The sequence below is a fragment of the Meles meles genome, chromosome 18 (genome assembly GCF_922984935.1).
Source record: "Meles meles chromosome 18, mMelMel3.1 paternal haplotype, whole genome shotgun sequence".
Lineage (NCBI taxonomy): Eukaryota > Metazoa > Chordata > Mammalia > Carnivora > Mustelidae > Meles > Meles meles.
Window position 1 is genome coordinate 40,996,294 of NC_060083.1, and position 127,984 is coordinate 41,124,277.

At 40.1% G+C, this 127,984-nt stretch overlaps 1 protein-coding gene across 1 annotated transcript; it reads right to left on the reverse strand.

The window, feature by feature from the left end:
• Positions 1-16,566: 16,566 nt before the first annotated feature.
• On the reverse strand, positions 16,567-100,786 carry NPEPPS (aminopeptidase puromycin sensitive). Its single transcript, XM_045984803.1, has 23 exons — positions 100,426-100,786; positions 90,714-90,798; positions 59,346-59,423; positions 50,869-50,990; positions 45,873-45,980; positions 44,473-44,673; positions 43,928-44,024; positions 43,783-43,816; positions 42,823-42,937; positions 40,330-40,494; positions 39,354-39,458; positions 38,859-38,919; positions 36,362-36,471; positions 35,406-35,469; positions 33,524-33,663; positions 31,857-31,991; positions 30,249-30,468; positions 25,817-25,959; positions 25,312-25,368; positions 21,508-21,615; positions 20,901-21,056; positions 20,543-20,590; positions 16,567-18,214 (listed from the first exon to the last, which is right to left on the reverse strand). Exons 1-23 carry the CDS (start codon positions 100,684-100,686, stop codon positions 18,062-18,064), a joined length of 2,766 nt encoding a protein of 921 aa, XP_045840759.1. The 5' UTR covers positions 100,687-100,786; the 3' UTR covers positions 16,567-18,061.
• Between the last annotated feature and the right edge of the window lie 27,198 nt (positions 100,787-127,984).

Sequence of the window (127,984 nt, forward strand, 5' to 3'; positions counted from 1 at the left end):
AAGGCAGATGCCCAACCGACTGAGCCACCCAGGTGTCCAAAATACAGAACATTTTCATCATCTTTGTTCCTTACTGTATGGTGTGTCAAAGCTGGCTAATACCTGAGTATCTGCTCGGGAGAGCCAAATTATGTACATCTCTTCTCAAAACCACGGGTTTAGTGACATCACATAAGTAGCTCAAAATTGGCAATGGTGGAAGTGTTTCCACTGAAGAAACCAGTAAAGTGCCATGAATCAGGGTTTGCTTTTTTCCTTTTTGAGAACCAGTTTGCCAGCGCCACTCCTTCTGCCCTTGGCAGTCAACCTTTCGTCCTGCAACCACAGTCTTTCTGACATTTTATTTTGTAGTGTTTTGTTTTATTTTGTTTCGTTTTTAGAACTCTATATAAACACAATGCAGCCCGGACTCTCCTGTGGCTAGTTTCATCAGTGCTGCTGTGTGTTATCAATAGCTCGTTCCTTTCCATTGTATTCTGTTGTACCGACACTCATCTCAGCCAGAGCCTGTATTGTGGTTAACACAGGAACCGGTGAGGTGGGGTAAACGGGTTTAGGGTTGGCTAGTTTAAACAATTTCAGTGGACCCTGGGGCGTAGGGACTGTCTCTGATTGTCTGCTACCTGGCCTTGGAGTGATGAGGGCAGAGGAACAGTGACCGTTGTGGAAAGTAGTGAAGTAGGTAGTCAACAGAAGGGCTTTGGATTGGTGGGTCTGTGGATAAAAGGGGGCACTGAAGGGAGAAAAGGGTACAATATCTAAGAATTGGCTAGCCTGGGAGGGGCAGTCTTTCCAGAATCAGCAAGGTCCCAAGATGTCAAAGCAAAAGGAAATACATAAAGTAAAAAAAATATAATAATAATAAAAAGATTAATACACCTTCTTGAAAGGTTAATCTAGAAAAACTCTGAACTCTGCATGACAAAGCATTGTATCGTACTGAAAAGTAAGGAATTAGGTAAAGATAACATAATATCAAACTGTGAGACCTCCTGGCCCCCTCGTCCCCGTGGCCCTAAGATTCTCCCAACCGAGCTGATACCCCACAACAAGTAGATTGGAGGATTTTTGTTTGGGAAAACTGACAAGCCCGGGAGAAAACACCCACGGATACTGTATTTGTTTCCTAGGGCTTCTGTAGAAAATTACCAAGAACTTGGTGGCTTAAAACGAAAGAAACTTATCCTTTCCCAGTTCTGGAGGCCAGAAGTTTGAAAGCAAGGTAGCAAGCAGAACCGTGTTCCCTCCGGAGGCTTGAGGGCCTGTTCCTATCCTTGTCTCTTCCAGCCCAGAGCTGGCTCCAGATGTTCCTTAGCGTGTAAATGCATCCATCATCACGTGCCTTTCTCCTCTCGGGGTTTCTCATAGATATTTCTTATGGGACTTAGGGCCCACCCTGATAATCCAGGATGGTCTTATCTCAAAATCCTTAACTTACATTTGAAAAATTGTTTTTTCAAACAAGGTCATATTCTCAGGTTGTAGGGATTAGGATGTAGATGTGTCTTTTGGGGGCCACCATTCAACCCGATACAGATGCTAGGAGCTTAGAGTCCCCTGTGAAAATCAGCTCACTATGGGAATGCTCACCAACCGAGAAGCCCTGTTTCATGAACACCAAACTTTCAATTTTATTTTTATTTTTTTTTAAAGATTTTATTTATTTATTTGACAGACAAAGATCACAAGTAGGCAGAGAGGCAGGCAGAGAGAGAGGAGGAAGCAGGCTCCCCACTGAGCAGAGAGCCCGATGCGGGACTCGATCCCAGGACCCTGAGATCATGACCTGAGCCGAAGGCAGAGGCCCAAACCACTGAGCCACCCAGGCACCCTTCAGACAATTTTAGTACCTCAGTCTCAATCATGAATGGACTGGCGAGGACCATTAGGTAATTGTAGAAACTCTCTGACATGAAAGACAAAAACCAAACAAAGAAATAAGATAAGGGGAAATTGGAGAATACAGTAATGGCACAAGAGAACAGAACAAAACAAAATCTAAACTTTAAAAAAAAAGGGCACCTGGGTGTCTCAGTAGGTTAAGTGTCTGCCTTCGGCTCAGGTCATCATCTCTGGGTCCTGGGATCAAGTCTCAGCAGGGAGTCTTCTCCTTCATCCCTCCCGATGCAGGGCTCGATCCCAGGACCCTGAGATCATAACCTGAGCTGAAGGCAGAGGCTCAACCCACTGAGCTACCCAAGCGCCCCAAATAAATAAAATCTTAAAAAAAAGAAAAGATAAATATTCTCAGATAAGGAGATGTTGCATCCATGAAACAAGAACAGAAGGTTATTTAAAAAGAACATAAGGGAATAAAACAGATCTAAAAATAAGAAAACCAGTAACTTCAATCAAAATGTTGGAAGATAAAATTTAGGAAATAACCTAAAAAAAAAAAATAAGAAAATAGGCATGAGCAGTGCCTGGGTGGCTCAGTCGGTTAAGCATCCCACTCTTGATCTCAGCTCAGGTCTTGATCTCAGGGTCATGAGTTCAAGCCACATGTTGGGCTCCACGCTGGGCACATAGCTTACTTAAAAGAAAGAGAGTAAAAAGAAAATGGGCATGAAAGAATTTTTTAAAAGCTAGAGGTAGCCCAGGAGGACTGATACGCAACTTATAAGAGTTACAGAGAACAATGGAGGGAAAGCATGGAAGGAATAATTCAAGAAATGATTGCAGAACTGAATGACCTAGATCTCCAGAATGAGAGGCCCACTGAGTGCCCAATATAATGGAGGAAAAGAAATCATGACAATTCAGATCAGTGAGTAAACAGAGGAAGGTTATCCAAACCTCCCAGAGATAAAAACCACGTCATGTTTGAATAACAGCGATCAGAATGGCACCATGCTTCTCCTCAGCCATGCTGGAAGCCAGTGGAGGAAAACTTGCATATTATTTGCGACCTGTAGTTTTACAAATCAGTCACATTCTGAATTCAGGAAAGTAAGCACACGTCAGACATGTGAAATCTTAAAAACTTTACTTCCTACCCATGGACGCTTTCTCAGGAAACCTCTTGGAGGATGTGGTACACCAAAATGAGAGAGAAAAAAAAAAACCCAAGAAACAGGAAGACATTTGATCCTGGAAACAGACAATTCAACAGAGGTGAGACATGAAGAGAATCCCCAAGCTGATGATGGAGGGACATCCCAGGGTGACAGATGGATTGGCAGCAGGCCTAGCGAGTAATCAGTTAAGACTGGGACAGGAAGACAGAAGGGCCGGGAAAGGATGTCTCCAAGAAATAAGATGAAACGAATAGAAGAAAAATTTATACCTTTAGTGACGGTGGAGGATGAATTCATTACAAGGACATGGAACACTGAGCAAATAAAAATGAATTTGTTTTTATTAATAATTAACTCCCGGGGCGCCTGGGTGGCTCAGTGGGTTAAGCCTCTGCCTTCGGCTCAGGTCAGGATGTCAGGGTCCTGGGATCAAGCCCTGCATCGGGCTCTCTGCTCAGCGGGGAGCCTGCTTCCCTCTCTCCCTGTCTGCCTCTCTGCCTGCTTGTGATCTCTGTCAAATAATAAATAAATAAATAAATAAATAAATAAATAAATAAATAAATAAAATCTTAAAAAAAATTAACTCCAAGGAAGTTTAAAAAAAAAAAGGTAGGGGGGGGCCTGAAAAAGAAACAAAGCTTAATCATAGTAGACTGGAGAGCTTGGCTGTGAATAGTATTTGTGGCGGCATAATTATGTAAATAGAGTATATTGATCTCCACCAACCCCAGCCCGTGCTGGGGACTGCCTACCCGCCAGCAGGAACTCTCTTTGTCCCAGGTAATTAGCAAATGAATAATTCACAAATTAAATTGTTGAATCAAAATGGCTATCAGAAAACTGGGTCTAAGGAAAAGGCTGTGGACAAAAGTATACACACACTTTTTTTTTCTTTTTTAAAATTAAACACTTGGAAAAGGTCGTCTGAAGCTTTAAATGTACATGCTGCTAACCCATTTAAGAACTGTTTTTTGTTTCGTTTTGTTTTTGAGTAAGCTCTATGCCCAGCATGAGGCTTGACCTCACACTCCAGAAAGTCGAGTATCTCTAGCTCTACCCAATGAGCCAGCCAGTGAGCCAGCCAGACACGCCTAATGTAAGACCTTTTGATTTATCCAAACAACACAACCCTGTTTATACCCAACGTTCATCCCATTATAGGGAAGGTAAATCATATATAATCTGCCTTCAGCGTATGTTAGACTGACCCTTAACACATTATATTGCAAATGTTTTTCTAGTTTTGTTTTGTTTTTAAAGATTTTATTCATTTATTTGACAGACAGAGATCACAAGTAGGCAGAGAAACAGGCAGAGAGAGGAGGAAGCAGGCTCCCCGCTGAGCGGAGAGCCGGATGCGGGGCTCGATTCCAGGACCCTGAGATCATGACCTGAGCTGAAGGCAGAGGCTTTAACCCACTGAGCCACCCAGGTGCCCCGCTTTATTTCTTTTAAAAAAAAATCTAAGATTTATTGAGTTCCTACAGAGAACAGTTTGAGATGGTGACCATTTATACCCAGAACGATCGATTACTCACACGGTGCTGTCCGCTGTCCACATCAGCCTTCCCCGCACAGGCTGGTGTTTTTATTACCATCTCTTCTACCCTCCCGGTTTGCAAAAAAGGGTCTGAGTTCCAGAGAGTGACTTTTGCTTGAGGTCATATAGAAGTCACTGTTGAAGCCTCTAGTGGAACCTATGTCTCCTGACACCCAGTGATGCACTTTAAGTATTAATTAATTAATTAATTTTAATAGATTGATCTTTATTTTTTATCGTCGTATGTAATTTTTTTTAAAAAAATTGCAACTGACACACAATGTTGCAGTAGTTTCCGGTGCAGTGTACTTCTGGTAACAAGTATAGTGATTCCACAAGTCTGTACTTTAGGGACTGTGCCGATCACGAATGCCACCATCATCTGTCCCCAACACCACGCTATTACTATACCACTGACTGTGTTCCCTGTGCTGTACTTTTCAGTCCCGGCGGTGACTTATTCTATAACAGGAAGCCTGTTTCTCTCACTCCCCTTCACCCACTTGGCCCATCCCCCCAGTGATGCATTTTTCACCCCAGATTTTATTTATTTGCAGGGGGAGGGGCCGAGGGAAAAGGAGAGAGAGAATCCCAAGCAGGCTCCATCCCCAGCACAGGGCCCCATGTGGGACTCGAGCTCACCACCCTGAGATCATGACCTGAGCTGAAATCGAGAGTCAGAAGCTTATCCCACTGAGCCTCCCAGACGCCCCTTCCAGGGATGCATTTTTTTAAGTTTAATCGTGGTTAAAAAAAATTATCTTACCCATTTTCAAGAATGTAGCTCAGTAGTGTTAAAAAATATTCACGTTGTCGTGCAACAGCTCTTCAGAACTTTTTAATCTTGCAAAACTGAAATTCTGTATCTGCTGAACAACCACTCCCCATTTTCCCCCCGCCCCAGCCCCTGGCAAGCACCGGCCGCTTTCTGTCGCTAGATTCCTGATGTGAATGGAATTATACAGTATATGTTTCTTTTGTGTGATTGGCCGGTTTCACTTAGCATAATGTCCTCCAGTTCGTGTATGCTGTTGCCTGTGTCAGAATTTCCTTCATTTTTTAAAAAAGGTTTTATTTATTTATTTGACAGACAGAGATCACAAGTAGGCAGAGAGGCAGGCAGAGAGAGAGGGAAGCAGGCGTCCCGCTGAGCAGAGAGTCCAATGCAGGGCTTGATCCCAGAACCCTGAGATCATAACCTGAGCTGAAGGCAGAGGCTTTAACCCACTGAACCACCCAGGCGCCCCAGAATTTCCTTCATTTTAAAAGCTGAATAATATTCCGTTGTTACATATATACCGCATTTTATGTTGTTTTTTTAAAGATTTTATTTATTTGACAGAGAGATCACAAGCAGGCAGAGAGGCAGGCAGAGAGAGAAGGGAGAAGCAGTCTTCCTTGCCGAGGAGGGAGCCCAATGTGGGGCTTAATCCCAGGACCCTGAGATCATGACCTGAGCTGAAGGCAGAGGCTCAACCCACTGAGCCACCCAGGCGCCCCCGCATTTTATGTTTACCCGTCTATCCTCAGTAGACACTGGGCTATTGGGAATAACGCTGCCAGGAATGACCGTGGGTGTGCAGTATCTCATTCTTTTGGGTATGTACCCCAAAGTGCAATTCCAGTCATGCATAATTAATTAATTAGCTAATTAATCAATCTATCCCATGCCAAGTTATTTTTATTAAAGCAAGTGTGTATATGTTGTGGAACTTATTTCCCTTGCCAGCGTGTCTGACGGGTGAGGTGTCTTCCTCTCTGTGGACATAGGCTGCCCCTGGGGCCTAGTCACCATGTGCCACCACAAGTGGGATGAATCCCCTTCCTTCCAGGCAGGGGCAGGAGATGGGGACACAGCCGCAGGGTTGGGACCACCAGGCGGCCTCTTAACCTCCCGCTGCTAGCTCTCCCTCTGCAGCTTCTTCCACTGCTCGCCCCGGGCAAAGTAGTCAGGATACCTCGCCTTCTCGGAGGGCTACCAGTCCCCTAAGCATGAGGCACCTGTCTCCTCCAGCAGCCATGGGGACTCCCAGTAATGCATTAAAAAAAAAAAATTCTCCATCTAAAAATGATTTGAGAACACTACCTTACCACCTTTGTTAGTATTACAAAAAAAAAAAAAAAAAAGTTCTGAGTCTTAAATGAAGGAATGAATGAATGAATGAATGAATAAATGAACAGAGGGACAGATGAGCCAGAATGGAAAAGGGGAGCCAAGAGAGTGATCTAACCTAAGTCTTTGATGGAAGGAAGCTTTTCATCCTTACCCTCCAGAAGCAGCTGCAAATAATCACCTAAGAGCCATCAGAGATGGCCTGGAGGGACCAAAGCTTGTTTTGTCACCTTCACATTCCTTAAGTTATATTCAGAGTAGGCTCTTTACATATGAAAGGATCACAAAGGAGGGATAATGAAGCTCATAATACTTGGTCCAAATGGGAGTGGGTGCACAAGCTCAGAATTTCTGCGCCCTTCCCTCCACCTTCCTGAGGCGTGGAGGCCGACTGGAGACTGTGGTCTAACAGGCTGGTCATAACTCAGTAGTCAGGCCCCGACAATTTGCCAAATCTTCTTCTTTTTTTTAATTTATTTGACAGACCAGAGATCACAGTAGACAGAGAGGCAGGCAGAGAGAGAGAGAGGGAAGCAGGCTCCCCGCTGAGCAGAGAACCTGATGTGGGACTCAATCCCAGGACCCTGGGATCACGACCTGAGCCGAAGGCAGAGGCTTTAACCCACTGAGCCACCCAGGTGCCCCCAAATCTTCTGATTATTCAAGATAAGATGGAAAGCTGGATTTTTATGTAAAATGTTGTGATATTTATGTATTTATTTATTTATTTATAAAGATTTTACTTATTTGAGAGAGAGAGAGAGAGAGCTGGGGCCGGGGGAGAGCAAAGGGAGAAGGAGAAGCAGACTCCCCGCTAGGCAGGGAGCCTCACGTAGGGCTCATCCCAGAACCCCAAGATCGTGACCTGACTTGAAGGCAGACACCCAATCAACTGAGCCACCCTGGCGCCCCAAATATTGTGATTTTTTAAAACCGGCATTTACATTTTTAAAAAGATTTAAAGGGCATTATATCGGTCAAGAGAAAATACAAGTTTGCAACCTCTGGTGTGTAGGACTGTAGAGCATTTATGGTCGTCAGTTACTCTGGGGAAGAGTTCAACCAGAGCTAGGGAAGAGGGTTGTGGTAATGGGTCCTCAATCACCTGCCGAAACTCTGTCCTTCCGCACTGGGGTCGTTAAGACGTTGCCCTTCCGTACCTGCATAATAGCTGATCACTTTAAGGCAGAGAGGAAATGGCACCACAGGAACCAGTAAGTCCTCCATGGTGGTCTGTCAGTGCTGGTCAAGCTGGAAAGGCGAACCCCAGGTTTTGCATCTGTCCTGAGGTTCTGTTGTACCTAGTTCACAGAAGCATGGTAGGAATAAAACGTCCCAGATTTGGAAAGGTGTTGAAATTTTCCTAAAATGTTATCTGTGTGCTTAGTGGGATCACTATTTTGCCATGAACAGCTCAGAGGAGTGTAATGTTTTTGAACGAGGGCAGTTTCTACAAAAGCTGACCTAAGCAGATGCTGGGCCCAAGTCCTGACGGGAAGAAATCAAGACGAAAGGGTGCCCGAGTGGTTCTCCTCTGGTGGGCATGAGGAAGTGGCACGCCAATCCTTTCTGGGAGTGGTGCTGGGGAGTTGGCATGGAGTTGGGGAATACACATGGCCATAAATGGTGTGATCCTGCTCCAAACAACTGAGCTCATCCCTGGGCTTCTGGAACCTCATGCTGGAAATTTCAACCAAAATAAACTTCTGACCTTTCCATCAGTTCCCTTTTTAATTTTTTAAAAAGATTTTTATTTATTTATTTGACAGAGAGAGAGAAAGCACAAGCATGGGGAAGAGCAGGCAGAGGGAGAGGGAGAAGCAGGCTCCCGGCTGAGCAGGGAGCCCGATGCAGGGTTCGATCCCAGGACTCCAGGATCATGACCTGAGCTGAAGGGAGACGCTTAACCTACTGAGCCACCCAGGCGCCCCTCCATCAGTTCCCTTGAGTAAGTCAGGGTTTTTTGGACTATTTCCCATTCCCACTTAGAAGGGGACTTGAACTATTACTTCTATTACTCAAGAAGGTGGCACAGCACGTTATTACCACTAACGGTATCATATCAGTTTTCCTACAGCACTAAAGACCTTTCACTTGTATTCTCATTTTGTTCCCTGGTGACTCTAGGAGTGTTATCATTCTCATTGCACAGATGCAGAAACTCATGGTTTCCCATTAACCTTTACCTAAAGTATAGAATCTTCCTCCTCCTCCTCCTTTTTTTTAAAGTCATCTGTGTGCCCAATGTGGGGCTGGAACTCATGACTCTGAGATCAAGAGCCACGCCTTCTAATGACGGAGCAGGCCAGGCGCCCTGGAGTGGGATCTTTAATGTGGCCTGAGTCCCTCTCTAGTCTGGCCCTGGCCTGCCTCTCCCGGCTTCTCTTCCACCACTTTTCCAAGAGTTCACTTTGTTCCAGCTATTCTCGATTTCCTTTGGTTCCTTAAATAGGTCAGGTTCTTTTTTTTTTTTCTTCCTTTTTAAAAAAGATTTTATTTATTTATTTGACAGAGAGAGAGATCACAAGTAGGCAGAGAGGCAGGCAGAGAGAGGGGGAAGCAGGCTCCCTGCTGAGCAGAGAGCCGGATGCGGGGCTCGATCCCAGGACCCTGAGATCATGACCCTAGCCTAAGGCAGAGGCTTAACCCACTGAGCCACCCAGGCGCCCCAAGTAGGTCAGGTTCTTTTCATGCTCATCGCACATGCTATTTCTTCTGCCTAGAATATTTTTCTCTCTTCTCTTTGCCTGGCCAGCAACTACTCATCTTCCAGGCCTCCGTTTAACCTCATTTCTTCATGGGAGTCTTTCTTGGACATCCAAGTGACGTGGGATTCCCTAGTAATGGCCTCTTACACCACCTTGCCCTTCCTGTTCCAAGGACTCATCACCCTTAGGAGCACGCACGCACGATTTCTTTTTCTTTTGTTTTCTTCTTTTAAGATTTTATTTTATTTGGCCGAGCGAGAGAACACAAGCAGGGGAAGCACCAGAGGCAGAGGGAGAAGCAGGTCCCCACTGAGCAGGTGGGACTCCATCCCACGACCCTGGACTCATGACCTGAGCTAAAGGCAGACGCTTAACTGACTGAGCCACCCAGGCGCCCCTCATTCACTGTTTCTTGTTCTTGCTAGACTGTAAGCTCTATGAGGCATAGACCAAATCTGCCTTATTAGATTCTGTAGCCTCAGTGCCTAGTTATCACATCCTTTTATACCCGAAAGCTTTTGTAACCGCTGCCTGATGTCTGGGTTCCACAGCCATGGAAAGAATGCATCAGAATCTTGCCTTGATTACCGCCCTTCAGCCCAGTCCTCTTGGACTTCTCTGACAGGCTTCTTCTGATATTTCCGTAACCAATTTCACTAATATTTCAGGGGGATTTCATTGATCCTTTGATTAGTGATCAAAATGCACACCTCCCTTGGGATGCCTGAGTGGTTCAGTGAGTTGAGCGTCTGACTCTTGATCTCAGCGCTGTGGGTTTAAGCCCCACGCTGGGCTCTGTGCTGGGTGTGGAGCCTACTTAAAAAAAAAAAAAAAGCACACCTCCCACATCACATAGCAGGTTGTGAAGTTAGAACACAGTGTCACTGTATTATTTGATAATTACTAGAAAAGGCTGGTGCTGGGTGCCTGGGAGGCTCAGTCTGTTGGGCATCTGCCTTCTGCTCAGGTCGTGATCCCAGGGTCTTCGGATGGAGTCCCATGTCAGGCTCCTTGCTCAGCAGGGAGCTTGCTTCTCCCTCTGCCTGCCGCTCCCCCTGCTTGTGCACTCTCTCTCTCTGACAAATACAATCAAAGGAAGAAAGGAAGGAAGGAAGGGGAAGAAAGGAAGAAACAGAGAGAGAAAGGAGGAAAGGGTAGGAGGGAAAGTAGGAAAGGGAGGGAGGGAGGAAGGAAGGAAAGGAAGAAGGAAGGGCGTGCAGGCTGGTGCTGTTCTCACCTTGTGTGTTCTTTCCCTGACGCTCACATACCGAAGAGAACCTCTGCCCACCATCGTATTCGGGGTGGTCAAGTGTTGATCACAAATAGTAGGGGCATTTGAAGGTGCCCAAACTAGTCCCCTCTGAGAGCTCACCTTGGCGTAGTGGGTTGTTTCCAGATGGATGGCACATGTATTTGCTGGAAGCAGGACCGTATAGCCTGCGGGTTGCACACTGTGAGAAAGGGCACTTTTTTCTTCTCTTCCTCCCCCACCCCCCTTACCTCCCCGAGCCAGCACCATCTCCCCTCATCCAAGTCCTTGTGACATCCATCACCGCAGAACTTCCAAAATCCAGTTCATGGTGATCCCCACCGCAATTTGGAACCAAACACGCGGGGTGCAAATGTTACTCCCCAGTACAGTGCCGTTCTCATCTCCGGTGAGGAAGGAACACTGAGTGAATTTATTATTAAACTAACTGAGTAAGGAGCTCAAAGCCACATTCCTTGAATGTGTATGCTCCACCAAATGGGCATTTCCCACCAGGCAGGGGGGCTGGAAAACATGCATGAATCAGTGAATGTAACAAAGAAGAAATGCTTCTCAAGCTACGCGTTTCCCAACTGTTTATTTGTTCTCAAGTCATCTCCTCAGGACTGAGAGCATGACATCAGGGGTCACAGGCCAGAGACTGGCACACTTAGCTTCCTAAGGCAAAGACTGAAAATTCATGGCCTCTGTTACAAAGGGGAACAAGCAAAAGGGGCACGACCCATCTTCATTACTAAAAACAATTAAGTGCAAAAAGTAGAGTGTAAAAATATAACTGGAAGAATACTTCCCAAACTCATCTGTAATCAGGATTGTCTTCGGGAGGCAGGTTTATAAGAAGAGATAGTCACTTTCTTTTCCCCTTCAAAATTTAAAAAATGATTATGCAATACATTTGTATTCTTTTAATTTTTAAATTTTTTTCTAAAGATTTATTTATTTGATGGAGAGAGAGAGAGAGAGATCACAAGTAGGCAGAGAGGCAGGCAGAGAGAGAGAGAGAGAGAGAGAGAGAGAGGGAAAGCAGGCTCCCCGCTGAGCAGAGATCCTGATGCAGGGCTCGATCCCAGGACCCTGAGACCATGACCTGAGCCGAAGGCAGAGGCTTAACCCACTGAGCCACCCAGGTGTCCCTAATTTTTAAATTTTTAAAAAGACTTTTACTCATTCATTTGAGAGAGGGAAAACATGAGTGGGGAGGGCAAGGGGCAGAGGGAGAGGGAGTCTGCAGGGAGGCCCAACACGGAGCTCAATCCCAGGACCCTGGGATCACAACCTGAGCCAAAGGCAGACTCTTGACCTACTGAGCCATCCAAGCGTCCCCAAGTGGACAGGGGTTACTGATACAATGTTCCTAGACGAAGAGCAATGTTACAATGAGGCTGGTAAAGAAGAACATAATATATCATGTAACTATTTTCTACCATAAACAAAAAATACTTGCACACCCTTGGTATTGAACAGAGTGGTCCAACAGAACTTTCTTCAATGATGGACTAGGATGTGTACCTGGTATTGCCCAGTATAGTGGCCACTAGCCATATGTGGCTAATGAGCACTTGAAATGCAGAATTTAATTTTTAATATATTTGAATTTAAACTTAAATAGCTACATATGGTTAGAGGCTACTGTACTTGGACACACAGCTCTAGAAGCTTCCATTTCCTGAGAAGAAGAGTGTCAGCAGGGGCAGGGAGAGCAGACCAGATTTGGCAGCTGTGTTGTCTTAGGTAAGTCATGTGCTGTTCGGTTGGCTACACAGAAATCACCTGTATATTCTATTACTGTTTGGGGAATGAAGTGAGAAAGCCTGAATGGCCAAAGCCATCTTGGGAAAGAACAACAAAGCTGGAGGCATCATACTCCCTGATTTCAAACTATAATACAAAGCTCTGATAATTAAAACAACATGGTATTGGCATAAAAACAGACACATAGCTCAATGAAACAGAATAGAGAGCCCAGAAATAAACCCATTTATACATGGTCAATTAATTTATGACAAAGGAGTTAAGAATATACAACAGGGAATAAACCGTGTTGGGAAAATGGTAAGCCACATACAAAAGAATGAAATGTGACCACTATCTTTCACCATAAAAGTAGATTAAGACTTGAATATAACCATAAAACTCCTAGAAGAAAACGGTTTGGCATAGGTCCTGGCAATGTTTTTTTTTACCCTAATACCAAAAGTAAAAGCAACAAACGCAAAAATAAATAAGACTACATCATATTAAAAAGCTTCTGGGGGCACCTGGGTGGCTCAGTCGCTAAACGGCTGCCTTCAGCTCACCTCGTGATCCCAGGGCATTCAATCTAGCCCCGGGTCAGGCTCCCTGCTCTTCGGGAAGCCTGCTTCTCCCTCTCCTTCTGCCTGCTGCTCCCCCTGCTTGTGTTCCCTTTCTTGCTGTCTCTCAGTTAAATAAATAAATAAAATCTTAAAAAAAAAAAAAGCTTCTGTAGAGCAAAGGAAACCAACAAAACAAAAAGGCAAACTTTACTGAATGGAAGAAAATATCTGCAAATCATGTATTTATAAGGGGCTAATATCCAAAATACATAAAGAACTCAACTCAATAACAAAAACACCCCACAAATAATCAAATTAAAAATGGACATAAGATCTGAGTAGACATTTTTTTCAAAGATATGCAGGGGCACCTGGGTGGCTCAGTGGGTTAAAGCCTCTGCCTTTGGCTTAGGTCATGATCTCAGGGTCCTGGGATGGAGCCCTGCATCATGCTCTCTGCTCAGCGGGGAGCCTGCTTCCCTTCCTCTCTCTCTGCTTGTGATCTCTGTCAAATAAATAAATAAAATCTTTTTAAAAAAAAGTCTTAAAAAAAGATATGCAGATGACCAACAGGCACATGAAATGATGTTCAACATCATCAATCATCAATGAAATACCTATCAAAACCACAATTAGCTTTCATTTTACACCTGTCAGGATGGCTAGTATCAAAAGACAAGAAATAACAAGTGTTAGGGAGGATTTGGGGAAAATTGAACCCTTGTGTACTATTGGTGGGAATGCAGGTTCACCAAAAAATTAGAAATAAAACTACCATATGATCTAACAATTCTTCTTTTTGGTATTTATCTGAAGAAAATGAAAACACTAACTCAAAAAGATATATGTACCCCCTTGTTCATTGCAGCATTATTTACAATAACCAAGACATGAAAACAACCTGCGTCCATTGATGGATGGATGAATAAAGAAACTATAGCATGGGGTGCCTGCTTCCCCCTCTCTCTCTGCTCTGCCTCTCTGCCTACTTGTGATCTCTCTCTCTGTCAAATAAATAAATAAAATCTTAAAAAAAAAAAAAACTATAGCATGTAGAGACAGACACACACACACGAATATGACTCAACTATAAAAAAGGATGAAATCTTGCCATTTGCAACAACATGGATGGACCTCAAGAGCATTATGCTAAGTGAAACAAACCAGATTGAAAAAGACAAACTGATTTCTCTTAAATGTGAAATCTTAAAAAAAAAAAAAAAAGCAACAAGCAACAAAAAAACAAAAAAACAAGCTCATTGAAACAGAACAGATTGGTGGTTGCCAGAAGCCCGGAAGAGTAGTGGTGAAGGGGGTAGAAAACAAGAAAAAAAGAACGAAGTGAGAGAAGGTACTTCTTTATACTCTTAAAAGCCACGGTATTTTTTTTTAATATTTTATTTATTTATTTGACAGAGATCACAAGTAGGCAGAGAGGCAGGCATAGAGAGGTTAGGGGAGAGCTTGGCCTCATGTGTTAGTAACACTGGGGTCTCCTATCGTTATGCTTGTGTTTGAAAACAAACACCTGATCAGTCTGTGTCAACCGGCAGTGGTACAAGAAGGCACAGTCCATCTTGGGTTGAGTTTTTGTACCATCACAAGAGAAGACAGTGTTATAAAAAATTAACAACAACAACACTGAGAGCCTAAAACCAGTACATAGCAAGAGGAGATTCATTTCTCCCCAAGTAATCTATTATTCGGTCAGAAACAAGGTTGTCTGTAAGTACAGATGCAGTGCTATAAATAGATGATCAGAAGCTTGCTTTTATTTTCTGCCCTAAGAAAAATAATCACTCACCCTACAGAGGTGGCTCCTCTGTAGGGTGATAACATTCTAGGACCTGTTTGGCTACTAGAACTGAAAGAACTCTTTTAAGCTACAGAACTCCTCTCAATACCCTCTAAATTGCACACTACAGAGATACATTCTTTACAAATAATTTCAAAGGGTTCCTTGCATCTTAAAACCCATCCTGGAAACTGGAAATTTAAGAATTCATCCACCATCATGTAGTATTCCAAAAAGCTTTACTGCTTCCCATTAAGAAAAAATAACATAAAATTCTCTATAGGGAATATCAACTCATTCATGCGCCCCCTTTTTCGAAAATACATTTTTTTTTTTTTAAAGCAAGCTCTATAAGGAGCTTGAACTCACGACCCTGAGATCAAGAGCTGGATGCTCGACTGAACCAGCCAGGTGCCCCACATTTTTCTTCTTTTCCAACTTTCTGATTTCTACTAAATCTTTAACCAAGAAGTCTTAGGGTTAAAGAAAATTCATTCAATATATTTAAAACTGTTGCCTGGACCCAGTCTGACTGCATGATCTTCTCACTGTGGAGACATGACAATTAGCAAGAACAACACAGGTTTTTAGAGACCAGTGAGCTTGGGCTGACCACTTATTCAAAGCTATTTGTTGTATAACTACTTTACCTAATTTTTTTGAGCCTCCTTTCTCACCTGTAAAATGAGTTTATTACCTTATAAGGAGCTACTTGGAAGACAAACAATAAAGTAAGACATCTGACACCAAAAAGGCTGAATTAAGGCCTTTAGAGACCCAAATCATCAGGACTCCAATGCCAGACTCATTAAGATATTAGTGGAAAATAGAGAACACACTTGAACTGGGTAACTTGACTATTTACAAAGACATGGCAAAGTTCAGGGGAACCAACAAGAAATAATGGAGTAATCTAGAGCTAGTGAGGGACTAGGTCTTTCTATCCCTAGATCTGAAGGGGTAAAGTGAAGGAGCTAGAAGCTCAAGAGGGCTACCTAATTGGCGTCATGGTCTTTGGTAGAGTGAGGGACAACTTCTGAGACCTGGGGAATAAATACCCTGACCATCCTTGATCTTGAAGGTATTACAAATTGGATCAATACAACCCAAAGTCAGAGGGCAGGGGAGCCTGTGAATGCAGTCCGTACAGGCCAGGTCCTCCTGGGGCACAGACAGAACAGGATGGAGAGCAGCTCTGAAGGGGACATGGAAGAGCTCCCGCACCACTTCTGCCCCAGCAAAATTCCAACTACTAAACTACTGAACACAAAACTTGCATGTATGCTGAAACTGAAATACCTTCTTTCTAGAACTTTCAGTTACAAACTTTTGAATTTTTTGTTTTTGTTTTAAGTAGGCTCCAAACCCAACATGGGGCTTGAACTCACAACCTAGAGATCAAGAGCCACACGATCTACTGACTGAGCCAGCCAGGTGCCCCTTGAGTTACTATTAAAAGCAGATTTCTTTTCTCAGACTTTCTGGTGTCCCTGCTCTGCTGGTGCCTTAAGCACATGCCTAGATGGCCTCCAGCGCAGCTATGAGTGTGGCCCCTAGACAGGAAAGCCTCGATAAACTGGAACTGGTAAGTCTCCAGTTAACTCCTGAATGCTAACTCTAAAGATCTCCACAAGATTTCTGAGCACCAGAACGAATTTAGAAGGAATCTTAGGATTTTTCTCTTTAGTAAAGTATCACTCATTAAGCAATTCAGAAATTGGATTTTCTTAGGCTCAGAAAATCCTCTGGTTGTAAAACTTCTTATAATCCTAGTGAATGACAGGAAAGTTTATTGTTTCTTATGAAAGAAAATAAAAGAAATCAGGACATCAATTTCACATTGACATTTTTATTAACGCCAACTGTTTTTTAATTATTATTTTTTTAAAACAATAGCACAAAAATGTTTCAAGGAAGCAGTCTCACAATCTGATGACCTTCTGAAATACAGTCAAGCCACACCAAATATGAAATTCCTGTTAATAACACAAAACAAGTATTTTTAAAAAGGAAAAATAGAAAGAGGAAAAAGAAAAGGAAAAAGGTAAGGGCAGAGGAAAGCAATGAGATGTAGTTAAAACTCACTGGGTCAGGCAGGTGAGGCTTATTAGTAGAATACACTGTTAAAGCAAAGAGTGGCACACACAGGCTTACGGTCTTTGCTGTTCTACCCAGTCACCACTAATACACGGCCCCCGGCAGCGGCGGCCACTGACTTCTTCCACGAACACGGTGAACCGGGAGAAGCCAGTGTTGATACTGTCATGAAGAGGTTTAACCGTTGGCCTGTCGGACAACTACGACCATTTTGTTTGTTTTTTTAGCAGAATAACTCCTTCAGGACGGTCTGGCTGAAAACCCTTTCTTTTCTATGTGTCACCTATATGCATCTCAGGGCTCTTAAAAGTTGTCTTTAAAAAGAAAGAAAAAAAATCATGTATATCAGTTTCTCTTATTTAATGTGGCTATAAAAGATGTTTCCTTATTATTTCTTTATCTCTAAGAAGGACACCGGGGATGGAGGTTGGGGGTGGAACTAAGAGGAAGAAAAAACCCAGACCAGGTTAGTTTTTGTTTTTTTTTTTTTACTTTTTTTTTTTTTCCTTTTGGCCAGGGGTGGGGTCACACAGAAGGGAAGGCATGGAGGAAAATTATGATCCTTGGTTTAGATTGAGTTATGCAGGGAAATATATCTTCCCGATCAGTCCCCATGCCAAAAAAAAACCCCAAAAAACAAAAACAAAAAAACCCCAAAACAAACCAAACAAAAAGCCTAACAAACCCCAAAAACCAAAAAAAAAACCCACTTGGAATTATGCACAGATTCTATGTTATACCAGCTATCAGCCTTTCACGTTTAACCATTCCCAGCAATGGACACTACCCTCGGCTTGTAGGCTGCTTGCAGAACCCACTTCACAAAAAATCTTCTTCACCCAGAAGCCTCTCGTTTCCTTTTGGTAGGTTATAAAAACAGAACATCTGTCATTAAGAGGAGAGTGTTAAATACTTTTAACCACTGACAAGGCTTCAGGAAGTTTCACAGTTTCGTTATGCTCTATTTTATTACTATCATATTTACATTTTTATTTTTTATTTTTATTTTTTTATTTTTTTGCTGAATTGCTGATTTTCCTTTTTCAATAGAATTTAATTCTGGAGTGTGAGCAGGAACCAGTTAACTACATTCATTGTCCAACCCCCACTGGTTTGAAAGAAGACTCCAAATTCTCTGCAAGTGAATCAGCTGTTCAGTAGCCCCCCTCTCCCCCACCCCCCAACAGCCAAGCAGCAGGACCACAGCAGCGGTGGCGCGCGCAGGGCTCACGCTGTAGGGGGCGAGGACTTTCGCTGAAGGAGGTACTGGTGAATGCTCTCAGCATCTCGCTTTAGCCAAGCAGCATTCAGCAGGATATTCTCACAACACTGCTGGATGGTACGCTCAGCTGACGGAGCTGGGTGACTCTCGAAGAAAGCCTGGCGTAAAACAACCCAGAGTGTAGGATCAGTACCAGCAATAGTAAGAAGGTAACAGTATCACAGCTCAGGAAAAAATACCACTCCTCTGTAAAGGATTCAAAAGCTATCATGAAAATTTACCACTGCCACTCCCAGGCTAAAAGAAAACAAGCAGCTACTTAGACTGCACACAGGAATTCTTCTCCAAATACACACTTAAAATTGAATCGAAAATGAAGAGATGGAACCTATGGCCTTTCTTTTAGTGTAGGTGCTAGAATTAGGCTTGGGACTCAAATCTAGGCTGGATCATGTATTAACCTATGAACTTTTCGTTAAATTAACTCTTCTGTTTTCTCATTTATGAGAAACTATTTACTCCAGAAGATTCAAGAAAACCCCATATAAACTGTTAACATAATAGTTGGCAGGCAGAGTCTTTAAGGACTCAAAACACATTCCGGCTGCTTCTAACAGAGAATAAACTGCGAAGGATGATAAAACCATGAAGCTTTGATAGACTCACATTTTTCATACAAGACTATTTCTGAGTTTGTTGTAATTTATTACAAAGCTTATTGATTAAAGATGCAATAAACTATTTTCTAATGAAGTATGCCAAGATTCACAGAAAACAAAGCAACACTTGGGGCGCCTAGGTGGCTCAGTTGGTTAAGTGTCTGACTCTTGATTTCAGCTCAGGCCATCATGATCTCAGGGTCCTGGGTTCACGTCCCGTGTCAGGCTCCACGCTCAGTGGGGCGTCTGCTTGGGATTCTCTCTCTCCCTCTGCCCTCTCTCTCACTCTCACTCACTCTATCTCTCTCTCTGAAATAAATAAAAACTTTAAAAAATGAAAACAAAGCACCTCTTAAATACCAACCAGCGAAAGGATGGGGGTCTTTACTTTGAACTCATCATCACAGGTGTATAAGGGAGAATGACTAATTCATCAGATTAAGTCTAGAACTTTTAGAAATCAATAACCTTATTTTATTTACATACATGACAATGGCTCCTGCTCCAAGGCTCTTTAGGGCCTGAGTAAGATACAACACTTCCCCTCAGTCCATCTCCACAAACAGCACTACCATTTACGTATTAGAAACCTGGGAATTATCCTCAACTCTTCCTTCTTCCTCTGCCAGGTATGTCCACAACACAGAGAAGCCACTGAGTAAATAGTTGTTGAACCAAAGATTAACAAAAGCAAGCCCCCTGAATTTCATTACTCCATCTCCCCCAAGCTACTTTATCATTCTTGCTTGGACAGTTAGCATCCTGACATCCTCTCTTCCCCAACCCACACTTTCTCCGCACAGCAGTCAGGCTGAAATTTTTATCACACAAATCACATCAACTCACTCTGTTTATAAGCAATTCAAGGGCTTCCCGCTTTTAGGAAAATTTTCATACAGCCTATAGGGCCCTCCACGGTCTGGCCTCTACCTATCTTACCAGCTTCAGCGCAGCCACTCACTGCCCTTCCCCTCCAAACCCAGTGTATGTACCTTTCCATCAGAGTACTTATATCCTTTACAATAAGGGAACTGTTTGCACAATATACAATGTAAACTAAATGAAGGCAGAGATCAAGTATCTTACTGTTTTCTCAAGCTCTGAACTCTTAAAATCTTATTCCTAAAATGGTTCGCAGAATGAATGAAACAACACTACAGCTCTTAGAACTTCTAAATTTACATCTTATAATCCCACTGCCTTCAACAAGAGGAAGGTGAAAATGACATTTCAAAAGTACTTCACAATTAAAGGCAATGGAAGGCTTAAAGATTTTTCTCATCAGTGTAGATTTGTTCCCTAAATGCTGAACTTTACCACTTAACTGATTATTATCCTTCGTAAAGGCTAAGAGGAGAGTCCCTACATAGCCATCTTCTCTCCCTGTGCATATGACAGATTACAAAGTTTATTAGAAAGGAAAAAATAATCAAGGACCTACTACTCCATTCCAGTTGTTACTGGTGATGTTAGTTACTCTAAATAACAATCTTATTATCACCCCATTTTATGGATGAGGAAACACAGGGAAGATCATGGGGTTAAAAACATGCTTGAAATCACATAGCTAAACAGGGCAAGGGATGGTTTTCTACTTAGACTGACTGATTCCAAGGTCCATGTTTATTCAACCATATTTCAATGCCCTCAACGATGATTCCAACCCCAAATTCTTCAAGCATTAAAGACACAACCCAAGTGGTCTTTTTCCAAGCACAAACAAGGATAAATACAGCATTACCCCATTACCTGCACTGTATGATTACAATGTGGCTTATTAGTTTTTTACTTACTACCTTGAAAAGTAAAAAACAGCACTTTGCTTACCTTAACCTCTCCAGCCATTTTGTCAACTGCAAATCCCTCAACTGACAGCTGAAAAAACAACAGGTTAAACAGTAAATGCAACTAAAAGAGGTTAGGAACAAAATTCCATTTATCCTAAAAATGAGTCATTCTATTCTCTCCCAACTTTGGAATATTCTAGAGGATGCACGATGGGTTAAGGACAAGCCCTTTAATAAAGCTAATAACTATTTAAAGAAACTCTTTTTCTTTTCTTTTTTTTTTTTTTTAAGAAACTCTCAAAGAGCGAAAAGACCATCATCTACAGGCCTAGTGAATCATGGATGTCCTTAAATAACATCTATGATGAACAAGTTACTCCAAATAAATCTTCACATACCTTTATTAGTCTGGATATTAAGAATCCTCCCTGGTATCGATTATAAAGTTCTTCCCAGTTGTCTTTTATAAACTTCCAAGCAGCCTTCCTTCCATGCTTGCTGCCTCCAGCCACTCCACCAATTACTGATACAGTGTCCTGTGGACGTACCTCTTCCTAAAAATAGAAAGGGAACTAAAAATCTACTGTATTCAAAACATCTTCTGGTGCTAGAAAGGGCAGATACTTTTGAGGTACCCAAGCAATCACACTGAAGACCCTCATTCCTTGTTTTAGGAATAACTGGCACCAGAAGCTTCTAGCAAAGAGAAGAATGTTTAACCTAAAGATAAGCCAAATTGAGAATGAGGCATTGAGACAGGTACAGATAGAAGGTCGGTACTGGGATAATTATGCTTTCCAGTTTATTTCTGCCTCCAACTATTCTGATTCTCACCGTTATGGGGTGATATACAGGTCAGTAGCAAAAGCCCATTCCATTTTCCCCAGACTAAGAGGAAGCCTCAGTTTAGGGTTAAAGCAGATCAAGAGGATACTGAATCAAAGACACTTGCCACAGATCAGTGGGTTACAATTCCCTCTGTAGGCAGTTTTTGTTGTAACTTACAGAAAGTGCAAACGTGAGGACTTTTTGAATCAATTCAGGTGAAAGAGTAGCCCCAAGGACCCTTTCAATTCGGTTTTTCTCTTCCTGCATATCTGCTTGTTTGTGAAGCTACAATGAAAAAATAAAGATATAGTTAACTCTCCCCTAGAAGTTATGCATATGCTTGTGTGAGCTTCTCCCCCAAACTTTTGCTCTATATCTCGCTGGCTGAGATTGCACAGTATTAAATTAACAAAAGGAAATACTTTAAGATGTTCAGGCACTACATTTTTTTTTTTAAGATTTTATTTATTTATTTGACAGAGAGAGATCACAGGTAGATAGAGAGGCAGGCAGAGAGAGAGAGAGGGAAGCAGGCTCCCTGCTGAGCAGAGAGCCCGATGCGGGACTCGATCCCAGGACCTGAGATCATGACCTGAGCTGAAGGCAGCGGCTTAACCCACTGAGCCACCCAGGCGCCCCAGGCACTACATTTTTCATACGCCAATACAGTAAGTCACTATGTAAGTCTGTACTATGTGAATGGCTTGTCATCAGTTCTGAGCAGTTTAACATCAAGGTCTGAGGGATATATGTCTGACTAATGTTCTATGTTAGATGTATAAACTAATCATCACTAATACCACTGAAGGTCATCAATTTAATCTCTAATAGGAAAAAGTAAATGTTAATTTAAAAAAAGATTTTATTTACTTATTTATTTGAGAGAGAGAGAATGAGAGAGAGCATGAGAGGGGGAAGGTCAGAGGGAGAAGCAGACTCCCCGCTGATCAGGGAGCCCGATTCGGGACTCGATTCTGGGACTCCAGGATCATGACCCGAGCCGAAGGCAGTCACTTCATCAACTGAGCCACCCAGGCGTGCCAATAAATGTTAATATTAATTCATGAGTCTCTGATCAGTGGGATTCTGTATCATCACATTTTTTAACTGCAAAATCAGCACATGCCAAACACAGAAAATTGGGAAAACAGAGAGGCATAAAGAACAAATTAAATTATCGGGGCACCTGGATGGCTCAGTCGGTTGAACGCCTGCCTTCAGCTCAGGTCATAATCTCAGGGTCCTGAGATCGAGCCCCACATCAGGCTCCCTGCTCAGCGGGAAGTCTGCTTCTCTCTCTCCTTCTGCCCCTCACCCTCACTCACATTCTCTCTTTCTCTCTCAAATAAGTGAATAAAATCTTTAGAAAAAAAAAAAAAAAAGAAGGGGTGCCTGGATGACTCAGTGGGTTAAAGCCTCTGCCTTCGGCTCAGGTCATGGTCCTGGGGTCCTGGCATCAAGCCCCGCATAGGGCTCTCTGCTCGGAGGGGAGCCTGCTTCCTCCCCTCTCTCTCTGCCTACTTGTGATCTCTGTCAAGTAAATAAATAAAATCTTAAAAAAAAAAAGACAAAAAATTAAAGTATTGATATGTACATTACCAATCAGAAATAAGACCCCCTTACAGCTGCTATTTTGTGACCTTTAAAAAATATTTAAATTACAGGTAATTTTATTTTCTTTATACTTTTATAGCCTCTAAATTTTCCACAGTGAATATACCAAGTCTTTTTTTAATCATTAGAAGCAAAACATTATACATGTAAATAATTAGAATTACAAAGGTATATGAGGTACCTCTCCAAGACAACTTAATTTATAGATTCTGCTGATCATCTCTCCCACTGAAGATTCTATACTGACCAGTGTCTGCAGACCCCATCACAGGTCCCAGTATCCCCTTCCTTTCCTTTGGACTCTTGAGCAGCAGTGTGGTAAAATAGGAAGTCAGGAGATCTGGGTTCTAGTCTTGTTTTGCCTCTAACTAGCTGTGTGATCTTAACTAAGTCCTTAACCCTTCTGGATCTCAGTTTCCCCAGCTGTAAAATGAGTGGGATGGACAGATAATTTCTAAAGGTCCTTTTCCGCTCCAATACTCAAAGTCTGAACACTGGCTTTCAGGAAGCATTGTTTTCCCCAAGGAGAACTTGTTACACTTGACCACTAGATGGCACCATAACACCACATTCCAAACACACTTTGAAATAAAAGTTTGGTTTTGTTTTTTTTTTAATCCTGCCTCATTATTCCTAAATTACCAACAGAAAACAATCCTCCTCATCTTCCATCAACCGGTTCCTTGAAGAAACTTAATTTGGTCTTCATTAGAGTTCTTCTTACAGTAAAGCAGAACTACAGTCAGCTCCCTTGTATTAACAGATGCAAACATTTACTAAAATATACATAGTAGTGTATAAGTTCTTTAAAGTATGCCAGGACATGAAAACGCCCAGGTTATTTGTCACAGGAATTCCAGAACCCCTATTTTTGTTCCATACTTTTATGGAAAAGACAAAACCCACAAATATCTAATTTCATCTACAAAGAAATACATGATTTATAGTGCACAGGTTCACAGAATATTGAGAATGAGAAACGACCAACCCAAAGTATACTTTTCCTATTATTAGAAAGGAAACTCTTGCACAAGATCAGTAAAGTGGCACATTTTGAGTTTCTTAAAGTTTCTATTTTTCAAAATACTTTAGTCATTTAAATAGGATTTGTTTAAAACTAAATACTAGAAATTAGATTTGAAATTCTGATCCACTTGAGATCAGAAATGTCCTTAATCCATTAAGGATGGAAGTAATAAAGCACATTTCATTCCTGTTCTGGTTATTTCCCTCCTTAAGTGCAGGTCTTTAAATGAATGGGCTTTATAGGTCTGACAGGTAATTTGGGTATTTACACACACTTTGCCCATTTTATCTGATGGTAATAGATTCAGCTCCTTCCACCACTGATGCAATCAGAATAGTTCAGTTATTTCTTAGATTGATAACTACATGGACAGGGGCTTAAGCAGCATTTGTTCCACAGTATTAGTATTTGAGTTTAATTATAGGCCAGCCACCCTGGGAAAACTAGAGAGGCAATGCAGGCAGGTCAGTTAATTTCCTGTCCATTCATAAATGGAGCACTGGTATAGCTCCATTTATGGAGTATAGATCAAGTATAGATCACTTGAGATAGGTGATCATCTATCCGCCTTCTTTCTTTAAAGGATTTTATTATTTACTTTTTATTTACTTGACAGGAGAGAGAGAGAGCACAAGCAGGGGGAGCAGCAGGGAGAAGGAGAAGCAGACTCCCCGCTGAGCAGGGAGCTTGATGCAGCGCTTGATCTCAGGACCCTGGGATTATGACCTGAGCCGAAGGCAGACACTTAGCTGACTGAGCCACTCAGGTGCCCCCATCTATCCCCTTTCCAAGCACAGACACAAACCTTGGGTAGTACCCTAGAAACTTTACACTGAAGGGAAAATTTTTAAGAACCTGACATGTTAATCAAAATGAACATTTCAATTTTTACATTTAAGGTGCATAAACTTATGAATAAAAAAAGAGAGGCGAAATTAGATGACTTTTGGCATTGTATTGGTAGTATACATGAACAGACATTACGTATTTCTCCCAAGGTTTCTTTTCTTTTTGAGAGAGAGAAAGAGAGCGTATGTGCACATGCATGTGGGGGGGTGGCGCTGAAGGAGAGAGAGAATCCTAAGCAGACTGCCTGCCAAGTGCACAGCCCGACACGGAGCTCCATCTAATGACCCTGAGATCATGACCTGAGTTGAAATCAAGAGTTGACTAAGCCACCCAGGTGCTCCTTCCGCAGTTTCTTAGTATCTGCCCGTCCGCAATACGCATATCTGCACGTATGTCTTTTGCCCAGACTTTTAGCCACCTAAAAACGCGCACGGTCTCTGTCAATCCATGTTCAAGGGCAGAAAATGGGAGCCCTTCCCAAATTTACTCACCTTTAGCATAATGTCTAAGGTAGTGCCATCACCATGCTTCAGAACAGTCAGATAGACCTACAGAGAACACAGGAACAAAAAAGAAGGCATCTGATTAAATGTATCTTCTTCCAAATAGTCCAATGTTAAGAAAAGACATAAGGCAAATCAAACAATTTATAAATAGCTGTGTGTGGATGTTACATACAAATTGTGGCAAAGAGCTTAGAGCCCACACTGAAAAGCAGCAAGGCAGACAGCGCGTGGTGAATAACAGCAGCACACACCCGTTCTCTTGGGGGAATGTGCGCTGATCATCACCTTTCAGCACCAGAGTCTGGCCTAAGAAACGTTAGACAAAGGGCACGCTGGCTACAGAACACTGAATGCACCTATTAAATCAGAATCAGACATGATTTGTGGGTCAGTACTTAGGTCATTTTTGGTTCCCACTAAACACATTCCACAGTATACACAGAATGATGCAGTCACTTAGAGATCAAGGTTATTCATCATGAAAACGTACAGGACTCCTCAGATCAGCGGAGAGAATCTGTTTCCCTTCTACGTGGTCTTTAAACCGACGACGGGCTTCTTCTAACGTTGCCTTATGTCCTGCTTTTCCTAGTTTGCCCAGAACCAAGCCCCTCAGGAGTGCATCTAGATGACCTGATTAAGAAGTAAAAGAGATACGAAACTGTTTAAAAATCCTGTTTTCACAAATATGCTACCTGGCTATCCTGTAATTGTGTTATACTACGTCTACCATCTTGAACAAACACAATCAATTACCTTAGTACTTGAGAGAACACCTGATTTACATTATTCAAATCATAAGAGTGAAATGAAGTGCTAAACAGATTAGCTAAACAAATAAATTTGCTGACTTTGTCTACAAATGTCAACGATCTGAATTTATTAAATGTTTACTCCATCTAGGAAAGTACACTGCTAAGGACTGTATGAAAGGAAGAGGCGGAACAGGCTTAGATCATGCGGTTTTGACCCAAGATTCAGAGAAAGGTCACATACGGAACTAGTATGCTGTGTATAATAAACTGAAATCTTAGATTTAAAAATCAACTTCTGACGGATCTATTGACTCCAAAGATGTGTAAATGCTCAATAAGCACATAAGGAGAGGCTCCACATTGGTGATTAGGGAAACACAAATCGAAACCACAGTGAGATGCCACTTTACACCCACTAGGATGACTGAAGACAGACAGACAATAACAAGCACTGTTAAGGACACGGAGAAATTAGAACCCTCATACATTGCTGGTGGGGTGTAAAATGTGTGGCCACTTTAAAAAACAAGCTGGCAATTCCTAAAGAGGTTAAACAGAGAGTTACCATACAATCCAGCCATTCCACTTTTAGGCATATACCCAAGAGAAATGGAAGCATTACGTCCACACAAAAGCTTGTATACACACATGTTCACAGCAGTATTCACAGCTGTCAAGTAGGAACCATCCAAACAGCCATCAAGTGATGAATATACAGAATGTGGTACGCCCATACAATAGCATATTACTCAGTTGTAAAAGGAATGCAGTACTGATAGACAATGCAAAATGGACGTACCTTTGAAACATTCTGCTAAGTGAAAAACGCGAGACACAGAAGGCTACGTAGGGTAGGAGTCCACACATATGAAATGCCCAGAGCAGGCAAATCCATAGAGACAGAAAGCAGATTACTGGTTGCCAGGGATGGAGGTTGCCAGGGAATGGGAAGTGACTGCCAATGGGTAGGGAGTTTCTTCTAAGGCTAAAGAAATTGTTCTGGAATTAGATATGGGGATAGTTGTGTAATCTTGTGAACAAACTAAAAAAGACTAAGTTGTATACTTTTAAAAGGTCCATTTTATGATATATTGATTATATCTCAAAAAAAGAAAGTTAACACCAGCAATGACGGATTGCAATACCAAAATGGACAGGTAAGTCGTGGCATATTCACACAGTGAATACCACTAAGCAATAAAAAGGAATGAACACACTGGATGTATCTTAAGTATGATACTGAGCAAGAGAAGCCAGATAGAAGAACAGAATATATATTAGCATTCCATTTATATAAAGTTCTAGAAGAGGTAATATTAACCTAGGATGAAAGAAGGCAGAACAGTGTTTGCCTGCAGGGGACAGGCAGGGGACACCTGAGTGGCAGGGACTGACTGGGAAGAGGTCCCGAGGCAACCTCCTTTGGTGTATGCATTTGTCAAAAGTCACGGAACTGTAACATTTACACTGTGCGCCTTGCTATACCTAAATCGTACCTCAGTAAAAAGTAAGTTTAAGAAAACCACAGGAGATCAATAGATAACACAAGAGGACATCAGTGAAGAACCAATTTGTAATTCTGGCTCCGGTACTGACTTGCAAGGCAATGTTTTGTTATTTTGCTGTTTGGCCCTTCCATCTATAAACCTAGAAATTTAAAGACATTCTCCTTATTTCATAAAGCTCTGTTTGAGCCCCCAAAGTTTTACACATTATCACCATGACAAAGAAAGACAACATCTGCTAATTTGCCTGTAACTGTCTCCACATACCCTCTCCTGTCTTGTTTCTGGGATCTCTGTTCCTGCCTAAAGCCAGTCCTCCACTGGATCTGACCTCTCTCCAACACTTGGCCATCGCTCCGGCAATTACTCCCCTCTCTTCACACCACGAATTTTTTGTTACTATTCCATCACTGTCATCAGCACAAAAACATGTTATAAAATCTCCCGCTTTGTTAAAAAAAAAAGTATCTCCACTCACCTAGCTCTCTCCAGACTACCCCCTTTCAGCAAAAACTCCTTTAAAAAGCTGTCTAAGTGTGTTGTCTCCTCTCCCCCTACTCCCAGTCTGGAGAATCCAAAACTGGTCACCACCACTCCACAAAATTTGCCAAGGCAATCACCAATTCTTTACCTTGCCTGACTCAGAGCAGCATTTGTCAAGGTGGGTAACTCTCCAACTGTACTGCCTTTTTTTTTTTTTTTTTAAGATTTTATTTATTTGAGAGAGAGACAGAGAGAGTACGCACAAGACAGGATAAGGTCAGAGGGAAGCAGATTCCCCACTGAGCAAGGGAGCCTGATGTGGGACTCAATCCTGGGATCCAGGATCATGACCTGAGCTGAAGGCAGTCACGTAACCAACTGAGCCACCCAGGCGCCCCTCCATCTGCACTGCTTCTTAAGCTGTCTGGGACATCTCCTTGCTCCTGACTCTCTCACCTCACTGGTCAGTGAGTCTCCCCAGCTGATGCCTCCTCTTCCACCCAATCTCCAAATCCCAGCCTAGCCTAAGACCTAGTCCTCAGACTACTCTCTCCACCTACATTCAGGCCCTGCATGATCTCTAGTTTCGTGGCTATATATACCATCTACGAACTAAGTGGATTTATCTGGCCTAGACCACTAGGTATGATACTCTCTAGGATGTTTAAAAGGACCTCACATTTCTCATATCTAAAACCCAACTCCTGAGAGCCCCCGCCCCCAGCCTGCTGCTGCAGCAGTCTTCCCCATTCCTGCAGATGGCAACTTCGCTCCTTCAGTCTTGAGGCCAGAATGTGGGGGCTCCTCTCACTGCACCGCAGCCAGTCCACCACCAAACAGATTCAGTTCTGCCTTCAGAACCACCACAGAATTTACCACCTACAAGTGCAAGCTGCAACCAGTGCCTCAACTGCACTTTGTAACCTATCTCCCCGCTCCTTTCTCTGGGCTCCCAACTCCAGTCTGATTTCCACAAAGCAGAGTATATCCAGTCATGTTCTGCTTCAGCTCTCAAGTTCGCTTCTCATACCACTAACTGTGAAAATCCAAAATACTGTACGAGCTCCCACAGGTCCTACAGGAGCTGAACCGCTTCCACTCCCTGTCTCCCTCACTACTCTGTCCTGACTGATATCACAACGACCCCAGCATGCTTCTGCTGCAGGCCTTCTGCACTGGCTGTTCCTGCTGGACCCTTTCCCTCTGAATGGCCTCCCAGCTCTCTCTCAGAGGTCTCTGCTTATGCACACACATCACCTCATCACGAGGGATGGCTGCTCTGACCACTCTATGAGCTACTGGCCTCTTCCTCTTTGTCTACCTCACCTATCGGTATTTTTCTTCATGATGCCGCTACCACCTAAAATATCATGTATTTAATGATCTGCTGTGCCTCCCACTAGAAGTAAGCCACAGGGCAATGCTTTCTTCACTGCTGTACCACCAGCTCCCAGAATAGAACCTGGTTATTTACTAGGTGCATAAATATTTGCTGAATCAATGAAGGGAAAACACAGAGCTCTAGGTAATTGTTACTGTTGCTCTTACTGCAAAAGACCCCCTCCGGGACAAGACTGCTTGGGAGGGAAATACCATCTTTCGTTATTTGCAGATGGTATATGTGCTGCCGAAGCGAGCACCGTTATTTGCAGATGGTAGAAAATAATTATATATAAAGCCTTCAGGTCACCCACCATTCCCAACATGTACAGGACAGCAAAAGAGTAAATATATGATTACAGAAATAATCAGAGGAGAGAACACATGGAGAAAGTAAATAACTTCCTTAGTTCAGGTACTGTCTCTCAGTGTCTTTACAAGTTGTACATATAAGGTGCCTGGAATTTAGGGTAATAATAAATAAAATAATCCAAAATTCCCTTTAGCTTTCCTTGATTATAGATCAGCCTTTGGAATGCTGTAAAAGATTTCTATGTCCACTATTTGTTTTCTTTACAAATCATATTTAACCGTGAATACACACAACCACCACTGTTTTTACCTTGCGACCCATGTAATTTCACCAATAAACTTAAAAGACCTAAGAGTTAATTTATGGTGAGCTGAATACATAGTAACATCCAACAGATACAAAAACATTACTGATACTGTTAACAACGGCTGAGTAAAAAAGGATCTATTTCTCCTCCATTACGTCCCCATTCAGCATACCCATTACCTTCGCCAGGTTTGGGGTCCCAGCCCAGTCTCTCCCCTATAGGTGAAAAGACATCTTTCACAAACTCCTGGATTTCCTCATAGAAGTCTGTGTGGGACAAGAGAGTTGAGAGAATCCCCAGGTTACAGCTCAGGTCGCTCCACACAGTATAATTGGGCTCATTCACAAAAGCCTCCATGACTTTTAGAACCTCTACAGTGCTAATGATTCCAGCTCGAGCCTGGGATAGGAAAAAACATAAATTAATCTAGTCTTCAAACAAAAACTAAAACAAAAAAACACAAGCATGCATTTTCAGCGTTATCTACTGCTAGTCAGTCATGTCTCTGGTTTAAAGGAAATGAGGCTATATAAATTCAGGGGATTATTTAAATAAAAATGCTATCATGACAACATTCCTTATTTACTTTTTTTTTGCTATTTATAAAAGAGCCAAGTAAGGAAGCACACTTGGTCTGGTGACAGATGGTGGCTATGCGCGCAGTGAGCGCAGCACGAGGCACAGACTTGTGGAATCAGTACTCTGCGCACCTGAAACTCATGTAACATTGTGTATCAACTACACTTCGAAGCGAAAGAAAGCAAGAAAGAAAAAAAAAGAAAGCAAGAAAGAAAACAATTAACTTCTATTTCTATCCAGTGTCTGGGCCTTGGTTTTCTTTTTATTTTAAAAATTCTCAGACTTTCAGAAAAGATGCAAAAATAGTCAGGGCTTTGGCTTTTGACAGAGGCTCTTTCAAAACTGGACCTGCACACTGTGTCAACGTCAGCCTGTCCTTCACTCATTTCTAAAAAGGCAAACTGGAAGGCGCTACAAATTCAGAGTCCTTTCAGAATTAACTAACAGAGCTAGGAAAAAGAACTTCTGTTACAGCAGCCAACTGCACAAACACACCACTCTCCTGGGACAGGTCTCTCTCAGCAATGAGATCAGCAGATGTGAGGTTTTGTGCATCAATGCTAATCTGTGTTTATACAAAGGAGGAATCCAAAACCAGTTACTGCAGAGCGGAGGGAAAATTTCAAGTCCAATTTAAAGGAACACTAGGAGGAATCTCACAATTTTATCACAGACATCTGGCAATTTTCTAACCTATGTTGGAGTCATAAAGATAATGCTACTAATTGCTGATTTAAATCCTTTCTGGAACAAAGCCAAATATAACATAATTCTAAAGCTAATGGGTTATTATTATATTTGAGTAGCAATGGAATGTTAAAAAATACTAGATGTTTCCAGCGAAGTACATCACCATTTTAGAACGCATAAATCACTCTGAATTAATTATTTAAAAAAAACCAACACATCAGTAGGGAAATTTCTTCAAGGCTCATACCTATTTCTACCAAAAAGAATTTCTGCTTTACAAAGGATAGTTTTAGTTGCAAAACCTGCCTTAGGAGTAGTGAGATGGGATTTGTTTCTGGTAAATTAGATGTGTTTAATCTTGTCTTGTTAATTAATAATTAGTCATTGGTTCTAGTCCCAAAAGGTGTTCAACCTTCAGGAAGAACCATATTCTTCTAATTATGTTTCAGTCAGACACTCCAGGAAAAACAAAATCCTTTAATCAACAAAATCCATCATACTACTTGAGGGAGGCTCACCAAGGAGAAGAGGTCATTCTGTAATCCAAGTCGATCCACAGGGGGCAGAGAAAGGTCACGAATGCCTGGTAATAAACTTTCCAGCATGGCTGAGCTATACTGGGTCCGATAAAATCCAACTGTTCCCAGGTTTAACTGAAAAGACATCCAATGGGCATTATTAATTAAACAGTTGCTTTTTTTTTTTTAAAGCAATCTTTAGCAGGTGTGAAAAGTGTTCTGGTTTTCGTTTATCTGAGCAAAAACAACAAAGCTCACATATGCAGGCAGGGATGAACATGAAACAACACGTAAAGATAGAAATTGGTTGAGCCTGGGTGGCTCAGTTGGTTAAGCTGTCTGACTCTTGATCTCAGCTCAGGTCATGATCTCAGGGTCAGGAGACTGAGCCCCATGTCAGGCTCCAAACTGAGCTGGATGGTAGTGAGGGTGGGAGTCACATGGACCAGTTTCTATCCACTAACAGTGGACAGTTTTAAGTTTACAGAAAATATTTACTATATTTAAGAGTGCATGGACTGTGGAATATCTGAGGAAGACTAAGCCTTTACACTCATCTACTCAGCCAGACTCTCAACAGAATAACAATGCTCAGGTACTAGATTTTAAGGAATTAAGGAGACTTAAAAGGTAATTTCACATGATTTGTGGAGTGAGGTAATCACGGACTGTCATTATTCTCTATAAGCTATTTACCAACAGGCAAAAATATTTCTTTTTTTAAAAGATTTTTTATTAACATATAATGTATTAGTAGCCCTAAGGAAAAATATTTCTGATAATACTTATATACAAAACGCTCTGAAGGTAAAATAATAGCATAAGATATAAATAGTTTTCTATTTATATGTAAGTATTTTTTTAAAATTCATCTCACAATACTACAACTGCTGTTTTATTGATTCCCTTTACCTTTCATTACAGGAGTAATACCTTTATTTACTCAATTACAATCACTGAGTACATATGTTTTTCTCATTTGTAAGAAAAATTTCATACAGCTACATCATCTTCCAGATATAATTTCAAATGGTGGTAATACACTATTCCAGTAAGTAAAATATGTATTAGAACAAGGGGAAAAATGGTCCTTTTCAGAAAAGCAAAGAAGTCTGAGACAACATATAATTCCTATTAGGAACCTATAACTGGGTGAAAAGTCTAGTAAATACTTTCATTATGAATGGTACAGGGTACAGGATAATGAAAAATCATCTTTACCAACTGTTATTTTTTGTGAAATGGTTTCCCAACCTCAGTTACAGGATTTCACATTTCAGTGACACAATCTTATTATTATATGTCTGAGCTCACTTGATTATAGCTGTACATTTCCAATGACAACACATCATCAAAGTTAACATCTCATCGCAATGACAGCGCAGTTTGAAGTTGCAAGACTACAAATCTTTTGGTTAATGTGACTTTACACATAATCTACTATTTTCCCCCCCTTGATCCCATCTTTTAATATCTGCTTATCTATCACTTCCTTAACTGAAGATATCTAGACTATATTATTTGAAAATTGGCCCTAAATTTCTGTCTTTGCAAGTCCTAGTCTAAACTAATGCAGAATTTAGAGCCAGCCTAAAATGCATAAGGGGAGTGAGAGAAATCAATCAATTTAGGTCAGATAAAAACAGGCAGGCCATTTCTAGACTCACCTTTACCCACTGGTCTGGTTTGACATTTTTCAAAACCACGTTCATCTCTGGCTTGTCCATCAGAATTTTCAGTTTGGCATGGTTGGGATCTTCACTAGTAGAGATTGTGATAGGAACCATCCACTGGGGACAGTCTTCTCCTTAAGCAAGAGAAGAACGAATAGGAAACTTGAGAAATAGTTTGTCACTGGAAGAAAAAGAGGGTAAGGTGGAGAGAGAGGACAGGTGTCCTACACATGAACTTGAGTCTAACTGTTAAGCCAACAGCTCATGTTCAATGGTACATAAACTCTTCCACAACCTGAATAATACTAGTATAAAGGAAGAGAGGATTTATTAACAAAATCACAATAGTCTAAAAAATAGAGAACAGTTTATTCAGTTGTAGAATCACAAATATAGTGATTTTGTCACTTTCCCTTTACAGAGCAATAGAGACAGTAATGATTCTACTGTTAAGAGAAAGTTCGAGTAGGTACAAGCTCTCACATAGCATTTAAAAACATTCTAAGGTGCAGGTATATGTACTGCTGAAACACTGAAGGGTTGATTTTATTTCTGTGATAGACACGACAATCCCTGGAGCTGATGGAGTCCACCACTAAAAAGTGATAGCTGAAAGTCAAAAAAATTTTAAGGCAGATAACATACTGCCTTTTAGGTATCAGATAGCAAAACAGACTCTGAATTAAGATACTGAATAGAATAGAGTCACTGCCCAGTGCATTAATGTAAACTATTAATAAGTTATATACTTTATGCTACTAGGCTAAACGACCAATCAGAATTTTCTTCTAATGTTGGGATAGTTCAGGTTTTATTACTACCTATACTGGTCACAGAGTATTTGAAAAAACTGCAAATCCTGTCAGTCCTACCATGCAGACTGTTATGAGGCAGCAAACAGAAAATGTAACACTTCAGGATTTATTTTGGATAATAAACCTGTCATCTGACTTGTCAGACATAGTTATTTAAAGAGTAATTCTAAATGCTAAGCAAGGTAAGGATGGAAGGCTGTACTTCTTGACCCTAGTAGAGTCACCATATTTTGGAGGGTGGAGCATAAAAACGTATTGGTGATTCTGATATTAAGATTTGTTATTTTAATTTTAATTGTTATTTGTTATTTTAAAGGAGGTGAGAAGGGTGCAGAGAAACACTTCTAATTTTCTGAGCAAAAGAATCAATGAAAATTGATCAACGAAAAGAAATATTTGAAAAACCAGAGTCGAGTGGTGGTTAAAGCTATAAACTCATGTAATCCAACTATTTTGTTTGAATTCTTACTCTTTAACTAATTAGATAGGGACCTTGGGCCACTTAACTAACCCAGCTTTGCCTCAGCTCCCTCATTATAAAAAGGAAATAATACTATCTACCTAATGAGGTTGCTGAGACTATAAAAGAAGGATCAGTACTTCCAAGTACTACTAAGCTATACCGCTTAGCACGGTAACGGGTACATAATAATGCTAAATAACGACTGGGCTTTATTTATTTACTTGTTCATTTACTTAGTATGCCCAAGAATTAAGAAAAAAAAAAATTAACTACCCACACAAGTGTGCACCAAGGCTTCTTTTAGGAATGAAGGCTAAAGACATTACTTCTTGGGTATTCCTAATTTATTCCTTATAGCTTCCAATAATACACAGAGAGAATTTCAAAAATCAAAGAATATCAAAACACTACAAATAGCTCATGAATCTTTTTTGATTTCCTAGATTTCATTTGTATTTTATTACCATTTCCTTATTTTTTTTCTTATTTTTAATTCTATTAAAAATATTGAAAAATGGATTATTTCCTATTAATTGGAACACTACTCATATGGTATTCAAATTCATTTATCAGCTCCCACTTATAGCCACTTGCTTACCAACATAAGGTCCACTGGCACAGAACTTCCTTTGGGACAACCTCAATAATCTGTCATCGTCTACCTAAAGAAGGAAAACAAAAGCTAAAATAGTAGTATTGACTTTTTTTTTTTTTTTTTGGTGGAGGCAACACTTCTGTGACAAAACAGAAGGTGAAACCAGGACAGACAAGTGTCCCAAACCGCGACAGTGATGAAGATGATGACACCACATAATGGGAGAAGACACCACTTCTCATTTAGGCCTCAAAATAACAGTACTTTAAATAAAAGGCCATGTTTTACATAATGAAGGGATTTATACGCACACAAGAACTTAAAACTATTACCACTTCCACAAGGATACATAATAAATAACAGTACAGCAAGCTGTTTTAATCTTTATAGAGGGAGGTTATGTCATCAGACTCTTCTACTTCTAAGAAGTGGCAACCTTAGATTAGCATGTCAGGAATTCAAATTTTCAGAGTGACCAATAAACATGAAAGAGGCACACAGCTTGGTTCAAAGGCTGTGCTTAAACCAACTCTGCAGTCCTGGAATAAACCCCACTTGTTCATTTTAGATTTATACCAAGGGGTGCCTGGCTGGCTCAGTCAGAAGAGCAAGCAACTCTTGATCTCAAGGTCATGAGTTCAAGCCCCACATGGGGAATAGAGATTAAATAAATAAATAAATAAACTTAAAAAAAAAAAAAAGAACCCATCAACAAGTTTACAGAGTTTTCCTTGGGGACAGTGAAAGTAGACAACAGTTTGTTTTCTCCTGTAAGTATGTATGATTTTAATGATGTGGGGGACAAACAGTCAGAGATAATATATCGCCAAGGAAACAATGCAAGGGCTGGGTTCAATGTTACCTAGAATACTAACGTACAGAAAAGCAAACCTAATGACACTGACTGAATTTCATTCCATGCAGCGGCAGGGAAACTGGAGGGCCTGTTGTAAGGTTACCTGTTCTGCTTCCACATAAATGAGGGGGAATCCCATCTGTTTGGTCCAGGTGTTCATCACCGCTGCTATAGGTTTACCACTGGCATTCTCTAAACTTTCCCAGAGATCCTCTAAAAAATAAACACAAACAATGAAAATCTAAAATGTTTACGTTTTTGTTTTCCTAAACAAACCAAAAATTTTTGTAACTCCTGACATCACATTGGTAACCAATTCTTTTTTTTTTTTTAAGATTTTATTTATTTATTTGACAGACAGAGATTACAAGTAGACAGAGAGGCAGGCAGAGAGAGAGGAAGGGAAGCAGGCTCCCTGCTGAGCAGAGAGCCCGATGCAGGGCTCAATCCCAGGACCCTGAGATCATGACCCGAGCCAAAGGCAGAGGCTTTAACCCACTGAGCCACCCAGGCGCCCCTTTGCTAACCAATTCTTTGGTTCTTTCAGGTTCAGGAGACAAACACGAGGTCAAATTAATGTCCCTTCACCTCCACATTAAATAAACTCTATTACAAAAACTGGTCTTAAAGTCTAAGATGTCCTTAATTATCCCAATGTACTAAAAAAAAAATCACAAATTATAGGGGTGCCTGGCTGGCTCAGTCTGTGGGGCATGCAATTCTTGATCTCAGGGTCATGAGTTAGAACCCCATGTTGGGCCTAGAATTTACTTTAAAAAGAAATCACAAATTATAATAAAAGATAAACAGGTGAGTTCAAACAAGAAGAAATGGAACATATTCAAGATCACCCCTAAACAATCCATATAAAACCATCATACCCATTCAATTAACAGAGGTTAAAAAATACTCAGTGCTCTGAGGCTGCAGTAAAACTCACATAGTCAAACAGCACTGGTGGTCAAGTAAACAAAAAAGCAATACACTGTAATACACACTAGAAGGAGGACATGAACAGAGGAAAAGCCCTTCAAGAAAAATCCAAAAAAAAATAAAGGCTTCATGAGAGTTGGGCTTTTGGTCTGCATTTTGAAGAGGAGTTGTCCATTAGACTGACAAAGGGAAAAGGGCAATGCAGGTAGACAGAATAAATGGTCTATGTACAAAGAAGAAAAGTATTAAGAAAAGACAGAAAATATCAGTAACGCAAACGTTCAGTAAGCGGAAGACAGAGGCCCAGGTGGCAGTGAGGCTGAGACAGCAGGCGGGGCTGGCGGCCAGGACCCCATGGGGCTCTACTGTGCAGGGGAGTGAAGGATCGCAAGTGTTTTTAATCAGCAGGTGAGGTAGTCAGAGACTTGCTTTAGAAAGATGACCCTGGGCAGCCTCAGAGTGAGAGAGAAAACTGAAGAGAGTGGGGCAGGCAAGAAGTACTAAGCTGGTAGGCAACTATGGAGTTCAAGAGAGATCGTGAAGGCCTGGATTAAGGAAAGGGGAGTGAGGAGAGACAATCAAAACCACGGATGGGGGTTGCACTGTGTCTGAACTACCAACTGTCCTTCATAACATCAGCAAACCAAGAAACGGTACAAGGTAGGCCTCTCTGTGCAAAGGGTGGCATCTAAACCAGGGGCACTGGCTTTGCCCAGAAGCTTGTTAGGCAGATCCTCCAGTCTCTCCCCAGACCAACTGAACTACAAACACTTCCGCAGACCCCGGGTCATGGTGTGTACGTTACAGCTTACGCACTATAAGGTTCTGTCCTCAGGTATTACATGTATGCATGCTAAAGACTCAGAAAACTTATAGGAGCACATTTCCCTGTAGCTCAGCTTTAAGGAATGGAATGCCTTCTCTTTTATAAACTGAGATGGAAATTTACGGTGGGAGGTCGGGGAGGTGGGAGGAGAGAGTGTCAGGTCTACATCATGTCCTGAACAGAGAGGCAGATACACTATTTTTTAATTCATGGGTCACAAACCTCAGAAACAGCCCATGGCCAGTCCTCTCTGAACTTGTCATTCTATTAGGTATTAGTGACATTACACAAATCTTGCTTTTAAACTATTTTTGTTCACTGAAGAACTCAAAACTCCAACTCTGGCTCTTTTTTATCTTCAATCAACTCATACCTTTGTTCTTTGTTTTGGCTCCAATACACAGTAAATCACAGACCACTATACACTCTTAAACTACTTAAAAATCTTAAACCTTCACTCAAACTCACTGAACTAATTTCGTAAGTCCACTAAAAAATGGTTAATTTGCAGCAATTTTAATGGCCAATGGTCAATTTAGGCCCCCCCCCCCCCCCCCCAAAAAAAAAGCCCCTATGAGCCACCAAAAAGAACAAGTTCTGGTAAGGTAAACCGAACTCTTCAGACTCTCTAAGGTATCAGGACGTTGAGCTATGGAGAGCAGAGTCCTGGAGGGGGACCGATTCATGCTGATCCATCACTTAACACATGGCACCAAACAGGTCAACTTTGTTTCTATCTATCACATGGAAGCTTAAGCATCTGGAAAAAAAGTAAATGTCCCACTCTTGCTAGAGGGCCAACACCTCCTCTTCACTGCTATCGCAAGCTCTTAAAGATTACCTGTGGCAGCATTCTTTTGTTGGAACTTGGTTAAATACATGTTCATTCCTTTCTTAAAGTCCTGAGAAAACACAATTTTTAAAATCCAGGAGATTAAGACCTTGGAATTTATAGTGTATTTGCATATTAGTACTCAAAAGCTAATTTACTCAAATTAGCTGAGTGTCAGACTTACTGAAAAACAACTATCCGTCATAATGTCTACTGTCATTTTACTTAAGAATGCATCCTCTTTGCCTTGTATGTCTGTTTTTAAGTTTTATACCAGCCTCCCACACATCCCCCAAACACATTTATACATCATTCATCTAAGAGACCGTAAGAGTCAATATTAAAAAGAAAGGAACATAAGCCAGATCAGGGTAATATCCTTCCAGAGTCTAGAAAAAATATTTAGGAACTTAATCTAAATAAATGTAGACACTTTTTTTCCCATGCAAAACACTGTGATTTCACCATAAAAGGATGGAAGACTTTTTTAAATGGCTTTTTTACCTTATCCCCAATGTAGTCATGGAGCATTCGGATGACAGATGCACCTTTGCTATATGATATAGCGTCAAATATCTCATCAACTTCAGCAGGATGGCCCACACTGACCTGGCAGACAGTGTGATTCAGGGTTATGACAGGAAATGAACAGCCTCTAATACTGAATGACATAAAAAGCTTTCTATGAAAACCCTCCTAACTCATAAGACACTCTTCTGTCTTTAGCTCACTCATGAATACATAATGATGACCCTTAAAAAGAGTGTAGTAAATAAAATGGGGAAAAAAAAAAAAGAGTGTAGTAACTAACAGTAATAAAGTGGAGCATAGAACATGATCCCCATCATCTCTGCAGGTCTTGGCTCGGCTTTGCCAGGAGGCAAATCACCAGGGATCATTTTATTGGGGAACTGGGAGAGGGAGGAAGGGACAGATGATAAACATTTGATTTCTTGCTACTGTAATGGCTTACAATTACATAGGAGCCTGGTTAAATATGCCGAAGTAGACTATAAGTCTAGTTCTTTGGAGGCAAAATTTGTCCATCTAAACTAGCCAAAACAAGGACAGGCTAAGTCAAAAGAAATAAAATATATATAAAAACAGACAATGACAACAATAAAAGAATATGTTCAGAGCTTTCTTTGAAGCAAACAACAGAATCATAATGTTCTCTTGCGCATACTGCCCAACAGGCATGGTTTTCCCATACTAGTCGATAAAAATGTATTTAATGAATGCTTATGGGTATATAGCACTTGCCTCCACAAAGATAAAATTCTTAAGCTGCCTACCTTAAAAAGAAACATAATTATTAAGTCTTGTGAGATTTCAAGACTGAAAACATGAACTAAAAAAAAAACAAGTGAATTGCCCATGCAATTTTCTTTTCTTTTCAGGCTCCTAAGTATCTCTATAAAAAATTACTTATTTCTTCAGAAATGAGAGCAAAGGACAATGGTTGAAAAGTGTGGCTCACTTCAATAGGATGGCTGTTATCTAAAGCATCAAGTTCCTGGGCACGGGTGTAATCGGCAGATACAAACTGAGTCCAGATATCATACTCTGGGAAGCAGTGGTCTACACACAAATATTCAATCCATGATGCAAAGCCTTCATTTAACCAAAGATGAGTCCACCATTCCTAAAAATAAAAGAAATAAATGTGTAAAGAAAACAAAATTTTCATCATTCCACTTATATAAAAAACTCACATGTCCCTCCCACTATACTCTACAACTTTTATTAAGCCAAAATTCAGGGGAAAACATTCAGTAAATAACTCACATCTCTAAACAGAAAAGATGCTTAAAAGAGATGCTACGGAAGGCCAACTGGTGATTCTGGCATTAGGCCTAAGGGACATTTCAAAACATAGCTAAGTAACTATTACCAAAGCTAGGAAAAAAATGGAAGGAAAAGGGAGGGAGTGAGGGGAGAAAGCCCTTAAATGGAAAAGAGGAAGAGAACAGATAAATGTAGGCAAGAGACTATATATATGGTCAGGTAACATTTAGTTGAATAAACCAGAAAGCTACCAGAACCAAACAAGGAAAACTGGAAAAGATTTCCATAATGACTGACTGACAAGTTAAAACTTTCTAGATAAATAGAAAAGCAGTACTGCTTATACAAAGATTAGGTAAAATTAACATAAGTTTCATGGCAGTAAGTAGTTTAGTAATGAACGGTGTTTAAGTACTTATGGATTATAAAATTCTCACCTGCTAATAAAATTTAACAGTAAAATAGACAAAGAATATAAATGAGTCCAAGATAAAATCAACTTTAAAAAAAATCAACTTTTTAGAAAGATTTTATTCTAAGTTTCATTAAAGTTGATTAAATCTCTTACAAAAAGAAAGCAATGTAAGAATCCAAGATATATGCTTAAGGACTAATGTAATGGTGAAAAGAAAAAAGGCATTTAAAATTCTGAAAAGATCAAATATTTACAATATTAAGTGATGAAAGCCTATCTGTCTAAGTGGTTTGTATACTTACTTCACTAGTAGCCTCCAAGAAGATAAGCTGGTACAGAGCTAGTTATTCACCAACTTATCATGAGCCCTTAAATTTCAGTTAAAGAAACAACTGACATCAAATAACTATAAGGTCACTCAAATTCAGTAAAAAGTTGTTCAAAGGCTATATGAGAATGTGCACATTTTCCCTACTAAAATTTATTGCTGGTAGTTTAAAAATAAAATCGTAAAAAAATAAAGACTGCTCAAAGCTAACAAAAAATTGGTAGCAAAGAACTTGCTACATTTGGAGAAGAGAATATTTCTGTACATGTTGGAATACACGTATCAGCATACTTAATTCCACATGAAATTATATTTCAAAACTATTTTTCACCCCTAAGTAAAAATTTAAACATCTAAAGCAAAAGGAACTGGTTTAATTTCAAGGGCTGGCGTTCTTTAAAAACTGTCTCAGACAGGGGCGCCTGGGTGGCTCAGTGGGTTAAAGCCTCTGCCTTCGGCTCAGGTCATGATCCCAGAGTCCTGGGATCGAGCCCCACGTCCGGCTCTCTGCTCCGCAGGGAGCCTGCCTCCTCCTCTCTCTCTGCCTGCCTCTCTGCCTAGTTGTGATTTCTCTCTGTCAAATAAATAAAATATTAAAAAAAAAAAAAAACTGTCTCAGACATGTAATGGTTGCTAAATGTCTTACTGTCTTGCTTATTCCTGTGACATATGGACTCAACTAACATCCAAGTCAGGTTCTGCTCTTTGGCAGCCTAAAATGCTATCAGGGAATCTGGCTGGCTCCAGAACCTCCAGTTCTTTCCTTGCAGAGGTACTTCTAGTTCACTCATTAAGCTCTGCTCCCAAGTTCTAACACAACTAGCCAACATAGAGAGTACTTATTTGGAATGAGAGGGAAAGATCAAGACTTGAGAACAGAGATCATTCACTGCAAACACTGTAAAATTCACTGCAAACATAATAAACAATAATTCAATGGGACAGCTGGAAATTTTATTATACTTAACAGTTATTCCCTAGTTTCATTTCTATCAAATTTCAACTTAACATTTTAGGCAATGATAAAACTGACTCCTAAAAACATTGCAACCTAATGGATTATGTTCAGGTTACTTTTCAGCTACTTAACTACATAATAAATACGCTCAAGAAACTACAGTTAGCCTGGAATCTCTGAATCTAAGAGGAGTCTCTTTCTCTCACCATAGTATTATGACTTTACCATTTGCAGGCAAATTCTACAACAGTTTAGGAAATATTTTATGTTGAATAAAGACCGTCCACATTCTTTTTTTTTTCCACATTCTTTTGATTGACAAAGATACTCTGATAAACACTGCTGAGCAGACCTTCTAAAATAAAGATTTTCTCTCATTCATTTTTAGTACTATGTTCCAGCCAAACCTGAAATACTATGTAGCCAAAATAATGTTCAGCAGGATGAAGATAAATATATTTGAGCACTTAAAAATATTAAATACCATAGTAACAAGATTTCCAAACCATTGATGGGCGAGTTCATGTCCCACAACCAGAGCAACCCACTGGCGTGATGAGGAACAGGAGTTTTTTGGATCAATAAGCAATGCAGTCTCCCTGTGTTTAAAAAAAACCTTTTTTTAAACAATGTTAAGTATTGCAATAAAAGGAGGCATACACAAATGGGGGAGGGAGAGTCAAACAGTAAATAAGATGGTCAAGTTAGGCTTTAGAGATATCAAAAAAACATTTCCTCAGAGTGCACAGAATAGAAAAAGTTCTGGGAAGATTAAGGACTATTCCAACAGAATTCATACAACAGAATATCAAAGATGAGACACAAGTTTAATCATCAGTTTGTAAATAGGACAGCTGTCTGAAAGTTTTAAAAAACCTTGTCTAAAGGATTAGGGATTATTGTGCTAGAGGGAGGAGACAGTCCTCCCATTAAAAGAAGGGGAGTGGCAAATAGGGGGAAGATGCATTCCACAGTCCCAACAAGAACACTGAGCAGGCTGTCCAAAACTTAACTCATCAAAGAAGGCGGGGCAAAAACTTGTTTACAGATCCTGCTTTAAAAATTATACAACCTACATGTTTGTATTGTGGTGACAGATAAGTAAAAACTTGGCTAGAAAACATTAAAGCAGAGATGGTTCTTCAAGCTGGAAAAATAACTATAAAACTCCTGGGAGGAAGAGGAGGCACCAAAATGAGAAACTCAGCCAAAAATAGATCTAAAAATGTTACTAATGCCAGATGCTCACTTTAAAATCTTACAATCTCAGATAGTAGCACCAGAGGGTGTTCATCTGCGTTCCTGAAATGTGTGCAGAAGTGGGGGAGGTAGGAAAATTTACAGCAGATCATAAAGCAGAAGCTACTCAACTGTGATTAGAAGTGAAGCTCTTATGAAATCAGTGACTGAGAAGATAAGGCAGGGTAATGAATCATTAACATACCTATAAGTAACAAGGCCCCAGTTCTCCATGGCACCTTCATAAAATAAATATAAACATTTATTGATATACGTACATACTTCTTCTTCAAAATCACAAAATTCAAAAAAGTTATTACAATTCAGCAATAAAATGAAATTTACTTTACCAGCTGCAAAGTCTGCAATAGCAATGAGATCAATTTTAGGTAGAGGATAAGGAACATTGAAGTAGTCCTTATAAAAAGGCAGGGTTTTAGCAGCAACCTACAAAAGTATAAACAAAAGAACCATCTGATAAATATTTTATTGTAATTCATATGGAAATCCACAAAGGAGTCCTGTTGCAAGCCAGAGCATCTCAAGTTACTAGAAACCAACCCTGGGGAACCCTATCTCCAAGTCTTTGGCTTTTGTTATGTTGGCCAAACTTTAATCCATTTATAATATATTGGTATGAAAAATACATGACATCTTTTCCCACCCGCTCTGTGGATAAATACATTCCACTCTAATATTCTCTTTATCATTATCCTGTAAAATGCTAATATGACACCAAGGTGGGTAGCTTCAAAATTCTATTAAAAATAAAACCAAAGTACACAACAAATTTCAGACTAAATTATAAATAATTGTACTAATAATTGATCAGAAATGTAGATTCCCCAACCTGGAGTTATGGACTGTTGGAACAATCCTCTTCAAGTACATTTACCTCTAACGCAAATTTTCCTTGCTCTGCTTTGCCAACAGGGGTGTAAACACGGACACACACACCGTCTTTTGACCTTGTTTCTACAAAGTCATATTCACCCACAACAAATGCCACCAAATATGTAGACATGACAGGTGTGCGGGCAAACTTCACTTCCACTACATTTTCATCATCAGGGTATGGTTTCCGATCAATTACATTCTTTAAAAAAGAAAAGAAAAGAAAATTTAAACAGATTTACATTAAATATCTTAAAGTAAATACTAGCCAAAAATATGTGTGGCTTCTCCCTCCCCCTTTCCAGCACTGCTTACTTATCTATCCCAATTCATCCACTGCTTTTATGCTGTCAAAATCTCTCCTATTAAGAAGGAAACACTAAGAAGTTGGGGGCTGAAGTGTTAAAACTACCAGGGTCTATGAGAGAAAAGAAGCAACTTTTTTTGAATACCTACTATATGCCAGGCATTGGGATGTTTTAAGTAAGACCTCAATACTTTCTAAGTGAAATAAGGATAAAAGGCAATAATTATTAATAAACGGTAATTGTGAAATCTACATTTCAAAGGGTACAGATATCTAAATTTAGAACATTCTCTATACCAAGGCTGGCTCTAAGCAAATTTGTGGAGGAATCTCCACTTTATCAACAGAGTTCCTAATTTCTCTTTGTTGTTACCAACCTCCACCCCCCTCTTTTTTTTTTTTTTTCCTATTCAGGCTCTCCACTTTCTCAAGACTACTCTATTCTTTCTTCCAAGGAAGTCTTATTCAAGAACAGATGTGATAAATTCATTCATAATAAACTGTAAAATAATATTTCAGTTTAATATATTAGCCTCCTTTTTAGAAATATTTGAGAAGAGAACAGCACTCTCTGTGGAATTCTCTCCACCATAAAGGAGGCAGAAACCAGTTATTTTCAGGTAAAGTAGGCTTTTCCAAGTTCCCAGAGTCTTATGACTGGCTGTTGGGTACTCTCTGTGTTAAACAATACATTTCAAGAGGTAAATGCTTACTCTGTTTATGAAAGAGATAATGGCATCAGTGAAGAGAGCATATTCTAAGAATACAATCAACCAGAAACCTAAACACATTTCACATATGGCTGTATCTTTTGGCATTTAATAAGAAAGTCAGATTTTTTTCCAGGCAATATTTATTATACGCATCATGTTTTTAGTTTTCCAAATTGTAAGAAATTTCCTCCATGAGGAAGGAAACTCCAAATAAGGGAATTTAAAAAAAGAGGGCTTACTGGACATAAAGACGACGAACATCTGTGCTCCTGTTATGTATCAAGCACTGTGCTAGGTGGTTTCATGCTATTACATCTAACCAGCAAACTAAATATTCTAAATACTTGTTCAAATTTTCAATATACTTACATACATACATACCATGTTTGATAAAGCTACTCTGTCTTTAGGAACAACCAATGAGATATCAAAAGTTGCTTTGATGGCAGGCTCATCCCAGCAAGGAAAAGCCCTCCGGGCATCAGTAGCCTTAAAAAAGGAAAACGAAATATGAGTATTACTGAATTAACCTAACCGACTGTTTTATGAAGTAACTGTCATCATCTTCTATCATCCATTCCTTCACTTGTTTAAATATTTACTTTTTACTCCATGCCAGCAACACACCAGGCAGTGATTACAGAGAAAACATGGGGCGTATTATCCCTGCCACATCAACAATGCAAAAACAAAAACAAGCAATAACCCAGGAATTAGGTCTGCTACAGATCTTAATAATCTATGATATTAGAATAATTTAGAATAGCATATATATTTTTAAAGATTTTTTATTTATTAGATAGAGTGCGAGAGAGAGAGCACGAGCAGGAGGAGGAGGAGAGGGAGATGTGGGGCTTGATCCCAGGACCCTGGAATCATGACCTGCGCCAAAGGCAGATGCTTAACTAACTGAGCCACCCAGAGGCCCCTATATTTTTATTTATTTATTTATTTATTTATTTATTTATTTTAAATAAATAAATTTTTTGACAGAGAGAGATCACAAGTAGACAGAGAGGCAGGCAGAGAGAGAGAGGGAAGCAGGCTCCCTGCTGAGCAGAGAGCCCGATGCGGGGCTCGATCCCAGGACCCTGAGATCATGACCTGAGCCGAAGGCAGCAGCTTAACCCACTGAGCCACCCAGGTGCCCCTATATTTTTATTTTTAACAGAACATTCCAACATTTCAAAAATCAAATGTTAATGGTTTCAGCAGTAATGTTCAAAATACAGAGCATAGGAAGGTCAACACGTATACTGTAAGAATTTAGAGCTGGGAAAATAGAATAGATTGCCTCTCTGGCTTTTATTTCAAAAACAAAAATATTTCCAGAATCTCTAATGTGCTTTATTCTTCATCTGAAATGATAACAACAGGAATAAAGACAGATGCTCTTACCAATTCTAAACAGGTCATTCTTTGTCTTTGTTTTTTGTTTTTTAAGGGGAGAAGGGGCAGAGGGAGAGGGAGAGAATCTTTTCTTTTTTAAAGTTTTTATTTATTTATTTAAGAGAGAACACAAAGGGAGAGTGTGAGAGAGAAGCAGACTTCCCACTGAGCAGAGAGCCTGACGTGGGACTCGATCCCAGGACCCTGAGATCATGACCTGAGCTGAAGACAGACACTTTAACTGACTGAGCCACCCAGGGGCTCAAGACAGATAATCTTAAGCAGGCTCCCCGCCCAGCACAGAGCCCAACTTGGGGCTCAATCTCATGAACCTGAGATCATGACTTGAGCTAAAATTAGGAGCTGGACACTTAACCAATTGAGCCACAGAGGCGCCCCATCATTTTTCTTTTTATTATTTATTTATTTTTAAAGATTTTATTTGTCAGAGAGCGAGCGTGAGTGCACACAAGCCTAAGCAGGGAGAATGGCAGGCAGAGGGAGAAGCAGGCTCCCTGCTGAACAAGAAGCCTGATGTGGGACTTGATCCCAGGATTCTGGGATTATGACCTGAGCTGAAGGCAGATGCTTAACTGACTGAGCCACTCACGTGTCCCAGGGTATCCATTTAATGGCATTTCCATATAGAACACATAAAACTGTCACCACTTGACCTACTTAAGGAGAACTCATTTTTTTCTTGAAAAATAAAGAGGAAACTTGTTTTTTAAGAAAGAGCAACCTTGTTAAAGCAAAATAAAGTTTAGTCTTTGTAGAATACTAGTTATAAGAGAAAGAAACTTTAATAAAACAGAATAAAATTAAAAAAAAAGAACCAATTACAAGATTCTGTAGCATGAAAAGAAGGAATAAATTATACAGAGGTACAGGAAGCACATACTTCTGGAAAAAAGTTTCTCGGGGGCGCCTGGGTGGCTCAGTGGGTTAAGCCGCTGCCTTCGGCTCAGGTCATGATCTCAGGGTCCTGGGATTGAGTCCCGCATCGGGCTCTCTGCTCAGCAGAGAGCCTGCTTCCCTCTCTCTCTCTCTGCCTGCCTCTTTATCTACTTGTGATCTCTCTCTGTCAAATAAATAAAATCTTTAAAAAAAAAAAAAAAGTTTCTCTAAGGAAAATGCTAGATGGCTAACTGCACTCTCAAAGAAGCTAAGTAAATGATGAGTTCATTCAAAGAATAAATAAGACATCTGAAAAGTAAGTAGAGTGTAAGGAAAGAAAAGACAGCGCAGAAAAACTGAACTTAAGAGCAGCAGCAATAGAGAAATGAATTTATACTAGAGGAAATTAAATGAGTAACACAGATAACAAGATCTAAAAGTTTCTAAAAACAAGTTTCTAATACAGAAAGGACAGTGACGAAAGCCATCAAAACTTAATCTGAGGGACAGACATCAGATATAAACCTATTATGAAAGAGCACACACCACACTGAATGTAATAACATAAGAGGAGAAAACTCGGCTACACTGAAGATCTAAACCTGAACATCAATAGGATTCACCAATTACTATGTAAAAGTTCAAGAAAACTTTTTTTTAACACCTGGTAAAAAAATTTTTAATTTTTAAGTACAAGGAAATAATTTAACAAGCAATCAGGAAGAAAGCAAAGCAAAGCAAAACAATGTTATTCTACAAAGGAAAAAAAGATATTCCAGTCTGATTCTTCCCCTTGACAAGATGAGATATGAAAGACTGTGGAACAACGTTTATATACCTTTGAAAGAAAAACTATAACCCAATTGTATATACTGCTCTTACAGTTGAGAAGTTGGGTTCGTTACTCATTGTAGCAAGGGAAAACTCACAGTAAGGGGAACCCTGGGGGGTGTGAGAAACAAGCTATCGTATGTGTATTCCGGATTTGGCCCGGTGAACTGGAGGAGGATTTAGATTCACTGTAAACTGGGTGCTGTCAGAAAGTGGAGGAATTCTTGGGTGGGTGTATCAACAGATCTCACCTACAGAGAGGGCAGACTAGAGCAAGACTAAAACTGATACTGAGAAAGAAGTAGTAGTCGCTCATTTTAACTAAGAGAGGGAGCTGGTTGCTATTTCAGGGGTAGCAGTGGCCCTGCTTTTGTCTGTCCTTAGATGAAATTATGAAGCACCTTTGTTTTGTTTCCCTTTATCATAGTCTCAGAGTAACCTTGCCCGAGGGTGCTGCTCTATGATGCTGTTATGTCGAAAAGGAGACCAACATGGACTAGCTGGGAGTGCTGGCACAACTTTTTGAATGTCAGGGGCTGCTGCTCCTTCTCTGCCCCCCCAACAAATCTACTATACACCCATTAAAACTGGTCATGTATTAAGCAAATGAAAGATTTTCAGTTATGCAGAGACTCTGGAAGTATACTATCCACATACCCTCCCTTAAAAATATTTTATTGGAGAAATACTCCAGGCATCCATTCCAGGATGCAGAAGTGCTTAAAGGGCTAAAGATAAGCATTGAAATAACTGAAACACAGAATTAAGCCTAAATAGTTATGGCAATTTTTAAAAAAATATTTTATTTATGGGGGAGGGTGGGGAGGAGCAGAAGGAGAGGAACAAGTAGACTCCACGCTTAGCACAGAGGCTGACTTGGCTCAATCCCACAACCCTGAGATTATGACCTGAGCTGAGTCGGTTCACCCAAGCGCCACTGCAAATGTCATTTTATTTTATTTTTTTTAAGATTTTATTTATTTATTTGACAGACAGAGATCACAAGTAGGCAGAGAGGCAGGCAGAGAGAGAGAGGCAGGCAGAGAGAGAGAGGAGGAAGCAGGCTCCCCACAGAGCAGAGAGCCCGATGCGGGGCTCGATCCCAGGACCCTGGGATCATGACCTGAGCCGAAGGCAGAGGCTTTAACCCACTGAGCCACCCAGGCGCCCCTGCAAATGTCATTTTAAAACAGAAGGCAAAATAAAATTCTTGAAAGAGAAGATATACCAGGCTAGACAAATTAGTAGTAAACTAGATCTGAAACTTTATTTTTAAAAAAGGACTGTATTTATTTATTTGAGAGAGAGAGAGAGCTAGAAATAGAGAGAGAGCACAAGCAGGGGGAGCTGCTGGCAGAGGGAGAAGTGGGCTCCCTGACCCCAGGATCATGATCCAAGTCAAAGGCAGACGCTTAACCAACTGAGCCAACCAGGCACCCCAATCCAAAACTTTAGGTGTGCAAAACAAACAACATAGACATGTAGGCAGAAACATAAAAACAGATATGATCAGCTATTTCATCGTCCATATTGAAATGTACAGGACTAAAATTAATTAGATTTACTACTTAAAAGTACCACTAGCAAGTTCAAAACAAGTTATGTAATTTTAATATACATGATAAACAAAAATCAAAGAAAGTGCAGATAATATAGTAAGATAAACAAATAGCAGGACATTTCAAAGAAGCAAAGGAATGCTATACAACACTGCCATTAATTTGGTAGGATAAGCCACAGGTGTCAAATACTAAGAGCATAATTTTAATTAAGAAAGGTACACAGTATAAAAGCAATTCAGGCACTGAAATTCTGCTACATATATGCATGTATGCAGAAGTACACATACATGTATATACACATACATGCATATATAATTTTGTCACATACATATTTTGTTACATATATACATACACATTTATACAAACACATGTAACAGAATTTCAATACCAGAATTGCTTTTATACGATGTACCTTTTTTAATTAAAATTATCTTCTTCATATTTGATTCCTGTGGCTTCTCCTATGAAACAGTAATGCCGTTGTGTGTGTGTGTGCATGTCCATTCTCCATCCTACATCTCTAATTCTGTCCCTCTATAATGGAGATAACTGGATGAGTATAAAATAAAAATTCCAAAATCATGAATATAATCATGGTCAAAGGCACTTAACCCTGAAATAGTCACGCAAATAATGGAACAGAATTTTGTCAGAATATCTACTTTAAGATCACAGCATTTTAGAGAAGAATACCATACCTCAAACTGTGTGACAGCAGCATAGCGCACCTCTCCAGAAGGGGTAGTATATTTACTTCTATAAAAACCTTTCATTTTGTCATTCAGCTCTCCAACAAAATCTATCTTTAAGGTTCCTGTACCTGTGATTGAAGATGAATGAAACCACTTAAATACAGATATTAAGTACAAGTTATCAAAAATATGTCCTTAAGGCACTAACTTATGTTCAAATCATTTTTTTTCCTTTCTCAAACACTTCTGGCAATGGACAGAATCTAGTATATACTAAAAAATGGTAAACTAATCCTAAAGTGAACCTTAATATCATGTTTAGGGTGACTGTTTAGAAAGTTCTTTAACTTTATTAACTTAATCTCTAATCACCAATCCATAAAGATAAAAACAGGAAAGGAAATGAACATTTATTATTAAATTTATGACATGCTACTGTGCATGGAGCCTTAAAAATATTTAGAAACTTGGAAGTAGTATAGTCTCCATTTTTTCAGATGAGGAAACTGAGGCTGAAAATTAAGTAACTTGCTTGATGTCACATGATTATTAAGTAGCAAGAATGAGATAAAAAAATTAGGCCTGTTTAATCCAAAATTCATGTTCTCTGTCAATGATGCCATATAAATTAGTCCATTTAGAGGACTTCATGCCAATTTAAGACAAAAACCTTATCTGTTCAATCCAAATAGAACACTGATTCCCTATTTTTGAAAGGAACTATAAAGGGAAGATCAAGGATTTGTCTGGCAAAAAGGCATTAAAAACTCTTACAGTCACCTCAATCATTTGAAATGATAATATTAAAGAAATACATTTATTCAATAATTACTAAATGCAAATAAAATGCAACATGAATGTATATTCTATTACTGTATAAGGGCAAAACCAAATTAGACAAAATGGGAGTTTTGTGAGTATATATACTTTCTTTCATAACAGGAAAGAGATGATAATTAATATCAGTCATCTACTAAATTCAGAAGCATGACAAAACAATAATCCCCTGCTATATTTTACAAATTAAATCTCCCCAAAAAGCCAACCAGAAAAATGTTGACTTTTAATTGATTCTTTTAAAAGTGCCTATTTATAACAGGCTCTACAGCATGGGAATCTAACAAATCAAAGACACAGTATGACTATAAAGTAATTAGGCAATCATTCCAAAACTTTTATATCCTAATGTTTCAAACTGTCATTTTGGAATGCCATAGAGCAATGACACTGACATTGTTCAAAATGTTCTTAAGTCCCTCTCTTTCTGACATATCCTTTTGGATGTTCTCAGTCAGATCGCCACCTTCCAAAACCGAACTGACTTTTTTGAAAAGGTCCAAAAGTCATGAAGAGTCCAAGTCTACAGAAAAAGTGAACGACAAACTGCAAACTGTTTCTAGACAAAATGCTGTTGTTTATTATGTCAATTAAGTAATTAAAACGATTTTCACATGTGCTTCAAACTCGTTCTGAAAGTAACTTCAAGAGAAAATTTCAGGCCTCTGCTGTGAAGTCATCATCACTAAACAAAGCGCCGTATTCTTTTTTTTTATTGTGCTCAACCTACGGCCTGAACTCACAACCCCAAGACCGAGAGTTGCATGCTTGCTGACTGAGCCAGTCAGACACCCCAAAGTGCCATATTCTTAATGTAATCATGCTGGGGGAAAAAAATTGAAGCTCATTTGAATAAATTTGTGTGAATCTTATTTTTTAAAAATCAGACCTTCTGTCTAGAGGGGACAATGAATACTCTCTTAAAGAGAATGACAGATTACTGGAACAGTAAGTAAGAATACAGTAAAAGAATGTGAAAGAATTCTAAATGATTGACACTAAAGAATTTAACTATAATATAAAATTTCTCCCTATTTCTTTAGGAATTCAGTAATCTTTAGGAAAGCAGGTATATATACGTTAATAAAGTTTACAAGGAATATCTAGTACATTGTAAAATCCCACTGCATTTAAAGAGAAGTATCTGTTGGAATTTTATGTTGCAATTCCATAAATGGAACTGGCCAGTCTGTTTTCACTAGTCAACTAACATGTTAAGATTTCTTTTCTATAACTCATATTCCACGGGAAATCTACTTTTGCCTCTTCCTACTTGGAATAATACGATTTAAAACTCATAACTAAATAAGAAAGGCTGCTTACACTTTTACTTGGTTTTAAATCTCCAAGGCCATCAAACCATAACAAGATACTGATAGTGGCCACTTCCAAAAAAGTGGCATACTAAACAAAATACAAAGTATTGGAAAAGGTTATTACCTGAAATTCAAACAAAACACAAGTTAAAGTTTTAAAAAATCATAATAAATGTTACTAATTACAAAATATTTACTATTAATATAGTAGAATTATAGGGCAAAAACAGGAGAAAAAAGGCTAAATAAATGTCAACTTATCAAATTTACATCATACTGAAGAACTGACTGCCAGACTGTCCAATCTTATACCTGTTTGCCCACATAATTTACATTGCTTCCTCATATTAGACACCTTATTTCAATATCCATTATATATAATATTTATCTGCTTGGGATGATAAACCTTTTAAAACATACAATAAGCTCATTTATAAATTAAACAACTGGAAAATTGCAACTTCTACCAAAAGCTTTATTTCTTTAAGCTTAGGAGAGTATAATTGTTGAAAAACCTGAAGGAGATCTTGAAAAACTTCAATAAAAATTTAATGAGCTTACTAAATACCAAAAAAATTAAAGACAGATTAATTTGTATAGAAAGAGAGTAAATAAAGGTCTCTGCCTTTGTGTCACTGTTTGCTGTGATCCTGTTTTTCACTCTTAGAAATGTCAGTATCACCTATGTTTCTCAAATAAACACCACTCTGTAGGATCCTTAACAGAAGATTATGAAGTTGTTGTCAGCTTACAATGATCATGGTAATTTAACCACTATTCTAGAACATGCCAGTTCAGAAAAGAAAATGTTTTGCCTAGCTATGAAATAGCTGGCATGACTGTTAAGTCTGGTGAGGCTGAACACAAAGGTTACTAAGGTCCTTTCAATACATGTTCCATATTTATTCCCTTACCAGAAGACAGAATGCTTGTACAGCTTACCAAAACTTGAAAAAACATGGGTAACTGTGCTCCAGAGAATAGTGGGAAAATGTGAAAGCTGAAGATTTTCAAACAGATATTTACAGATGTTCAATAATCGGTACTAGTCTCAATCTCAAACAGGATAATTTCTTTTTTTTAAATTAAAGATTTTATTTATTTCTTTGACAGAGAGAGTCAGTGAGAGAAGGAACACAAGCAGAGGGAGTGGGAGAGGGAGAAGTAGGCTTCCCGCTGAGCAGGGAGCCCAATGCACGGCTCAATCCCAGGACTCTGGGATCATGACCTGAGCTGAAGGCAGACACTTAACAACTGAGCCACAGGCACCTCAGATAATTTCATTTTAAAAAAAAAGATTCTATTTATTTATTTATTTATTTGAGAGAGCAAATGAATGAGCGAGCATGAGAAAGGGGAGGAGCAGAGAGACAGGGACAAGCAGACTCCATGCTCAGCATGAAGCCCAACTCAGGGCTCCATTTCACAACCCCAATATCATGATCTGAGCAGAAATCAAGAGCCCAACCAACTGAGCCACCCAGGTGCCCCTCAAATAAGATAATTTCTAATTCTAATACTTACATCAGTTACTTTTTCATACTGTTAACTAAAAATCTCCCAAACTCTGTCAAATTCCAGTATATAAAAGGTCATAACCTTCTCTGACCTTAGAAATGACTTCACGATTTACCATGTCTGTTATAAATAGTCCTCATCAAGAATGACAAAGCTCTTATATACTGATAGCTGACCCTTTTTAAAAAAAGACTGATTTATTTATTATTTTAGAAAGATTGAGAGAGAGTTGGGGGAGGGATACAGGGAGAGAATCCCAAGCACAGCCCCCCACTGAGCATGGAGCCCAAGGTGGGGGTCGATTCCATAACCCTGAGATCACAATGTAAACTGAAACCAAGAGTCAGATGCTCAACCAACTGTGCCACTCAGGTGCCCCCAACCTCTTTTATTTACACACACACACACACACACACACACACACACACACACACACACGTGTAAGGGGAAAAGAAGGGTGCAGAATATGATACATGGCATGCTAGTTTCTGTGCTCTTAAACAGTATATGCAGAAATGCTTACAAAACCATCGAATAGTTTTAAAAAGATACATATGAAAATGGTTGCTTCTGAGAAGAGCTGAGAGGAAGAAAGGGCTAGGATGGCAAACACATTTCCACTGTATATCATTTGATTTTTAAAACCATGTATTGTATTTTTATAATATTTAATTAAAAAATAAAAAGCATAATATGATGGTCTGAAGTACAGACTTTGGGATTAAACTGCTTTGGTTTGAATCCAGACTCTGGCACCTAATACCTACTGACCTTGGGCAAGTTATTTAATTAAACCATCTTTGTACCTTGGTTTATCTATAAAATGCAGGTAACAGAAACTATCTCAAAAAGGATGAATAAATTAGTAATTATGATACACATAAAACAGTACAGATTAATCTGGCACAGATTAAACATTCATAGAAACAAGCATGTATTATACCTGCAATATTTATACATATGCATATACAGAAACATGTATACATATATCACACAAGCACCTTCTAGGAGTTTCTGTCTGTTCTTACCTGCTCAAGCATTCTAGCAAATACATTCCAGCTTCTTTTGATAAATCTAGTATCTTGAAATTTTGACTTAATAAATAATGTTGTCATATTTCCTAATGCTAAACAGCTGAATCTACACTGAGAACACACACACACACACACACACACGGTTTATGTATACTCTGGGATTTTAAAAACCTGCTTTAAAATTTTTTTGCTCCTAGGATGCCTGGGTGCCTCAGTCATTAAGCATCTGCCTTTGGCTCAGGTCATGATCCTAGGGTCCTGGGATTGAGCCCCCGCATCAGGCTCCCTGCACTCCTATTCTACCTCTTTGAATTCACAATTTGGCTAAAAGCATAGAATTAATTCAGGCTGAAAATCAGATACACAGAATTTTGAAGGAATGGTTTCATTAGAGTCTAGTTTCCATTGTTCCCTTTGGTTAATCTGCTATTCCTTTTTAAAAAAATCATTCAAATATCACCCCCCACCTCTCAGTCTACTACTACTGCCTTTCTGCTCCCTGAACTTTGAAGGTAATCTGCTAGCCTTCCCTCCTTCCTCCCAACCCCCTGCCCTTGGGAAGAAACACTTATTAGAGAGCCTCACTTTATTCATTCATTCAAAAGCAAGTATGAGCAGGGGTAGGGGTAGAGGGAGAAGAAGTGAGAGAATCCCAAGCAGACTCTGCACTGAATGTGGAGCCTGACTCCACCAGGCTCAATCCCCACCACCCTGAGATCATGACCTGAGATAAAATTAAGAGTCAGATGCTTAACTGACTGAGCCACCCAGGTGCCTTTCCAGAGCCTCACTTTTATCCCCGGAAGTTCTAAAATTTGTATGGGAGTTTTTACATTTATTGAGTTAGTCCTTCTCAGCGGTATACCTTTTCTCTTTTTCTTTCTTCCTCTTCTTTCTTTTTTTTTTTTTACTGGTGTACCTTTTCAAACTGAAGTTTCCAATCACCTCAGTTCAAGAAAATGTTCTTCTTTTGGATCTTTAATAACTTTCTCTTCTCATTTTCTCTGTCCTTTCTTTTACTAGATGGATGCTGGCTCTGCTAGACTGGTCCTCAAATTTTCCTACCATCTGTAAGATTCCTCTATTTCATCTTCAAAAACTCCTATCAGGTTTTTCATTACTGTTGTATTATAATTTCTGGAAGTTTTCTTGCTCTAATTCTTTCTGTTTGATAATGATCTGTCCTGTTCTTTTTGTTATTGTTTTTTTTTTTAAGAGAGAGAGAGTGCACAAATGGTAGGAGGAGCAGCAGAGGGCAAGGGAGACAATCTTAAGGATGGAGCCCATGCTCCCTCTCATGACCTTGTTATCATGACCTGAGCAGAAATCAAGAGTTGGACACTTAACCAACTGAGCCACCTAGGCTCCCCTGTCTTGTTATTGTTTCATGAATGTGATATTAAAAATATTTCTAAGGGTATTAATTTGTTTTGTGTGGGTTTTTTTTTTTGAGACTTTCTTTTCCTTTGTCTTTGCTTTTAACAAGTTCCTATATTTCTATTACTGTTAGGCTTTTTACTCTAGTTTTCATAGTAGAAGTTTAATCAAATCTCTGGTAATTGTTGCCACAGTGACTTTGGGTTTGCCATGCTATTTGCTTTGGCCAATGAAATGTGCATGAACATCAAGTATACCACCATCCATGCAGAAGCCTGAAATGTATCTGTGCAGTTTGTCTCTGTTCCCATCCCTGAGCTTCTGCCCTCTGCCATGGGAGAGAACAGCATGCTCCAGATAGTAGCTGCTCACTACCGGTCCTGGAATGAGAAGAGCTGTGAGCTGAGCAGAGCTCTTAAGCAAAGGTGGAGATAGGCTGCAGGAGTCCTCAGGGCCAGGTGTGAGCAGGAAATATTTGTTGTAAGCCACTGAGATTTGCGATCCCACTTGTGGATTAAAATTATGCATATACTTATATATACACACAAGATATTTCTGGAAATATTCACAAGACAATGAAAGTGGAAGGTGTCAAAAAAAAACCAGAAATCCTTAATTTTTATGTTATATTCTTTGGTATCTTTTAATACATGTTTATGGCAAAACATTTATTTTTATAATAATTTCATCCAAGAGGGTGCCTGGGTGGCTCAGTGGGTTAAGCTGCTGCCTTCAGCTCGGGTCATGATCTCAGGGTCCTGGGATCGAGTCCCACATCGGGCTCTCTGCTCAGCGGGGAGCCTGCTTCCCTCTCTTTCTCTCTGCCTGCCTCTCTGCCTACTTGTGATCTCTCTCTGTCAAATAAATAAATAATAAAGTCTTTAAAAAATAATAATAATTTCATCCAAGAAATCCTAGTTAGAAAAAGGCAAAATGAAAGAGCACTGAACCAAAAAATAAAACTCCAATTTAAAATTTTTCTAAAGATCCTATTAAGGCAATATATTATCAGTATAGAAATTATGGAAACCAAAAAAAGGTATAAATAAGAATAAAAACCATCAATTATGTCAAAAACCAGACATATCATTTTATTTGTATCATTTTAGAGATATGATTCATCACCCTGTATATGTAATTTTGTATTCTGTTTTTCAATTTTACATTATAATAAGCACTTCACAATGTTAAGAATTCATTAAGCTCACTTTTAGTTGCTATATATATGCCATCATACTGATGTCATAATTACTCCCTTAGGGTTGAACAAATACATTCATTCTAATTTTTTACTACCTTAAGTAATGTCTCAACAGACATTTCTAGGCATAAAGCATTTCTTGCATTTATGATTTTTCTTTAGGATATATTCCTATTATCAGAATTGCTGGGTCAAAACCATGAACGTGTTTAGGCTTTTGATACATACTGCCAGACTGCCTTCCAAGTACACTGCGTGGATTTACACTCCTACCAGTAATATCAAGGTAGTCACTGATATAAACAGGCAAGAACTGGTATATCAGTAACTGCTGTTTTCATATTTCTCATTACGAGAAAGCCAAATATCTTGTCACATGTTTTAGTCATTTGCATTTTTTTCATACAAATTCCCTCTTACTTTTTAACTTTTTATTTTAATTCCAATTAGTTAACACATGGTTTTGTATTAGTTTCTGGTGTACTATATAGTGATTCAACACTTTCGTACATCATCTGGTGCTCATCATGACAAATGCACTCCACTTGTTGCTTTTCAATTGGTCACTAATCAAAGTCTTAGTGCTTTACCAACTGATTTGTATATAATTTCTTATACTACATTAAGCTCAGAAAGTCTTCCTTTTTCCTTTGTGCTTTTATACCTAATGACAGAATCTAGATGATGATGATGATGATTTTTTAAGGAGGTGCCACACCCAGCGTGGAGCCCAGGGCCACGCTTAAAAACTCATGATCCTGAGACAAGACCTGAGCAGAGAAGAAGAGTGAACACAACCAAGTGAGCCAACCCAGGTACCCCTACCTAATAATAGTGTTTTATTAACAAATCTTTCCTTCCATGCCCTCACTATACTTTTCTACATCAAAATCAACTGTGGGACATTCATCTCAGAGATGTGGCCTCAATTACTGGAAGACAGAGCTGTGTAACTGTATTTTTAGAAAGGTGAGACCGAAAAGGTGAAAAACAATGCATTATATTCTAGGGTAGAATGATCATTAGTTTGGGTCTTTCTTCCTGGTGGCCCAAAAGCTGCAATGAACCTCTTTCAAAAGAGGCTCTGTCTTAATATTTAATTGGCTTAAAATGAGGAAAAAAAGGCATACAACAAATTTCTTTGGAAGAAATAAGTTGTCACTATTCATCATGGGATTTTACAAAAGCCACAACTCTTACCTGTTTGGAGAGTACTAGGAAAAGACAAGGTGACTTTTTCATCTTCATTCTGATAGTTAAATCCTGTAGCATGTATTTCTGGAATGGAAATTAAAAAAAAAACATTAGTTCAAAAATCTGACTGGACTAAAACAAAATCCAGACTGTAGCAACTAATATTTTTCAGGGCAAAATCTCTACTAAAACTAAATATTCTTTTTTTTCTTAAGATTGTATTTATTTATTTGACAAAGGGAGAGAGAGGGAGAGAGCACAAGCAGGGGGAATAGCAGAGGGACAGAGAGAAAGAAGAGGCTCTCCACTGAGCAGGGAGTCCAATGCAGGGCTCCATCCCAGACCCTGGGATCACGACCTGAGCCAAAGGCAGACACTTAACTGACTGAGACACCCAGGCATCCCCCACACTTTTTTCAAGTAAGCTCCAAGACCAACATGGGGCTTCAACTCAAGACCCTGAGATCAAGAGTCCCATGCTCTACCAACTAAGCTAGCCCCTAAAACTAAATATTCTTTTTTTTTTTTTAAAGATTTTATTTATTTATTTGGCAGACAGAGATCACAAGTAGGCAGAGAGGCAGGCAGAGAGAGAGGAAGGGAAGCAGGCTCCCTGCCGAGCAGAGAGCCTGATGCGGGGCTCAATCTCAGGACCCTGGAACCATGACCTGAGCCGAAGGCAGAGGCTTTAACCCACTGAGCCACCCAGGTGCCCCAAAACTAAATATTCTTAATGGAATAAATTAAGTTTCTATTAACAAAAGTGTCATTTCAAACTAACCTATTTCAATCCACATCCTAAATTAAATGTGCTCCTGAAGCACATTTATACATGCTGTATTAATTCACAAAACATTTTTTCCCCATAAAACTTCTATGATACAAGGGAAATAGGGCTACTATTAATTTTCTACCAGATTCCCAGACATGCTTCATTCCCATCTTTTTGCTTTATAAGTTGCAGTTTTACTCATGAACATTTGAAAGACTGAGCAAATTGCCGAGATTTCAGTGTTAAAGCTGTATCAATGAAAGTTCTGTCCCCCAACCAAAGACAGGTAACAATTCCAACTAAAATACAGGTCATCCTTATTTCCAATAAAATTCATTGTTACATTTCACAGAAATAAAGGTGAAAACAGATGTGTGGGTTAAATTAGGCTTTGATTTACTCTCGCAGGAGTGAGAGGACATTGCTTATTTGATACTTCAGAATGCTCCGGGTACACTTCAGGGAAAGAGCTAGCCTTAATACGCAAATGAATAGATGCTCGGCATCCTTAACCATCAGGGAAATGCAAATCAAACCATAAGGAGACACCACTTCACACCCACTTAGATGACTATAATCAAAAACACAGATAATGCTAAGTGTAAGGGAGGATGTAAAGACACTGGTAGGAATGTAGAGGCTGGTAGGAATGCTGAATGGTGCAGCCACTTAGGAAAACAGCCCAGGAAGTTCCTCAAATGATTATTAAATGGACTTATCAGAGGGCCCAGATATCCCACTCTTACTGGGGATATATAAATCCCAGAGAAATAAAAATGTATGTCAAAAACTTATACACAAATGTTCATAGGAGCATTATTCGTAATAGCCCAAAAGTGGAAACAACCCAAATGTCCATCAAACGATGAACAGATAAAATGTGATATACAATGGAATACTGCTTGACAAAGAAAAGGAATACCAAGTGTTGATATATACTACAATATGGATAAACCTTGAAAATATTATATTAAGTGCAAGAAACCAGACAAAAAAGGCCACATATTTATCAGAAATGTTCAGAATAGGCAAATCTATAGAAACAGAAAGTATATTAGTGGTTGCCTAGGGCTGGAAGTTTGAGGTGAAAGGTATTTTCTTTATGGGGTAATGAAAATGATAAAAACTGATCCTGGTGATGGCTACACAACTCTGTGAATATACTAGAAACCATTGAATTGTACACTTCATTTATTTTTTTTTAAGATTTCAGAGAGAGAGACAAATAGCGCATGAGTACATGCATGCATGCAGTGAGAGAGGGAGAGAATCTCAAGCAGACTCCAGGCTAAGCATAGAGCCCAACTTGGGGCTCTGTCTCACAACCCTGACATCATGACCTGAGCCAAAACCAAGAGTCAGACGCTAACCAAAACAGACATCCAGATGCCCTGATTTGTACACTTTTTTAAATAAGATTTTATTTATTTGAGAGAGAGTGCAAGCATGACTAGGGGGAGGGGCAGAGGGGAAGTAGACTCCCTGCTGAGTAGGGAACCCAACTGGAGGCTCAATCCCAGGACCCTGAGATCATGACCTGAGCCAAAGGCAGACATTTAACCAACTGAGCCACCCAGGTGACCCCTGAACTGTATATTTCAAATGAATGAATTTTATGGTATGTGAATTGTATCTCAATGAAACTGTTATTAAGAGAGAAAGGTAGCTTTATTAGTAATGGACTTAAATTTGATATGGGTAACAGTGATTCAGATTTAATAACATTCTATGAGCCAGGCAAGATGCCACAATTCATTTCTTTTTATGAATCACCCTAAGATTGAATTTTCAATGTTTCTAATACAATTATGGTTCAAACATCTTTATAAACCTAATCTTTACAAAACCAATAAGAAACTATAATTTCAGATTTTAAAAGAACTTTAATCAATTATTCCTCATTTTACAGATGAAGAAAATGAGATATCCAAAGTTAATGATTTTCCTAAATTCACACAGCTGGACTAGAATTCAGTTCCCTTCCTATTCCAAAATTCTTTCTACCATCATAAACTAGCTCCTATAAATTTGAAAAGAAACTCATAACTTGGCATATATACAACACTGATGAAATCACAACTGAAACAATGACTTTTACTGGCAAAAACTCACGATTTGCTTTAACTTGATTCTCACATATAGAATCATACTTAAGCCTATAGGGAAGCTAAGAATCACCTTAATGCTTAAGAATGTACTTTTCTGACAAAGATATAAAACAGCATTATGGTCTATGATCAAAGAACTATCTCCATAAAGGATTATTAAAACTAACTTGTTTTTATAAATGCACAAAAGTCCTCAAGTTGGTAATGAAGATAAAAAGCCAAAAGAATAGCAGTTTTTACTTTTTTATTTTTAGAAAAGATTTTATTTATTTGAAAGAGTGAGAGAGAGCACACAGAGGGAGAGTGAGAGAGAGAGAAGCAGACTCCCCACTGAGAGAAAGCCCAATGCAGAACTCAATCCCAGATCATGACCTGAGCAGAAGGCAGATGCTTAACCGACTGAGCCACCCAGAAGCCCCTATTTTTATGTTATTTTATTTATTTAAGTAGATTCCACACCCAATGTGGGGCTTGAACTCATGACCCTGAGATCAAGAGTCACATGTGGGGTGCCTGGGTGGCTCAGTCTGTTAAGTGCCTGACTCCTGATTTTGGCTCAGGTCATGAGATCGAGCCCTGGCCTCGAGCTTCATATTCAGCACAGACTACCCAGGATTCTCTCTCTGCCTCTCCTCCTACTCATGCCCACATGTGTGCTCTCTCTAAATAAATAAATAAATAAAATCTTTAAAACAATATACACCTCACATCCTCCACCAACTGAGTGAGCCAGGTGCCTCAAGAATAGCAGGGTTGTTTTTTTTTTAATATAATTTTTATTTTATTTTTTTTTATTTGAAAGAGACAGAGAGAATGAGAGAGAGGGAGAGAGAGAGAGCATGGGAGGGGAAAGGTCAGACTGAGAAGCAGACGCCCCCCCTGAGCAGGGAGCCTGATGCAGGACTCGATCCTGGGACTCCAGGATCAGGACCTGAGCTGAAGGCAGTCACGTAACCAACTGAGCCACCCAGGAGCCCCATGAGAACAGCAGTTTTTAAATTTAAACAATCAAGTATTGTTACTGCTAGATTCCATTCTAGCACATGATTCCAAATATGCACATCAACTCCATTACATGTATATAAAAAAAGAGTAAAATTTCCTCTAAAATTCTCTCTTAGAAAAGAGGGTAGTAATCATGTATTTCTTTTCTTTTTATTTGAGATAGAGAGACAGCATGTGTGCACACCTGAGCAGGGAGAGGGACAGAGGGGGAGAAAGAGGATCAAGCTGATTCTGGACTAAGCACAGAGACTGTCTTAGGGCTTGATCCCGTGACCAGGAGATCACGACCTGAGCCAAAACCAAGAGTCAGATACTTAATCACCTGAGCCACTCAGGTGCCCCATAATCATATATTTGAATTTCTTAAGTTTCTTGTATTATGGGACACTCTTCCAATTACTTTAAAAAAATTTTTTTTCCAATTTATGTTGAACAACATACTACTTGACAAACATACATTAGACTTTAAAATAACCTTGGTCAATTGTAGCTTGGATATTCTATAAACGGCACAAACCAGAAATACAGAATTTCTCAAACGAGAAATACAGAATCATCCTAACGTCTTCCCTCCATGACTGTCTCTCATTACACATTCCAAATCAGCAAATTCAGTAGCCTATATCTTTAATTCAGATTTTTCAATGCCCCCATCACTGCAGCCCCAGTCGAATGTACCACTATTTCTTTCTAGATCACTATAGTAGCCTCTTAACTAGTCTGTTTCTGTTCTTGCTGCTTTATAAGCTATTCTTCACACAGCAGCCAGGGTAATCTGTTAGATCAAAGACTTTAATGAAGTCCCAAAATATTCAGAATGAAAAGCCAGGTCTCCTTAAGGTTGGTAAATATTTTAGAGAGGACCAAAAGATTTCATTAATATTTACAACTTGTGATTAGGGGCACCTGGCTGACTCAGTTGTTAAGCAGCTGCCTTTGGCTCAAGTCATGATCCCGGGGTCCAGGGACTGAGCTCTGCACCGGGCTCCCTGCTCAGCGGTAAGACTGCTTCTCCCTCTCTCACTCCCCCTGCCTGCGTTCTGTCTTTTGCTGTGTCTCACTCTGTCAAAGAAATAAATAAAAAATCTCAAAAAATTAAAATAAAACTTGTGATTATCGAAAGACACTGTGAAGAAAATGAATTGGCAAATCAAAGATCAAGAGAAAATATTTTACAGAGAACACCTAAAAACTTCTAAAACTCTATGATGAAAGGACAATTTTATTAAAATATGGGCAGAATACTCAAACAATCTCACAAATGGCCTGCAGAGTTTGAGGAACAACAAAGATACTGGCAGCAAAATATGAGTTGTAGTTATTCTGTATCCTTGATAACATTTTTGTTTTTAATCCCTTTAGATTTATCCATTCATATTGGTATGAGGCAGTACATCATTGTGGTTATAATTTGCATTTCCCTGATGACAAACGATGTTGGGCATTTTTTGTTTGGTTTTTGGCCAAATGCAGGCATTCTCCAACTTCAGGGTTTCTACAGCTGCTAAGAACGTTCTTTCCTCAAATATCTACATATTTTATGTCAGTCACTTCTTCAGAGATCTGTTTCATCACCTTGAAGAACAATCCTCACTCCACATCCTCTTATTGTGGTTTTGAGCACTTATCACAACTTTACATATTTGTTACTGTCTGTCTTTCCAAATCAAATATATGTATCTGGAATGTTGATATTTGATTTTGTCCGCTACCTCCAATGCTAGAATGGTTTCTGACATATCAGGTTCAGTCAAATATTAGCAGAATGAATGAATCACTTCAAAAAGCACTACATTAAGTGACAGTGTCATGAAGATCATCAATACTGGCCATATTACATATACTAACGAAATACCACCTTTACTAATGTTATATAAATGGGGACTTATGGCTAGGGATAAAATTCCCAGCTACAACACAGTACACAGATTCAAAAAGGGATCTATCTCAAATACTTTAGAAAATACTGTTCGCTTGGAACTATTAGACTGTTCAAAGAGGAGCGCCTGGGTAGCTCAGTTGGTTAGGTGTCTGCCTTCAACTCAGGTCATGATCTCAGGGTTCTGGGATTGAGCCCTGCATCAGGCTCCCTGTTCAGCGGGAAGTCTGCTTCTCCCTCTGCCCTCAACCCTAACACATGGGCGAGCACATGCCCACTCTCTCTCTCTCAAATAAATAAATATAATCTTCAAAATATATGTATACATATATATATTTTAGGGAATCCCTGGGTAGCTCCATTGGTTAAGCATCTGCCTTGGGCTCCCAGGGTCCTAGGATCAAGTCTCACAACCCCCTTCTTGCTCAATGAGGAGCCTGCTTCTCCCTCTGACTCCCGCTCCCCCTGCTTGTGTGCTCCCTCCTTCACTCTCTGACAAGTAAATAAATATAATCTTTTAAAAAATATATTTTTTAAATGAGAAATATATGATTATTTTAGCAGTCTGAGTCTCTGTTTTCACAGCTATAAAATTAAAATCATTACCTACTTCTTAGTCATTTGAAGATTATACAACAATCTCATGGGGCGCCTGGGTGACTCGGTGGGTTAAGCATCTGCCTTTGGCTCAGGTCATGATCTCAGGGTCCTGAGATCAAGCCCCACATCAGGCTCTCTGCTCAGCGGAGAGCCTGCTTCCTTCTCTCTGCCTGCTTGTGATCTCTCTCTCTCTCTGTCAAATAAATAAATAAAATCGGGGCACCTGGGTGGCTCAGTGGGTTAAAGCCTCTGCCTTCGGCTCAGGTCATGGTCCCAGGGTCCTGGGATCGAGCCCCGCATTGGGCTCTCTGCTCCGCAGGGAGCCTACTTCCCTTCCTCTCTCTCTGCCTGCCTCTCTGCCTAGTTGTGTATTCTCTCTGTCAAATAAATAAAATATTTAAAATAAATAAATAAATAAAATCTTTAAAAAAGAAGATTATCCAACATTCTCTATGTAGAATGCTTAGCACAGTGACTGGTTATGATTATTATAATACTCTTTTCTAGATAATGTATCTAACACAATCCTTTATTAATTCAACGGCAACTAATTCATTATATATGCATCACAAGACTCTTGCTGAAATTACTTATGGATGCTACATTTCAGAAAAAAATATTCTTTTAGGGGTGCCTTGGTGGCTCAGTCAGTTAAGCGTCTGTCTTCAGCTTAGGTCATGATCCCAGCATCCTGGGATCCAGCCCCACATTGGGCTCCTGCTAGGCAGGAAGCCTGCTTCTCCCACTCCCACTCTCCGTGCTTGTGTTCCCTCTCTTACTCTCTCTCTCAAACAAATAAATAAATAAAATCTTTTAAAAAATTATTTTAAATATAATTGGCATTTTTAACTCTATGAATATAAATACATACATTTGGGTATATGCATGTGTGCATATGTTAGTAGTATATCCAACAAAAGCAAAATTTGAATATAACCAAAGTATGTATAAATTTGTGACAAGAAAAATCTTATACTCAAAACCACTGCAAACAGATAAACTTTGATAATAAAAGTTTAATCATGATAATACAGACCTACAAATTTCGTAACAAGATAGACCCATAAATTGAGTTTTAAATATCGTTTTTAGGGGCACCTGGGTGGCTCAGTGGGTTAAGTCGCTGCCTTCGGCTCAGGTCATGATCTCAGGGTCCTGGGATCGAGTCCCGCATCGGGCTCTCTACTCAGCAGGGAGCCTGCTTCCCTCTCTCTCTCTGCCTGCCTCTCTGCCTACTTGTGATCTGTGTCTGTCAAATAAATAAATAAAATCTTTAAAAAAAAAAAATATCGTTTTTAAAAATTAAGATATAATTTTGATTATAAGTAAAAAAAACTTTGTCCTATGTATACACTATGCTATCATTTGTAAGCACACACAAACACTATAGATATGTACATATATAAATATATACAAGTCTGTGAATGCATAGAACATTTGAGGAAGGATACATATGAAACTGGTAACTTTACCTCCTTTATTGAGGGAAGAAAGGAGCCTTAATGTCACTGATACCCTTTAAATTTTTTAAGAGTTTATGTGTTGATTTGACAGAGAGAGACACAGCATGAGAGGGAACACAAGCAGGGGGAGTCGAAGAGGGAGATGCGGGCCTCCCGCGGAGCAAGGAGCCTGATGTGGGGCTCGATCCCAGGACCCTAGTATCAGACCTGAGCTGAAGGCAGACGCTTAACAACTGAGCCACCCAGACGCCCCACCTTTTGAATTTGACATTATCTTTATATTAACTATGAAAACTTTTTAAATGTTAAAAAATCTTTTTTAAAGATACTTCTTTTGAGATCCTGGTCAAATTGTTATAGCAAGCCTATTTATCAAATAAATCAAATGAATATGTATTCCTGCTCTGGGTTTTCCAAGTGTGGTTTATTGGCAAGGTTTACTGACACTCTTGGTTAGGTTTCTACTGTGGAGCTCGATCCCAGGACCACAGGATCATGACCTTAGCTGAAGGCAGATGCTTAACCGAATGAGCCACCCAGGCGCTCCTGCTTTTTATGTCGTAAAAGACCTTTATCGGGGTGCCTGGGTGGCTCAATGGGTTAAAGCCTCTGCCTTCGGCTCAGATCATGATCCCAGGGTCCTGGGATCGAGCCCCACATCAGGCTCTCTGCCCGGCGGGGAGCCTGCTTCCTCCTCTTTCTCTGCCTGCCTCTCTGCCTACTTGTGATCTCTGTCAAATAAATAAATAAAATCTTAAAAAAAAAAAAAAAAAAGACCTTTATCCAGGGATGCCTGGGTGGCTCAGTTGGTTAAGTGTCTGCCTTCAGTTCAGTCATAATCTCAGGGTTCTGGTATTGAGTCCCGTATTGGGACTCAATTTATGAAACAAAAACAGAGACCTGCTGTCAAAAGATTCATACTTAACAGTACAAAATGTATTCTTCAAACATAAAAGAGAATGATTCCAGAAGGACTGCTGGAATGAAGAACAATAAAAATAGCAAATATTTGGTAAAGCTAAATAAACATTATACTATATAACACAATAGTAACATCTTGTGACTTAAAAAAAATAATAAAAATAGGGGCCCCTGGGTGGCTCAGTCAGTTAAGCAACTGCCTTCAGCTCAGATCATGATCCTGGGGTCCTGGGATCGAGACCCATGTTGGGCTCTTTGCTCAGGGGGAAGTCTACTTCTCCTTTTCCCTTTCCCTCTGCTCTTCACCCCATTCATGCCCCCCTCAAATAAATGAAATCTTGAAAAAATAAAAACAAATAAAATAAAATACAAAAATAATAAAATATATAGAAGAAAATTAAACTATCACACAATGACAGCATGTAAATCCGATGGAGATACATGGAGATTACATGCTCCTAAGATATCTGTAGTATCCAGGAGAGTTGTAAAATGATCAAGTGACACTGGATTTTCTGAAGTCAGAGATGGCTGTTGTAATTCTTAGGATACTGACATAAACCCAAAACAACAACAACAACAAAAAATAGCTTAAAGCACTTCTAATTAAGGGGCGCCTGGGTGGCTCAGTCAGATAAGGATCAGACTCATGATCTTAGGGTTGTGAGACTAAGCCCCACATTAAGCTCTGTGCTGGGTGTTGAGCCTGCTTAAGACTCTCTCTCTCTGGGCACCCGGGTGGCTCAGTGTGTTGGGCCTCTGCCTTTGGCTCAGGTCATGATCTCAGGTCCTGGGATGGAGGCCTGCATCGGGCTCTCTCCTCAGCGGGAAGCCTGCTTCCCCCTTTCTCTCTGCCTACCTCTCTGCCTACTTGTGATCTCTCTCTCTGTCAGGTGGACAAATAAAATCTTTAAGGAACAAAAAAAAAGATTCTCTCTCTCCCCCCCTCTGCCCCACCCTTCCTCTCCCTCTCTAAAAAAACAAAAACAAAAAAACAAAAAAAAAACCCATAAACATAAAACAAAAAACCTTTATAATTGAAAGACTGAGAAAGCATATAAAATATAGCAGATTTAAAGACAGGCAACAGCAATTATATTGTATGTAAATGGATCAGATGCTTTATTTAGAAGACAAAGATTTCCAGATTAGAACTAAAAGTAAAAAGAGTACAATGAGCTGTTTACATGAGCTATTCCTACAACATAATAATTCAGAGAGGTTAAAGGTAAAGAATTTGAAAAAATGTGACATGCAAACACTAACCAATAACTCATAAAACAAAAAGGAAAAAAATCAGTAAAAATAAAGATTTAAACAGAATTAACAAACTTGACTTAGTAAGGCGTATGTATTACATATGTAAACATTACATCCAACAATTATAAAATCACACTCTTTTCAAGCACACACAAGCATTTAAAAAATGACCATATCTTAGGCCATAAAGCAAAAGCAAGTCTTAAATCCCAAATGACTGAAATCATATACAGGTATATCTCATTTTATCGTGCTTCACAGATAATGTGTTTTCTTTACAAATTGAAGATTTGTGGCAACCCTGTGTCGAACAGGTCTACCGGTGCCACTTTCCCCAAAAGCATTTGCTCATTTCACATTTCTGTATCACATTTTGATAATTCCCAAAGTATTTCTGAACTTCTTCATTATCATTTTATTTGTTACAGTGATCTCTGACGTTACCATGGTAATTGTTTTGGGATACCATGAACTGTGCCCATATAAGACTACAAACTTTATAAATGTTGTATATGTTCTGAATGCAGATGTGATGTAAATAGCAAAAGAACTAGAAGAGGGTCCTGAAGATATGACTGAACTACTATAATCTCATGACTAAATGTGAACAGTTGAAGAGTTACTTTTTATGGGTAAGCAAAGAAAGTGGTTTCTTGAGATAGAATCTATTCCTGGTGAAGACACCTTGAAGACTGTTGAAATAACAATAAAGATTTAGAATATTACATAGACTTCACTGATAAAGCAACAACAGGATTTGTGAGGAATGACTCCAATTTTGAAAGAAGTTCTATTCTGGGTAAAATGCTATCAAACAGTATCACCAGCTACAAAGAAAGTATTCATAAAAGGAAGAGTCAACTGATGCAGCAAACTTAACTGTTCTCTTATTTTAAGATAATACAACAGCTAGGGTGCCTGGGTGGCTCAGTCTGGTTAAGGGTCCAACTCTTTATTTCAGCTCAGATCAGGATCTCAGGGTCATAAGATTAGGCCCCACATCAGACTTCATGCTCACTGTGGCCTCTGCTTGAGATTCTCTCTCCCTTTCTCCCTCTGCCCCTCCCACTGCTCACATTCTCTCTAAATAAAATCAGTAAAATCTTTAAACTAGAAAAGCTCCAGGTACATCTACTAAATAGTCCCTAGATCAGAAATCAGAAAATATTCTTAACTGAATGATAAAGATATTGTATGTCAAAAAATGTGGAAGCAGATCAGTAGTTGCCTGGAAATGGGGAAGAACAAGAAGAATGAATCCCAAAGGGGAATAAGGAAACATTGTGGGGGTGATGGATATGTTCATTACACTCATATACTGTGTATTTGTGCATAACCTTATGGAAACTTAACTATTTATCAGAATCTTTCATTATCATTCAAATCCAACTAAAGTGAAAGTGAAAGAATGCAAGTATGTACAATTACAAACCTCATGTTTTTTTTAATCTCTGACTGGTACTAGAAAGGAATAAAAGGGTTGACTAACAGTATCTTTTGTTCCTTCTAATGCAAGGATATATTCAATCTGATGTCAGTTTGAACTAACTGTATTTACAAATTAGTTATTTTAAAATGCATGCATTTTGCATAAAAAGCAGTTTCATAGATAAACTCAGAAATCCCAGTAAGATCAGGAATTAGAAATTTAAGATTTTAATCTTTAAAACTGCATCAAAAATAAGAGTACTGTTAAATTTTTAACACATCATATTATCTGTTATAGATATGGTTATCAAATATCCTTCCTAAAAATGTGCATCATTTTACATGTCCAAACAAGAATATCAGACTGTGTTCTGCTTTCCATGAACCTTTTATTAATAGGGTTGAATATCTTTTCATAAACTTATTGGCCTTTTGCTTTTTTTGTTAACAATTGTGTATTTGCAGTATTTTTGTCCACTTTTATGTTGCTTTGAACATACATTTTATATATTGTAGATATACAATAAAATGCTCAAATAAAACCAGTATTTTTCATTTCTTAGATTAGAATAGAAAGATTGATAATAATGTTCAGTGTAACGGTAGTATAGACTGATAAAAACACCCCTATAAATAGCAATATACAGATATAAATAGTCTCATACTTTCTTTTCTTTTTCTCCCCCCCCCCCCCGTCTTTTTTTTGAGAGGGAAAGAAAGCACGCAGCACTGTCGGGGAAGGGGCAGAAGGAGAGGGAGAGATTTTTTTTTTAAGATTTTATTAATTTATTTGATAAGACAGAGATCACAAGTAGGCAGAGAAGCAGGCAGAGAGAGAGGAGGAAGCAGGCTCCCTGCCAAGCAGAGAGCCCGATGCGGGGCTCAATCCCAGGACCCCGAGATCATGACCTGAGCCTAAGGCAGAGGCTTTAAGCCACTGAGCCACCCAGGCGCCCTGAGGGAGAGATTCTTAAGCAGGCTTCATGCCCAGGGCAGAGCCCAACACATGGTTCAATCTGGCGAACCTGATCAAGGCCTGACCCAAAAATCAAGGATTGAATGCTCAACAGACTGAACCACCCAGACATCCCATGAATAGTCTTGATGGGCATGTAAAATGATGCAACCTTTTAGGAAGGATATTTGATAATAGTATCTACAGCAAAAAATTTAATCTACGTTAAAAATTTAAAACAGTACTCACTTTTGACGCAATTTATAACTCTACTCTCACTGGTGCACAAAAGATGTCCTTTGCACTACTGTTCACAACAGTCAAATAAGAGGATGATGTGTGTTAAGAAATGGCTTTAGAAGGGGTGCCTGGATGGCTCAGTCGCTAAGTGTCTGCCTTCAGCTCAGATCACGATTTCAGGGTCCTGGGATGGAGCCCCGCATCAGGCTCCTTGCTTAGCAGAGAGCCTGCTTCTCCCTCTCCTTCTGCTGCTCCCCCTGCTTGTGCCTTCTCTGTGTTTGTCTCTCTCTCTCTCTCTCTCTCATATCAAATAAATAAATTAATTAATTAAATCTTTTTAAAAAATGGCTTTAGGGCAGTGCCTGGCTAACTCAATGGGAGAGTATGTAACCCTTTCCCACTCAGGGTCATGAGTTCAAGCCCCAGGTTTGGGTTAGAGATTACTAAAAAAATAAATAAACTTAAATGTCTGAAGGAAAGGAAGAAGGGAAGGAGGGAAGGCTTTAGGCATGCCTGGCTGGCCCAGTCAGGACAGCATGTGACTCCTGATCTTGAGGTCATGAGTTCAAGACCAACCCTGACCACAGAGCCTACAAGAAAGAAAGAAAGAGAGGGAGGGAGGGAGGGAAAGAGGGGAAAAAATAAAGAAAGAGAAAAAAGAAAGGGAAAGGAAATAAAAGGAAAGGAAAGAAAGAAATGGCTTTGTAAAATGACAGTCTTTATGAGAAAGTTCGGAGTATACGGTCTAAAAAAGTGAATACCACATTAGGTTAAAGGAGCAAGTTGCAAAATATTGTATATCACAATCTCACTTCTGCAATTAAAGGGAAAAATTTGCATGTATGAAAGAATTCATATCAGATTATTAACAGTGGCTACTTCTGGGACTGGAGGGGTAGGTGGTACAATGAAGGCAGGGGAAAAAAGGACTTTTTTTTTTAAGATTTTTATTTATTTATTTGACATACAGAAATCACAAGTAGGCAGAGAGGCAGGCAGAGAGAGAGGAAGGGAAGCAGGCTCCCTGCTGAGCAGAGAGCCCGACTCGGGGCTCGATCCCAGGACCCGGGGACCATGACCTGAGCCGAAGGCAGAAGCTTTAACCCACTGAGCCACCCAGGTGCCCCGAAAAAGGGACTTTTTTTTTTTTTTAAAGATTTTATTTATTTATTTGACAGAGAGATCACAAGTAGACAGAGAGGCAGGCAGAGAGAGAGAGAGAGAGAGGGAAGCAGGCTCCCTGCTGAGCAGAGAGCCCGATGTGGGACTCGATCCCAGGACCCTGAGATCATGACCTGAGCCGGAGGCAGCGGCTTAACCCACTGAGCCACCCAGGTGCCCCGAAAAAAGGACTTCTTAGCTTATATTCTATACTGTTTGATTTTATGACAACAAACATATATTTCTTTTGTACTTAAAAAAAAATAAGCAAAACAATATATTAAATACCATGCAATGAAGATAACCTGTAACTGTTTTATAATTCCTCACATTTTAAAAAGAATTCCTATAAAATGTTTACAGAAGTATTTTAAGCTTTAGTAACAATCTTCAGATCATTAAACCATCATTTAATACCTGCTAATGATAATGTGTGCCCCATATGTTTCACATTTTTAAATCATGCAACTAGACTTCTGCTTCTGGCTATGACAGCTTAGGTAGTATCAAAACAATTATAAAAACCAGATAAAAAAAATTTTAAGTGTGGGGGGTGGGAGGTTGGGGGAGCCAGGTGGTGGGTATTATGGAGGGCACGTACTGCATGGAGCACTGGGTGTGGTGAATAAACAATGAATTCTGTTGCGCTGAAAAGAAATTTAAAAAAAAAAAAACCTCCATACTCTGACAATATGAAGGGATAACATATATGTAACCATGTGCCTTAAAAGTTATTACAGAGAGTTTAAAAATATTTTTTTAGGGGCACCTGGGTGGCTCAGTGGGTTAAGCCGCTGCCTTCAGCTCAGGTCATGATCTCAGGGTCCTGGGATCGAGCCCCGCATCAGGCTCTCTGCTTGGCAGGGAGCCTGCTTCCCCACTTCTCTCTGCCTGCCTCTCTGCCTCCTTGTGACCTCTCTCTCTAAAAAAAAAAAAAAAATTTAAGTGTTTGAATGGGAATCACAAAAAGATCAACTCTATGTTCATGGGTTCCTTATTCCCTTGCTGCGTTTTCTGACTTCAAAGCAGAACACAGAGGCCAATGAAGAAAGAAGAATCATAAATCTTGCAGTCAGCTTGCGGGACTGATGACACGAAAATTGGAATTCAGGCGACCAAAGCTGCCAGGATTCAAATGGCCAACATCCCAGAGAAATGGAATGACAGATAAAGTCTAACATTCTTCATTCAAGACATTTTCTGACTTTTCCTTCAAGACATTTTCCTTCAAGATATTTGCTGACTCCTAGATTTCAGCAGTTTTATGATGGGAGGGAACTAAATACTGGATTTCAGGGCCCAGAAGGGAAGGGAAAACCTTAGTAAACACCCTTGACCAAACTACAAACCAGGAATAAGAACAGCATGGAAAAAACAGATTCAACTGGATCAAGACGATCTCACTTAATGAAAGAATGAAAGCTTTCTCTTTCAGATCAGAAATAAAACAGGATGCCTGCTTTTGCAACTTCTAATCACATAATACTAGAGGTTTTAGTCAGAGTAATTAGGCAAGAAAGAGAAATAAAAAGCATTCAAACTGCAAAGGAAAAGTAAGTTATCTCTGTTCACAGACAAAATACAAAAATCTTGTATGTAGGAAAATCTCAAGGTTCCCCCCACCAAATTGTTAGAATAAATGAATTCAGCAAAGTTGTAGGATACAAAATCAACGTACAGAAATCAGTTGTGTTTCTATACACTAACAACGAACAACTTCAAAAGGAAATTAAGAAAACCATTCCATTTGCAATAATATCAAAAATAATGTAACATACTCAGGGACAAATTTAACCACGGAAGTGAAAAACTTGTACACTGAAAACTAAAAAATGTTGCTGAAAGAAGTTAAAGAAGATAGAAACAAACAACAAATAGAAAGACATCCTTTGGAGCGCCTGGGTGGCTCAGTGGGTTAAGCCTCTGCCTTTGGCTCAGGTCATGATCTCAGGGTCCTGGGATCGAGCCCTGCTCCGGGCTCTCTGCTCAGCAGGAAGCCTGCTTTCCCCTCTCTCTCTGCCTGCCTCTGCCTACTTGTGATCTCTCATTCTCTGTCAAATAAATAAACAAAATCTTTTTAAAAAATTAAAAAAAAAAAAAAGAAAGAAAGACATCCTTTGTTTATGGATTAGAAGTCAGTATTAAGAGGTTCATAATATCCATGGGCAGCCCAGCTGGCTCATTCAATAGAACATGCAACTCTTGATCTCATAGTTCTGGGTTTGAGCCCCATGTTGGGTGCAGAGATTACTTTAAAAATGTTTTAAAACTTAGGGCTCCTGGGTGGATCCATCAGTCTGCATCCAAATCTTGGTTTCAGGTCAGGTCATGATCTCATGGGTTATGAGACTGAGCTCTGAGTCAGGTTCCATGCCCTGCAAGGAGTCTGCTTGACAGTCTCTCCCTCTGCCCCTCACCCTACTCATGCTCGCTTCTCGCTCTCTCTCTCAAATAAATAAATAAAATCTTTTTAAAAAAAAAAGATTTTATTTATTTATTTGACGGAGAGAGATCACAAGTAGGCAGAGAGGCAGGCAGAGGGAGAGAGGGAAGCAGGCTCCCTGCGGAGCAGAGAGCCCAATGCGGGGCTTGATCCCAGGACCCTGAGATCATGACCTGAGCCGAAGGCAGCGGCTTAATCCACTGAGCCACCCAGGTGCCCCAAAAAATAAAATCTTTAAAAATTTTTAAAAACTTAAAAAAAAGTTCATAATCTCCAAAGTAATCTACAGATTCGGTACAATCCCACTCAAAAGCCCAACAATGTTTTTTGCAGAAATTTAGAAGTCCACCAAAAGTTCATATAGAATCTCAGAAGTCCCTTTAGAGCCAAAATAATTTTTTTTAAAGATTGTTTTCATTTATTTGACAGAGAGAGAGCACAAGTAGGGGGAGCAGCAGCAGCAGGAAGACCCCACCAAGCAGGGACCCGAAGAGGAGCTCGATCCCAGGTCCCCAGCATTACGACCTGAGCCAAAGTAGACACTTATCAACTGAGCCACCCAGGTGCCCCCAGAGCCAAAATAATCTTGAGAAAAGAACAAAGCTTCACATTTCCTGATAATCAAAAAAAGTGTGGTACTAGTAATATATCCAGAATATATTAAGAACTCCTATACTCAACAATAAAAAAGCAAAACACGCAATTAAAATATGGGTAATGGGGTGTCTGGGTAGCTCAGTCAGTTAAGCATCTGACTTTTGATTTCACCCAGGTCATGATTTCAGGGTCCTGGAATCAAGCCCCCTATTGAGCTCCATGCTCAGCAGGAAGTCTGTTTCTCTCCCCCTCTCTCTCTTCCTCCTTCCCACTGCATACATGCACACACTTCCTCTCTCTAAAGTAAATACATAAATAAAATCTTTTTTTTAAGATTTTATTTATTTATTTGACAGATAGAGATCATAAGTAGGCAGAGAGGCAGGCAGAGAGAGCAGGCTCCCTGCTGAGCAAAGAGCCCAACGTGGGGCTTGATCCCAGGACCCCAGAATCATGACCTGAGCCGAAGGCAGAAGCTTTAACCCACTGAGCCACCCAGGCACCCCAATAAATAAATCTTTTTAAAAAATGGACAAAGGACTTAGACATTTCTCCTAAATATATAAATGGCCAATAAGCTCATGGAAAAATCACTAATCATTAGGGAAATACAAATCCAAGTCACAATTAGATACCACTTCATCCCTATTAGGATGGCTACTAACAATAAAAGAAAATAACAAGATATAGCAGATGTGGAGAAACTGGTACCCTTCTGTACAACTGATGGGAATGTAAAAAGGTGCAGCTGTCACAGATAAAAAGTATGATGATTCTTCAAAAAATTAAAAATAAAATTAACCATATGATCCAGCCATTCCATTTTGGGTATATATTCAAATGAAGTGAAACAGTCTCAAGGAGATATTAGGACACCCATGTTGACAGCAGCATTACTCACAACACTTAAAAGGTGGAAACAACCGGGAAAGCCTGGGTGGTACAACCGGGAAAGCCTGGGTGGTGCAGCCGGTTAAGTGTCAAACTCTTGGTTTTGGTTCAGTTGTGATCTCAGGGTCATGGGACTGAACCCTGTGTTGGGCTCCGTGCTCAGCAGGGTCTGCTTGAGATTCTCCCTCTGCCCCTGCCTATTCATGGTGCATGCTCTCTCTAAAATAAGTAACTGTATCTTTAAAAAAAAAAAAAAAGGTTTCACTGACATACAAATGGATAAACAAAATGTGGTCTATACATACAATGGAACATTATCCAGCCTTAAAAGAGAAATTCTGAAACAAGCTACAACATGGATGATCTTGAACATTATGCTAAATGAAACAAGTTAATTATAAAATGGCAAATACTGTATGATTCCACTTAAATGAGATATCTAGAATAGTCAAATTCATAGAAACAAAAAGGAGTATAATGGTGTAGAATGATGGTTGCCAGGGGCAGAGGGATGGGAAGAATTAGTTATTTTAATGGGTACAGAGTTCTGTTTTCTAAGATGAAGAGTTCTACAGATGGGTGGTAGTGATAGTAGCTCAATAATGTGAATATGTACCAATGAACCATACAATTATAAAGGGTTATGATGGTAAATTACATGTTACCATCTTACATTATATGCATTTTACCACAATTAAAAGAAAAATTGATCTGGCTGTATTCTGTCTGTCCTCTCCCCCTAAGGAAACAGAGAATTAATTTTTCTCTAGAATGAGCTAAAAGTTAAGTAGAAACTCCTACAATCTGAGACAAATTAAGAAAGATCTGAGTAAGTAGAAAAATATACATTCTTCATGAATAAGAAGGTTCAATTTGCTCTCCCCAATGGAGTCAGTGCGATACCTATAACAATACCAACAGGTTTTATTGTAGGACTTGACAAGCTGATCCTAAAATTCATATGAAAATTAAAGGGATCCAGAATAGGCAAAATCATTTTTTAAAAAGAACAAAGATAGAGGACTTATTTTACCTAATTTCAAGACTTAAACAGAACAGAGAGTGCAGAAGCTCAATAGGGAAAGAGTTATCTTTTTATTTTTTATTTCTTTAAAAGATTTTATTTATTTATTTGACAGAGAGAGACACAGCAAGACAGGGAACACAAGCAGGGGGAGTGGAAGAGGGAGAGGCTTCCCACTGAGCAAGGAGCCCAATGAGGGGCTCGATCCCAGGACCCTGGAATCATGACCTGAGCTGAATGCAGACACTTAATGACTGAGCCAACCAGGCGCCCCAAGAGTAATCTTTTTAACACATGGTGCTAGAAAAAGTGAACAGCTATACAGCAGTAAATAAATTATTAAGAAACACACAGAACCTCTACCCTTATATCTCACACCATATACAAAATTTAACTCAAAATAGATCAAAGGCCTAACTGTAAAAATTTAAATTATAAAACTTCTAGAAGAAAACACAGAAAATATTCTCAATATTCTTAAATTCTATAACATCTTAAATGGGTCACAAAAAAAATATGACTAGGAAACACGTGGATGGCTCAGTCAGTTAAGTGTCTGCCTTTGGCTCAGGTCATGATCCCAGGGCCCTAGGATGGAGTCCCTCATCTAGCTCCTTGCTCAGCAGGGGGCCTGCTTCTCCCTCTGCCTGCCACTCCCCCTGCTTGTACTCTCTCCTCTCTCTCTCTCTCTCTGACAAATAAATAAATAAAATCCTTGAAAAAATATATGACAATAAAAGAAAAATTCAATCAATAGAATTCATCAAGGTGCTTGGCTGGCTCAGTCAATAGAACCCTGATCTCAGGGTTGTGCCCCACATTCAGAGTAGAGTTTGCATGCATACATACAGACATGCATAAATTGGAATTCACTGCAATTAAAAACTTATATTCATAAAAAAAAAAAAAAAAAAAAACCACTAACAAAAATGAAAAGGCAAGCCACAAGACTGGGAGAGAGTATTTGCAAAACATTTGACCAACAAACGCTTGTATCTGGAACATACATAGAACTTTTTTTTTTTTTCATATATAGAACTCTTAAAATGCACTAAGAAGATAAACAAACCCCCCAGACAAATGGCAAAGTTTCTGAACAGACAGTTAACCAAAGAAGATATAAGGATGGTAAGTACATAAGGGCATGAAAAGATGTTTAACATTATTAGCTATTAGGGAAATGTAAATTAAAACCATAACAAGATACCACTAGATAATCATTTGAATAGTTAAAATTAAAAAGTGTTAGCATTTAAAAATAATAAGGATATGGAGCAACTGGAACTCTCGAACACAGTTAATGAGAAAATAAAATGGTACAACCACTTTAGAAAACTGGTAGTTTCTTTAAAAATCTCCATTTACCATATGATGCAGCCGTTGTATTCCCAATTATCTACCCAAAGAAATGAAAGCATATGCCCACAAAAAGGGCACAGATTGCTTGCATATTTTTAAAACACAACCTTTTATATTGGAAATAAAAATAAAATTGCCAGAATTTCTGGTCTTGCATATAATAAGCTCAGAAGTTGCCACTCCATCCTACCAACAAGTAAAAAGCTAAACAAACTGAAAAATCAACAGCTCTCCTTAGATCTGTCAGAGACATGAGGTCACAAGATAAACCACTGTTAGCAGATACATAAGAATCATAACTTACTTAGCAAAAACCCACAAGCAAAAACTACCTCTAGCAACAACTGCTGGGGTAGGAAGACCTGGGAAGTACAGGAGGCTCAGTGTGGACAAGTCTGAAAGTTAAAAATTCCAGGAGATGGGGCCCCTGGGTGGCTCAGTCAGTTAAGCATCTGCCTGCGGCTCAGATCAGGTCATGATCTCAGGGTCCTGGAATGGAGTCCCCATATCAGGCTCCCTGCTCAGGGGGGAGCCTCCTCCTCCCTCTGCCTGCCGCTCCCCCTGCTTGTGTGCATGTGCATTTACTCTCTTTCTGTCAAATAAATAAAATCTTTTAAAAAATAAATAAAAATTCCAGGAGAACCCGGTCATAGCGGGTACCCCCCTGACAGTCTTTTGAGTTTTACCTCTGAGAGTTACCAGGTCCTAACAGTGAATATCAGAGAAAAATCCCCTCATGTTTCTGGCAGAAGGAGAGAAAAAGGAGTATTCTGAAATACGATAGGGCATTCTGTTCTCAACAAAACCTGCCTTCAAGAAAAACTATTTTACCAGAGCTTAACCTGCTGGGTTTTGTCAGAGCTTAACCTACTTGGCGAAAGGGAAAGGACAAACTCCAGCGCCACCAGCCATCCTGTCCCACCAGTGGGGGAGAAAACCTGAAAGTACTGAAGTTCACAGACCAGAGACACCAAAAGATTGAGACCTAGTAAGAGATTTATACATACTCTCCTTACCCCTTCACCTCACCATAGCATTATTAAAGGCCTATTTTACTGTAGTTCCTTTTATCCAGTACAACATGTCTGCTTCTCAAAAAATACTGGAAAGCATATTAAAAGGCAGAAAATGCAATTTGGAGACACTAAACAAGCATCAAAACCAGAGTCAGTTATGGTGGGAATGTTGTAACTCTCAGCCTAGATTTTTAAAACTATAATTAATACACTAAGATCTTTAATGAGAAAAGTAGACACATCAAGAAGAGACTGATAATGCAAGTAGAGAGAGATTCTAAAAAAGAATTTTAAAAAACGACAAATTAAAAGCATAGTAACAGAAATGTAGAATGCCTTTCATGCACTGATTGTTAGACTGCTCAAGGCTGTAGAAACAATCTCTGAGCTTGCAGATATGACAAAAGAAAACTCCAAAACTGAAAAAGAAAAAAAAAAAAAAAAGACTGGGAGGTGGGATGGACCAGAACAAAATATCCAAGAACTGTGGGAAAACTATAAGAAGTATAACATATACACAATGGGACAACCAGAAGGACAAGAAAAAGAAAGGAACAGAAGCAATATTTGGAGCAATGATGGCTAAGAATGCCCCCAAATTAACGTCAGACACCAAACCACAGATCCAGAAAGCTCAGAGAAAACCAAGTAGGATAAATGCCAAAAACCCCAAACGTAAGCATACCATATTCAAACTTTGGAAAAATCAAACATAAAGTCTTGAAAGAAGCCACAGCTTGCTCTTTATCGAAGAGCAAGATAAGAATTAAATTCAACTTCTCAGAAACCACGCAAGCAAGAAGACAATGGAATGAAATCTTTAAAGGGCTGAGAAAGAAGAACTAACTAGAATTCTGTATCCTTCAAACTGATCCTTCAAAAGTGAAAGAGAATGTTCCTCTCAATCTTGCTGTGAACCTAAACAGCTCTGAAAAAATTAAGTCTTAAAAAAAAAAAAAAAATGGGGAGAGGAGCACGTGGGTGGCTCACTTGTTAAGCGTCCAACTCTTAGCTTGGCTCAGGTCACGATCTCAGGGTCGTAAGACATAGCCCCCAATGTGTAATCCATTCAAGATTTTTTCCCCTACCTCCCACTTTGTTCCTCCGCCAGCTCATGTTCTCTCCCTCAGATAGATAGATAAATAAATAAATAAATAAAATATATATATTTTTAAAAAGTGGGGAGAAATAGACTTTTGTCAAACAAAAATTGAGGGAATTTGTTGCAAGTGGATATGCTTTTGCAAGATATGTTAAAAGAAGTTCTTTAGAGAAAAGGAAAATGACACAGATTAGAAACTTGGATCTACATAAAGAGAGAGCATCAGAGAATGAATAAAAGAAAGTAAAATAAAAATGTTTACGTTTGTTATTTTTAATTGATCTAAAAGATAACTGTTCAAAATATTAATAGTAACAATGTATTTGATTATGTTGTCTTCTGTGTATGTTTATGCATAAGTGAAATGAATGACAGCAATGAAACAAGGATGGCAGGAAGAAACTGGTCATATTTTGTTATTATAAGGTACTTGGTACTACTTGTGAAGCTTTATGGTATTATCTGAAAGTGACTGGATTAATTATAAATATATATTGCAAACTCTGGGGCAACCAATAAAAAAAACTTTTCGGATTAAAAGTAAAGGGACAGAAAAAGATATACTAACACTAATCAGAAGAAAGTGGGAGTAGCTGCATTAATTTCAGACAGAGCAGACTTTAAAAGCAAGGTTACGTAATGAGAAGGGGGGGCAATACTCCAGCAAGACGTAACAATTCTTTTTTTTTTTAATTTATTTTTTTTTCCATTTTATTTATTTTTTCAGCGAGACGTAACAATTCTTAATGTGGATGCATCTAACAATAAAGCATCAAAATACATGAGACAAAAACCGACAGAATGGCAAGGAGGAACAGATGAATCTACTATTAGAGCTGAAGACTTTAACAGCCTTCTATCAGAAATAAACAGATTCAGCAGCAGAAATCTGTAAGGATATATTTGAACTCAATAGCACCACAAACCAATTGGGTATCTGTTGACGATTTCATCAAACAACAGCTTGTGTTACACATTTTACTCAAGCTCATTTGGACCATTCACCAAGACAGACCATATTCTTGGTCGTAGACACACTTGAACTAATTAAAAAAAAAAAAAAAAGAAAGAAAGAAATCATAAAATGTCTGCTCTTTGACCAGAAAGGAATTAAACTAAAAATCAGTAACAGAACTATAGCTGGAAAAATCCTCAAATAATTAGAAATTAAATAATTATAATACTTCTATTTTTTTTTTAAGATTTTATTTCTTTATTTGACAGAGATCACAAGTAGGCAGAGAGGCAGGCAGTGAGAGAGGGAAGCAGGGTCCCTGCTGAGCAGAGAGCCCAATGTGGGGCTGGATCCCAGGACCCTGGGACCATAACCCAAGCAGAAGGCAGAGGCTTTAACCCACTGAGCCACCCAGGCACCCCTATAATACTTCTAAATAACACATGGGTCAAAGAACCCTCAAGAGAAATCTTTAAATATTTTTAACTAAACGGAAATGAAAATACAACTTATCAAAGTTTGTGAGATTCAGGGAGAGTGGTGTTTATAGGGAAATTTACAGTACTGCAACCCTATATCACAAAATCAATCATCCAGGGGTACCTGGCTGGCTCAATCAGTAGAGCTTGAGATCTAGCCCCACAGGGCATAGAGCTTACTTCAAAAATTAAAAATAAATCAAATAAATTATCTAAGCTTCCATCCTAGGAAACTAGAAAAGGAACAAATTAAATCCAAAATAAGGCACAGGAAAAAAAATAATTAAAATTAGAGCAGGGGTGCTTGGTTGGCTCAGTTGGTTAAGGGGCTGCTTTTGGCTCGGGTCATGATCCCAGGGTCCTGGAATTGAGCCCCTCGTCCCTGCTCAGTAGGAAGCCTGCTTTTACCTCTCCCACTCTCCCTGCCTGTGTTCCCTCTCTCGCTGTCTCTCTCTGTCAAACAAATCAATAAATAAAATCTTAAAAAAAATTAAAAAATAAAAAAATGAATAAAAGCTAATTCTTTGGTTAAAAAAAAAATCAACAAAATCAATAAGCCTCAAGCCAGGTTAAGAGAAAAGGGAGAAAACACAATTACTAAAATCAGGAGCTTAGGTGGCTCAGTCAGTTAAACCTCTTGACTCTTGGTTTTGGCTAAGGTCATGATCTCAAAGTCATGGGATCCAGCCCCGCATCCAGCTCCATGCTCAGCATGAAGTCTGCTTGGGAGTCTCGCTCTCTTTCTCCCTCTGCCCCTTCCGTCCCCTTTCTCTCTCTAAAGTAAATAAATCTTTTTTTTTTTTTAAGAAAAGAAGTGAAAGAGAGAACATCACTACAGATCCTATGGACATTAAAAAAATGATACAGGAGGGGCACCTGTGTGGCTCAGTCAGTTAAGCCACCAACTCTTGATTTTGGTTGAGGTCATGATCTCAGAGTCATGATAACAGCCCTATATTGGGCTCTGTGTTGGGCAGGGAGCCTGCTTAAGAGTCTCTCTTCCTGGGGCGCCTGGGTGGCTCAGTGGGTAAAAGCCTCTGCCTTCAGCTCAGGTCATGATCCCAGGGTTCTGGGATCGAGCCCTGCATCGGGCTCTCTGCTCAGCAGGGAGCCTGCTTCCTCCTCTCTCTCTCTGCCTGCTTTTCTGCCTACTTGTGATCTCTGTCTGTCAAATAAATAAATAAAATCTTTAAAAAAAAAAAAATCTCTCTTCCCCTCTCATTCTACCTCTCCCCCCACTCAAAAAAATGAATAAGTTAAATTAAATTTAAAAATAATACAGGAATATTATAAACAAATCTCTGCCCCAAATCTAAAAACCTCAATCAAATGGACCAATTCCTTGAAACACACAATCTACTAAAACACACATAAGAAGAAAACAGATAATCTAAATAGCTATGTATCTTTTAAGGAAGTTGAATCAGGGCGCCTGGGTGCTTCAGTTAGTTGAGTGTCTGACTCCTGGTTTCAGCTCAGGTCATGATCTCAGGGTGGTGAGTTCAAACCCTATATTGGGCTCCACATTCAGTGGGGAGTCTGCTTTAGAGTCTCTCTCCGCCCCTCCCCCACCCACTCATAAGCACATGCTCTCTAAAATAAATAAATAAATCTTCAAAAGTTAAAAAAAAGAAGAAGAAACTGAATCAATAACGATCTTCCAAAACAGAAAGCATAGGCTCAGACAGGTTCACTTGTGAATTCTACCAAACATTTAAGTAAGAAATGGTATGTATTCTCTACAATCTGTTCCAGAGCATTGAAGCAGAAAGAATACTTCCTAACTCATTTTATGAAGCCTGCATTACCCTAGTATCAAAAGACACATAAGAAAACTATATACCAGTGTCTCTTATGAACATAATACAAAAGTCCTCAACAAAATATTAGCATATTGAATCCAATAATATATAAAAAGAATTACATGCCATGACCAAGTGGGATTTATCCTATTATGCAAGGCAGTTTCAACAAACAAAAATCAATCAACGTACTTCATCACGTCAACAATCTAAAGAAGAAATATCACACAACCATCAGAAGATGCAGAAAAAGCATCTAACAAAATCTAATACCCATTCATGATAAAATCTCTCAGCAAAGTAGGAATAAAGATGAATTTCTTCAACTTGAGATAGAACATCTACAAAAATCCTACAGCTAACATCATATATTTCATGGTGAGAAAGTCCAAGTCTTCCAGCTAAGATGAGGAACAAAGCAAAGATGTCTCACCACTGCTTTTCAACATTGTACTGAAAAGTCCTAGCTAATGTAGTAAGACAAGAAAAGGAAATAAAAGGTATACATATTGGGATAGTAGAAACAAAACAGTCCTTTTTCACAGATGATGTGGTCATGTAGAAAATTCAAAGGAATCAGCAAAAAAACTCCTGGAACTGGGGCGCCTGGGTGGCTCAGTGGGTTAAAGCCTCTGCCTTTGGCTCAGGTCATGATCTCAGGGTCCTGGGATCGAGCCCCACATCGGGCTCTCCACTCCGCAGGGAACCTGCTTCTCCTCTCTCTCTGCCTGCCTCTCTGCCTAGTTGTGATTTCTCTCTGTCAAATAAATATAATATTAAAAAAAAAACTCCTGGAACTAATGAGCAATTATAACAAGGTTGCAGGATATAAGATTAATATATATAAGTCAATCACTTTTCTATATATCAGCAATGAATAAGTGGTATTTGAAATTGTAAACACTTTATCATATTCAAAAACAAAATACTTAGGTATAAATCTAACAAAATATATGTAAGATCCAGGAGAAAAACTACTAAATTCTCATAATAGATATTAAAGACCTAAATAAATGGAGAGATAATCCATGTTCATGGGCAAGATTCCATATTATCAAGATGTCATTTCCTCCCAACTTGATCTATAGATTCAATCCCAATCCCAATAAAAATCCCAGAAAGTTATTTCATGGATACTGAAAAACTGATTCTAAACTTTATATGCCGGGGTGTCTGCGTGGTTCAGTCATTAAGCGTCTGCCTTCAACTCAGGTCCTGATCCCAGGGTCCTGGCATCCAGCCCCGTATCAGGCTCACTGCTCAGCGGGGAGCCCGCTTCTCTCTCTCCCACTCTCCCTGATTGTGTTCCCTCTCTCACTGAATCTCTCTGTCAAATAAACAAATAAAATCTTTTAAAAAACAAACAAAACAAAACCCACAGCATGTATAACACCAAGAGTGAACCCTAATGTAAACTACGGACTTTGTTAAGAGGTGCCAAGGTAAGTTTCACTGACTGTAACAATTGTACCACTTTGGTTCAGGATGTTGATAATGAGGGAAGGGAAGGGTGGGTGGGACAAGGAACACGGAGGAAATCTCTGTACTTTTTACTCCAAACTTCTCTGAAAAATAAGGTTTATTAGTAGGAAAAATAGAATCAGCATTTTTTCAAAAGAGTTTTATTTATTTAACAGAGAGAGGGAGAGAGAGAGTGCGCACACAAACAGGGGGAGCAGGCAGAGGGGGAAGCAGGCTCCCATGTCAGGGGCTCGATCCCAATATCCTGGGATTATAACCTGAGCCTAAGGCAGACACTCAATTGACTGAGCCACCCAGGTGCCCCTAAAATCACCATTTAATTCAGAAAACAGGATGCCCTGAAAGTTACCAAAGACCTGGGAAAACATCTGGTTCCTCAATATAGCCCAGAGTAGTTGTTAGCTTATACATTAATACGAAGAACAATAGCACATAATAGACTTTATGTTTGAAATGCCCAAAACTCAATATACTCAGAACTTGTAAATAAAGTAGAGGCAAAATAAAAACAAGAGCTCAGAAATAAGGCCACTGTAGTGCCCAAAAAACTTTAAAAGCTTCCTAAAAAGAGGTATTCTGAATCTTTAGAAGGATATACCACTGGAACATGTACAGCACACTAAAATAATCTGCTAAATATATTTAATAGTAATATAGCATATTATACACCACTTTCAATTAACAATCTAGAAGACTCTCAAAAGGCTTTTTGCTCTTTTTAAAGCTATGCTCAAGGCTTATCTTCATGTCCAAGTGATAAAGAATATGCATAACACACAGTTCCCTGGTAGGTTGCAAATTCAACAGAAGTCACTATAGCCCAAAGAAATGTTGTTGGCCTGAAAAGTTCTTTAAAATTTGAATAAATTTAAGTATTCTTTAATACTTTCTTTGGTCTGGCCTCTGTCCCAACATGCTCGCTTTCCTACATTCAGTCCAATTCACTCCTGTTTGTTATTTCCTTAATCCCAACCATAACTTTGGTTCGAGGCCCCCTACCCTATATTGTTACTTGTATTACTAAACTTATACTTTGATTCCTTTCATTTAAAATTTCCTTATGAAATTCTGCATCATATTCCAATACATTTGTATTAGAAATGGGTATTTCCTCTTCTCTTTCAATTTTCCACATTTCAGAGCTAGCATTTAATTAGTCATGCATGTATTTTCAGAATGATGACAAAAACAACTCTTGCAAAGAGATAGTGGCTTATTGTTATTCCTAATCTACACTTAACTGTATGACCACGGAATATGTATCGCTGATGGGCTTATAAAGGCCTACTGAAGCTCATGATAAAGGCCTCTGATCGAGTGTGAGGAACCATTTCTTTTTCTCAAGTTAATAGTTTTGCTCAAAATTGTTACTATTTGGCAGTATTTCTGACTAGCTGCTTCATCCTCTCATTAAACACATACATGCGCTCACCTGCACACTGAAAAATGTACCTCTACTTCCAGAAGAAACGTGTTAAGATTTACATGCCTTGCATGGATAAGGAAGGAAGGGTGATGCTGGCGTATCTGAGGCTAGAATCAGAACTTTGAATGGAAGAGGGAAAATTTCTTCCTTACACACCTAATGCTACAAACATACCTGAGAGAGTATACTAAGGGAAAAGTTAATACAAAATTTTCAAGTGATCAATGTCCATGTGGTTATGCCCAAGCCATCTACTAATGATAAATTAAAAGTCTCGTTACCTGTCAGGACCTGAGTTCAGGCACTCCTGCGGAAGCTGGTGACAATACTAACCCCTGCACTGTGTAGGGAGGTGCACTCCTTGCACTGGGGCTTAAGTGCTAGTGATTTCACCAACCCTTGAAGTGCAGAACAGTAAAAAAACAGTTTTCAGCCGTTTTTCTTACTGAGTTCTCATTTTTTAAATATTACAAAGATCTCAATTAGGTTTTAATATAACTTATTTTTGTTGAAAAGGCAGTGCCTTAGTTTAAAGAGACACGCCAATAGGTCTTTCTGGATCACTGCACAAACCACAAGACAGCTTCTTTTTCATCAATTAAAAATTTACACAAAGAAGCAACAATTTCATGCCTTCGAACAACTTTCTGATTTTACCGTAAAGTACCAAGATTTAGTGGCTACACATATGTAACTCAGTCTTACAGAAGACAATCATAAGTATTAATAGGTACTGTACTAAGGAGATTAGCTGAGTTTAAAAAATGGTACCTTTCCTATTGACTCAATTATTCCCCTGTCAAACCATACCACCCTGGAAGGAGCTGGCAATCAAATTTGCAACTACTAATTTCTAAAGAAACAACATGTTGTACTCTTCCATACGGTAAAAATCAAGAAATGCTACTCTGCCCAAGGATAAAATTACACTGTGTATGTAATCTGCAGTCAAATGCTCTATCACTGAGCTATACCCCCAACTGTGTATGTAATCTGGAAGGCCAAATCTGTTTCGGACTGAAACCTTAAAATGCCACATTAATACAATTTCCCATTCTCTTATACTCTCAAATTAGATGAACTTACACATGACTCTGGGTTTTTTCCCATTGCTGTAGGAGAAATGAGTTGAAAAATACCCCTTAGCTAGTTTTGAAGAAAATACTTTATGTACCTAAAAAGAGTAATGTTTTATCTGAATCTCTCCCAAATCCCCTTCACTTCTACAAGCTTTCACTCTTCTGACCCTCTTAGTCAGAACACAAACACTGCTATTCTGACTATTAGGAGCTTGGCACCATTCAGTTATACATACTCAAAGCATTTGAGTTCTCTGAATTCTTTCCTGGCATTTTAGTAGAGGAAGATAAAAACAAACCTGAGCTGAAACCATGCCAACTGGAGGGTGCACGTGTATTTTACAATCTCTTCCTATCTATAGTGGCACCATTTTAAAACTACATCAAATTTAAATGTTCTCTACCTACAACAAAGCAAGCTTGCCTTAATATGCTTGGCTAAAATGCTTACATTTTTCTTCACAGATAAAGAAATTCAATAACCCCTCTCATTTACCCAAACAATTTTCTAATGTTGGCACTCATCCAAAGTCCATTTGAAGGATCTGTTCCACTAGCTTAAAATCACAGCAATTTGATCTCATTTACAAACAATCGAACAATAAGTACTTCTTGGCAATACTCTGCTCAACTGCTATTTTTTGGGGGGGGGAGGGGATCATTCTATGGACAAGATAATTTAAGAAAAATTCATAAAATAAATACAGCTCGGCCTTAAAATATTACTTGTATGCTTCTTTTCAGTGTAAAGGAGAGGGGTAAGAGCAATACAAAATGTGAACTAAAAGGCAAAATTTCTAACTTATTTGATATCAAATGAAAAGATTTTCTTTTCTTTTCCTTCCTTTTTTTTTTTAAAGTAAGCTCTACGTGCCAAGTGGGGTTTGAACTCACAGCCCTGAGATCAAGAGCTGCATGCTCTACTAGCTGAGCCAGCCAGGCACCCTGATAGCAAACAAAAAATTTTCTAACAGGAAGTCTCAGAGTAGTGAAGACTAACCAAAAAATCATTCTGTCAAAAGTAAAAAGCACTTCAATTCCAGTACTAATCCACTTGTGATTTCATGCCAAACATGACAACTTTTTAAAATGGAGCTTATGTGGGAATAAGATTTCAGGCCAAAACAGACTACTCAATTTAATCCTTGTTAAAATTACAAGGTCTAAAATAGTTTTAATTTTAAAGATGCTAATTGAGTTCCCATGCATTCTATATATTTCCTTTTAACATATTCTTACTCTGTAACTAACTTGGTCATCTAGCTTCTAACCTCCACATTCCATCCCAAAGGACAAATATTTTTCTCTCAATTGTGAGTAAGATTCATTATTCCAATTTTAATCTACTGTTCAAGAGGGAAAAAAAAAAACTTTTAAGAAAACCACATATGAACTAAGCCACCTTGATAAACCAATCTTTCATGTTCAAAGCACTTATTTCAAAAATGACTCTTTAGTTTTGGGCGCCTCGGTGGTGTAGTCAATTACGGGACTGATTCTTGGTTTCAGCTCAGGTTGTGACCTCAGGGTCGTGGGATCAAGCCCTGTGTTGGGCTCCACAGTCAGTGCAGAGTCTACTTGGGATTCTCTCTGCCCCTCCCACTCAAAGCTCTCTCTCTCTCTAAAATAAATTAATTTAAAACATAACTCTTTAGCTTTATATGCATGGTACTATATTTATTTTACATTTATGGAAGTGGAATCTGCCTAGGGTTACAAAATATGTTAATGTTTGAAGTAGAATTAGAATGTGGCATCTCCTTTATCGCATAGTATAGATTATTAAAATATTTCCCACAAACATCTAAAAATGTTTCCCTTTTTCTAAAGTAACAAACACTGCTACCTTAATCTGAAAATGTATAATGCACCACAGACACATGATACACACAGAGAGACAGCAAATTAAATGGAAAACAGCTCTTACCTTCATCTCCCTCTGGTGCATATGAAGCTGTAATAATGTCAATATCAGCACAATTCATCACAATCTGATTGGTTGCCTGCCTCACCTAAGGGGAAAAGAAAAACCAGCAGTGTCAGAAATAGCTAAGATTAATAACATGTACATCTTCATCTTGGCCTAATGTATGTCACAGGGCATTTTTTTTAAGCCCAGACATCACTAAAACCTAGACTGAGTATTTATACCTCAATGGTAAAAATAAATGAGTAGTTTTAAGTAATCTAAGACAATTCATATTTTCCAAATTATATTAAAAGCAACCATAAACACTTAAGTATTTTAGACTTTAAACATCTGACCAATGAGCTAAATAAAAGCATTTTTTCCTACTTAAGCTTTTACTTAAAACAATTAAAACTTTCCATATTAAAAATTAATTAGGAAACATTTCTTGTATGTTGCAATTAATTATGTATTTCAACCTACACATCAAACCCATCATAAGACCTTCTTTAAGGCTAGAGGAAGAAAAGTGGTATCATGAATCATGTCAAAACTTCATAAGACACTCTTTAAAATTTTTTCTCTTATCAAAGTAACATTTTGGATATAACAGACACTAATGCCTCACCACCAAGATTAAATAAACTTTTTAAGATTTTGTCTTACTTGCTTCAGATCCCCCCCAATAAAATACAGATATAATGAAAGCCCCATCCTCACTTCCTCATTACATGGAGATAAATAACCACTCTCCTAAGGCTAATGTAGCTCTTTATCATGTATATATAGTACTTCTGCTACATATATAAAGATCAGTAGGCAATGTTTTTAGTTTTGTACAAATACTATCACCTTTGCACCTGCTTTTTTCATTTAACATTGTTTCTGAGATGGGTAAATGTAGACAGATATAGATCTAATTCATTAATTTTAACTCCTATATAGTATTCCATTATAAAAATAAACCAGTTATTTATCCATTTCCTTCCTAAAGGAAGTTAGATTGTTTCCACTTTTTTTGTTATTTAAAGTAGTACTATAATAAATATCTTGGTCCATGTTTTCTTATGCATATTTTTCTTTACCAAGAATATCCCAATTATGCTCTAGAGTAGTTTCAATCAATACTCTCATGAGCAAAGAGTGAAGAAATACCATGTTCAGGTTGCCTGGGTGGCTCAGTGGGTTAAGGCCCTGCCTTCGACTCAGGTCATGATCTCAGGGTCCTGGGATAGAGCCCTGCATTGGGCTCTCTGTCCGGCGGGGAGCCTGCTTCCCTCTCTCTTTCTCGCCTGCCTCTTTGCCTACTTGTGATCTCTGTCAAATAAATAAATAAAATCTTTTAAAAAAGAAAAAAGGAAATACCATGTTCATCATCCTCTAAAAAACTTAAAAATCTCTGACAATCTGATGGGTATTAAATGATATTCCACCATTGCTTTAATTAGAATTTTCCTGATTAATAGTAGCACTGGTTAAGTAAGCATCTTCTTTTTTTTTTTTTTAAGATTTTATTTATTTATTTGACAGAGAGAGATCATAAGTAGGCAGAGAGGCAGGCAGAGAGAGTGAGAGGGAAGCAGGCTCCCTGCCGAGCAGAGAGCCCGATGTGGGACTCGATCCCAGGACCCTGAGATCATGACCTGAGCTGAAGGCAGCGGCTTAAACCACTGAGCCACCCAGGCGCCCCTAAGTAAGCATCTTCTCTACTTAGTTTCTCCCCGCCCCTCTTTTTTTTGGCCATTACTTTTTCTCTGCAAATTGTTCATTTATAACCCTTGCCCACTTTTCAATTTGGTTGTAGACTTGATTTTATATACCTGCTGTATTTAAACAGAACCTCAGATTCATTTTCAGACCATTCCTTTGAATGCTCTGAATTTAAAATAACAAAAATCTGGGGCTCCTGGGTGGCTCATTCGGTTACTGGTTTCAGCTCAGTTCATGATCTCATGGTTGTGAGATGGAGCCCTACATGGGGCTCCCTGCTCAAAGTGGAGTGGGCTTCAGATCTCTCTAGATCTGAATGTGGCAGTTTTGAAGAAAATAGTTTTTCTATCCCCTTCAGCCTCTCCCTCCCTCTCAGTCCCTCCCTGCTCACAGGCAGACACACACTCTTTCCCTCACAAATAAATAAAATCTAAAAATAAAATAACAAAAGTACAGATGCCCTAAATCACAAACAAATGTCTACAGAAGCCAGTCAAGCAGGTGAGTAGAGTAGGCCAGGTGAAGGCTATGCATAAAGGAAGGGGAAGTAGTCATTTCTTGGAGCTAACTAATTACTGCTGTATTGAAAAGCAGACTCCGGGGACGCCTGAGTGGCTCAGTGGGTTAAAGCCTCTGCCTTCAATTCAGGTCATGATCCCGGGGTCCTGGGATCGAGCCCCGCATCGGACTCTCTGCTCAGTGGGGAGCCTGCTTCCCTTCCTCTCTCTACACCTGCCCCTCTGCCTACTTGTGATCTCTGTCTGTCAAAGAAATAAATAAAATCTTAAAAAAAAAAAGAAAAGAAAAGCAGACTCCGTATTGACAGATCTTCCAACTACAAAAAAAACAAAAAACAAATACTTGGCTCTTTTGGTAGGGCATGTGCAACTCTTGATCTCTGGGTCTGAGTCGAGCCCCACACTGGACAGAGAGATTATTTAAAAAAAAAAAAAAGCCACAAATTTCAGATTTCATGTACGATCTCCCAAATTGTAACTGATGGCAACTAACACAAAATTTGCAAAAACACTGTGCCGTCCAAACAAAGCCCACAGTAGGTCAATAGTGCCTCAAGATGACTAACAGAACACAGAACCAGGTAAGGACACAAGAGTAATATAATGTCTGTATGAAAAAGCTATACCCAAGAGTAATCATTTTATTAATAACCAATAAATAAATACAATTAATCTCAAACTAAAATTACCTGACCTAAGTTATAGATACATATTAGTAAGCCTGTAAAAATTGCTAACACATATTGTGAAACTATTTCGGCTCATTAAAAAAAATCCTATTCAGGGACTTGCTAGGTCAGTTGGTAGAGCATGAGACTCTTGATCTTGGGGATATGAGTTCAAGCCCCACACTGGGTGTAGAGCTTAGTTTAAAAAAAAAAAAAAATCCTTTTTCATAAATCTGTTTCTAAACAAAAATGTCATTCAATGAACTTTTAAAAAATTTTTTTAAGTGGCAGGAGCACATGGCTGGCTCAGTACGTACAGCATGCAACTCTTGATCTTAGGGTTGTGAGTTCCAGCCCCATGTTACATACAGAGAGTACTTAAAAATAAAATCTTAACTTAAAAAATAAATTAATCTTTAAATAAATAAATAAACAAATAATTTTTGTAAGTGGTAATATTCCTTCACACTGTTTATTTCATCAGGAACATTCCTAAACAGTACTGAAACCTTTCTGTCCCAACCGGCCATTTATAGCACTACATTTGAACAAACAAACAAGCAAAAAAGATCCCTGTGCCTATTTATAAATTCACTTTTAAAAAATTCAGCAACACAGAGAAATGAAGCACTTAATGAGACTGGGGTGGGCTGCAGGGAGGTGTCTCCAAAAAGTAAAATGAATAAAAACCTTCCAGAGTTTGAAGTTTATGCCAACAGGATAATAACAGCAGTTTAGTTACACATCTTCATCTTTATTGAGGCAAGCATATTTTCATCCAACATCTACAGTGAATTTAATGGTAACCAAGCAGTTAATCTTCCAATGTCAAGATAGCTGTACAACACTACATATGCCAATTGACATTCACCTCACTACTACTTAACATTCTAAGGGAAAGAGTTTGCATACTTTGGAAAGGCACAAGCTACAACATCCATTTATAAGTACATTCTAATTCCTCCTGTATTTAGGGGAAACCCACCTGTTTATATACTGAATTAAGCTGCTTGTTGAATAGCTATTTTTTTTTTTTCCAAGATGCTGCCATTTCCGGAGGATGGAAAGGAAGAACCAAAGGAACAAAAATATTTATCTTAGTAATAGAACGCTACTCAAATTTTAAAAATCTCACAGTATACTCTGCCTCATCTTAGCCATGTCCTTTAAACAGGATAGAAAGTGTTTGTTTTAGTACTTAGTACCTGATTCACAGTAATCAGTTAATAGATATTGTTATTAAGACACACGCACAGAGGGCCATGTGGCTACCTCAGGCGGTAAAGCATGCAACTCTTGATCTCAGGGTTGTGAGTTCAAGCCCCACACTGGGCACAGAGTTTACTTAAAAAAAAAAAAAAAAAGGCATAAACAGAGACCAAGATTAAACGTGCTATAATCATAAAGATGTTCCTCCAAATATCATCTAACAGCATTCACCTAACAGTTTATAAAGTGTCTACCAGAATGACAGAAAATTTAAAAGCTTTGTGCTACATTATATAGTACTTTGGATGTCAGCATACATGTACAGATTTTAAATACCTACATAGATTTAAGTGCTTCAGTACCACACTGTAACACTGCTCTTTTTGATGTTTTCCCCATAACAGCACTGACCTGATGATTCAATACATGAATTCTCACATCCTAACATCACCGTTAGTGATATTTTCCACTACCAAAAATACAGGTAATAATTCAAAGGAATTTCAGCATTAAGATCTTCACAGTTTGCAAGCTTAAAATAGAAGCAAAATGTTGAAGTAGGCATATATACGGTGTAGATAACAAGCTCACTTTCAACTTCTCCATTTGATGCTCCGAAAGAATGGAACACAGTGTTTCCTTTCCTTGTTTCAAACCCAGGGTTAAGTCCTCTAGGAGCCCCATACAGACTGCACTGCAACTCAACCAAACACCAAGTAATGGCTCTATTGAAGAGGCAGCTTGACCACTGGTAACAGTTTCACAATGGAAGTTTCCTATGAGTTAGGAAGGCAGTTTGTGAGATTTTTTTTTTTTTTTCCCTGAATGAGGCTTTATTATGATCACTCAGAAATACATCTTACATGTACTATAAGACCCAAGAAGCTTTTCTGTGATTACCAAAGCCCTCAGATTTTAGTAAAACGAAATCTTCAGTCTGAAGCCTGAGTCACTTTCCCTTACAAGCAATTTCATCGTTAAAATTTTGAAATAATCATTGCCTTTGTGGAATAGGGCTGTAATTTCTAGAGACAATAAGGAGCAATTAATTAGTAAACAAAAACTGAGCCAAGTTTTCTAACAAAAGAGACATTGAAAAGAGCAAGATGCAGAAAGTCAAATGTAGCACCCCAAATGTAAAAATGTTAAACATACAGAACACTGCTATTTATTGTTTATGGCTACTTACATACACAATAAAACTACATATACAGGCATAATACTCACCTACCTAGAGAGAAGTTACCTCTGGGAGTGGGGGTAGGAAGAGATGGAAATGGACTTTAGTGGTATCTGTGACATTTTATTTCCCAAAAAACATCAGGCGCAGTCTGAAGCAAATGGGGGAAAACGTTAATATATGCTAAGTCTGTGTGGTGGGTTACTTTTCTGTATTTCTAAAGTATTTCCTAATTTAAAGTAAAATTTTAAAGTGATTTCAAGTGGCCAAATAAACTAAGAGCTACATACTTAAATGATGTTCAAAACTGTATCTACAAGATCTGGAGAATTAATCTCAGTTAATAAGAGAGCTATCAGAAGACTCAGTCCTTTGCCACTGACTCACATACAGATTAGAATAAGATCTACTTCACAATAAGAACAGGCTCATTTATGTAGCAAAGTTCAGAGAAGTTTCATAATTTACTACTCAAGATCACATTTGTCCAGGTTGTATTGTTGGACAATATCAATTATCTAGAACCAGGAAGTTTAAAAAAAAAAAAAAAAAAGGCCCTGTTTAAAAGCCAGAATAGATGATACAAAGTCCATTACAATAAAGCTCATTCCCTTCACTCAGAAGGGAGTCCATCAAACCCACACTTAGAAATTTCTTTTTAAGGTCACACAAGCTTTTTTCTGGTTACTGAGACCTCTTCAGATCAAGCTCAGTAAGATAGAAGCGGGAATAAATTGCACAATAGGCAGCAACAAAGCACAATAAGCAGCAAGAAGCAATCACCCAACAGTAAGAAAAACAAACAAATATGAAACTAACAAATTATAGTACCCAGTTTGGGGTAATCTGTGGTTATAGGTATCAATGACAGATATCCAGAATGATGTCCAGTATTTTTAAAAAGAAGAAAAGAAACAAGCCTCAATTATAAGGAACTAGAGTTTAAAAAAATAATACATTTTTGGAATATTTCTCCATCCAAATCAGTAAATATTTTTTAAAGCCTAAGTGCCTCAAAGGGTAAGATTCATTTATCTGGAAAATTCACTGTAAAATTCATTGCCAGATGATAGTAGATAAAGCTTAACATATAAAAGCTTCTTATATTGAGGTGTTTCATCATACATACATTTCAAGAAACAGTAGAAGATCTAAACAAGTTCAATTTCTTATCACCAATCTTTTAAATTTAATTTCTTAAGACCATGTAGTGATCTAGCAAAATGTGACACAAATTATTAATTTTACCACTTCTTTAAGTAATAAAAAAAACAACCAAAATGACTGCATAGAAAATATTCAAGGGGTACCTAGGTGGCTCAGTCAGTTAAGCATGGGTTTTTGATTTCTGCTCAAGTTGTGATCTTGGGGTCAGGAGATCGACCCCATGTGGGGCTCCATGCTCAGTGCAGAATCTGCTCGTTTCTCTCTCCCACTCCCTCTAACCCTGCACACTTACACTACCCACTCTCCGATAAACAAATAAATCTTTAAAAAAAAAAAAAAAGAAAATATGCAAAATTGGGGCAGAAAATTCCATAACACGGGATTGACAATAACATCCATTTAGGTGCCAAGTTTTAGCCTGCCAAACAAACTACTATATCTGTAACTCTCCTCTAAGTGCCAATTTAGTCATCACCAACATGAATATTTTGTTGGCAAAGGCCAGGGATTGTCTACTATATCCTGACTTCTGGCCTTGAAGGATGAAGTTAATTTCTTTGGCACAGGTTAAATATTTCCATAAGAGAAAGTCCAATTACTGTATAAACCACAATGCACTCATAACAAGGCATTGCAGCCACTCACATAAACATCTTATCTATTTTTTTTTATTAATTATCCACAAAGCAAGAGAGTCAGAATTCAAAATAGCTACAAAAACCCACTGCTCTCCTTATGTAAAGGGGGGAGTGCACGGGAGGGGTGACAATGTCCCATTTCTCTAGGCCCATGGTAGCACTTTTGCAAAACCTGCTGACCCAGACCACACACACTTATGTAAAAGACAACTACTTATAAAGTCAGTGCACACTGACTAATTTCTTCACCTTTCCCAGGAGTCCACACCCCAGACCAGGTTAAAAATCCACTAAGTTTCTAATATGTAACCTGTACAAATACTCTGGGCTTATCATAAAATTTTGCAACTCAAGCAACCAAGTAACTTGTATACTTTGTGTAATATGATTCCAACTGTTAGGAAACTGACCCAATACCAGTTATAAATCTAGATTTCTAGAGATACAATCCTGTCCACATTTTTTGATTTCCACAATAAGATACCTTATAACACCACAGTTTAGATTTACTGCTCCAATCCATGGATCTCAAAAATATGAATATATGCTTTTTTACTAATGTCAACTTTTCACCAACATGAATTCCTTTATTCTCCCAAAGGTGGCAATGTGTAAAATTAAAAAGTCCAATCATTCTTTAATAAAACCTGTTAGAATTCACTCTACTACCATCTTTCATTTGTGTTGCCCTCTAGCCTGAAAAGAATTTCTGAAAACAACTGCTTTGAAAAGCTCCTGTTACTAAAAAAGATTTATTTCCTCACACCAAATTAACAATTCCCTGTTCATGTCTAGTACATTACCATGTGCTTCCTCAATGGCCCAAAGCAGCCTTCCACATATTTTGGAAAAACAAGGAAAAAGGGGGGAAGGAGAAGCATGTCATTGCCTCTTGCTCTGTCCTAACACTTAAATAAAACCGTCACTTCTTAATAATCACTTAAAAATCTTTATTGACATTTCTTTTTCCTGAAATTTTTCCTTAAATAGGTATCTCTCAAAATTATGAACCGGTGACACCAGCTAATGAGGTAAAGAAATAAATGATTTTTTTTTCCCATCTTAGTCTTTTCACATAATGCGAACTCATTCATCAGAGGTCCTTCTTCCCCAAGGTTTGCCAAGTCACAAGACACACTACTGTTTACAATCCTCCCATCTGCCCCCTGCCAATATATATCAAACACTCTAGTCACTTGGCTTAAACAAACAGTCTCCCAAATAACCCTCTCAAATCCCAATTTAGACTGAAGATACACTCATTCTGATTCATATTCTTAATGGAAAATTTTTAAATCACTTGACTTTCCAAGGGGTAAGTTTTGCCTTTTGATGCAGCCGGACCCTAGGGCCCTCCTGTTTTTCACACAAGCACTCCATATATGACAGTATACTTTTTAATTCTACACTTTCAGACATATTTTCAATCTGAGCACTCAGCTTTCAAAGACAACTTCAAACTTTCAGTTCATCCCAACACTATACATTTCTTTCATTTTTACTGCTATAGCCACCCTGTTCTTTAAGGTTGAGGCCTAATAGTTTTTCCTCTCTGACTACAGTAGAGAAAGACACAATATATTTACCACTCTTCTCTTTTAAAATAACTACTAAATAGTTCCCATTTTTCATCGGACTTCACATAATACATCATATAACAAGGTATGTCACAAATGTCTATTGTCTGGGAATTTGTAGGGCATCAGTACTAATAGTCTCCGAAATCAATACTTCAGATAATGTTGGGGGGGGGGGGAGCATGATTCACCAAAAACTGCAATGAAGAGTAATGGAATATTTTCAACAGTGGTATGCTAAAACTAGCAGCTTCTTCCAGAGAAGAGTACTGCTAAGCAACCATCGCTCTAACAATAAATCCACCTGCTTCACAGGCGGCAAAGCCAGGAAGAGGGGAGGAAAAGCGGAGATGGGGTCCTCCTTCAGCTTCTCTAGAGGTTAGGAGAGAACAAAGTCACTGCTGCACTGTCACTTGAGGGGAAGGGGGAGGGGGCGGATCATCTTGGAAACCCAGCCCCTGGGCCGGAGCAGGCGGGGAGAACTCAGCAAGGCTGCCTGGGATTAGCATTCTCCTTCTCACTCTCTCCCCCCTTCTAGAATCTCCCCTCCTCGCTAACGCGCGGCGGCCGGAGTCCCAGATGACCGCCCCCTTCCAATGTGTCCTCCGTGGGGCGTAGGGAGAACCAGAGAAAAGAACTGAGTCAGGAGGCTGAGACAAGAGCGGGGACTCCGATGACCACTCTGGCCTCCTCTTACAGCCTCCAGCCTCGCCCAGAACACTACCAAGCCCGGAAGGGCCGGGGGTCGGGGAGGGGAAGCCCCGCACAGGTGTGCTAGCCGGGTCTGGGGGGATGGGGGGCCCTCGGGCAGGGCCCGCCAGCTCCCTCGCTGCTCCCCGCAGCGCGGCCCGGGGCCCCAGCCCAGCAGGGCAGAGCACATCGGCCCGGGCGCCCCGCGGCAGCCCCAGAGGGGCGCGCCGGTCCCCGAGCCGGCCTCACCAACCCCAGGCCCTCAGCGCCCAGGCCGGCCCGCCCGCCCGCCCTCCGGCACGGGCCCCCAGCCCAGCCCGCGGCCTAACTGCTTGCCCCGCAGCTCGCCCCCGGCGCCCGAGGGTCGCCGTACCTGGGCGGCGGCCTCCAGCTTGCCCTCGAAGGTGAAGTCCAGCAAGTCAGGCTTGAGGCAAAGGCTGTAGTTGATGGGAGAGACATCGGCAGGCAGCCGCTCGAAGGGCCTCTTCTCCGGCATCGCGGCGAGGCCCAGGCTGTGGAGGCGGCGGCGGCGGCGAGAAGAGCGGCTGAGGAGGAGAAGGAGGAGGGGAGGAGGCGGAGGGCCGAGGAAGAGCAGGCGGCGAGCGAGGGAGGGGGCGGCGGCTGCCAGCCACATCCACCGAGCGCGGGCGACCGCCTGAGGAGAGCGACCGGGGAGCCTGGGGGGGTAGGGGGGCGGGGGCGGGGGAGAGACCCAGCCAGAGCGCTCGGGGCCGGGAGGGAGGCAGTGCGGGCGGGCTGGCTGCCTACGGGGAAGGGGGCGGAGGGGAGGGCAGGGGAGGAGGGCCTGCAGGGAGGGAAGGAGGCGGTGGCGGCGGCAGCTGCGTGCGCGGCCCCGCCGGCCGGGCGCGCCCCCGCCGGTGTGTGCGCGCGCGCCGAGATTGGGGGCGGAGCGGTGAGGGCGCGGCCGGCTTGGGGAGAGGGTGCGGGGTTGCGGGCGCGTGCTGGGAGCGGGAGGCGGCTCGGTGCGCTGCACCTGTCCGCGCCACTGGGGAGTGCCGACTAGTGGCGGGCGGGAAGGAGCCCTGAAGGGTTTGAGAAAGCGAGGGAAGGCGTGTGAGGACCCCCTCCCACCCCCAGCAGTATTTGGAAGTTGAAGCCTGTGCAACTGGCCGGTACGAGTCAGGGTAAAATGTTAAAATATCAATTCAGAGCGAAACCCCACATTGGATTTTTACTTCCAGATCAGCAGAAAGCCCTGACTGGAGACTCTTTGGCAGTAATTTTTCCTATTTTAAGTAGCAACTTCAAGAGATGGTTATGAAAAATTTGTCAGAAAACCTTTAATAATCCAGGTTACTTAAACCAATGCAATCTGGACCTTTGAGGTAGTGATTTCAGAAGTTAGAAGATTTTTGTTTCCATAATTTAATGTTCAAAATGAGGTATGCTTCACCTTTTTCCCGTTACATCTTTATTTCTGCTTTTTTGAACTAAAAGAACTTTACCAATTATGGCCTTTTTAAACTAGCTGTGGTTCCTTTCGTCAGTGCTATAGGTAACTCACAAGTTGGGGTTATATACATTTTAACATAAATGTATTCTAATTATATATAAATATGTATTACATATTTATATTTCTTAAAGTGTCAAGGGCAAGAGATTTATCCATAATCCCCGTATTCCTTTATAGACCTTCTCATGTAGAACCTTTGAATTTCCAAAACTCAATGCTGAATGATATACTGGACCAGCACTGTACAATAGAAATACAATCAAGCCAACCAAGTAACTTTAAATTTTCTAGTACAACATAAAAAAAAGGAAACAAGTGAAATTGATACATCATATTTAATGTAACATATCCAAAGTATCATTTCAACATGCAATCAAATGAAAAATAATGAGTTTTTTTTTCCGTACGGAGGCTCTGAAATCTAGTGTGTATTTTTTTTTTTTAATTCCAGTGTGTATTTTACATTCATAGCACATCTCAATTCTGACTAGCCACATTTCTGGTGCTCAGTTGCCATGTGAGACCAGCGGCTGTTGTCTTGGACACTGGGCCTCCCTTCTAGTCCTCTGAATTCTGCATACCTCTTTAGGACACACTGAACAACTGCAATCCTTTCAAACTAAAATGTGAGATGGGGCCTTTTGTTACATGCAGACCACTTCTAGGTCATAGAAATAAGAAGAATATTAATAATATGTAAATCAAATTAATATTTGAATAATAATGTATTGAGTGCTTACTAGACACTTTTCATATTTTAATTCATTTAATCCTTTCAACAGCTCTTTTAGGCAGACACCATTATTCCCATTTTACAGATGAGAAAACAAGCACACATAGATTCAGTGACTTGCCCAGGATCATACAGCTACTAAATGACAGAGCTGGGCATCAGGGCCCAGCCTTTTTTTTTTTTTTTCCCTCTCCCGAAAAATTTTGCAGCAGCTTCCCTATTTTTCTCTCAGTTTTGTTTTATTCCAGTCCATTCCAGTATCTCGGCTTCTTACAGAGTTATTCTCATTATACAAGCACCCATAAGGCTCCCTCTTGTCTGTTAAAGCGTATTTGATTTATAACCATTTAAGGCACTCCGTAAACTGTCCTTAGACTTTTTTTTTTTTTTACCCTTTAACATTGATTGTCCCATCTTAGAAAGCTAATCTGTTTGCCATTAGGTCCTTACAGTTTGCTCATTTTCTCTTCTCTACCGTTGTCGTGTATTATTGCTGGAAAGACCTCCTTATCCTCTTGGTCACCCCCAATCCCCTTCCTTCAAAACTCACCTTTTCCAGAAAGTCCTCATTGACTAACTCTACTCAGCTCCAATCCTTTCCTGTCGGCTCCCAAGTACTGGTTTTGGCTGATTTATTTGTACTTGTTCTGTAATTATACTTTTTTAAAAAAGATTTTATCTATTTGTTTGACAGAGAGAGAACGAAAGCACAAGCTGGGGAAGTAGAAGGCAGAAGGAGAAGGAAAAGCTGGCTCCCTGCTGAGCAGGGAGCTCCATATGGGGTTTGATCCCAGGACCCTGGGATCATGACCAGAGCTGGAGGGAGACACTTAACCGACTGAGCCACCCGGGTGCCCTCCCCCATAATTATACTTTTAATTTGTTTTATATGGATATCTTTTTAAGACATACTTCTCATTCCTTTATAACTGTCGGAAGAGAGCCCTGATCAAAGTACATCTCAGTTATTGACCCAGCTAACCCACTGACCAAGAGAATATTTTACCCAGTCTGCAGCCTTTCCTTTATGTACATGGTGTGTGTCCCACAGAGAAATTATGTGAACCTAAGACTAGGGGTAACCTTTTTTTTTTTTTAAATAAAATCCCAAAAATGATTTAAAAAACAAAAACCTAGGGGCACCTGCCTGATTCAGTCAGTAGAGCATGCAACTCTCAATCTCAGGGTTGTGAGTTCAAGCCCTCCCTTGGTCAAGGAGCCTACTTAAAAAAAAAAAAAAAAAAAAAATCACAAAGGCCATAGACTTCATAACAGCAGTAGATGTCTCCCTGCTGGGGAAAAAAGGAACTTACTTGGCCCTATCCCTAGTCCCATGACCCAGGACTTTCCAGTGCAGCAAGTCAGGAATGGACCCAGAACTACTACCTATAGATTTGGATTGGGGAACGGAAGATTGTAGACAGTTCTCATAAAGAAGACTGGCTAGTGATCAGATATGCTCCAGGCAGTCTTTTCTGGAATAACTGAAATGAAGAACACAGGTCTCTTGGAAATTCATTTCCCTCCATGATGCTTCAAAAGGAGGTGGGGGTGGGGGTGCAGTGTGCACCCTCACCGGGTGGCACAGTCATTTAAGGACTGGCTCAGGTCATGATCTCAGGGTCATGAGATAGAGCCCCAAGTCAGCTTAAGAGTCTGCTTGAGAGACTCTCCCTCCGCCCCTCTCCTATGTGTGCATGCATGCATGCTCTCGCTCTCTCTCTCTCTCAAATAAGTAAGTCTTTAAAATAAAAAAGGAGGGCGCCTGGGTGGCTCAGTGGCTTAAAGCCTCTGCCTTCGGCTCCGGTCATGATCCCAGGGTCCTGGAACCGAGCCCAACATCAGGCTCTCTGCTCAGCAGGGAGCCTGCTCCCCTCCACCCCCACCCCCACCCCCGCCTCTCTGCCTATTTGTGATCTCTGTCTGGCAAATAAATAAAATCTTTTAAAAATAAAATAAAAAAGGAATGGGGGGGGATTGAGTAATGTCTCAAGGTCATTAGTCTTACTTCTAACATATTTCTAGGTTTCTCTGTTTCACGGAGCCCTTGAAAATCTAAATTCAAAATCCTATGCAAATTGCATACTTCAATAAAAAGTTAAGAAAGTAAAAACTAGTTAAAGTCATTCTAGGGTCACCTGACTGGCTCAATCAGTAGAGCATGTGACTCTTGATCTCAGGGTTGTGAGTTGGAGCCCCACGTTGGGTATAGAGATTACTTAAATAAAGAAATCTTTAAAAAATGAAGTCTTTCTAATCTTAGGTACTTTTGTTTTTAGGTTTTAGGCACTAACTAGTCTCAGAGTCTGAGGACATAGTCCCAATCTTACCACTGACTTTATCTATGGCCTAGAACAAATCTTATAATTTCCTTTCTGTGCTTTCCCCATTTGTAAATCAGTTAAGTGCATAATGCATACTTTCCTCAAAAAAAAAAATTATGTGACCTGTAGTTCAGGAATTTCTAAAAGAAGGCTTTCATGTTCTTAGTGTCAGAATGGGCTTCATAGCAGGAGTGCTAGATAAAGAGTTGGAATAAAGGATATGTAGAACAAATGTAAATCGTTGAAAGAGATGTTTTGAAGCAAAGAGAATATAAAGGAATTGGGACAGGAAGCCAAAATATTCAGGGAGGAGGGAAGCACATCCTGGCTGTGGAACACCGAAAGGGGAAGAGAAAGATGTGGACGAATTTGGGAGACCATTACAAAACCCACCATATTAGACCAAAACTAAGCATAGCTGTTAATATATAGCCTCCCTGACTTAGAAATTATGGCCTTCAATGTCAGTTTCAAGCATGGAAATTATAACTGTAACTTCACTAATGTGAGTCTTACCTGCAGACGATAGTGAGGGGGATTCCAAAAACCCGGAACACAGAAAGCTAGAAAGCAATCCATAGGAGGGTGATGCCATGAGATCCCAGCTTTGACTCTTTGTAACTTAAAATGGCTGTTGGAATGACTGTTGGAAAAGTAGAGAGCAGATGGAATGTTGCCTACCCCTCCTGTGTTTTCCATGAAGGGAAAGCAGATTAATTCCATATGTTTTAAAATGTACACTGTATTTTAAAAAGTGAATATGATACTGATGGATACTATATATAACAGTAATATGTGTGTGTGTGTGTGTGTGTCTGCATATGGATCTAAATACAGCTGATTTTTTTTTTTTAAGATTTTACTTATTTATTTGAGAGAGAGAGAGAACATGAGAGAGGAGAGGTCAGCAGGAGAAACAGACTCCCCACTGAGCAGGGAGCACGATGTGGGACTTGATCCCAAAACTCCAGGATCATGACCCCAGCCAAAGGCAGTCGCTCAACCAACTGAGCCACCCAGGCGCCCCTAAATACAGCTGACTCTTGAACAACGCAGGGACTGAGCCACAGACTCCTGTGAGTTACAAATCTGCATGTAACTTTCAACTCCCCCCAAACTTAACTACTAATAGCCTACCATTGACTGGAAGCCTTACTGATACCAAAGTTGATCAACATGTATTTTGCCTGTTGTGTATATTACATACTACAGTTTTACACTAAAGCTAGAGAAAAGGAAATGTTAAGAAAATCATAAGGAAGAGAAAATACACTTACAGTACTGTATTTATCAGGAAAAAAAATCCATGTATAAGTGTACCCACATAGTTCAAACCTGTGTTGTTCAAGGGTCAACTATACACATGTCGGTGGCAAGAGGACATTATGTCCATCCAAATGTGGCCAAAAAAAAAAAAAAAAAAAAAAAGGTCCTCAGAGTCAGAAAGAGTTCTATTTCTCTTGGTATCTTTCCATCAGGAAGTTGAAAAAGTCATACATTTCCACCTACCTTACTTCTTTCCTAGCTCCGCCCAGCTTTTTTTTCCCCCCAGTACTTCTACTTCCTTTTCCCCAAGCACTACTCCAGGATTAGTTACCAATCCCAAATGACTGACAGCTACATGACTAAACCCAAGCCCTCTGTTGGCAGTCTTCGTATTGCCATGAGCCTCTCTGGCCGTGTACTCTTAGGAAGGGTTAGCCACCAGTCCAGCAGGAATATGAGTTTGTGAAACCGACACCCTCTGCCGCAGGCAAGAATGCATATGTCTGGGACTGATGATGCGTGGGTCTCTGGAATGCTGCAACAACATTTCTCATGGAATCCCAAGTCTAAAGGTTGGAGTGTTCTGGAGCTGGCACACCAGAATTGACTTAGCAATGTTGTTGCCTTTACTGCACATCTAGAAAAGTAAGTGAGGGCTCACGTTGAACGAGACCAATGAAGTAACCAAGAGGATTAAAAGTCTCAGCAGCCTGGCATCAGCCAGCCTCAGTTTCTCCACCCTTGGCTCTAGTTCTGTTTGCTTTTCAAATCCCTGACAAAAAGAATGGACATCAGGCTTCATCCTCACTCAATACCTGATACCATGCCCACAAAGAGACTAATAATCTCAACCTCTATCCTTCCCTAGATTAAGGGTGGGGTGAAGGAAAGAGACCCAAGACATTAAGACCTGCCAATCTGGGGGAATCACATCTTGTAGAGTGAGATTTTATGAGAGAGATTTGCCTTGGAGTTTTAGCCACATATCTTAAATGAGTGAGGATGAAAAAAAGATCTGAAAAGAAAAGAATTTGCATAGGAACCAAGATTAATAAACTCTTAAGAAGTATAGGGAGAGCTAGAAATTGGCTTGTGGCCTGATTATGCACAGAACTGAACTGAAAGTCATCTTGTCCCTAATAAACGCGGAACAGCAGAGAGACTGTAAGGCATGTATCTAAGCCTCTTCCATTTTCAGATATTCTGTATTCTCTGTGAAAATAGTCTCAGCATGGAGACTAGCCTTTGGGGATATGGTGCCTTTTTTTTTTTTTTTCCTCCCCAAATAAAATCTATATGGTGACATCTCTGTATTGTGGATTGACTCAGGAAGAAGCCGAAGAGACACAAAGCCATTCAAACTGCTCATATTCTTTCATCCTGGGAAGCCATACCAGCGGATTTCTAGATATGATCTATTTTAGCTCAAAGTGCGATCACACTGTATAAAATATACATTCACTGAGAATGAGACATAGCAGATACCCTAGGGACCTGACATCAGGAATTAGGGCAGGCCCAAAAAAAAAAAAAAAAAAAAAAGACAAAACTCTTTAGGCAACAAGGCACAATTCAGACATTCAAGAAATATTTCTATTTGTCCTGCCCTGAACGTGCATTAACTGACATAGAACCACAATTTTAGGAACTCCGCAGCAGGAAGCCCTGAACTCTTGCTGTGCCCTCTCCTGATGTGTCTTAGTGACAACAGATGCCAAAACAAGACATCTTTGTTTAGCCCTGTGTACTTTTGCTAAAGTGATTGATGACTGTCTTACGTCAATTTAAGAGGACATCACTATATGGAGGGGCGATAACAGGATCAAAGGAAATGAGAACGTGCAGGGCAGAAAAACAAGTCACTGCCTCACAAAAAGACTGTTCTTACTGTCTGAGGGGGTAAATCACTTTAATTTATAAGCCCCTTTTGGGGTGCCTGGGTGGCTCAGTGGGTTAAGCCTTTGCCTTCAACTCAGGTCATGATCTCAGGGTCCTGGGATGGAGCCCCGCGTCGGGCTCTCTGTCCAGCGGGGAGCCTGCTTCCCCCCCACCCTTCTCTGCCTGCCTCTGCCTACTTGTGGTCTCTCTATCAAATAAGTAAATAAAATCTTTTTTACAAGTTTATAAGCCCCTTTTAATTTTTTCCAGGAATTAGAATACTGTGGGTTCTAGCCAGGCCAGATTCAGATTTTGAAGTTTACAAATTACTTGTCCTGAAAGCAGGCACAAGTTTCATTCTCCTAAACAAGGAAATAAAATGGTAAAATCTTTAAGACTTTGTTTTCCATAGCTTCTCCCCATTCATGGTAAAGGGACAGAGAAACCCAGTAAACCAGGTTACAAACACTAGTATTCGACCTTAAATTTTTTTTTAGCTTCTTTTTTTATTTCTTATTTTTTATAAACATATAATGTATTTTTATCCCCAGGGGTACAGGTCTGTGAATCGCCAGGTTTACACACTTCACAGCACTCACCATAGCACATACCCTCCCCAATGTCCATAACCCACCTCCCCCTCTCCCAACCCCACCTCCCCCGAGCAACCCCCAGTTTGTTTTGTGCGATTAAGAGTCACTTATGTCGACCTTAAATTTTAAGGATAGGCAAAGTAAGTTGGAGATGAGTTCCTTTCTGCTCTGTTCTTTTTTTTTTTTTTTTTTTTTAATTATTGGTAGAGGGGGCTTCAAATAAAAGAGGCTCAGAAACCGGCACAGGACAGAGAGAGGTGTAGTAATATTTGCCCAAGGTTATCTGCAAAGCCGAGATTTTAAAGCCACAATGAGAAGCATTTGTGACTGTCGGTCCTTTCTCCTTGCCAAATATCCTCGCCATCATGGGTAACTATCAGAGGACAAGTGTTGAAGTATTAGGGAGATCACAGGTCCTAGATTTTACAGGACTGTCCTGATTTCACATATTGTCTACTGTTGTTATAGCCATGTAACTGTCCTAGAAATTCCAATATTCTGGCATTGGAGTTTAAAGAAAAAGAAAGAATTGTGTGTCTGGGAGTCAAGGAGAAGAGGGCACCTGATAGCTGGTGTCAAGGCCGGTGACAGGAAGGAGACAGAAAGATCTGATTGCTAGAATAACGAAGTAGCTCAAATGACGGTAACAGAATCCTGTGCTGCCAAGCATCAGCTGAGGCTGAAAAGAATGCTTTCTCCTTGAGGGTTTATTTTAATTAATTAATTAATTAATTAAGATGAGGATTTTCGATTTTTTTTCAAGATTTTATTTATTTATTTGAAAGACACACAGCAAGAGAGAGAACACAAGCAGGGGGAGTGGGAGAGGGAGAAGAAGCCTCCCTGAGGAGCAGGGAGCCCGATGCAGCGGAACTCTATCCCAGGACCTTGGGATCATGACTTGAGCTGGAGGCGGCCGCTTAACCGACTGAGCCACCCAGGCATCCCTCCAGAAGTGTTTAAAACAGACTCAGCAATGTTGCTGTTTTCAACCCACCTCTGGAGTACTAGTACTCCAGCCTCCATCAGAAGCAGGCTTCCACCTTGGAAGCATAATATATGAGACCTCTCAGACACAGAACAAGTCTTATAAACCAAAACAGTGTGGTCAATCCTTGCGTGAAAGGGGTGGGGGAATGACTTCCTTAGAAAAAGATATTTTCGGGGCGCCTGGGTGGCTCAGTGGGTTAAAGCCGCTGCCTTCGGCTCAGGTCATGATCCCAGCTTCCTGGGATCGAGCCCCGCATCGGGCTCTCTGCTTGGTGGGGAGCCTGCTTCCTCCTCTCTCTCTCTGCCTGCCTCTCTGCCTACTTGTGATCTCGTCTGTCAAATAAATAAATAAATCTTTAAAAAAAAAAAAAAGAAAAGAAAAAGATATTTTCATGAAGCAATTTTGAAGTCTTCAAATCACTTTACAAAGTCAGGTCTGTTCATTCCTCACTCGGAAAAGCGAACCTAGCAAGGAAAACAAGTTCTCTGGGTTGGTACATCCATAGGGTTAATTCTAGGCTCTCAGCCCCTATGCAAACAAACCGTACAGCCCCAATAGCAAATACAGGCTGTATTTAGTACAACTAGTTCATTACCGCTTTAAATAATTGGAAAGACATTTAAATGCTTTTCGCAATATTTTTCAGTGTGACAGAGAGAGTAGAGATCCAGGAGCACAATAAAGATTCAGCTCTCCTTTTCCCACAACGACTAACCTTGGAATTCCATGTAGGAATCCTGAAGACACATTAGCCTCAGCCAGGTTGGGTATCTTGTTCTGCAGAGCAGTAGCATTCCCCGGGGCTAGGGTTGCCAGAGAAAATATAGGATGCCTAGTTAAATTTGATTTTCAGATAATACATAGTTTTTTTAGTATAATCTGTCTCAGATATTTCATTAGACATGCTCATACTAAAAATATGCAATATTTGGAGGGAATGCTTATACTGAACACTATTCATTGTTTCATCTGAAAGTCAAATTTAATTGAACATCCTGTATTTTTATTTGCTAAATCTGGCAACCCCACCAAGCAGTCTACTTTCAGATTTTAAAGATGGCCACCAAAGGCTTTTGAACTGTTTGATTTTATAAAAGGGAATTTTAAAATAGCTCTGTGTGTTTGCAAAAATCTTTTTTCTTGAGAGTTGATTGGCATTCTGTCATGTTTAGTGTTTTGGTGGGGTTTTTTTGTTGTTTTTTTTTTAGGCTCTGAAACCCCCAAACAGATTCACTCTCTCCCTTCTAATTTCCATGTACCCTGAGGTATTAACCTTCGTGGAAAACAGGATAGGTTCGTACCAACGAACTCCATCAAAAATCAGCTTGCCTCTTCAAACATTTCAAATACTTTAAATACTTTTTCTGAGATTAAATACCCATGTTCAAAATAGGGTGGGGATTGTGCCATATTTTGTAAGAGAAATTGCTTTGAGAGTGGTGTTGGCAGGACTGTGTGGAATGGCAGCCAAATGCTGATCTACCAGCCTGGGAAACCGGTGATGGTTTCTTTCTTTCTTTTTTTTTTTTTTTTAAAAGATTTTATTTATTTATTTGACAGAGAGAGATAACAAGTAGATAAAGAGGCAGGTAGAGAGAGGGAGAGAGGAGGAAGCAGGTTCCCTGCTGAGCAGAGAGCCTGATGCGGGACTCGATCCCAGGACCCTGAGATCATGACCTGAGCCGAAGGCAGCGGCTTAACCCACTGAGCCACCCAGGCGCCCCTGGTGATGGTTTCTGACTTCTTTCTCTCACCACTCTTACTATCTTGATATACTTTTAGTGTTTCCACTCACCTGCAAATGATGCAGGCAGACATTATAGACCCAATTCTGCCACTCCTGTAGTTATCAAAGCTTAACCATTTTAATGGTGGAGGGGAAAAAAACCCGCTGTGAAGAATAAATATTCACAAGATTTTAATCAAGGAGTATCCCAAGAGACTCTCACATTTTACCATAACCTAGCAGAAGGAAATCTTTTCTATAATTAATAATAATTTGGGTCTTTAGAAAAATCATCTCACTTGCTTATTAAACATTTATTGATTGTGTGTGTGTGTGTGTGTGTTCCTCTCGGTGTATATAAGCTTTTACTGAGGTAAAATTTACAAAAAATAAAATGGGTAAATAATTCTAAACTTGTAACCTCTATGTAACCACCACTCAAAATAAGACACAGAATCTTTCATCACCCTAGAAAGTTTCCTCATGGCCCTTTTCGGTCAATCCCCACCTCTGTCCCCAGTTCACCCAAGCAACTACTTCCTGGTTTCTGTCACCACAAATTTGTTTTGCCTATTGTTGTACTTCATATCAATGGAACCAGTCAGTATGTGTTTAGGGTGTGTGTGTGTGTGTGTGTGTGTGTGTGTGCGTGCGCGCACACTTCTGGCTTCTTTTATACAACCTAATGTTTTTGATCTACTTGTGTTGTATCAATGGTTCATTCCTTTATATTTCTGAGTAGCATTATAGGACTATAATATATTTATCCCTTCTCTTATTGATAGATATTGGGTTATTTCCAATTTGGGGCTATTATAACTAGGGCTAGCTATGAGCATTCTTGTACAATTTTTTGGTTATATGTCTTCATTTCTCTTGGGTACATAGTTAAGGATGGAATTGCTGGGTCATAGTTTAGATGTGTATTTGACCTTCTTAGAAGCTGCCAAACAATTCTCCAACATGAGGGTACAATTTTGTACCCTCACCACCAGTATATGAGAGCTCCAGTTTTTCCACGTCTTCACCAGCATTTGGTGTCATCAGTCTTTCTTCAAAGCCCTTTGGGCTGATGTGAAATGGCATCTCCTTATGGTTTTCATTTGCATTTTCCTGATGGTTACTGTGTTGAGCATTGTCATAGGTTGGGTTCCCTTGGAAGCAGACTCTGAGAGGGAGATTAGTTAGCAGGAGGTTTTTTTCTGGAGTATTCTTGGGCTCAACCCCTGTGACATGGAAGACAAAAGCATGATTGGACAGAGGAAGAGCTGAGCTCTGATGTAGTCTCAGAGGCTTCAGCTAACCCTGTAGAAGCACTGAAACTGGGATGACCCTTTAAAAATATTTTGAGTTTGGGGGCGCCTGGGTAGCTCAGTGGATTAAGCCGCTGCCTTCGGCTCAGGTCATGATCTCAGGGTCCTGGGATCGAGCCCCATGTCGGGCTCTCTGCTCCACAGGGAGCCTGCTTCCTCCTCTCTCTGCCTGCCTCTCTGCCTACTTGTGATCTCTCTCTCTCTGTCAAGTAAATAAAATAAAAAAATTAAAAAAAAAAAAAACTTTAAAAAAAAAAAAATATTTTGAGTTTGGGCAAAGGCCGGGATGATTAGTCACTGTATGCACGCCACCATGTAAAGGAGTGACTTTAGGCAGATCAGGACTCTTCAACTAAGGCAATCAAGCATTGCAATGGACTGATAGTCAACGGCTGTCTGTTGGCAGCCTTTTTAACAGCTGAGGAATAAATTCTTCATTCCCCAAGGAAAAATCTGGGTGATATATCATAGTGTTTACCACAAGCACCCCTTCATGGCTAATTGGCCATTTAAGTTTCTTTTTTTTAAAAGATTTTATTTATTTATTTGACAGACAGAGATCACAAGTAGGCAGAGAGGCAGGCAGAGGGTCGGGGGGGGGAAGCAGCCTCCCTGCTGAGCAAGGAGTCAACATGGGGTTGGCTGGGTCCATCCCAGGACCTAGAGATCATGACCTGAGCTGAACGCAGAGGCTTTAACCCACTGAGCCACCCAGGTGCCCTATTTTTCTTTTTTTGAGAGGTGTCTACTTACCTGTTTTACCCATTTTTTTAATTAGGTAGTTCATATTTTGTTGTTGATTTATAAGCATTCCTTGTATTATCTGGGTATGAATCCTTGGTCAAGTATATATACTATGAATATTTTTTCCCAGTCTCTCATTTGTCTACTCATTTCTTCTTTTTCTTAAGATTTTATTTATTTATTTGAGAGAGAGAGAGTGAGAGAGAGAGCATGAGCGGGGTGGGGAGGGACAGAGGGAGAAGCAGACTCTCCACTGAGCAGGGAGCCAACATGGGGCTCCATCCTAGGACCTGGAGATCATGACCTAAACCGAATGCAGACACTCAACCAACTGAGCCACCCGGCATCCTGTCTACTCATTTTCTTAATGGCATCTTTTGATGAAGAGACATTTTTAATTTTTATGAAGTCCAATTTCTCAGTTTTTTCTTTTATGGTTACTGCTTTCAGTATTCTACCAAGAAATCTTTGCCTCTCTCAAGATTGCAAAGATATTTTTCTGTATTTTTTTCCTAAAAGTCGGGTGGTTCTTGTGGTACTCACTTTCAAAAGCAAAGTTTACGGTAAGGGAGTTTCTGCATTTAAAATTACTTGATCAACATAGTGAATTCAGAAATTTTAGATGAGCAATAAGAAAACAAAAAGGAGGGGCACCTGGTTAGTTCAATTGGTAAAACTCATGACTCTTGATCTTGGGCGTTTAGAGTTTGAGCCCCACATTGGATGTAGAGATTACTTCAAAATAAAATCTTTTTTCTTAAGGATTTAATTTATTTATTTGAGAGAGAGAGAGAGAGAGGGCACAAGTTGGAGGGAGGGAGAGGAAGAGGGAAAGAATCCCAAGCAGACTCCATGCGGAATATGGTGCCTACATGTTTTGTATGTATCAATGGTTCATTCCTTTATATTTCTGAGTAGCATTATAGGACTATAATATATTTATTCTTCTCTTATTGATAGATATTGGGTTATTTCCGATTTGGGGCTATTATAACTAGGGCTAGAGACTGAAAGGCTCAATCTCACAATCCTGACGCCATTACCTGGGCTGAAACCAGGAATTGATGCTTAACCAACTGAGCCACCCAGCCGTCCCAAAAATAAGTAAAACTTTAAAAAAAAGAAAAGACAAAATGAAACCAGATTGCGTTAACAAGACATAGCACTTCTCAAAATCCTCCTTTCTCCTAATACCTTATGCAGAGGTTGATGGTCTGAAACTTCTCTCAACCAGCCCCTTTTCTCCTGCTTCCCCCTTCCCTTCCTTCCTTTTCCCATCATCTCTTCCTCTCCACCCCCAAAATGTTCTGAGAGGATGCCTGTCATGTTTCTGAGAATATCTACCTTCTCAAATGTCAATTAAATTAAAGCTGTATCTAATTTTCCCCAGGACCCTCATTTTACTCATCTAGCAGCAAAACATTCTTCTTGCCATGTGGGAGAGAGGAAAGTTGTGAAAACTCATCCTTACTGTATTTTTTCCCTTACATATAAAGCACCCATATGAGCAAAGTATAGATAGCTATAACTCCCCAACACATGATTGTTTGCTTAGACTAAATGCCTAGAGTAAAACCCTGAATCAAAGAGCACGACCATTTTTTAAAGGATTTCATCTATTTTTATTTTATTTTATGTTCATCTATTTTTGGAGTCATCTCTACTCTCGAAGTGGGGCTTGACTCATGATCCCGAGATCAAGAGTCACATGCTGTTTTGAACGAGTCAGCCAGGTGCCCCCCGGAGTGTGAATATTTTAAAAAATATTTTATTCATTTATTTGTTTGAGTGAGAGAGTTGGGGGGGAGGGGCAGAGGGAGAGGGAGAGAATCGCAAGCAGACTCCATGCTGAGTATAGAGCCCAACTCGGGGCTTGATCCTCACCAGGAGATCAAGATCTGAGATGAAACCAAGAATTGGACACTTAACCAACAGAGCAAGCCCAGCTGAACATTTTTAAGGCTCTTAATACACATTGCCCAACCGACCTCCAGAAATGTACTGATTTATACCCCTTCCAGTGTTGAGATGAGAGTATCTGCTTCCACACGCCCAGAGTATATTAGCTCTGTTTTCTTTTCATCTGTGCCAGTTTGGTAGATGAAATTGGTACCTCCTCGCTCTTTATTTTGCATTTCTTTGAAGTGCACTTGAGGAAGAAGTTTTTTTTCCTATTGGCCTTTTTTATTGCTTTGGTGAATTGTTGTGCACTTGATACTCCATTCTTTCACTTCCGCCCCCAAGTATCACATGAAGCAGATGTTACTATTCTCATTTTCGAAAACTGAGAAATGCGTGGATTAACTTGCCTGGGATCTCAGCGGCTGATGACTGGCAGAACCAGGGCAAGGACCCAATTTTCTTGACTTTGAAGCGGCACTCTTTTCTCCTCCACTTCTCGTGATCTTTTTCTGTAAACTCCAGGGCTGATAGAATTCAACCCAAAGAAGGGCTGGCACAAGAAAAGACTAGAGCTCGGGTTCCCATCTCGCTCTTCCCTAACACATGGTGCATAACTTGGCCCAGGGAGAGCAGACGAGTTTTTATCACCTGTTTCTTTAAAATATTAAAAACTTGGGGTGCCTGGGTGGCTCAGTGGGTTGAGTATTAAAAACTTATGAACAGAACTTATTTTATCTTAATGGCCATCAGAATCTTCCGGTTTTCCAGCAGTGCTACCCAAATTCTTTATATTTCTCTAGAACCTTGCGAAGCCTTAGTTTCTTCAATCGTAAAATTAAGTGTTGGACTGGATCATCTTTAAAGTTCTTTCTAGGGGCCCCTAGGTGGCTTAATTGGTTGGGCATCTGTCTTTGGCTCTGGTCATGATCCCAGAGTCCTGGGATCAAGCTCCATGTCGGGCTCCCTGTTCAGCTGGGAGTCTACTTGTCCCTCTCCTTCTGCCCTGCTTGTGGTCTCTCTCAGTCTCTCTCTCTCCCTCAAATAAACAAATAAAACAAAAACTTAAAGTTCTTTCTTTTTTCAATATTTAAAAAAAAATTTTATGTATTTATTTGGCAGACAGAGATCACAAGCAGGCAGAGAGGCAGGCAGAGGGGGGGGGGGGGGAAGCAGGCTCCCTGCTGAGCAGAGAGCCCAATGCGGGGGCTCAGTCCCAGGACCCTGGGATCATAACTTGAGCCAAAGGCAGAGGGTTTTTTTTTTTAATATTTTATTTATTTGACAGAGAGAAATCACAACTAGGCAGAGAGGCAGGCAGAGAGAGAGGAGGAAGCAGGCTCCCTGCGGAGCAGAGAGCCCGACACGGGGCTCGATCCCAGGACCCTGGGATCATGACCTGAGCCGAAGGCAGAGGCTTTAACACAATGAGCCACCCAGGCGCCCCTTTCAAGATTTTATTTTTAAGTCATCCCCAACATGGGGCTCGAACTCACAACCCCGAGATCAAGAGTTGCACGCTCCAGCAACTAAACCAGTCAGGTACCCCAAGTTCTTTCCAGGTCTTAAATTACATTTTTCTATTAATTTTCTGTAGAAAAAGTTAGTATGCTCCCATATATCAGCTTTGGCTAATGAGGGCTGCATCTAACAGTTTGTGAGGTCTAGGAAATTCCCCTTAATAGTAATACATATGGGGCGCCTGGGTGGCTCAGTGGGTTAAGTCGCTGCCTTTGGCTCAGGTCATGATCTCAGGGTCCTGGGATGGAGCCCGGTGTTGGGCTCTCTGCTCCACAGGGAGCCTGCTTCCTCCTCTCTCTCTGCCTACCTCTCTGCCTACTTGTGATCTCTCTCTCTCTGTCAAATAAATAAAATAAAATCTTTTTTAAAAAATAGTAATACGGGCGCCTGAGTGGCTCAGTGGGTTAAGCCGCTGCCTTCGGCTCAGGTCATGATCTCAGGGTCCTGGGATCGAGTCCCGCATCGGGCTCTCTGCTCAGCAGGGAGCCTGCTTCCCCCTCTCTCTCTCTCTGCCTGCCTCTCTGTCTACTTGTGATCTCTCTGTCAAATAAAGAAATAAAATCTTTAAAAAAAAAAAAATAAAAATAAAAAAATAAAAAATAGTAATACATATTGCAAGCATTGAGAAAATTTTCAAAGTTTCTTTCTGCAAAATATCATATACTCAATATCTAAATCCAAGTCAGGCATGGGGGATCAGTGTTTAACATTGGATGTTTTGTGTTTTATATTTATATTATGATGTTCAAAAGGCAGGTATAACATTTTAATATTTGTCAGCTTGCTTTTACAAAAGTAAATCCTAAATTACTACCAAAAAAGAAAAATAAAGAATGCTTTTTCCTTTCTGATCTGCCTTTCTGTCCTTCTCACTGTCCTTTCCTTTCCCCTTGATATGTTGCCTTATTTTCCAGAGGATGTTTCTCTCTCTCTTTGTCTCTCTGTTCCCTGGGTTGGGATATCCGCCCCTCCCCACCCCAGTTTTGTTTCCATGGTCACATTCTGTGTTTCTACTTTTACCCTCTATCATTCTCTAGACTCTTGACCATTTTCCTTGCTTTACTGTTCTTTACTATTCTCTATGTTCTTCTCCATGGCAGCTGCAAGATAGCCATAAAGCCTGGCTAACTTTTAACAGATTGAATCCCCTTGATTCCTTCTTCTGGGGTTTGTAGGTTATTCCGTGAAAATGAAAGTCAAAGTTCAGTTACACAAGCCAAGGCATCACAGACTCATTTCAAGCACTGATAGAACCTCAATTAGTCCTGCACGCCCTGTGGACCGGCCCATCACATTGAACTAAGTGTCCCTAACAAGGGACATTGAACATATGATGTAATGTTATTGACCATAGCATGGATTGCAATATCTGTAAGCCTTTTATTATGTATATTTGCCTGTTTCCAGGTTTTATGACCACTTGTAGTTCATCAATGGATTTTTCCTTGCCTTTTCTCTCTATGTTATCCATATTTCTTCATAAGCATCCTCTTCCTTAGAACTGGCCCTTGTTATAACGATTTAACTTTGCAGACAGAACCAAATGCTTAAGTGGAGTCTATTGAGAACCAGAAGTTGTTCAGTTCTATTTTGGCCCTTCTATGTATCTGTCAAGGGCCAGAATTTCTGTTCCAATTAAGAGGAGGAAGTTACTCAAGAGAGGCCCCTTAGCAACACTCAGCATCCATTTAAAAAATAGCCCATAAGCCACGGATGTTTTACTTTTCTGAAACAGTCTGAGAAATTATTAAAAACAATAAAATATGTCTCTGCAGAGTACTACTTCCTGAGGCCTTTAAATGTTTATCTGTCATTCCTTTCTTTCCTTTGTTCACAATATCATTGAGAGACAAGAATTTATTATTCCCACAGTGCCAAAGAGAAACTGGATGTGCAGATCGGTTTTGAATTTCCAAAGCGTTCAGTCGGTTGGGCCAGATCTGAAACCAGAAACTGGGTCTCTCTGCTGGCCGAGTCTCTCATCCTGAGCTTTTCATCCTCCTACCAGAAGCCGCCTGACTCGTGTAGAGGATGTGACTTGGCTTATTCATTGCTCTTGGAAAATGAACCTCTCTCCTCCTTCCCACCTTTTACCTCTTAAAAAAAAAAAAAAGGTCAATAATACCCTCACTTTACTAAATAAGCAGGAGGAAATTTACAAAGAATCTGTAGTGGCCTGCCATCGGGAATGGCTCAGGTGACAGCCAGCCACCTGGAGGCAGAGAAATGGCTCCAGTCACTGGCAATTTTGGTAATTGTTCCACTGGCTGTCATCACAATTTCCAGAAAAACTGCCAAGAAAAAGCAAGAATTTGCATTTCATAGAACCCCCTCCCCCACGTTGTTATTATGGACCTTGGAACTTTTCCCCTCATTGCCCCTTGCCCTCATGCCTTCATTCCCCCCGCACTCCCCCCACCGCCACCCCCACCACCACCATTCCAGATAAACTGGCAAGGTATTTGACCTCACCTGCGTTTGAAGAACTCAGTACCCATGGAGATGCTTCCCTCCTGCCAGAAATCCTTATTGAGACCGAGTTCGTATTTCTTTTCCTCATCTAGGATTGTTTTCTTAAAATCAAAACTCCCAGGGACAAGCGCCTTGTCCATACTTTCCCTTTCACTTCTTGTCCTCTCTCACTCTAGACAATACACTCAGCTCCTTAGTACTGAGGTACTTCTCACACGGAAGTAACTGGCCTGGAAGCTTATCTTCACCTCCAAAGCATGTGACTCATTTATGTTGTACCCAAACACAGCACAGTGCCTGGCCCATTGTTGGGAGTCAATGAATGATTGTTGGATGGAACTTGCCTAAATTGGCCTTAGGCATCTCCTGAATTTCCCAGTGTGCCGAGTTCCAGGGAAAATGAGACTCACTAAGCCAACTGCTCCCTTCCTGTCTGGGGAGACCCACCCAGAGACCAGAACGAACAGGGTCAGCCACACCTCTGCAAAGGGAAAGGGCTTGACTGATGTCCCCTTCTGCCTGCGATCCCACCCCATACTTTTTCCTCTGCTGCAGGTGAAGTCAAGCAGTCCCGAAACTTGTTTTTTCCAGGGCCGAGCTGCTAATAGAACAGACTGTGGGCTAGATAGGGATCAGGGTAAATACCAGAGCCTGAATTGTATCACGGGTATTGCTAAGAAAGGTTAGAATTTGATGAGGACCTAAATAGGACTAATCTCCCAAGAGAGGTATCTATCTGTATGCAGGGGTTAAGAGCATGATCTCTAGAGGTCTACCGTCTAGGTTCAAACAGTTTTTGCACTTTTTAAACGGTGTGACCTTAGAAAAGCTACTTAACTTCTCTATATCTCAATTTTCTCACCCATGAAGTAGGGATCATAATAGCACCTGCATCATACGGTTGTTGAAAGGATTAAATAGTTTACTACATGTTAGTGCCCAATATTGTTATGCCTAGGGAGGATGGCTTTGTATGGTAACAAGTTTACCCTGTTGAGGTTTGTGTGTGCAAACGCAGGGCTGGGGCAGAGTTAAGGAGTGGGGTCTGGAGATAGCAGAATTATTTTGCACAAATGATTGAGAAGAATTTGGATTTCAGGGTGGGGGAGCAATCACAGGAGCGCATAAGGAGGAGAAATGAGGGAGAAGGGAAAAATTAAAAGCAACTTCAAATTTTCACTAATACCAAGACATCTTTTAAGAACGGGAATATTTAATTTGAAATTCTGATGTTGCTGGGATCTAAACCACCACTAAAGTAAAATGGTACAACTCCTTGGAGAGCAATTTGGTACTATCTAAAATAAAATGTACATGTCTTTTGACCCTTCAGTTCGATTTCCAGGAATCTATCCTTAGCACTTGCAAACAGATTCATGGCCTCTTTGTTTGTGATACCAAAAGCTTGAGAACCACCTAAGGGCCTATCAACATAGTGTATCTACAAAATGGAATATTATGTAGCCACTACAAAGATCCAGGCAAGGTTATAATGCTATTCACAGTATAATACCCAAGCTAAAAAGACAGTTCTATTGTAGGCAGAGGCCACAGGAGCCAGGAGCCAATGAGAGAAGCCAAAGTCCAAACTAGAGTCTATATTCTTGAGAAATATACATTTGCTAGAGTCTATATTCTAGAGGAATAGACATTTCTAGAGGGATATACAGAAATCAGTACATTTCTGGAGGTCGGTTGAGTAATGTGTATTAAGAGCCTTAAAAATGTTCAGTTGGGCTAGCTCAGTCGGGTAAGTGTCCAACTCTCGGTTTCAGCTCAGGTCTTGATCTCCTGGTGGGGATTGAGCCCCGAGTTGAGCTCGATCATGTTTGGAGGGCTGGTGGGGGTGATAAAGATTAGGAATCACAAAGCCTCCACAAGAGTTGCATGGAGGAACAATCCCCATGACAGCAGTTGGGGAATTAGCAAGAGGGAAGGTCTTTGACGATTCCTTTAAAAAACAGCTGGTGCTTGTGGCTATCCATATAGAAATTCGTAGTTGTGTGGTGCCTTGGTGGGTTTGGTTGGTTTAATGGGCCAGGGGAAGATCAGAGAAAGGTAGTAAAGGAGCAGGAAGATGGGGCTAAGGAAATGAGACAAGGGAGTTGTGGGTAGATAATCAGTTACGTAGATTTTTAACTAGCCTTTCAAAGGATACTGAACTCAAAGGATATTGATTAAAAGATTGATATCAACAAAAAGAGGCCTCTCTGTCCTATTAAACATTTAAAAAATCAATAACTTGTATGATGATCTAGCTGGGAAAGATAATTAATACAATGGATGATAGCAGTGAGATTTAAAATCATCTTGACAGATTGCAGCAAAGAGCCAACATTGACAAGATGAAATTTGACAGGGATCAAGTGAAGACCTACATTTAGGTTTAAAAAAAAAACACAAAATCAATAGTACAGGAAGTAGTGGTACTGGCTTGACAGCATTTTTTTGTGAAAAAGGTTTAGGACTCACCAAACCCAAGGTGGTCACAGTTTCATGAAAAACCACAGTGTCATATCAAGACAGGTAACCGTCTCATCGTGTATTAAGCTGCATGGTTCTGGGTGCCCCATATGGAAAAAGACATCGATGAACCAGTGTATGCCCACTTAGAGAACAGATTGGAGAAGAATCTGGTAACTTTACCAGGGGAGGAAGAATTAGTGGAATTCAGAGATATTAGATATGTGGAAAATAATACCTGTCCCTGGGGTGCCTGTGTGGCTCAATCATTGTCTGCCTTTGGCTCCGGTCATGATCCCAGGATTCTGGGATCAAGCCCTGCATCAGGCTCCTTGCTCTGCGGAAAGCCTACTTCTCCCTCTCCCGCTACCCCTGCTTGTGTTCCCTCTCTCACTGTGTCTCTCTCTGTCAAATAAATAAAATCTTAAAAAAAAAAAAAGCTGTCCCCAAAAAGCTTACTTTGTCAAATATAAGGCTAACAATAGGAAATTGACAATGTTCAACCATTTTAATCTATAAAAAAGGCAATTTCATGTGAACCAACCTAAGTAGAAGAGGATGTAGCCTCATTTTATAATGTAGCACAGAGCCAATGAGAGTCATTGGGGGAAAAGGGGAAGCAAATATAACACCAATATAGAAAGGCATTTGTCACAATCAGACGCACAACAGGAGAATGAACTGCCTTGCCCAATTCTGGGTTCCCTGTCACTGAGAGAGCCCAGGTGGAGCTGGGCGACAGTCTATTGGGGATATGTAGAATTTTCTGTATTTTGTGGGAGATGTTCCATGATCCAGCCTGAGTCTCCAACTTCTCCAGCTAGACGCCACAGTACAGGGACAATGCACCAGATTCCTGAGCGCTCTGGCCACATTGCATTCTGAGTCATCCATAGGGGAGAGCACAAAATTGGAGTGGGGAGGTGCATCAAGAACAAAGAATAAAGGGAAAATCCTGAGGTGGGACAGCCAGGACAGACAACCACACATGAAAGATACAAGAATGGGAAGGAAAATAAATCCTGGCTAAGGGTTAGGAGGAGGGGGTAGGTGTGGTTCCGCTGGGCCAGGATTTTAGGCTTGAAGATCTGATATTGAGACTATGGAGCTTGGGGTTATAACCCTGTAGCTTTCTTCTTCCCTCCCTATGGCGTACTCTCCCTTCCTCCCCGTAGGCAGCCCTTATGGAAACTCTGAAACTCTTTTTCTCTTTTCTTCCAGATGGGGAGCTCTGGCAGAATGTTCTGGCCTGTGTGCAATGACTCCATTCTCTCTGCCAAGGGATAGAGCTAAAATCTGCTTTCTTGGAAACCAGCTAATGTCTTTAGGAAGCATGACCCTAGTTAGGGAGAGATTGGGATCTTTGACTAAAGGGGAGGGTAAGAAAATAATGTCCAGCATCCACTGGCACAGTGATTCACGGGGATATTAGGATCTGAATAAAAAAAAAAAAAAAAAAAGATTTAAAAATGGAATCTTTGGTCTTGAGATGTAACCTCACACAGACGACTGCGTTGGTCTTCTTCGAATCTTAGATAACTAAAAGCGTTTCCAACAATCTGTGGAGGAGGCGACCAATCTAGCTCACATTTCCATGGGACAGATATTGAAAGGGACACGTATGAAGCCCAGAAGCACGTTACAATCGATTTCCTATTGAACCCTCGTGAATTTGGGGGTCATAAGAACTTCTGTAAAGTCCAGAAAGCCCAGAACATTGCTATAGGCCATCGGTAACTAGGCCGAGGGAAAGAGAATGGAATTTGGGGTGAGGTAGGCAACCTGACTTCAGTCCCTAGATGGGCCCCTGACTCACTAGGTAGATAATGACAGTCACTTCCTGCCTCTGCGTTCCAGGCCCCTTCTCCCCAGCCCCTGTCGCTGTCCACATAAAATCAAAAAATACTTTTCTGGGGCGCCTGGGTGGCTCAGTGGGTTAAGCCGCTGCCTTCGGCTCAGGTCATGATCTCGGGGTCCTGGGATCGAGTCCCGCATCGGGCTCTCTGCTCAGCAGGGAGCCTGCTTCCCTCTCTCTCTCTCTCTGCCTGCCTCTCTATCTACTTGTGATCTCTCTCTGTCAAATAAATAAAAAAAAAATAAAATAAAAAATAAAAATCTTTAAAAAAAATACTTTTCTTCTTTCTTGAGAAAGCGAAGCAGGATTGTTTCTAGAAAAGCAATCTGGAAAATAGCCAACCTCTTCGTGTAGCAATATGCGATGATTTGATTCATTTTGTAACCAGTGTAGCCTCCTGGGTGCTACAACATAAAGCCATGAGGACCCTAAACCTCTTCTTTGTTTGGCGGGTCCCCAGACCGGGATGAAGTTGGTAGGTGGTCTGCTTTCCTCTTCTGTCTCTTCTGCTTTCTGGGATGACACGGTGCCGTTGCTAAGGAAGGCTTCTGGTGAGAGATTTGGAGATAACTGGGTAACACCCAGCTAGGTCAGGGAATGAGTCAGGACTCAAGGACTCGATACCAACCTCTCCCACTCCTGCCAGGAAAGCTCTGGGTGAGACAGATGAGAGAGTTGCTGAGGGGCGGGCCTCCGGCCGCCTGCCCTGAGGCCTCCAGCTTGTGGTTTCACCCTGGTTTGCCCTGCAGCTGTAACGTGTCTCCTGACACGCAAGCCCTGACAGGCCTTCCCTCCCCCTTTCCCAGACTTCGGCTCTGGCCCAGAAACAGATGGCACGTTCCACCCTAGGAGGGACTATGGGAGAAAAGAGAGGACAAGGGAAGAACGGAACCAGGTGGAGAAGGGATGCTTCAGAAAACACAGGGCATGGGGCACCTGGGTGGCTCAGTGGGTTAAAGCCTCTGCCTTTGGCTCAGGTCAAGATCCCAGGGTCCTGGGTCAAGCCCCGCAGCGGGCTCTCTGCTCAGCAGGGAGCCTGCTTCTTCCTCTCTCTGCCTGCCTCTCTGCCTGCTTGTGATCTCCGTCTGTCAAATACATAAATAAAATCTTTAAAAAACAAAAATGAAAACACAGGGCAGAGTGCAAGAGACTTTTGTCTCGGAGGTGAGCAGGGAAAGCAGGATAAGAAGAGGGCAGAAGGGTACCGTGGCCGGGTGAGAAGGGTACCGTGGCCGGGTGACACCCCACCGGTGGGGGGATGTAGTTTAGAACAGGTCTGAGGGCTAAGCCTGAGGAGGACCCAGCAGCTCCCGCCTGGAAACCTGCTAAGGCTCCAAACAAAATGGCAAACAGTGATATTTCTCGTTTGGAGGTACTCAGCTCTGACAAATCCATCTCTCTTTCCTCAGCGCGTTTTCCAGTTTGTGGCAATTCTTCCTCCAGGATGAGAGCAGTGTTAGTCACCTACTGTCTACCGGTCACGCTTCCCTGTATGAGTTCATTCAGGGCTCACAGCAGGCCAACGAGGTCAGTTCTATGATCCCCATTTCACAGATGGGTACACTGAGTTTGAAAGTAGTGGGTCCAGGTCTGTATCCATTGCCAGAGCCCTCATGGATTCCACTACCTCAAGCTGCCTTTGATTTGACGTCAAATCAAATCAAAATGATATCAAAGGTGTAGAGACCTCTTAAGCCTTACAAGGAGCTGGCAGGAGCAGACCAGGTAAGGAACAATGAGCAGAGATCTCTAAATCTCTGAGCGGAGGTATTGAAAATCCTGGAATGGTTAGGATCGCTAGGCCTCCCTGCAGCCTGAGGTCCCAGTGCAGCCTTGGTACCCTCTAGTGGAAGTTTTCTGCATTCACACAGCTTCCCTGGTTGCAACCCGGAACTGCTGGGAGGGAAGCCCTCATTCAGTCCCTGGAGAGCGTCCCAGAAGAATGGAAGATACATGTTTCTATTGTCAGGGTTTTGTGAGGCGCAGAGTGAAGAATACAGGCTGGAGGGGAGGAGTACTGAGCCCTCGGTTCACAAGGGGCTCTAAAGGGAGTCCTCGCTGATATATACATTATATATATATATATATATATATATATATATATACATGATATATACATGATATATACATGAACTCAGGCCTTTATATGATTAATAGGAGCTCAGTACACATCACATGGGACTTCAGCTTTTACAGCTCTAGAAAGAGCCTACTTGTTAGTGGGCAAAACTAGTGATCAGAGACACAAAGTGACTTGCCTGAGGCCACAGGGGAAGTCAGTGTCAGCAATGAAGGGACTACATCCTTCCTTGTCTCCTGCTTCTCAACCCAGAGCTCTTTGTGCTTTATCACGCTCCTCTATTTGTTCGTTGATTGATTTTAGCCATAAGTCGGTGTGCATATAAAGATATGAGGTCGTATGTATAATCAAAGAATTGCTTTTGCTCACAATTTACTTCCTGCCTGCAGTCTGTGCACTTTGCGTTCTTTTGTTCGACACTTTTATAGATCCCCGTTATTGCCAAACATTACTCAAGGCACTGCTTTTCAAATTAGTGGACCCTTTCCCAGGGTGCCCCAGCATAAGAGGATAGGCTTCCAAGCCCCGAACCCCATGGTTACAGCCCTCCAGGCGGCCCCCCTGGGGCGTCTTCCCCGGGGTTTCCGATGCTAAGGTGTTAGATTTATTTCTGTCTCCTTCCTCCTGCAGAGGTAATCCCCTGAGCATGGAAGTGGGTTAGAAACAGATTACTCTGATCCAGGGGCTTTGCCCTCTCCTCCCTGAACGTGGCACGTGGTGGGGGCAGAGGGGCGGGGGAGGGGAGCAGGGCATGTCACAAATAGCCTGAAATTCCCTTTTAGGATTATTGCTTGATTTAGCCAGCTGGAGTGAAAGGGGAGCAAAAGACAAGGGATTAATTCTAGACCGAGCTTGAACAGCAGGCGACATGGGCTTCTTTTCTGGCTGCACCCAATGAGCAATATCTCTTCCTACATATACCTTTAGAAATAAGGAGTCTGAGGAAGGCAGAAAAAGGTAAAGGAAATGGCCTTTGTCCTCCGCAGCAGGGATGAGTAGAAGAATGGATGAGAAAGAACAGCTAGCAGAAAGAAAAAAAAAATGTAAAAAAAAGAAAAAAAATGTGAGCAGCACAGAAATAAAGGGTCAGTTGTAGGCTTAGAAATTACCTGCATTTTGGTGGTCTTAGCTTCAACAGATGTGAAAACTGCTGCAGTGGGTAGTAGCAGAAGCAGGCTCCCCTCTGAGCAGGAAATCATGACCTGAGCCAAAGGCAGATGCTTAACCAACTGAGCCACCCAGGGACCCCTGTGATTTAGGTATTTAATTATCCCCTTTCTATAGATAAGAAAAAAGGGTGGAGCTAAGATATAAATTCAGACACTACAGTGTTCTTTTTTTTTTTTTTTAAAGATTTTATTTATTCATTTGACAGACAGAGATCATAAGCAGGCAGAGATAGAGAGAAGCAGGCTCCCTGAGCAGGGAGCCTGATGTGGGGCTGGATCCCAGGACCTTGAGACCATGACCTGAGCCAAAGGCAGAGGTTTAACCCACTGAGCCATCCAGGCATCCCTCCCTATAGTGTTCTTAAGTATGGTGTGAAAGCTATAGATGGTTAACTCTTGAGTGACAGAGAAGCTTTGCTAACATTGTTAGCTAAAGATCAATTAGGAGCGTTTCTTAGTAAGTCAGAATTCTTGGTTTCCTCTGTCTCTTTATCTTGAACAACTCATTTATTTTGCTTTTCCTGCTTTCGCTCAAGAGAGGGAAGTACAATATAAACACATGGCAAGCCTATTACTTGCTTCAATCCAAGTATCACATTGTTTACTGTAATCAATAAATATTATAATCAGAATCTTCCAGTTTTCCAGAAGGATTTTCTTGGTTCAAATCAACTGTTCTTCTCCTAGAATGTAGGTCACCAGGCACAATTTCAGAAGTTCCAATCTGATGTCATCTGCCACCGAAAGGATCAAAAAAAAAAAAAAAAAAACAAACGCAAGTACATGTCCCACTGCTCAAGGGATAGCCCATTCTCTTTGACTCCACTGAGAAATTTCAATAGGAAAACCAGGGATTCCAGGAATCCCCTATATTCGGAGAAACAGGAAATCAACTTTGCCTTCTGGGATTCTACTCATCCGTCTATTGAATAAATATCTGAGTGTCTACTATGTGCAAAACTTTTTTTTTTTCCAAGGCTGAGCTCCCAATCACTTTACTCCTTCCTCTAATTGCTCTTATTTTGCCTTTGCAGAAATGCGAACTACTAGGGTTGTAGTATTCAAAAATATCCTTTCAGTGTTTGGTGTTAAGACAGCTCCAATTTCCCAGGGAGTTATAAGATAGGAAGATAATATGAATTTTCCAAATGAGCAGCTATTTAAAAAAAACACTTATAATTCAGCTCAGAATGAAATTAATTGATATCAACTCCTCCTATTATTTCATCCAGGGTGATATAAAACAAGTTTGTATTCCCTGAGAAACTGATTACAGGGGCCCCTGGCTGGCTCAGTCAGTAGAGCATGTGACTCTCGATCTCGGGGTTGTAAGTTTGAGTCCCACGTTGGGTGTAGACATTACTTTAAAAAAAAATTATTTATTTATTTGAGAGAAAGAGCGTGTGCAGAAGCACAGGGGCAGCAGGCAGA

What these genes read in the sequence shown, in the direction of transcription:
- NPEPPS (XM_045984803.1), bottom strand. Translation starts at nt 100,686, where the DNA reads ATGTGGCTGGCAGCCGCCGCCCCCTCCCTCGCTCGCCGCCTGCTCTTC. An exon ending in TCCTAGTACTCTCCAAACAG is followed by an intron (nt 50,991 to 59,345) that starts GTAAGAGTTGTG and finishes CTTCAATCACAG; the next exon opens with GTACAGGAACCTTAAAGATA. An exon ending in AGAATGACCTCTTCTCCTTG is followed by an intron (nt 30,469 to 31,856) that starts GTGAGCCTCCCT and finishes TTCCTATCCCAG; the next exon opens with GCTCGAGCTGGAATCATTAG.